At 59.6% G+C, this 131,269-nt stretch overlaps 9 protein-coding genes across 19 annotated transcripts; 4 read left to right on the forward strand and 5 right to left on the reverse strand.

Moving 5' to 3' along the window:
- The first annotated feature begins 3,358 nt into the window (after positions 1-3,358).
- Positions 3,359-14,915, forward strand: UBE2I (ubiquitin conjugating enzyme E2 I). Of its 2 annotated transcripts, XM_035021873.1 has the most exons (7): positions 3,359-3,663; positions 4,817-4,893; positions 5,079-5,162; positions 6,247-6,319; positions 10,322-10,431; positions 10,570-10,649; positions 12,917-14,915. In XM_035021873.1, exons 2-7 carry the CDS (start codon positions 4,828-4,830, stop codon positions 12,978-12,980), a joined length of 477 nt encoding a protein of 158 aa, XP_034877764.1. In that variant the 5' UTR covers positions 3,359-3,663; positions 4,817-4,827; the 3' UTR covers positions 12,981-14,915. The 2 variants fall into 2 exon arrangements, with proteins under 2 accessions (XP_034877764.1, XP_034877763.1); XM_035021872.1 differs by lacking the exon at positions 3,359-3,663 and having other exon boundaries at positions 4,727-4,893.
- An 8,966-nt stretch (positions 14,916-23,881) lies between these two features.
- BAIAP3 (BAI1 associated protein 3) lies at positions 23,882-33,704 on the forward strand. 4 transcript variants are annotated; one of them, XM_035021878.1, is made up of 34 exons: positions 23,882-23,904; positions 24,287-24,427; positions 24,729-24,816; positions 24,968-25,048; positions 25,410-25,517; positions 25,938-25,997; positions 26,137-26,203; positions 26,322-26,517; positions 26,808-26,852; positions 26,990-27,067; positions 27,154-27,256; positions 27,546-27,653; positions 27,749-27,844; positions 27,952-28,055; positions 28,575-28,695; positions 29,147-29,271; positions 29,351-29,441; positions 29,561-29,617; positions 29,716-29,813; positions 29,895-29,946; positions 30,040-30,170; positions 30,406-30,529; positions 30,609-30,752; positions 30,844-30,936; positions 31,031-31,222; positions 31,298-31,366; positions 31,441-31,520; positions 31,589-31,697; positions 32,025-32,096; positions 32,178-32,258; positions 32,342-32,462; positions 32,542-32,665; positions 32,747-32,952; positions 33,031-33,704. In XM_035021878.1, the coding sequence occupies exons 2-34, from the start codon at positions 24,297-24,299 to the stop codon at positions 33,132-33,134; spliced, it is 3,459 nt and encodes a 1,152-aa protein (XP_034877769.1). In that variant the 5' UTR covers positions 23,882-23,904; positions 24,287-24,296; the 3' UTR covers positions 33,135-33,704. The 4 variants fall into 4 exon arrangements, with proteins under 4 accessions (XP_034877769.1, XP_034877765.1, XP_034877766.1 ...); XM_035021874.1 differs by lacking the exon at positions 23,882-23,904 and having other exon boundaries at positions 24,297-24,427; positions 25,479-25,517; XM_035021875.1 differs by lacking the exon at positions 23,882-23,904 and having other exon boundaries at positions 24,297-24,427; positions 25,494-25,517.
- Positions 33,705-34,164: 460 nt separating this feature from the next.
- Positions 34,165-36,562, reverse strand: TSR3 (TSR3 ribosome maturation factor). Of its 2 annotated transcripts, none has more exons than XM_035021880.1 (6): positions 36,388-36,562; positions 36,095-36,293; positions 35,573-35,766; positions 35,027-35,203; positions 34,791-34,854; positions 34,165-34,544 (listed from the first exon to the last, which is right to left on the reverse strand). In XM_035021880.1, exons 1-6 carry the CDS (start codon positions 36,497-36,499, stop codon positions 34,361-34,363), a joined length of 930 nt encoding a protein of 309 aa, XP_034877771.1. In that variant the 5' UTR covers positions 36,500-36,562; the 3' UTR covers positions 34,165-34,360. The 2 variants fall into 2 exon arrangements, with proteins under 2 accessions (XP_034877771.1, XP_034877770.1); XM_035021879.1 differs by having other exon boundaries at positions 36,074-36,293.
- Positions 36,563-36,602: 40 nt separating this feature from the next.
- GNPTG (N-acetylglucosamine-1-phosphate transferase subunit gamma) lies at positions 36,603-51,037 on the forward strand. Its single transcript, XM_035021887.1, has 11 exons — positions 36,603-36,682; positions 36,759-36,816; positions 36,898-36,965; positions 49,528-49,582; positions 49,649-49,732; positions 49,817-49,910; positions 49,988-50,102; positions 50,180-50,262; positions 50,354-50,482; positions 50,554-50,635; positions 50,732-51,037. Exons 1-11 carry the CDS (start codon positions 36,628-36,630, stop codon positions 50,827-50,829), a joined length of 921 nt encoding a protein of 306 aa, XP_034877778.1. The 5' UTR covers positions 36,603-36,627; the 3' UTR covers positions 50,830-51,037.
- On the reverse strand, positions 50,924-85,591 carry UNKL (unk like zinc finger). 5 transcript variants are annotated; one of them, XM_035021883.1, is made up of 15 exons: positions 85,504-85,591; positions 84,291-84,500; positions 76,856-77,032; positions 76,380-76,513; positions 74,208-74,343; positions 73,359-73,476; positions 71,251-71,335; positions 70,767-70,858; positions 66,754-66,816; positions 63,937-64,114; positions 55,401-55,493; positions 54,951-55,178; positions 54,149-54,351; positions 53,825-54,061; positions 50,924-53,147 (listed from the first exon to the last, which is right to left on the reverse strand). In XM_035021883.1, exons 1-15 carry the CDS (start codon positions 85,578-85,580, stop codon positions 52,992-52,994), a joined length of 2,187 nt encoding a protein of 728 aa, XP_034877774.1. In that variant the 5' UTR covers positions 85,581-85,591; the 3' UTR covers positions 50,924-52,991. The 5 variants fall into 5 exon arrangements, with proteins under 5 accessions (XP_034877774.1, XP_034877773.1, XP_034877772.1 ...); XM_035021882.1 differs by having other exon boundaries at positions 53,825-54,351; positions 76,401-76,513; XM_035021881.1 differs by having other exon boundaries at positions 53,825-54,351.
- A 2,116-nt stretch (positions 85,592-87,707) lies between these two features.
- CUNH16orf91 (chromosome unknown C16orf91 homolog) lies at positions 87,708-89,081 on the reverse strand. The gene is made up of 2 exons (XM_035021888.1): positions 88,974-89,081; positions 87,708-88,897 (listed from the first exon to the last, which is right to left on the reverse strand). Exons 1-2 carry the CDS (start codon positions 89,003-89,005, stop codon positions 88,531-88,533), a joined length of 399 nt encoding a protein of 132 aa, XP_034877779.1. The 5' UTR covers positions 89,006-89,081; the 3' UTR covers positions 87,708-88,530.
- Positions 89,082-96,438: 7,357 nt separating this feature from the next.
- Positions 96,439-98,055, forward strand: PERCC1 (proline and glutamate rich with coiled coil 1). Its single transcript, XM_035021892.1, has one exon. It carries the CDS (start codon positions 97,303-97,305, stop codon positions 98,053-98,055), a length of 753 nt encoding a protein of 250 aa, XP_034877783.1. The 5' UTR covers positions 96,439-97,302.
- Positions 98,052-105,236, reverse strand: CCDC154 (coiled-coil domain containing 154; the record flags this gene model as incomplete). The annotated part of the gene is made up of 16 exons (XM_035021893.1): positions 98,052-98,897; positions 98,996-99,183; positions 99,432-99,518; positions 99,824-99,941; positions 100,210-100,286; positions 100,365-100,484; positions 101,098-101,235; positions 101,318-101,432; positions 101,683-101,807; positions 101,900-102,028; positions 102,105-102,206; positions 103,661-103,784; positions 104,139-104,234; positions 104,517-104,563; positions 104,686-104,875; positions 104,965-105,236. Coding segments are annotated over 16 exons (2,055 nt in total), but the record flags the coding sequence as incomplete, so codon positions are not given.
- Positions 105,237-106,118: 882 nt separating this feature from the next.
- CLCN7 (chloride voltage-gated channel 7) lies at positions 106,119-130,169 on the reverse strand. Of its 2 annotated transcripts, none has more exons than XM_035021889.1 (25): positions 129,966-130,169; positions 123,027-123,098; positions 119,442-119,513; positions 119,250-119,315; positions 118,661-118,793; positions 118,306-118,415; positions 117,670-117,750; positions 116,763-116,825; positions 116,588-116,671; positions 115,911-116,004; positions 115,613-115,677; positions 114,994-115,110; positions 114,276-114,330; positions 113,745-113,805; positions 113,113-113,251; positions 112,178-112,271; positions 110,954-111,123; positions 109,847-109,898; positions 109,479-109,606; positions 109,228-109,313; positions 108,878-109,007; positions 108,289-108,348; positions 108,046-108,222; positions 107,815-107,895; positions 106,119-107,623 (listed from the first exon to the last, which is right to left on the reverse strand). In XM_035021889.1, the coding sequence occupies exons 1-25, from the start codon at positions 130,116-130,118 to the stop codon at positions 107,537-107,539; spliced, it is 2,430 nt and encodes an 809-aa protein (XP_034877780.1). In that variant the 5' UTR covers positions 130,119-130,169; the 3' UTR covers positions 106,119-107,536. The 2 variants fall into 2 exon arrangements, with proteins under 2 accessions (XP_034877780.1, XP_034877782.1); XM_035021891.1 differs by lacking the exon at positions 129,966-130,169 and adding an exon at positions 125,192-125,968.
- Between the last annotated feature and the right edge of the window lie 1,100 nt (positions 130,170-131,269).

The raw sequence follows: 131,269 nt of genomic DNA on the forward strand, positions 1-131,269 counted from the left end.
GGGCGCGGGGGCCTCCGCCGCCGTCGGGCCCGGGTCGGGCGGGCGCCTCCTCACCCCCCGACCCCAGGCCCGCCCCGCGCACCCCCGCTTCGGGCAGGGCCACCGGGAGCCGGTGCGCCTCCGAGCCGCGGCCGTGCGGCTCCCCCCGCCGGACCTCCCGGGGCCCGCCGGCCTCGGGCCCGCCCCCGCCCCCGCCCGGCCTGGCTGGGGTCGCGGCCGGCCGGCCCCTCGAGCCCCCGCCGCGCACCCGTTCGGGAGCGGGGAGAACGGCCCCCTGGCGCGTGCTCGGCGGCGTCCCCGAGGTGCTGCTGGCAGCGGCCGCTGTTGACAGGGACGCGAGCCTGGGCCGCCCCGCCGCCGGGGCTCTCCTCCGCCCCAGGGAAATTCGTTTCCGGGGTCACGGTCTGCACACAGACCTGTGGCGCTCGCCAGCCGGGGAGAGCATGCACGGCAGAAAGAGTTGAAAGTGACGATTACAACAGAGCTGGCTCGTCTGGCGGGGGTCTAGAAACCAAAACAGTCTGAGTTTTCTCGTGCCTCTGAAGAGCGCCGCTTGCACTTGGTGGGACCCCGAACGCGAGTTTCCTAGGAGGTTGCTTTGTACCGATTGAACGGAGGTCGGAGCTGGTAGTTACGTGAGTAGGAGGAAGGAAAGGGCACGATTAGCCGGGCTCACGATCCCGGCCTGCCGTTGTCCCGAAATCACGGCGGTACCTGGTTCGTTTGCTGTAGTTTGAAAATATGCTTAGTCCCTGGGTTTGCACAGTTGGCCTTTCGTTTGTTTGCTTTTGAAGTCTGTAGCCCTAAATGTTTCTTGCTATTAAGGAAATACTGCTTTTGGGTAGAAAAGTGACTCCACGGGAAAGGGAGATGGATCCTTTCTCCTGCGTTGCTTAGGGCCTTTTTTAGGGGGTGGTTAGGGGTGAATTGTGCCTGCTGTTGAACCTTTGTCTGCTGAGTCCTGAGGTTAAGAACCTTGCTTCAGAAACAGCCTGGGGTCCTGGGAGTTGTGTGGGCAGCGCACAGGGAAAGTGCATCCTGGGGCAGGTGCCTCTGTCAGGTGTAGAAATGCCTTCGCCCCCGGAGGGGGGGTGTTGCCTTTTGGTGGGAAAGGGTGGTCCCCGGCTTCCCATCCATAATCTGTTTTCTCCTGGGCAAGCCTGTGGGGTCACAGCACTATCACCCATTTTACAGATGAGAAACTTGAGGAAGGGGGAGAGAAGCACCTTGCCCGCACCCGGGCAGGCAGGAAGTGGCTCTGAGGTTCGTGTCCTCCGGTAGCAGAGCACGCACCTTCAAGTACAGCCCAGTGTGGGAGCCCTGGAGAGAGGTGGTGGTGGTGCCTGGAGAGCCCGGCTCCTGTCCTGGCAGGCTGGCTCTCGTGCTTCCAAGATGTGTTGTCTGCATCTCATCACTGCTGCTCTGTAGCATCTAGTAACACTTACCTGCTACCTGAGTGCCTCTCTGTTAGCTTGGGGAAGGGAGATTGGCTTTTAAGTGGGATTCTAAATGAGAGTGGTTCCCTGTTGTAGTTAAAATGTAACAAATTGGCTGCTTTGTCCTGGACAGCAGGAGGCCAGTGGGAGTGGAAGCATGTCTTAGAGACGGGGTCTCTGCTTGAGACTGGGCGGATGTGCACCAGTGGGTCTTTGCCCTGATGGCAGAAACCCACTTTGGTGCCCAGTCTGGCCCATCAGCACCCCTGACGAGGGGGCTGCAGGAACTCTAACGGGACCACCCCTCGTTACCTCCCACGATCTGGGACAACTCACACAGCTAAGCACTGGGACAGGGCCTTTGTAGGCGGCACTTTCCGGTCTTCGGGGCAGAAGAGGTGGCCTGTGGCAGGGTTGTGACACGTGGTCAGCAAGCAGACAGCACTCAGGATCGCCCTGCCTGCCTTTCGGGAGCCCTGGCCCAGCCTGCTCCCAGCCCCCGCAGAGCACCTTGAGTGCTGGTATCCATGGCTCCTCACCGTGTGGAGCTCTGTCTGGCCTGGGGCTTCAGGAACCTGTTTTGATGCCTGGCTGAGCTCGGACTCACTGGGGACCTTGCAGCCCCCTCGTCACTTCAAGAACTGCTCACCAGGCTGCTTGCATTTGGTCACTGAACCTCTATGCTGATTACTTCAGCAGAAGCGTCCTGCCAACTTGCGCTGTCTGCTTGGGGGGGGGGGCAGGGAGCACTAGGAGGCAGGAGTGCTTCAGAAGCTGGAGTGTGCTGTGCCCTCAAGTCTCCTGAAAGGAAGGTCATCTCCACTGACCCTGGGGTTGGTGTTGGGTCAGGGGTTTGAGAAACGTGTGGAGATGACAGATTTTCAGGCATCAGGGTCACTGCCTGCTTCTGACCAGAGAACATGTGCCCCAGGCTCTCCACCCGCCTCCTGCAAGCCCAGGTCCTCATCCTCTGGATCACACTCACCCTTGTTGTGCTCCCTGGGCCCCACCTCTGCCCAAACAAATATTCCAGACGGGTGTGCTGTCCTGTGAGGGAGATTCTGGGCAGGTGTGTGCCTCGGCGGTCCCAAACACCCCATGGCATCGTGTTGCTGGCAGTCAGGACTGTGCAGGGATGGAGACGAAGGGGGCAGACCAGAAGGCTGGGATCGTGTGGTGGTGAATTGGAATTCTGCTTTGGTCCCAGCATGGTGTAGTCTAGTTTGGAAATAATTTTGAGGTCAAGCAAAGTTGGAGCCTATTACAGAGTGTGTTCTGGGGTCAGATCTGTCACTTCTTCCTGATGGCCATGCTTCCTGAGTGGAGGGCTTTGACTTTTGACTTTTTCTTAGGATAACCTCAGTACACGTGTTTTTTAAAATGGGACCCCACCTGGCTGGTCCAGCGCTTTGTCCTAACAGCCAGCTTCCTGAGACCTGGGCTCTTGCATGACACCAGGGGCTGCAGTGGCTCTCTGGGATTCCCTGATCCCTCCTCCCACTTGGCTAACTTGTTGGGAAAATAATTGTCCAAGAGCCTCCCAAACCCTGAGCACTGGGTCCCACCCAGAGTTCCTCACTTACGGCCATGGGGGCCCTGGGGGCCTTGGGGGACGTGCATTTATGACACGCCCCCAAGGCCACACTTGGAGAGTCCAGGCCCAGTCTCTGCTGAGCTGTTGGCCTCACCCCTGCTGCACGACCATGTGGGCTCTGGGCAGGGTCTGTGTTGCTCGGAGACGGTTTGTGCGGGGGGGTGGTGCTGGGGCAAAGAGTGTGGTTTGGATTGGATTGCTGAGGGGCAGTTGAGGGTCAGCCTGAGTCGGGTTGGGGGGCGTTGCATAGGAGTAGTTAACAGGAGGGGGCGGGGGGTGGGCATGAGCTGGGTTTGAGTTGAGGCTCCACACTTAGCCAGCATGATACCCTCTGGGTCTTTCTTCTGGTTGTTCCCAGGTGTGTGTTGAAGCCTGGCTGGGGACGGGGTTAGGTGAGCCTGAGCCAGGAAATATGGCTGGGAGGTGGTTCTTCTGAACCCGGCTGAGAACCCTTGTGGTTGTGGAGAACCCCGTGTTGTACTCAGGAATGTGGGGTGTTGGACCTCTTCCCCCACAAGAGCAGCGAGGAGACTTGTTGCCAGCTCTCCATGGAAGCCTGAAGGGTTGGGGCAGGCTGCTGGTCATCCCCTTCCAGGAGACACGCGCCTTGTCTTGTTAAAGCCTTGTTTTATGGTAAATGCTGGATTCTGGGTATCTTCAACGTTTCCGTGGATTTTGAAGACCAACAAACAGACTTAGGGTCAAATTCTGAGGGCAGCTGGGGGCACTGGCCTGTTGAGCTCCGCTGGGTAAGCAGCAACCTGGAGGGTCTGCTCCACTTGCAGGCAGCGTAAGGCTGTGCACAGTGGGCTCCAGGCCGCTGCTGTGAACGGCTGAAGGCTCCAGGCCTTGGGGGCTGTGGTCTGGAGGTGCTGGGAGGATCAGCAGGGCTTTGAGCAACCCTCTCCCCCAGCACGCTCACAGGACAGGTGGACACAGCGGGCGGGCTGCTGTCTCTCCAGGCTTGCTGGTGCTGCCTGCTGCAGCCCCACCTTCTGCTGACTCTCCCAGAGTAAATGGGAGACAGGCCTTGATCCATTTATTGTGATGAAGTGCCGGGGGATCGGGGTTGGGGAGGGGGCTGTGGGGGGCGAACGTAGAGGGGACAGACGACAGCGCTCGGGGCCCTAGTGAGAGGTAGGTCTCTTGGGTGCTGCGGGCTAGGCGTGGTCCAGGGACTTGTCCACGATGACCTGCTGTCCACCCTGGAGCACCTTTCTACTCATTTGCTTTCAAGAATAAGGGTTATTCTCCTGGCCAGACCTGAATCTAAATTCTAAGCTGGGGCCTGATGGTGCCCCGCCCCCCTCTCTGCACGGGCAAAGGGGAGCAGCCTGTCAAGGCCATGACCCGCTCCCTCCCCGTCCTCAGGACAGCCCCACCTTGTCCTTGCCTTTCCTAGAGGCTGACAGTGGGATTGGTATCCCTGTCACTCTAGCCCACCGCCATGGGACCGAAGAGGGCAGGACGGGGGTGCAGGCATCTGCCGGGAGTGCTTGGCAAGCCCTGCCTGCGCAGCACCTGACAGCTCTATGGCCCCAGGCCGGTGCCTTCACCTCCCTGCATCTTGGAATCACTGTGTCTTAGAGGCCACAGGCTGTGCCATGGGGCCCTGGGGGCAGGGGGAGGCTAGGGTCACCGCTGTGGGGTGCTGGTGCCCGCACGGCCTCCAGGCTGGGCGGCTCGCTGAGAGCAGGTCTGTGTGGAGTGAGGTGTGAGAGCGAAGGGGCAGGAGGAGCCTGAGTTTTGCCTCTGCTAACCGCGCGCTCTGCCTGGTCTCTTTCAGGGACTTTGAACATGTCGGGGATTGCCCTCAGCAGACTCGCCCAGGAGAGGAAAGCCTGGAGAAAGGACCACCCGTTTGTAAGGAAAGCTTTATTTCTGCACGCAGCAGAGTGGATCCGTTTCCCCCGGTGGAAACCATGAAGTCCCCGTCCAGCCTGGGCCTGTCACATTTTCTGGGCAGAGGGTCCATGGGCGTCACAGGATGGTTCTACGAGCGGGTGAGACAAGATGTGCCGCGCTGATGTGCTTGTGTTTTCTCTCAGGGCTTTGTGGCTGTCCCGACAAAGAATCCTGACGGCACGATGAACCTCATGAACTGGGAGTGTGCCATTCCAGGGAAGAAAGGGGTAAGGCTCCGCTGGCCTGCCCATCCCCTGTGTCGGCCCCATGGGCCCTGGTCCCATCCCCCTGGGAGGGGGCTGTGAGATGGGGGGGAACAAGGGTAGGGTGACATGTGACTCCCCCCCACCCCCACCCCGGGGCAGTTTTAATTCAGAAAGGGGAGCTGGGCTGCAGAAGGGGATGGATACAGCACCCCCACCAAGCCTGGGGGCCAGACCCAGCCACATCTCTGGGGCAGGAGGAGCCTTGAGGGCCTTTGTGTTTGTCCTTCAGGACGTGCGGTGGCCGAAGCAGCCCCAACCTTGTGACGCTGGTCCTGGCAGTCTTTGAGCCCCGGGGCGGCTGCTGACCCTCAGATGCTGACACCCCACATTGGGCCACCTGGGAAAGCCGTGTGTGGCCTGAGCTTGCCGGGGCCGGTTAAGACCAGCATGTTCGAAGCATTTGGGAGTGAGGGTCTTCCTGGGTGATCCCAAAGGAAAGAAGAGGTCCCCGAGGTGTCCCCATTGTTCCCGAGGCCTCGTCACCTCTGTTTTCTTCCCCTGTGGTTCATGGTGACTGTCACGGGAGCTCAGCCTTGGTGCTCCCCAATAGTCTCCTCCTTCTGTTAAGCCGGTGGGATTAGGACATGGCTTTGTCTGCAAGGTGATGTGGTTTGGGTTCATCTGTTGAGCGCCCAGCCTGTGCCTCTGCCTTTGCTAAGACCATTCTCCGTCCCTCGTCCAAGGCTGAGGCAGTCGTGGCCATGTCCCTCCCAGAGGAGGCTGGGGAGAGCTGTTGGATCATGGAGCTGGAGGGAGGGGCCTCGCTGCAGCTGCTTAGATGAAGATTCTGACCCCCGTCCTGGGGCCTTAGGGGGGCAGCCCGCCAGGCCCCTGCCTGTCTTCCCAGAAGTCCAGCTCCAGCCCTTCTCCTCTCTGGGGAGGGCTCTTTCCAGGCCCCCTTGGGGCCCATGGAGGCACCGACAGCCCTGTCATGGGGGCACCTGGTCTTTGGGCCAGTTTAGGAGTCCACCTCCTGTTGGGACGGTGCTTGGGGACACGCCCCAGAAGCTACAGCCCTCCTAACTGCAGCTTCGCTTCCCAACAGACTCCCTGGGAAGGAGGCTTGTTTAAGCTACGGATGCTTTTCAAAGACGATTATCCATCCTCACCCCCAAAATGTAAGTAGAGCAAAGTCCTCCAGAGTCTGTCTGCTTCAGCATATTCCAGCGGAGATCTGCAGTGCCGTGTTCCCTGGGGGGCAACTCCAGGGGCTCCCATCCCTGAGCCTAGCTGTAGGTCTGAGCCCATTTGAGCCCCCGGGCTGGAAGGTGCACATGATGGGCTCAGTCGCAGATCCTGGCTGTAATCCCTGGGAGGCCCCGGGGCCCTTAGTGCCTCTCAGGGACAAGGTGCCATACCTGCGGCCCCAGCAGGGATGGGCACGCAAAGGACCATGGTCCAGAGCCTCCCCGCTCCGACAGCTTTGTTTCCCTCACCTGGTGTCGCTCCACCTGCTGGTTACAGCTTCATGTGTAGCTTGTGGCCGTGTGTGCAGCCCGGAGAGACAGCGCGCCGAAGCCTCCAGAGGAGAGGCGGTGTGTAACACGGTGCTGGTTAGAGCACCAGAGTGCAGTGTCGGAAAACTCGGGTGGAAAGAGGCACCGAGTCCCTCCTGTTCTGAAGCTGGAGAGCCACCGACCCTGTCCGCGGTTGGTTGGTTGAGTGAGTGACCACGTGCCTCCGTGTGCGCACAGGCGTCCGGCACAGCCCGTGGCAAGGCCAGGCCGTGTGTAAATGTTTACGCTGCAGTTACTAATTCAGAAGCTAGGAGTACATTTTCCATTATAAGGGCATCTACCAGAAGATTTTTAAAAATTAATGATTAGCGGGGTAGCCGCTGGGATGGAGACTTTATTTGGGGTGGTTCTCTGGTGTTCGAGTAGTTTTTGCCACGTGCAGGAGTTACTTTAATCGCTTTAATTAAAAAATGAGGCAAGTTGTAGTTGCTCTTTTCACTTCTCTTCAACATGATACTGGAATTCTAAGCAAATGCAACAAGGAAGAAAAAATTCCCACAGAAGAGAGGAAAGGGAGGCGGGCTGCAGATGTTCTTCATGACGTCCGTTTATGAAGGTTGTGGGATAAAAGATTAACATGCAAAAACCTATTTTCCTAAAATTGCTGCAAATGAAAGTGTTTAAACCAGACTGTTTACAGTAGCATCAGATACTGTGGAATAAATCCAACGAAAGAGGTTCAAGACTTCTAGACTAGAGACTCCAGAGCACGGCTGAGAGAAGCCAAGGGCAGCCTCTGAGACAGGCGACCTGGGTCCCCTGGGTGGGCCGGAAGACCCAGTGTTGTAAAGATGTCCGTTCTCTCCAAGCCCATCTGTGGCGTCCGTGTGATACGTCAGAATCCAAGCACATTTTTGTGGAAGTGGCCATGGGGACCCTGACATGCAGGAGTGCAGAGGGCCGAGAACGGCCATGGACCTTGGAGTGCCGGGTATGGTTGTGAGGACCTGCACAGAGGCTCATCAGTCGAGGGCACCCGGCCCCATTAACAGGATGGGCAAGATGTGAGCTAGACGGACCGGCCGCAGGGACCCAGTAATTGAGACGCAGGCCTGTGGGAGCAGAGTCCAGACAGGCCGTGTGTAGCATGGTTCAGTTCTTGACAAAAGGAACAAGAGATGTGGGGGGAGGGTGGTCCAGTGAACAGACTCAGTCCACAGGGTATCCCAGCAGAAGAAAGGAATCCCTCTTCCACCCCAGTCTTCCAGATGGATCTCAATGCTCAACACAAAGGTGGAGCTGTAGAGCTCTTAGAGGAAGATTGGGGGGGGTGGCATTTTCATCACTTGGGGTGGTTTAGCCAGTGAAGCACAGACAGGGCGCCCCCCTGCCCCCGGAGGCAGATGGGCAGTAGATGGGGTTGCATGACCCTCAGGACCAGGTCTTCACCAGAAGGCACAGGTGGGAGTGAGGAGGAGAGAAGGTTCTGTGTGTTCATCAGCACTTATCCTGAATACGTGAAGGGCGTCTACGAATTGGTAAGGAAAAGGCAGACAACCATCGGATCAGCAGGCCCTTCCCAAGAGAGGCTCTCTTCCCGGCCAGCCAGCAGAGGAGAAGGTGCCCGACTTCCATCACCGGACACACAGCCAGGGTGGGAGAGGGCAGAGCCTCAGAAGCCCCCAGGCCTCTCTGAACATAGTGTGAATTTTGACTGTTTGCCTGGGGAAGCCATCTGCCATGTGTACAGAAGCTGAACTTGGGCCTGCCCAGGCCCCAGCTGCTCTACTCAAGTGAATATTCAGCGGAAATGCACGCATGCTCACCAGAAGCCAGAGGCAGCCCAAGTGTCCGTGAACAAACCCGTGGGTGAGCAACGGGGATGGTCCACAGCCACCAGAGAGGGCAGGACCCACAGGTGCTCACAACACGGTGAAGCCCCCCGACATGATGAGTGGTCAGAACCAGATTCCTCGTGGAAGTCAGCAGCAGGCCCTGTGACGGTCAGGGAGGGGACTTCTCTGGACAGAGGAAACCAGCGGTGACCAGAGTCGGGGTCAAGGCTTCAGGGAAGCTGCTGCCCCCCACTGGTGCACTGTCCTAGATGAGAAACAAGATCAGCCCCTCGGATTAAATGAAAATTAAGGATTTGTGCTCATGAGGAAGTACGATCAGAAGAGCAAAAAGGCATACATGGAGTGGGAGAAGTTTCCCTCAAGACGTTCACCCGATGGGGCTTGTAGCCAGAATGTACCCGGCGCTCTGGCAAGTCAGGAGATAGCCCAGTTGAAAAACGGACAAGAGGGACACCTAGGTGGCTCAGTCCATAATCCCGGGGTCCTGGGATCGAGCCCCACATCAGGCTCCCTGCTCAGCGGGGAGTCTGCTTCTCCCTCTCCCTCTGCTGCTCCCTCTGCTTGTGCTCTCTCTCTCTCAAATAAATAAATAAAATATTTTAAAAAAAAATGAACAAGAGACGTGGCAGGAATTTCAAGAAGCAGACCGTGTGTCACAGTGAATGAAGGTGCTGGCCCCTGGAATCACCAGGGCAGCTCAGGTCTGCAGCAGGACAGCTGAGCTCCGTGACCGACCCTGCTGGGCACGCGGAAACTGGAAATAGGCAATGCCTCCGCCTCAGGACTGACACACGTGCACCAAAAGGACCTCTGGGGAACGTTCATGGCTTTTTCAGTGGAGGCCGGGTGGACGGGTGCATGGCGCGGTCGCTCGGGGAGCAGCACCATGTGCCGCGGGGCGTGTGTCTGAGAAGCCCTCACCCGGGTGCTGCTTGGGTGCTGGGGGGAAGGGGGGAAGAGCGGCTCGGGGTTTTTCTAGCTGTGTGTGTTTTGGAATTCGTCAAGCTGCTCTTAGATTCCTTGTACTTTTTATGATTCAATGATGTCTTACAATAAAGAGAAAGGGGGAAAGTGCCCGGAAACTCCCTCAAACATTAGCTGTGGGGAACAGCCCCAGGGTGGGCTCGAGGTAATTTTCTTGCTCTTTTATGTTTTACAGTTTCCTACACGTGTTCGTTTTTTTTTTTTTTTAAAGATTTCATTTATTTATTTGAGAGAGAGAATGAGATAGCATGAGAGGGGGGAGGGTCAGAGAGAGAGGCAGACTCCCTGCTGAGCAGGGAGCCCGACGCGGGACTCGATCCCGGGACTCCAGGATCATGACCTGAGCCGAAGGCAGTCGCTTAACCAACTGAGCCACCCAGGTGCCCACGTGTTTGTTTTTTAAAAAGAAAATTAACTTTTGTGTTTTAAAAGAACGTGGAGGGGGACAGTGTGGGGTCCTACAGGCCTTTTTGAAGCAAAATGATCTGTCTGAAAATAGCCACTTGTTAGAAGGGCCTCAGAGTTCCTGCCCTCAGCTGCGCCCCCAGGACTGTCCTCACGGGCTGCGTCCCCTCCCCACCTTCCCGAGTCTGGGCTGGCTTGGGGGTGACCGGGGGCGGGGACCTGGGCAAGCACATGGCTTCACCCCTGAGTCTGGGAACAGCGTGTGCTCCCCACCCTGCCCCTCACTGCCACCTCGAGGCCATGGTTCTTAGCGGCATGCCTGCTGGCCAGCAAAACACCCAGGACAGGGGAGGACCCGGTGCGGGGAGGGGACAGCAGGCTGCCACAGAATTGCGTTTTCTTCCTCCCTGTGCTCCAGGTAAATTTGAGCCACCACTGTTTCACCCGAACGTGTACCCTTCGGGAACAGTGTGCCTGTCCATCCTCGAGGAGGACAAGGACTGGAGGCCAGCTATCACGATTAAGCAGGTATGGGGTGTGGGGAGCTGGCCTCAGCCTTCCTGTGGGGCCAGAGGACGGTGGTCTGCCTCCAAAGCTGGGGCCGAAGTCCTAGGAAAGCTTGCCTTCCTAACCACTGAGCTCCGTGTTCTTTTGTCTCTTACACAGATCTTGTTAGGAATACAGGAACTTCTAAATGAACCAAATATCCAGGACCCAGCTCAAGCAGAGGCCTACACGATTTACTGGTTAGTACTGGTCTGGCCCCACTCGCTGTGGCCGCACGTTGGCTTGCATGCGCTTGGCTGGAAATCCTGTCCAGGCTGCCGCCCCTGGCGGTCTGCTTGGATGGCCCTGAGCCTCGAGCCGTGAGCGGGGGACCGAGTGAGGTGGTCAGGGAAGCATCTGAGGCCAGCAAGCAAGCAGGCAGGCCCTGTGGGCAGCAGCAGCTCCGTGTGTGAAGAGCCTGTGGTGGGCGAGAACGGCTGACCCGGGCTAGTGTGACCACAGCGCTGTGGTAGGGGGGCGGTCAGGAGGTGGAGGTCAGGGGACAGGGCTCCCATTGGCTCCTTTGCCTGATAAGCTGTGGCCAGGCAAACCAGGTGCCTCGGTGAACCCCAGTCCAGCTCAGAGGGCAAGGCCCCCAGGTGTGGGTGCCGAAGGAGGCATGTCCCGTAGCATGGCTCCGCGGGGGCCCCACACCCCCCACCGTGGCCCTCCTGCAGACCCTTCCAGGCCTGGGTGTGGGCTATAGGGGAGCAGCACGCCTGGCTTGTTCCTGGTCACCCAGCTGCCATGATGTGCCCACCAGATGCCGGGCGTTCACTCCTCGTCCCAGCCCTTCCTGCGTAGCACTGTGGTGCCCGCCTGGGCTGAGGGAGGGAGGCCTGGGGTGGCTCATGGGGAGCAACAGGTTTAAACCCATGGGCCTGGCCTGGTCAGCAGCAGGGAGAGCCCTTGCCCCTGAGCAGAGGCCTCACAGTTGTGGGTCCTGGGTCCCCTGGCTGTGCCAGCCGGCCTCCTGGGCTGGTCTGGGTGGAGGTCCTTATGCCAGGTTGGGGGCTCTGACCCCCCACTGCTCTACATTCGGAAACCTGGGACCGGCGGGGCTAGCGTACAAGGGAGAGGCCGGGCAGGGACGTGTTCCTTCCAGGGGATGTTTCTGGAATCAGCCGTGCTGAGGGTCAAAGCCGAGGTCGGGACTGTCCTGTGGCCGCTCTGGGCAGTGGCAGATGACATGTCCGGGGACCAGCTGAGAGAAGTGCCAGGTTGCAGGAGATGCATTTCTCCCCCCCAAAATGGCTTCAGGGCCCTAGGCCCAGGCCAGTGTTGGCCAGGGGCAGCAGGACGCTCCAGCCAGGGCGGGCCCGCGTCCGCAGTGGGGCTCAGCGGGAGGCCACGTGTCCCGTTGGCGGCTGTGCACCAGCGACTTCGGAGATCTGTCCCCCTGCCCTTCTCCCCGACCTGGGTGCTGTGTGATGTCACCGTGACCTCCGTCCACAGTGGCGCCGTGGCCCAAGCCTCGTGGTATACAAGGCCTCTCAGGACACACCACGTTCTCGTGACCAGGTGGCCTGCAAAGCTGAGCTCCCCGTGGCCTTCAGAGGGCTTGCTGGCCCTGGCGTGCGCCTCGTCACGGGTGACGTGTGCAGGGGCTGGCGGTGGCCACCCCGTGAGCAGCGCTTCCTGTGCCTGCGCTGCCAGCACCGGGGCAGCGGGACCGGGGGCTCGCTGTGGTGCGGCGGGGTATGCGGCCACTTCCCCGGGGCTGCTGGCGTCTTCCCCGCCCCCGGGCGCCTCGCCGCCAGTCCTGTCACGCCCTCGCTCCCCTCTGAGAGCAACTGGAGCACGTCAACGTGGCGTTGGGGCTGCCGCAGGCCGCAGCGCCTCCCCTGCCGGACGGCACGGTTGACGCGGCTGCCGCTGCCCTGCGGCCTCGGGGCCGGGCCTCAGACGGGTGTCCTGTGGCTGCGACTCAGCTCTCGGTGGCCCGGGCACGTGGCTGCCTCAGTGGTGCACACGCTGGAGCCTCTTGCCAGCTGAGGGACGTCCTCTCGGGGGCCCTTTGTCCCTCCACCTCGGGAGCCCCTGCACACGCCGGGGCCTGGGCCACAGGTGACCCGGAGCAGCACCCTGAGAGGTGTGTATGGAAAGAGCGCAGCTTGGCGGGACCCCTAGCTTCCTTACGGGGAGCAGTCCACACCCCCAGGCGGGTGTCCCCACGTGCACACACTGGTCCTGGGCTCCACGGAGGCCCTGTTGACCCCCTGGGGCTCCCCGGGGAAACCAGCACGAGTCCGGTCCGTCTGTAGCAGAGACTAGAGCCCAGCAGCCTGGATTTTCTTTCTAGAACGATGGTAGCTGCTTCCAGCTTAGGGACCCGTAAGTGTCCGGCTGCCCCCCGGGCCTTCCTGATCAGAGGCCGCCCTCTGAGCCCGCTTTGCATCCGGTGTCGCCCTGGGCCCTCGAGGGGGCTGCACCTGCTGACCTGTCTCTCTCTTGACCTCCTCCTCAGCCAAAACAGAGTGGAGTACGAGAAGAGGGTTCGAGCACAGGCCAAGAAGTTCGCACCTTCATAAGTGGCGACCGTGCGGCAGCGTAAGAAGGAAGGGATTGGTTTGGCAAGAACTTGTTTACAACATTTTTGCAAATCTAACGTTGCTCTGTACAGTTACTAGTCACCTGGGAGGGTGGGCGGGCGCCATTTTCCATTTCCGCCACTGGCACGCAGTCCTCGACTCGCTGAGCTGCCCGGTTTTTCATACAGGGTCTCTTCCTTCAGTCTTTTGTATTTTTGATTGTTATGTAAAACTTGCTTTTATTTTAATATTGATGTCAGTATTTCAACTGCTGTAAAATTATAAACTTTTATACTTCGATGAGCCCCGAGGAGCTAGTTTCCTTTGCTCGCGGATGCAGGCATGCTTCCCACCGTGTAGCAGTACACATAGCCTCCCGCCGGCCCCCCTCCCGCCTCGCTCCCCGCAGAACCCGGGTTGTGTTGCTTATGAGCCTCAGATCCAAAGGCAGCCGGCGTCTCGTTTCCGCATCACTTCCTTTGTGTTTATATGGCGTTTTGTCTGTGTTGCTGTTTAGAGTAAATAAACTGTTTATATAAAGGTTTTTGTTGCATTATCGTCATTAAGAGCGTGAGGAGGGCCTCGCGGTGCCCGGCCCCCCACGCGGCTGCAGGCCCGAGAAGCATGGCTCGCTGCTGTGCTCGGCCGCGCCTGGACCCGTGTGCGCTCGGCCTGGGCTTCTGTAAATAGTGCTGTGTGCAAGGACGGCGTGTGTCCAGGGCCTGGCCCCCCGTCCCAGGTCTTCGGGCTGCGCACAGAGCAGATGTGGTCAGGTTGGAACAGGCGTCAGGAGCCATCTAAAGCTGGCGCGGGCCGGACCCAGCCCCAGGGAAGACTGCGTGCTGGCAGCTCCCCCTCGTCCTGGCACCTGCTGGAGCCCGCCTCGGGGGGCCTGCGGTCTCCGGCTGCCCGCCCAGCCCCGCCGGCTGCCCCAGGAGCTTCCTGTGCCTGCTGCGCTGCGCCGGCCCCCACCCCGGGTGCGGGCCGCCTGGCGTCAGGACAGACGCCCTGGAGTCCGGTCTGAGGCCACCGTGCACAGGCGCTTCTTTTTTCCTGAAAGACTCTCAGCCCAGTCCACCTGCGGGGCTGTTCCCTGAAACCTGAGCCCACTGCACAGCTTCCCGAAGTCGGCTGCCTGCTCAGTTGGGAAATGGGTCTGGGTCCCGGCTCAGCCGCGAGGTGCCCTAGACAGAGACAGGGAGGAGCGGCAGGGGCCGGGCCCGGTGAGCACAGTGCCCTGCACCAGCTGACCTCGCCTTGCCACCCTGGGGACCCTCGCTTTCCCAAGCGGGTCACCTGTGGCTCCAGCACACTGACCGAGCCAGGGCGGGAGGGCTAGTCGCCAGGACCCTCGGTCAGGAAGGGCATGTCGACGCGGCCCAGCAGCAGGACGGCAGCGGAAGGTGGAGGTGGCCTCCTACGGCCCCTCAGCCACAGTACGTGCGTGGCTCCGGGTCCCAGTGCCTTGCTCACTCGCTTAGCTGGACATTTAGCGGAGCTAAACGCTTGATGTTGGTGATTTATTTCTAATGCAGAGGGCCTTCCGGAGGCTCAGCTGGGTTGTGTGTTTGTAGCCTCTCCCAGAATGTCTTATTTTGTAATGACTGAGCTACACTTAGTAATAGCTGCACATGTATATGGTTAATATATATGGAAATTCAATATATTTTCTAGTTGGAGCATTCTAAAGTAATCGATGTTTCTAGCAAATTGTCATGATTTCAACTAATGAAATGTCTTTTTGTGCCACAGTCCTTGGCTTAACAAAGATGTGACTCTTGTGACAGGAGAAGTATGGAATGTGTCCATCCTGTTTCTGATGTGAGGGAAGAGCGTGTGTTCCCAGCATGAGGCGCCTAATAATTAGTAAGGAATTGTGGGCAATACATTAACCACTGTATCTAAGAATCCTCTGATTAAAAACATTTCCACAAACTGCTGCCTGCAGGCTGTGTCCTTTTCCTGCCCCGCCCCCCCCGCCCCCCCCCCCCCCACGGCCACCCCTGCTACCTCTTCCCCCTGGTCTCTGGCTCCAGACCCTCAGGGTTCCGCGGGGGGCAGGGGCTGGTGACAGGGTGGGACACCCCCTGTGATCCCCTCTGAGCCCAGGCACACATCCTGTGCTGGCCTTGGCCCTGTGGCCAAGTCCCCCTGCATTTCCCAGCCTCCTGGAGCAGGGCGTCCCTCCTGGGACCCCGAGCTGTCCTTCATGCCTGGGGTGGGCCTCTTCAGGGGGCGCCCAGCTGCATGTGAGTCCTCAGACCCCAACAGTGTGTCCAGGACTGGCTGGGGCTCGGGCCTGGCCTTGGGGCTCCTCGGAGAACCTGCCCACGGACGGACGGGCTATGGGTCCCCGAGAGTCCCCCTGGCCTCCCTGGACAGTCCTGCCCAGGCCAGAGCCGCACCCTCACACCTGTCCACCGTGCAAAGCCGCCTCCTTCCCTGACTGGGCCGCCCAAAACCCTCTGCACGTATCAGGCTCTGCAGATGGGCAGCCTCCATTTTGAGGTTGCCATGACAACACGTTGCCAGGTTGGAGGGCCGGCGCTGAACACTGACTTGGGCCAGCTCGAACCGGTCTGAGCCTGCTTCAGCAGGGAGGGGCCTGAGAAATGGCTGGTCCAGGATCCATCCCCAGCAGACCCGGTGCTGAGACTGGGGGGTATCCTGTTGCCGGGGCCCACGAGGCTCATCTGGAGTCCTCCAGACGCTGGGACCCCATCTGCGGAGGCCCTGGCCCTGCCCGAGGGGGCTGGCTTAGGACCACGGGGCGGGATGGGGCTGGAGCACCAGTCCTATCCACCCTGCTGTCCCCAGACCCTAGGAGTTCTGCACCTGTCAGGAAGTTGCAGGCCCAGGGCCTGGGTTCTCCCTCCCTGACCTCTTTCCTTCCAGGGCACCTACCCACCCCGTTCTTGAAGAGAGGGGCCCTTGGTGCCCATGCTGCCCCTCCCACTCTCGGAGCTGCAGAACCTGGCCCCGCCCCCCGCTGTGCAGAGAATGATGCTGGGTACTCAGCTCCCCCAGCTCAGCCTCCTGATGGGTACGACCTTTGTCCCCTCCAGGGCCCCTTACAGAGGGCTGAGTGTAGGAGGGGCCTTGCTGGGAGGTGGCCCCGCGCACTTGCCTCTGGGCCAGATGCCGATGGGCAGGCTCAGTGGACAGTGGACAGCACTCGGCGGCCAGGTGGCCGGCCCTCACGGAGACCTGCGGAGCCCTGTGTGGTTCCGCTGCTTCGCTCCCACCCCTCCCCGAGCCCCACAGAAACCTCAGCCACACAGTTGCTCCCGAGCCTGAGGCCCAAGACCACCCTGGCCCGGCGCAGCCTTCATCTGTGCACGTGTTGGCTTCCCATGTCGTGGCCCCAGAAGCAAGCATTTCAGGTGAGGGGCCAGACCCCCTCCCACCTGGGACCCCCTCTTCTGGCAGACCCACCCAGATGGCACAGGCAATGGGACAGATTCCTGCAGTCCCGAGTGTCCTGGCCCAAGTCCCTGGGCCATGCCCCCGCCATTCTCCATGGCTGCCCCCCTCTTCACACCTCTGACTGGTGCCCAGGTGCAGCCCGCCGGCTAGGAGTTCTGCCTGCAATTCCAGGGGCTGCCACCAGAGGGCATAAGGGAATGAGGTCAAGCGTCTTTTTTTTTTCTTTTCTTTCTTCTTTCTTTCCTTCTTTCTTTCTTTCTTCTTTCTTTCTTCTTTCTTTCTTCCTTTCTTTCTTTTCTGTCTTTCTTGTCTGTCTTGTCTTTCTTTCTTTCCTTTTCTTTTCTTTCCCTCCCTCCCTTCTTTTCTCTTTCTTAGTAATCTCTACATCAACCTGGGGCTCGAACCTACACCCCCGAGATCAAGAATTGCACACTCCACTGGCGAGCCAGCCAGGTACCCCAAGCGTCTTTAAACCATGAGGGGTGGTGTGGCTTTACAGAGATGCGCTCTCACCTCCCTGCTCTCCAGCGGCCATCCAGAGCATCACCCCAGCAGAGCCTGGGGGTTTTCTCCTGGCCCTGAGGAGGGAAAGCCGCGTGCCCCTGCCTGCCCAAAGCCCAGAGGGTGTGAACCCCACCTCCCCACCAGCCCTGCCGAGCCTGAACCCTCTGGGTGAGGTGTTTTGTGCCCCAACTCCTGCTGTGACATATTCTTGCTCCACGTTGCCCCCTCCCCCACCCTCTCCCCTTGCTGTGGGGTCATCCCCCCCACCTACGGAGGTGGAAACTGAGCCCCCCGAGGGCCAGCCATGGCCACGGTCCCCACCCCATGTGGACCCAGAGGGCGTGCAACTGACACTACCCAGTACTGGCTCCTCACTGAGACACCCCCCTCGCTGAGGGGTGCATGCTGCTGCTATGTCCATTCACAAACAAAAGGGAAACTGAGGTCCAGGGCAGCAGAGGGGTGTGACAGGGCAGGGGTCTGACCTAGGTGGGGAGGAGGATGGGACTGAGCAAGAATGGGCCCATCTCTCCCTCCCCAGGAAGTGTCTGTGCATGGAGGGTCTGGGGATCTTTTCCTGGGGAAACTGAGGCCCAGGGCTGGGCTCAGCACCCACCCAGTTGCTGTGTGGCCCTGGAAGAGCCCTTCCCCTCGCCATAGTTTTCTTATCTGTCAAAGAGGGTGGTGAGGTCTCCCAACAGGCCTCCACCCCAACGGCCACAGGGCTGGGGCTGGGGCCTCTGTGCTGCTGGCCCCCAGCCCATGCTCCCCAAAGGACACTGAATGTAGGGGCCAGCAGGGGCCCCTCCTAACTTCCTGTTTATAGCAGCTGCAGGATCTCATCTCTTCACCCCAAACCATTATGATCACCATGGCAACCAGGCCTGTGTTTGTTCCAACAGGTTGGCAGGACCCGACGAAGGACTGCAGGGCTGAGGGGGCTTTGGGGGGGGGGGCGTCGGCTCTGAGATCCTGGCTCAGGACCTGCCAGTCCCCAGGGGAGAACATCAGCTGCCCCTCCCCGATTCCTGTCCCGTGCAGAAGGCAGCCCCCACTCATCTCCATCCCAAGCAGTTGATGCGTGTTCCTGAGCACCTCTGTCCCCATGTGCCTAGCTGTGCTGGGCCTGGATGGAAGCAGTGCCTGCAAGCAGAGAGCTTCCAGAAGGAGAATCCACCCTGGTGGGTCCATGTCTCCTCCAGGGCGGCATGGAAATGTGTGGGTCTGCACCGAGGAGCTGAGACAGGTGGTGTCCCCATCAGAGCAGTGTCCGCCCCATCTGGGGGTGATGGGAGAAGTGCCAGGTCCCCCTGGGCTGGGGAGCCATGGCCCTGCTTTCCCCACACTCCCTCCCCCAACTCCGAGGAATGGGCGGGATGGGCCTGCAAGGCGGGATGTTCACAGCCTAGGGGCCAAGCTGCGGCCCAGTGAGCTGCTGTTCTGGTACCTGGGCCTCCACCTTTGGCCCGCAGCTCAGCCGACCCCTGGCCTCCCCCCAGCAAACCGTTCTTGCCTCTGTGTTCTGGGCCTTCCTTCCTTCCTCCCTCCCTCCCTTCCTTCCTTCCTCCCTCCTTCCTTCCTCCTTCCTTCCTCCTTCCTTCTTCTTCCTTCTTTTTCTTTTCTTTTCTTTTCTTTTCTTTTCTTTTCTTTTCTTTTCTTTCTTTCTTTCTTTCTTTCTTTCTTTCTTTCTTTCTTTCTTTCTTTCTTTCTTTCTTTCTTCTTTCATTCTTTTTTTTAAAGATTTTATTTATTTATTTGACAAAGAGACACAGCGAGAGAGGGAACACAAGCAGGGGGAGTGGGAAAGGGAGAAGCAGGCTTCCTGCCAAGCAGGGAGCCCGACGCGGGGCTCGATCCCAGGACCCTGGGATCATGACCTGAGCCAAAGGCAGACGCTTAACGACTGAGCCCCTCAGGCGCCGGGTGGGCCTATTTCCCACACTGCCTGGGGCCCCACCATTAGAGATGAGGTCCTTGGGGTTAAAAACATTCCCAAATCGGTGGATCCCCTAAGTACAAGGTCCTCTGATGATCCAGCAGGATCGGCCAAAGGCAAGGTAGGGATTGGGAGACCCAGTGCACCTCAGACCTCCAGAACTTCTGAGCAGCCCCTGGGTGTCTTCCGGCCCCCCAGCACCCCCGGGAGCTTGTCAGAAATGCAGCTGTTCCGCCCCAGCCCAGACTCTGGGAATCAGCAGCGGCAGTCTGTTTCCACAAGCTCTCCAGGCAGGCACGGTGCGGTGCTCGCGCAAGCTTCAGAGGGCCGTCCAGGGTGGGCGACGAAGAGCGCAGGCCTGGAGGTTCCAGCTGGCTGTGAGGCCGGGGCGTCGGGGGCCGCCCCTGCGCCGTGCGGACGCTGACCCAACAGGTGACGGGGTGTTGCGGCGCGTCCTGGGATGATGCCTGCAGCACCCCTCGCCCCGGCGGCAGACTGGCGGCGGAGTTGATGCCGAGGTCAGAGCTTGGGCTGGGCGGCCCTTCCAGAAAAGTCTGCGCTGCGGCCGGGGCCGGTCTTCCTCGGTTTCGGCGACTTTGGCTTCCAGAGGGTCCCCGGGGGAGGGGGTCCTGACACAGCAGAACCTGCTCCCCGCTCTGCACCCACCCGTGGCTCCCTGGCCCGACTCCCCCGGCGGCGGGCGTGCGCGGTGCCGGGGTCGCGGGGAGGGGGTCGCAGGAGGGGCGGGCCGGGAGCGGCGGGGGCGGGCCCGGGGCGGGGCTATCGGCCAGGCCCCGCCTCCCGCAGTGCTCAGTTGTCCGCGCGGCGGCGAGCGCGCTGTGCCTGGCGTCCCTGGGAGCCGGTGCGGAGCGCGGCGTCTCCCGAGCCCCCGGCCCACGGTGAGTGCGCGGACTCCGGACGGGCTTCGGGCGCCGTCCCCTCCGGCCGCCGCCGCCGCCGCCGCCGAGCGCCCGGTCCTGCTCCTGCGTTTGCGGACCCCGAGGGTGCGCGGGGAGGCCCCCGAGGAGAAGGGCGGCGGGAGGTGGGGAAGGCGCGCCCCCGGCTCCGGGGAAACTGAGGCCGGCGCGTGCTCGGAGCGACGGGTCTCGGGCGCTTCTCTCGGCCCGCGTCCCCGGGAGCGCCGGAGCTGGCGGGGATGGGGGGTGCAGCAGGACGCCCCTCCGACCCCGGTGCCCCCACCCACCTGCGGCCTCCGAGGACCTCAGAGACGCTCCGCGGGGGCTCCCGGGCAACACGCAGATGTCCCCGGCGCCCCGTCCCTCCCTCCCTGCCGCCAGTCGTCAGAGGACCCACGAAATCGTCTCCACGAAATCCCTCCAGGGGCCGGAACGGTATAAAACAATGCGCACTCACCAGGCTTCTAAGCCGCCCGAGGACCCCCCGCTCATCGGGGAGGGAAAGACCTCGACGGAACTGGGGGGGGGGTCCGAGGCTTCTGAGGGGAGCATCGAGAGGGAGGAGCGGGGAGGGGAGGGAGCGGCGAGAAGGGATGTTGGTGAGCGAAGTGGGCGGAACACCGCGGTGGAGACAGGTGAGTACAGGCCCGGGGGAGGGAGCCTCGGAGGAAGATCGGACGGAGGGGTTTCATTTTTCGTGCGTTCATTCTAGAAGTATCTGGGTAGCCCTTTACAGTTGATCCCACGCGTCACAGGGCTTTAGGTCCGGCTCTAGAGCAGCTTACAATGCACGTTCCCAGGCCCTTCCCGGGCTCTCAGGGAGCCGCATTTGTAATGGGCCCTGGGGCTACTGCTCTGCTGCGTACTGGGAGCACTGGCTGGGGAGCCGCCGGACATGACAGCCGGAAATCCAATAGGAAAAGTGAAGGGAGGGGGGTGGGAGGGGGACTGGGAAGACAAGACCACGACGGTGACAAGGAGACCAGCATGTGGGACCAGAGATCCTGTCACTCCCCCTACACACCCAGGGTAGCCGCAGGGGACCCCTGCCCCCAAGTCTCAAGGGACCAACTCTGGGTAAGAAGAGACCTAGTGTTCTGAGATGTTTATCATAAAGGTGTTCATTCACTCTGCGGGTGACCAGCTGGCCACAGGGGACACTGGCGAGGGAGACAGATCTGGCTCTCTGGCACAGCTCAGCTGCCCCCAGACCCACCTGCTTTGGTGCCACCTAAGCCCCCAGGCGGGCTAGCAGGAGACAGTGTGGCTTAGAGCGCTCAGTTTGAGTCCTGGCTCCAGACAGGTCACCCCAGCCCCGGGGTGTGAAGTGGGACAGTGATACCCACTTTGCAGGATTGCCTCTTCCCATTTAACCTGGGCCTTGGGGACAGCCAGGGGACAAGGTAGGCCTGTTAATGTTGGCTTGGTCCCAGTGCCAGTGTGGCATTCAACGCCTCGGCCAGCCTCACCTCGCCCCTTGGACAAACAGGAGCTGGGATCCTGGCCCTGGTGGCCAGGCGTGAGCAAGGATGCGGGCACATCTTGTTCTCTGCTGCTGCCCAGGCCCAGTGGGGACAGACACAGAGAGAGCTCAGGGAGGAGTTCTGTTGGGGGCCTGGTAGACAGATGGAGGGCCCCTGTGGCCCGCAAACGCTTCCTGGGGGTCAGCTGCGCACCCACTGCGGTGCGGCTCTGGGCGAGGTGCTGGCTGGCTCCCGGGACCCCCAGGCCATGGGGAGCAGCAATATCAGTATCCAAGCAGTGGGGGGTTTCCAAGGAAATCGGAGGAGTGTCTGGGCACGCAAGGAGGAGCCATCTTTCCCAGATACCTGTGCCCAGATGTCGCTTTTGCCCCAGTCCAGTCAAGGGGCTGAGGGAGGGAGTGCCGCAGAGGGGGAGGCCAGCATACCTGGACCCCAGAACTCAGGACGTGCCAGGAGCTTAGAGCTTGGACACCAGAGTCAGAGGTGGGCTCCATCCCTGGCCACTTGCTGGCTCTGTGGCCTTGAGTAAGCTCCTAAGCCCGGGGCCTCAGTTTCTCCAGGTAGATGAGAGGAGCAGAGCAGTACCCCCTTTCCGGGGCTGAGATTATGGGGCAAGGTGGCTCCCCCTCTGTCTTGAGTGTTTTATTCTCACAGAGGCACCCTGTCCCTGCAGCCACTTGGCTCCTGCGTCATGTTTGTCTCTGGGACTGTGAGCCCCTGTAGCCCCTGTCACTCGGCAGACGCAATTGGCGGTTGCCCTGGCAACAGCCAAAGCAGTGGCTGCTCCCCTGGCTTTGGGGGGCTGCGGGGGTAGCAGCCTCTTCCCCACAGCTAGAGAGGGGAAGGGGGGTCCTGGTGCCCGGCCACCTCGGGACCTCACTGCTGACGACAGGGGCGACAGCTTGTAGGACTGCATGCTCACGCTGCCGCGCCCCCCCTCCTCATATCCCCCCATCTTTGCAGGGGGTTCCCAGGGGCAGGCAGTGGTCAATGTGAGGAAGGCGGGACCTCATTTCAGGGCGTGAGCCAGCTGCCCTTTCTGTCCCCAGCTCTCAAGCTGGTCAGATGAGACCCTCTGAGCCCAGCACTCCCTGGGGCTCCATCAGGGAGCAGGCTAGGGTGCTGTCTGCAGGGGTAGCCTGAGCCGGTCGGGGGGTACAGAGCAAGGATGGCAGCCCTGGAGCCATGGAGAGACAGACCCAGCGGGGGGGCAGGGATTGGTTTGTTCGACAGAATCTATTTAGGACTCGGGAGGTGCCCGGCATGCCCTGGCTCTAGCTCTCCCAACGGGGCATAAGATGCTGAGAAGGAGGTAGCAGATGTTCACTAGAGACTCACAGGGATGCGGGCATGATCCCTGGGACGCTGGCCTGGACACACAGGGCAGGGGTGGGGCTCTCTGGGCTCTCCCACCACTAAGCGCCCATGGAATCTGGGTCAAGAATAGTTGTACCCAGCTGAGTTCCCCGTTCCTATTTTGTCAGTGAAATCATAGTGTTCCTCTGCACGGGTCCTAGAGGTCCCCCTCAATGAGTGGACAAGTGAGCTCTGCGAAGAAAGGGGACCAGGGCAGTGAGTCCAAAGGCCCTGCGGTGCACTGAGGGGAGTGTGATGCGTGCTCTACACAAGAGGCTGGCAAGCCTGGGGCAGGGAGCCCACGGGGTGGGCACCGAGTGGAGGATTCAGCCTGGCCAGGGGGTCGGCACTTTGGCGGTTTTCAACAGGGGCGCAGGAGACTACCCTGGGGTTTTGGGGGAGGCACAGGTTGTTGCCTGGCCCAGGCGAGAGGTGGGGGCCTGCGGCAGCTTCGTGGTCCCCCCACCCTCCCCCCCAGGTCTGCAGGGGACCCTGGATCCCCTGGAGAATGCGAACCGGTGTGACGGTGGCTGGCAGGGACCAGCAAGGTGTCCCCCACGACTCGGAGATGCTCATTTCTGAGGGCCCCAGCTCAGCCCCTTGCAGGGCTGCAGGCTTGCTGTCCAAGCCTGTCCCCCACACCCCACCCCAGGCTCTGTCTGCACAGAGCAGAGTGACCAGGCCTGAGCTGGCTTCAGGAGGTGCACCAACAAGGGGCGCCTTGGCCCAGGCTCTAGTCTGTGCCACAGGGCCCATCCCTGTCCCAGCCGTGACATCTGGGCTGCTGCAACCCAGACAACATGGGGCTGGTTCCCAGATGGGAGAGGGACAGGGAGTGGTGGCCCCACCCCCCAAACTTCTGAGGAGGGGCAGGACGTGCTCCATAGTTTCATTTCTACTGATTACAGGTAGCAGGCTCTTGTCTGCAGGGTGGCCCAGGGAGTGAGGATGGGGCATTGCCCTGGCCCTGCTTGGTGGGCCAGGACCCCCAGTGCCCCCTCCTGTGCATGCTGACCCCTCGGAGTCAGCCCCACTGGCCCTTTCTGGCCCAAGCTCCTCTGCAGGACAAGGATGCTGGGGTTCCCGAGGAAGGTTTGGCCTCCTGCAGGAGCTTTGTCGGCCCTGGCCCCAGACTGGACCTTCCAGTCTGGCTGACCTGGGCACCCCTCCCCCACAACTCTGTCCCCTTAGCAGAGCCCCCGGGAGACACAGGCCCTTGCTGCTGAGCTGTCCTCGGACCCCAGGGACACAGCCAGGGGATGTAGCCCTGGATGGGTGGCAGGTGGGGTGTGGCAGAACAGGCCCCCCTATGTGGTGGACTCCAGCAGTTCCCAGCAACGGAGCGCGGACTGTGCCAGGCACCACCATCACCTCTCATGACCCCATCCCATCCCCAGATCCACCCAGCAGGGATGCCCCATTTTGCAGATGGGCCATGAAGACTTAGAGAGACCAAGGGACTGGCCCCCTGGGTGCCCAGTGCAGTCCAGCAGCGGGGCTGAGCTCCAGGGAGGCTCAGGTGCCCCCTCCTGCCCCACCGGGAACCTGCGCCGGCCGCCAGAAATGCAGCTACTGTCGGTTTCTGGCTCATTCAATCATTGCTGGATGTGCACCTGATGTGATTACTGGGGCTAGCACAGCAGAGCTGCCAGCTGGTGGACATCCAGAGGCTCTCTCCCACAGATCACCCACCATGACGACCTTGCTGGAGATCAAGAGCAGTGTGCTCAGGCAAGTGCAGGTGCGCCCGTCCTTCCGCCGGAGGACCGAGGGAGAGCCTGGGAGCACCAGCACTGACCCACAGGAGCCCACCGCGGGGGCTTGGTGGGTGCCCCACGCCTGATCCCGTACAGTCACGTGCACCTGGCTGCCCTCCTCTTGCTGGACCCCACTCTCCCGCTTCCCCCGACCTCCGGGGGAAGCCTGGGGGAGTGATACCAAGGCCAGAGGGTGGGGGGGGGCCACACTGTGGACATCAGACTGGGCCCTCGGCCGTGTGGAGACCCAGGCAGTCCCCTCAAGTTGTAGGGCCTGGTGGCTGGCCTTGGGCAGGGGACAGGTGCGTGCTGTGAGCCCTGAGCTTCAGGGAGCGTTCGCTGACCCTCAGCCTGGCCTTTCTCTGCAGGAAACCTGGGGATGGTGTGGAGTTCTTCGCGCAGATGCGCCTTATTCTGAAGAAGGGGGAAGGCAGACAGAGCCTGCCGTGCCCCGAGGTGAGGACAGCTCGGAGCTGCTGCCCAGTGTCGGGGCACCATGCTGGGCCTTCCCCCAGCCCCCTCTACACCAAGCCCCCACCCTTCAGCTCAACTCCCTCCCTCCCTGGAGTGTCCCCACAGGAGGCCCTCACCCTAGTGCCCCTCACAGGTCCTCTTGTGCAGTGGTTCACCAGCCCCTGCTGAGCCTGTGGACCCCAACCGTGGCCTGAGAGCCCTAACCCAGGAGGAGGTAAGGGGGATGGGGTTCTGGCCCAGGGAGAGTCTGGGAGCACTTCCTGTATGCCAGGCCCAGGTTCTAGGGACAGGCGGACAGCAAAGGTGGCAGGGGTGAGGGCCAGGACTTCCCATGGAAGCCAGTAAGGAGCAGAAGTTGGGGGTCAGACCAATGGAGGGCCCAGCTGGTGCAAAGGTACCAATGCTGGGACCAGACTCTGCCAGTGGGTGGAGCTCCTGGGGGCTGGGATGCGGGGTGGGAGGGGAGGGGAACCAAGGTGCCTGGACCCCCAGTGGCCAGGGCTCAGGGCCTGGGGCTGAGGCAGACAGGGGTGGGGTGGCTGGGACTCAGGGTGCACCCCGCTCCCCGCCCGCAGGTGGAGATGCTCTATGAGGAAGCCCTGTACACAGTCCTTTACCGTGCAGGGACCATGGGCCCTGACCAGGTGGATGACCAGGAGATCCTACTGGGCTACCTGCAGCAGGTGAGTCCCACTGGCTCCGTGCCCCCTGCTGGCCCGGCCCCACCCTGCTCTGGGGAAAATGGAGACCACTGTCTCTCCCAACCCTGTTGTCTGCCTGGTGACGTCACCATCACCCAAATAATACAGGCTTGCCTCACATACAGAACACACCCCCCCACACACACGTGTGTGCACAGGCAGACATACATACAGGCTGATAGGCATGCCCGGAAGGACGGAGCGATGGAAAAACACACAGACACACAGAGAAGGGTAGAGAGAGTAAACTAACAGAGGAACAAACACACAGGATGGATGGATAGACAAATACATCTTTCCTCCTCCCCTGGGTGTGTTTCCTCTGCTCTGTGAGGCCCCCGGGACACTGGCCAGCCCTGCTTTGGGGGTCCCTGGGCCCTCACACCTGCCCACCCTCTACAGGTGTTTGGTACCAGCCCCGAGGAGCACGCCGAGGCCATTGAGCGTGTGAAGAAGGCCAAGGTGAGGCTGCCACTTGGTCTGGGCAGACGCTGACCAGCCACAGTGCTAGGGCTCGGGGGTGGAGAGGACACAGACCAGGGCCCTGTCCTGGCCACACGGAGCCTCCTTCAGGAGGCCCCTCGGCACCTTTGGCCCACAGGCCCCCACGTATGCCCTGAAAGTCTCTGTCATGCGTGCCAAGAACCTGCTGGCCAAAGACCCCAATGGTGAGTGGGGACCAGCCAGGAGTTTGGCTGCGCCCAGGCCTGGTGGCCGTGGAGGGACCGTGGAGGGATGGGGTTGGGGGGCCTGGGACTGGGGACTGAGGCACCCGCGGTGTCTCAGGCTTCAGTGACCCATACTGCATGCTGGGCATCCTGCCGGCCTCGGGCGCCCCGCGGGAGCCAGGCCCGCACAAGGAGCAGCGTTTCAGCTTCCGCAAAGGCAGCAAGCGTGGAGGCCCACTGCCGGCCAAGTGCATCCAGGTCACCGAGGTCAAGAGCAGCACCCTGAACCCTGTCTGGAAGGAGAACTTCCTCTTGTAAGGCCCCTCTTCCAGCCGGGTGGCAGGGTGGTGGGGGAGAGGGGCTGCCTGCTACGCCAGGACGCGTGCCATCTCAGAACGGAGCAGGGCTGGTCATAGGACCGCCTTCCAGAGGACATCATCACCTCAGAGTGAGGTGCCACACAGTCAGGATTCAAATCCAGACAGCCTGTCTTACAAGCTGGGGCTCATGGACCCCTTCCGGCAGCTCTTGAAATGGTCCCTCCCCTAGCCCTGGGCAGAGGATCATCCTGCACCCTCTGGCCATCTCTCTGTTTTCCTTATAGTGAGATTGAGGATGTCAGCACGGACCAGCTGCACCTAGACATCTGGTATAGGCCCCTGGGCCCTGCAGGGCAGGGGGTGTGGGTGCACCTGGTCTGGGGGGGCGGTGTGGCGGTGAGAGGGGACATTCAGGGCCCAGCCAGGCCCCAGCCAGACGAGGTTTGCCCTCTTGCCCCACTCCTAGGGACCATGATGATGATGTGTCTCTGGTGGAAGCGTGTAGGAAGCTGAATGAAGTCATCGGCCTGAAGGGCATGAGCAGGTATGACAGGTGGGATCTTGGTGCCCCCCAGACATGGGCCAGCAGGTGGAGGGACCCCAGGTGGGAGCCCACCCTGCTTTGCCCAGGTATTTCAAACAGATTGTCAAGTCGGCCCGTGCGAATGGGACAGCAGGGCCCACGGAGGACCACACAGATGACTTCCTGGGGTGCCTCAACATACCCATCCGGGTGAGTGGGGGCCAGGGCCTCGTTCCCAGAGCACGTTTGTGGTGTCTCACCCTCCAGGGACACTGCTGGTGGCTATGTCCTGTGATTCCCCCAAGCCACTCCCAACCTTCTTGGGCTGGGTGGGGGCACTGTGCTGCAGGGGAGGGGGAGGGAACAGCCTCCTGGGGCCTCTGGTGTCCAGGCACCCCGGAGTGCTCACCCTGTGCCGATGGCCTGTGTTCAGTGGGAAACAGAGGTCTGTGGGAGGGAGCAGGAGGAGATATTGCCAGTCTGAACCCCCTTCCCTTAGGAGGTGCCCGTGGCCGGTGAAGACCGCTGGTTCAAGCTGGAACCGCGTTCCAGTGCCTCCCGCGTGCAGGGAGACTGCCAGCTGGTCCTCAAGCTAATCACCACACAGGTGGGGGGCTGTGGGGTCCTTGCCCTCCATGCCGGCCCTACACCCCTGCCCGCGGGCTGGGGCAGGGCTGGTGATGGGCGGGCCTTGCATTCCAGAGGGACACGGGCATGAGCCAGCGCGGGCGGTCGGGCTTCCTGTCCTACATGCTGCTGCTCAGCCGTCTGCTGCAGTTCGAGCACCGATCGCAGGAGGTAGTCGCGCCCTCGGGGCCAGGGAGGGACAGCAGGGGAGGCTGGGCACCGGGGGCAGGAGGGGCTGGCGTCTCCTCCCTTCACTCACGCCTGCCCACCCCCTCCAGCCCAACTCTAGCGGCTGGCGCGGAGAGCTCAGCGGGCCCGCGGCTACCGTGCTCTGCCTGCACGGCGCGCAGAGCAACCTGTCTGCGCTGCAGCTGGCGGTGCTGTGAGTGGGCGGGGCCGCTGGAGGGGCGGGTCGCGGGAAGGCGAGGGGCGGGTGGGAGGGGCTGCGCGTCCCGGGGTGGGGCCCCTAGGGGCGGGGCGAACGAGGGGCGGGGTTATGGGAGGGAACGGGCGGCTAAGAGGGGCGGGCCCCGGGAAGGGGCAGGGCTGTGGAGATGGGACGGAAAGTGGGCGTGGTCATGGAAGAGGCGGGGTGCGCTGGGGTGAGGAGGGGCTTGGGAAGGGGCGCTGTGAGTGGCAGCAGCTGAGAGGGGCGGAGCTGGAGAGGTGGTGCTGCGAGGGGAGTGTCATGGGGTAGTGAGGGGGCGTGGCCTGTGGTGGGCGTGGCCACAGGTGGGCGGGACAGGCGCGGGAAGGAGTGCTTTGAGTGGGAAGGGATGGAACGGGGCGGTGCCGTAAGGGGATTGTGGGACGGGAAGGGGCAAGGAGGAGGGGCACAAGGGGTCTCCTGGGGGGTCGCAGCTCTGACTCCGCCCTGACCATGGCGGGGCTGGCCCCCCAGGCACTGGCAGGTCAGCAGCCGCCACCATCAGACCTGCACTCTGGACTATGGCTACCTGCTGGGGCTGCTGGAGGATATGCAGGCCCACTGGGAGGAGGCATCCTCCCTGCCCCAAGAGCAGGTGAGCGTGCCCTTGTCAGCTCAAAGTGCTGTTGCTGGAGGGTGTGCCATGGGCTGCTGGCGCGCTGGGCAGACAGGGCGGAGGCCCACCCTCATGGGGCGCACGGCCTGCAGGGTGTGCTGGGCTTGAAAACAAACCTCATGATCCAGGGCAGAGCAAGACTGGGCAGTGCTGAGATAGGGGATGGGTTGGACCCAGGAGAGGGAGGTCGTGCCCTTCCCTTGGCTGGGGACAGAGGGAGTGGGCGCTGGCTGCTGGGCAGGGGGGACTGATGGTGCAAAGGCCCTGAGGCTGCGGGAGAAAGTAGCAGGGCCAGGCCGGTGGGTAGCTGCCGGAGGCCCTTGCAGACTGGCTAAGGCAGGGCACCCACTGGCTGGGGATGCTGCTGCCCCTGCCCCCACCCCGTGGGGCGGGCAGTGAGGGCCAGCTCTGACGGGCCCTGTGCCCCCAGGAGGAGAGCCTGGCTGACAGCTTCTGTGCCTTCTTGGAGTTTGGGCTGCAGCTGCTACGGCAGCTCCGAGACTACTTCCCAGCCACCAGCAGCACGGCCGTCCACCGCCTGGAGCTGCTGCTGAAGTGGGTGCAGCCGCCGGTGCTTGGGGTGGGCTAGGGCTGGGGCGGGGCAGCCCACAGTCAACGGGCGGCCCCTGTCCAGGTGTCTCAGCAAGATGCAGCTCTTCCAGCCGTCCTTCGAGATCTGCCCCTTCGAGACAGAGCTGAACATGGACATCGCAGCGGCTCTGAAGGTGTGTCTGGCCCCAGCTGCCCGCCCCACCCCGGCCCCAGGCTCGGCCTGCTCAGCCACTCTCTGCTGCCCTTTTAGCCTCCCCCATTCACCACACTGTCTCGGTGACTTGTCTTGCAGAGAGGCAACCGTGAGTGGTACGACAGGCTCCTGAACACCAGGAGTCCTCGAGAGCAGGTGCCGCTGGGGGAGGGCCTGGCCGCAGGGGAGGGGAGGGGAGGGGTCGGCCAGGAGGTGCGGGCCAGAAGGTCATCGTGAACCGGGCTTCCTCGCAGCCGGGGCCGCTGCGCCTTGCCGGGCTGGTGGAGCTGGCTGACACCGTCTACGAGGACCTGCAGTCCTGCTATGGCATCTACGCTAGCCTCTTCCACAGGTGGGGCCTCTGCCCCCAGCCCCTCGTGACGCCTCCAGGCCAGGCGTGGGGCAAGCAGGTGTGTGGAATTTGTTCTTACAGCATCGTCGAGATCGACTTCTTCACCCTCACTTTCCGGCAGCTGGAGCGTCTGGTGAGGAGGGGGAGTGGGGAGAAGCCCCCCGCCGGCTGGGAAGGTGCCTCGGTTTCCTTGTTGCTGGCGGTCTGACTCCGCCATCCTGAGCAGGTGGCCGAGGAGGCATGGGTGCTGACGGAGGAGCTGAGCCCCAAGATGACCCTTGAGGTGGCCTCGGGGCTCTTCGAGCTCTACCTGACCCTGGCCGACATCCAGAGCTTCTGGAGCAGCATCCCCGGACGGTGGGTGCCCTGCCCTAGCCTGTCCCCTTTCCTCCACGCCCCCATCTGTCTCCGTCCACTACGGGTCTCCCAGGCCTGTACCCACTCCTCCCTGTCCCCCTGCCCAACTGTCCTCCAGCCTCCTCTAGGAGGCCTCTAGGACAGGATCCCAAGGGCCCTTTGAAGGAGGGAAGCTGGGATGTGCAGGCTGAAGGTGTTTGAGTCAGGGCAGGCTCTGATGGGCCTCCTATTGCAGTGAGAGCCGCTCCCTTGCTCTGGCCGGCATCCATGCCCCCTTCCTGCCCGCCGTGAAGCTCTGGCTGCAGGTGCTGCGGGACCAGGCCAGGTGGAGACTTCAGGGAGCTGTGGATGTGGACACAGTGAGTAAGCACCCAGGCCTGAAGCTGCTGGGCTCAGCCAGGGCCTCCCTGCAACCCAGGCCTCCTCCCGCCCTCTTAGCTGGAGCCCATGGATGCCTCCTGCAAGCACAGCAGCTCCGCGGCCACTGCTAGTCTCTGCTTCAGTCTCATCCAGGAGCTGTGGGCCCGCCTGGCGTGGCCAGACCCTGCCCAGGCCCAGGCGCTGGGCACCCAGCTCAGCCAGGTGTGTGGCTGTGGGTTGCAGAGTGTGGTCTGGGAGGGGAGCAGGACCAGGGCCACAGTCCACAGCTCTGAGCCCTTGTGTCCCACCCTAGGACCTGTGCGAGGCCACCCTCTTCTACACTGAGCTGTTGCGAAAGAAGGTGGACGCTCAGCCCGGGGCTACAGGCGAGGCAGTGAGCGAGCCAGTGAGCAGGCTTGTGGGCAGGCGGGGGGGCGGAGGGCCAGTGGGGCCAGCACGGGGCTGCCCACGCACCACCCACGTCTGGCACGCCTCCCCAGCTCTGTGTGGTCCTCAACAACGTGGAGCTCCTCCGCAAGGCTGCTGGGCAGGCGCTGCGGGGTCTGGCATGGCCGGAGGCCACCTCAGCGCTGGAGGGGGCACTCCCGCGGCCTCTGCTCAGCTGTGCGCAGGCCCTGGACGAAGACCTGCAGCAGGAGGTCCACACCGTGACGGCGCACCTGACCTCCAAGGTGGGCAGGCGGGCAGGCTGGGGAGCCGGCTGCTCCATGCACTGCCGCTTGGTGCTGAGTGCTGCTGTCCCGCAGATGGTGGCCGACATCAGGAAGTACGTACAGCACATCAGCCTGTCGCCAGACTCCATTCAGAATGACGAAGTGAGTGCGCGGCCGGCTGAGGGTGTATGGGGTGGGGCCCAGGGGCTGTCTGGCGCTGAGGGTGCTGCCCGCAGGCCGTGGCCCCGCTCATGAAGTACCTGGACGAGAAGCTGGCCCTGCTGAATGCATCGCTGGTGAAGGAGAACCTGAGCAGGTAGGGCTCGGGGTGGGTGAGCAGCGTGGGGCCTGCAGTGCGGCCACCGACGCGGAGTGTCCCTGCAGGGTGCTGGAGGCCCTCTGGGAGCTGCTCCTGCAGGCCATCCTGCAGGCCCTCAGTGCAAACCTCGATGTCTCCGCGGATTTCTACGGCCGCTTCCACTTCACGCTGGAGGTAGGGCCGCGTGGAGGAGCCGTCCCTGCCGGGGCGCCTGGGCCTTTACCGGCGGTCCCCGGGCCCCGAGGCTGCTGAGCACCCCTTTGCCCCTCTGCTGGGCGGCCTGGCCTTCCCAGCCCAAATGGCTCCTGCCTGCCAGCCCACCCGTGTCAGCAGCACCTGGCTGCCCCAGGCATTGGCATTCCCCTCCCTCCCCCCCGGCTGGCCGGGGGGAGGTGGGGGGGCTGGCTTCTGAGCGGCGGGGCTGGGTGTGAGAAGTGGCTCTGGTTCCACCCGTCTCAGCCTACTGGCCTCGGCTGGTTCTGCCTTCTTGCCTTGCCCCAGGCCCTGGTCAACTTTTTCCACGCGGAGGGTCAGGGTCTGCCCCTGGAGAGCCTGAGGGATGGAAGCTACAAGGTGAGGCCTGGCCTGGGGGCCTCTGGCAGGAGGGAGGGGAGCGTGCACAGGGCCCGCACTCAGCACCCCTGCGCCCCGCAGAGACTGGAGGAGGAGCTGCGTCTGCACCAGTGCTCCACCCGCGAGTGCATCGAGCAGTACTACCTGGACAAGCTCAAGCAGGTAGCGGGGCCCAGGGGGCGCGCTTGGCCTCCCCCCGCCGCGGGGCCCCCGAGCCCTGGTCACCAGCCTGAGCCCTTGCACAGAGGTGCCTGGAGCAGAACCGGTTCGGGCGCCTGAGCGTCCGCTGCCACTATGAGGCCGCTCAGCAGAGGTTGGCCGTGGAGGTGCTGCATGCTGCGGACCTGCCCCCACTGGACGCCAACGGTGAGGGGCCGCCGGTGGGCGGGCCGTGGGGGGCGGGCGGGCGGTGGTACTCATGGCGCCTTCTGGCTGTGCCCCTCAGGCCTGAGCGACCCCTTCGTGATCGTGGAGCTGGGCCCGCCACACCTCTTCCCGCTGGTCCGCAGCCAGAGGACGCAGGTCAAGAGCCGGACGCTGCACCCCGTGTACGACGAGCTCTTCTACTTGTGAGTGTCCTGCCCCCACCCCCCCAGCCCGCCCGCGCCCGAGCGGGGCACCGGCTCCAGGTGACCGCCCCTCGCTTGCAGCTCCGTGTCGGCAGAGGCGTGCCGCCGCCGCAGCGCCTGCGTGCTCTTCACGGTCATGGACCACGACTGGCTGTCCACCAATGATTTCGCAGGGGAGGCGGCCCTCGGCCTGGGCAGCATCGGTGGCATAGCGCGGCCCCAGGTGGGAGGGAGCGCGAGGGCCAGGCAGCCCGTGACCCTGCACCTGCGCCGGCCCAGAGCCCAGGGTGAGTGAGGGTGCAGGGGTGGAGGGTCTGCTGGCGGTCGGGTCTCACGCTGGCCCCTGCCCTCCTGCCTGCCTGCAGTGAAGTCAGCGCTGAGGATGCTGGAAGGCCGCACCAACAAGGAGGCGCAGGAGTTTGTCAAGAGACTCAAGGAGCTGGAGAAGTGCATGGAGGCGGACCCCTGAGCCCCTCCTGCCCCAGGCCGTCCCCAAGTCCCTACACCATCCTCACCCTGCCCTGCGGTCAGCTTTGTGCAGCCAGGGCTCGCTCCCCCCACCCTGCCGTGTGGTGTGCATGCTGCGGCTGGCCCTTCAGCCCCTCCTCCCTGCCCTGGCCCCGTGCGCTGTGTACTGTGAACCCCTTGCATCCAGCACCCCCCCCAACCTGGGTCTGGGGGACTACCTCGGTGGGGCCTGGCCAGCAGCTGTCCCCCTGGATGTGGAGCAGAGCAGGCCCGGCCGCCAGGTGAGCTTCCCCATCTGCTCCCTCGGCTTCCACAGCCCCCAGCAGGCAGGCACCGGTCTGAGAGCAGGGTTCTCAGTGGGGTGGCTCTGCTTCCGGGGAGACATTAGGCTGTGTCTGGAGGCATTTTTGGTGGTCACAACTACAGGCTGAGGGAGATCTTACTGGCACTAGTGGTGAGACCAGGGATGCTCTCCCCAGCAAAGATGGGCCACTCCCAGATGTTACAAGTGTCACGACAAAGAGCCCATCTTAGAGGAAGCTCTGTCTTCTCCTTCTGGGGCAGGGAGTGTGGCAGAGCCTTGCTGGCCAAGAGGCAGGAAGGCTCAGGTTTGAGTCCAGACCACACAAGCTGGCAGGAAACAGCTCCCTGGGGCCCTGGCGGAGGGGAAGGTGGGCACCCGGAACCCTTCACCCAGAGAGCATATGGACAGGTTTGCTAAGAACTGCATAGGTCTCACTCCCCACCTGGCTCTGAGGCCTGGGAGAGGGTCCCCGGGTGTCACTGTGAAGCTGGGGACATCACGCAGAGTTGATAGGTCAGTGTACGGAGCTCCGTGCAGGCCACGCAGCCGTCCAGTGTATTCTCTGTGTCCACACACACCTGCCCGTGCCAGACCTGCCTCACGCCCTGACATCACCACAGTCCAGACGCTTCCCAGGCAAGCTCTGCCTCACTGGAGACTGAGAGTCATCCCCACACCATCCCCCCCATCCCCAGGTCAAGTGCAAAGAAAGAGGCTCACACTGGGGTCTCCTTGGCCTGCAGCTTCATTGGGAGGGCTGGAAGGCCCCAGAGCACGGCTGTGTCAGAAGCATGGGGACAGAGTCCAGTGCTGCTCAGTGCTGCGGGGGCTGAGGCTGCCAGGCCCGTCTGTGTCCCCACAAGTCCTGCTATGTCTCCAGTTCCTTACTGCTCCGCCATGAAAAGTAAACGTGTCTGCCACCTTTAGTCTCTCTGCCGTTTCTTAATTCCTTTCCAAACCTCTGCGGGGGCCCTGGCCTCTGCCCCCCGTTCCAGAGGACCCTCCTCCTCAGGGCAGCTACTACTGCTGTCTCCTCCATCCTCGGCACCAGGCCCTCGCTCCTCAGACTCGTCCTCACTGTCGCTGTCGCCACTGTCTGCAAGCAGCCTGGAAGGGAGAGGAGTGTTCACTATGGGCTCACTCACTCACAGAAGCCCCCAGCTGAGGGCAGATTCTCCTATTCCCCAGGTTCTTAAAACCAACACCTCTCCAGTGGGACCTCCACATTCCCTCTTACACAGTCACAAAACCCTCGTGCTGCTGAGGGATCCACCCCTCCTCCCCACCCCCGCTATCCATAGGAGGGGCTGAGGCCAGAGGCAGAGGAGAGCCCTGGGAAGCCCAAGGACCTACCGGGTGCCAGCCACTGGCCTGTTGGGGTTTGCAAACTCCCGCCCAGAATCCACGTCAAAAGGATCTGAACAGAGGAAGCAAGCAAGAAAGGGACCTATAGATGAGCTCAGAGCACAACCAAGCCCCCCAAATGCTGGCGTAGGAAGGCCCCCCCCACCCGGCTTCTCAACAGGAGGTGGCATGCCTGGAGGGTCCTGGCTCCCAACCAGGGAGCTTGTGTCCATGCCAGGCCTCACCGATTTCCTCCTCCTCGGGGCACTCCTTGGCGTGGGCCAGGAACTCCTCCTGGGCCCGCAGCACCTCCTCCGCACTGCTGCAGGCCGCGTACGTGTCCAGGAGCTGGCGATTCAGGTCTAGGAAGCCCTTGCCCCACTTGAACTTCCGCAGCAAAATGACAGCAAGGTCCGAAAAGCCTGACGGCGAGGACACCGGAAACCCAAGGATGTTGACAATACCTCTCCCATCCCAAGTGTGTTCTGAGCACCCTCAACGCTGTCCCCACACCTGAAACTCCCCATCAGACACCATCCTATGGTCCAGACAGCCTGCTTGCCCTCCTCTGCCATCCACGAAGGCCCTCTCCCCATGTCTCATGGGGCCGCCTGAGCCTCCACGGGGACCATACATTCCCTGAGGACAAGTTGAGGGGTGACAGAGGTGGGGCTGAAATCCTAGCCTGTCCACCGCGACCGCCCCACACACCCTCACATGGCTCTGGGAGGTGCCAGCAGAAAACCCATCGCTACCAGTGTAGCCAGACTTGGCAGCAGGCCGGCGCTCACCCAGGATGCAGAAGGTGGCGGCAAAAGCCTCCACACAGGACAGCTTGCAGGGCCGGCCGTAGTTGACGGGATTGGCAGCGACCAGGTGGGGCAGTAGCCGCAAGTGGCTCCCGCGCATCTTCCCAAACGGGGTCTCATCCAGTCGGGCCCAGGAACAGTCGATGACAGCGACCCCACTCTGTGCGACCAGCTGTCTGTTAGGAGCAGAGCAGGGCTAGGTTCTGGAGACCACGTCCCTGGAGACTGACCTCACAGGGATACAAGAACATCATTTCTCGGCCCCCAAGCACCCCCAACAGTGTGTGCTCCTGCAGCAGACTCCTTTATTCACTCGTTTACTGAGACCGACTATATCCTGCGCTAGGCAACGGGGGAAAACTAGACCAGTACACCTAGGTGAGCCCGGCAAGAAGGATGCGCCAGGGTCCCGGGCTCAGGGAGAGCACAGAGCCCAGGCAGGGACCCCGCCCGCTCCCCCCACCCGCGCCTCCCCGCTCCTACCTGTCCGCGGGGGACACGTACTGGGAGCCCATGGGGCTGAGCACAACGCCGCCGAACCTGTGGCCCAGACGCAGGCAGCGCACCATGCCTAGGCGGGCCAGCTTGCGGCCAGTGCAACGCCGGGGGTCGCAGTGGCCCAGTTCCCACATGGCCAGCGTGCAGGGTAGCCGCGCCGGGCCCGAGGTGCCCTCGTCCTCGGCCGCCTCTGGCTCCACGGACGCTGCACCGGAGACGGAAGGATACCGAGCCTCAGGCGCAGCTCGGGGGCCACTGCCGGCCCCCAACTCCCGGGCCCGCGATCGCGCCCCACTCACCGCGCAACGCGGCGCCCACCTCCTCGGCGAAGGCCTCCAGGGAGCGGCCCGCGGGGTGGCGAGCGCGGCCTCCTTCAGCCCCCATCCCCCGCGCCGCCCTCCTCCGGCCCATGGCGGGCAGCTGGGTCCCGAACACCGCCCGCCTCACCGCTCTGCTGCGGCCGGGCCGCGCGTGTCTGCGCAGGCGCCGAGCGCCACTTCCGGCCCGGCGCCGCCCACGTGACCGCGCGCGGGGGAGCGATGGCGGCGAGGCTGGCGGGCTTCCTGCTGCTGCTGCTGGGGCTCGCGGCGCCGGGTTAGTGTCCCCGCGCTCCGGGGCCCCTCGCGTGCGCCGCCTCCCGCCCGCCTCCTGACCGCCCCGTTCCCCGCAGGGCCCGCGCCCGCCGCTGCCGCCAAGATGAAGGTGGTGGAGGAGCCCAACGCGTTCGGGTGAGCGGCCGCGCCGGGCGCGGCGGGGCGCGGAGGGACAGCCCGGAGTCCGGCTCCCCCTGACCCTGCCGCTTCTCGCAGGCTCAACAACCCGTTCCTGCCCCAGACTAGTCGCCTCCAACCCAAGAGGGATCCTTCACCCGTGTCTGGTGAGTGCGGGACCCTGGCCGCGGACGTGGGGGCGGCCAGGGAGGGAAGCAGGGAGCCGGCGCGGATTTCCGGCTCGGGTGGCCGGGGCAGCCTGGGATGAGGGCCCTGAAAGGGCCCGGAGTCTCGTGCATTCGTTTGTCAGCCTCTCAGAGTTTGAGTGCACCAACGTTATTCCAGAACGTTCTAGTACGAGTTAAATAGTTACCTCCGAATTTAGTCTTCTTTAATTCCTTTTGTGAAGGTGATCTCAGTTAATAGTTGGCCACAGACGTCTTTTGTGCTTTTACGTGCGTAAGTGTACAAGGAAAAATGTGCATTAATGTGGTTTGGTGCTTTCTGCCGCTATTTTTTAAAACGTATTTTTTGCTTTTTTTTTGAACAGCACGAACTACGCAGGTTTGCGCATTTGCTGTTGCTCGCGGTGTGTCTTCGTGGTGGTGAACACTGGCCTTCACTCTTCTCTCTTGATACTTAGTCTTTCATAGGATGGGCCTGTGTCCTTTTATCGTCAGATGTTACGTTTAAATTTGTTGGTCGTTAGAAGCAATGCTGTGGAGAACATCCTTCGTGCGGATTGTCTCTTTCTAGGCTGTGTGCGTGGTTTCCTAAGGCAGGATCCCAGAAGTGGAATCACTGGGTCGTCAAATGAGAAACACGGGAAGCAAAAAACCCCGTAATGTTTTTTATTGAGCACTGCTGTGTGTTAGGGTCTGTGATGGGAATGCAGAAATGAGCAAAACGCAGAGAGCTTGTTCTCTCTTCGTGACAGTCTAATGGGGGAGTGTGCATGTGTGCGCCAACAAAGAAGTAGGTGAAGTGTAGAATGCTTGATGAGAAATACTCTATAGGTCTGGAAAGCAGAGACGAAAGTGTGTGTGAAGAGGTGAGTGTTGTTTTGGGAATTGCCATTTTATTTATTTTTTTTAAAGATTTTATTTATTTATTTGACAAAGAGACAGCGAGAGAGGGAACACAAGCAGGGGGAGTGGGAGAGGGAGAAGCAGGCTTCCCGCTGAGCAGGGAGCCTGATGTGGGGCTCGATCCCAGGACCCTGGGATCATGACTGGAGCTGAAGGCAGACACTTAACGACTGAGCCACCCAGGTGCCCTTTTTATTTTTAATTATTATTATTAAGCAAACTGTACACCCAGTGTGGGGCTTAAACTCAAGACCCCAAGATCAAGAGTCATATGCTCTAGGGACAGAGCCACTTAAATAGGGGAGTCAGGAAAAAGCTGAGAAATGACATTTTGGCCAGAAGCTGAAGGAGGAAAGGACATGAGAGAGGGATGGGGATATCTGGGAAGAGGAGTCCAGCAAAGGGAGGAGGGCAGGTAAAGGCCTCCAGCAAGGACGCCCAAGCCAGAGGGATTGGGGGTAGGTAGGATGAACTCAGAGAGGGAACAGATGTGAGATTTCACTCTAAACTATCCCTGCTTTTTATTACAAAAAGGATTGAAAAGAAAAATGGAGAAATGGGACAGTGGACACGTGTGCTCTGCACCTCTGTGAACAGTTCACATTTGCCTGGTCCTCTCTTTCATCATTTTGAAAAATGTGAATTTCCATTTTGCTGAACCATTTGAAACTAGATTACAGGGCGCCTGGGTGGCTCAGTTGGTTGGGCAACTGCCTTCGGCTCGGGTCATGATCCTGGAGTCCCTGGATCGAGTCCCGCATCGGGCTCCCTGCTCGGCGGGCAGTCTGCTTCTCCCTCTGACCCTCCCCCCTCTCATGTGCTCTCTCTCATTCTCTCTCTCTCTCAAATAAATAAATCTTTAAAAAAAAAGAAACTAGATTACAGACATTATGACACTTTATCCGTCAATAGTTCCAGTATGGATCCCCCACCTCCCCAAAATTAGTAGTGTGTAAACAGCCCACATCCCCCAGTCGTCCCAGTGCCCTCTACAGCTGTCCCAACCCCCCGCCCCAGGATTAGTCAAGGGTCACACATGTATTTGGTTACTCAGGTGTCTGTAATCTTAAATCTGGAACAGGTCCCTTTACACTGTACCCCCTTTAAAAAAGGCTTTCATGACCTTGACTTTGGAGGAGTCCGGGCCAGTTGTCTTACAGAATGACCTCCTGGATTGCTCTGGTTTAGGTCATTTGCCTGGTTCTTTCTTTGGTGTGTGCTCCGTGAGTAGGGAGATAGGCTGGGAAGCTGTCAGGTGGTCAGGGTCAGCGGTCTGGACACAGATCTTTCCTAGCAAGGCAGTGGACCATGTGTGGCCTCATGTGGGAGGGCAGTGCTTTGTGGCCAGGGTCCCTCCGCTGTCCACACGGGCTTCTGCCTCTGCTCTTGGCATGTGGGCTGCGAGCTGTCCCTGGGCTCTGAGTGACCGCTGTGCTCAGGAGTCTTGCGTTCTACCCCGAGGGAGGAGGAGAGTGCGTGCCTACTTTCTGCCTCTCTCATGCAGCTGCATCTCCTAGCAGATGGCCTCTGACAAAGAATACCCTTCCTCTCCCCTCTTTTTTCTTTTTGAAGATCATCATCGGCTCATTTGAAACTTTTTATTGAGCTATAGTTGACACATTCAGTTTGATGAAATGTGGCAGTTGATCACATCCATGTCCTTGTTGCCCAAAACAAGGTGTAGAACAATTTCATCAACTAGAAAATGACTGTGTTCCTTTCCACATCCTCCTCCTCATCACTTTCTGGTGTCTGTCACTGTAGATGAGTCTTCTCTGTGCTTGGCCTCCAGCTACATGGAGTCCCAGAGCATATGTTCCCGTGTCTGGTTTCTTTCCAGCCTCGTGTTTCTGGGACTCATCCGTGGTGTTGTGTGTATCACTGTTCTTATTGGTGAGTACATGTAAAAACTGAAATTGAGTATGGCCCGTAATTGATTCTGTCATGCCTAGGTCAGTGTCCTAGTTGAGGTGATGAGCCAGAGCTAGGTAAGCATTGGGAGAGGCTGCGTGATGGTACGTGGACCGTGGAGTAGGAATTTTGCAACTTCTTGTAAGTCTCATTATTTCAAAAAGCATATACACACATATATATGTGTTTATATTGGGAGATCCATGTGACTTTAAGTTTCCAACTGAAATGTAGTATTACAGGGCTGGGGGGTTGTTTTCTTTTTCTAACACTGAAAAGCTGGGTTCCTTAATCACATAAGTATATTTACTGGCTAACTCCCATAATTACAGAAAATAGCTTTGGGATTATAATAACAATACTACTAGTAACATGAAATGAGTGGGTGAGGCTTGAGTTTTTATGCAGTTCATTTTAGGATGTGTCCAACCAGAGACAGACGTCAGAGCTGTGTGGTGTGAGGCTGAGCACGTCTGTGTCTACTAATCACTTCGACAAGCACTTTCTGCCTGTGCTCAGTGGTAGGGCCTGCCATGCATCTTTTTCACCTTCGATTTTCACTAACTTTAAAACCTTTTTTTTAAGTTTTGTTTTTTAAGAATCATCTATTTTATTTTTTTAAAGATTTTATTTATTTGACAGAGAGAGACACAGCGAGAGGGAACACAAGCAGGGGGAGGGGGAGAGGGAGAAGCAGGCTTCCCGCGGAGCAGGGAGCCCGATGCGGGGCTCGATCCCAGGACCCTGGGATCATGACCTGAGCCGAAGGCAGACGCCAAACGACTGCGCCACCCAGGTGCCCCCAAGAATCATCTATTTTAGAGAAAGTGCTCAAGAGCGGGGTGGGCGGGGAGAGCGGCAGAGGGAGAGAATCCCAAGCAAACTCCTCACTGAGCCCAGAGCCCCACCTGGAGCTCGATCTCATGGCCCTGAGATCATGACCTGAGCTGAAATCAAGAATCGGACGCTCACCCGACAGAGCCTCCAGGTGCCCCGATTTTTACTTGAGTTTAAACAGTTTTGTGATAGGGCCGATTTGGAGCATGTGGGAAAGTGGGAGGGAAGGACGATGAGGCCCCAAGTCCCGGCACTCAGCCTCAGCCCTCACCCCGCAGTTCTGTTCTCACCATTCAGCTCATTTGTATATATTTTGGCGTCTTCGTCCTAAGGGCATAGCCACATTATCTTCTTCACGCTTTAAAAAAAGAAAACAAAAACACTAATTCCTTCGATAAAAATCCTGTCAGTGCCTTAGGTTTCTAATGGTCTCACATCGTTAAGAGCTGGTTTGTCCAAGTCAGCGTTTCTGCTCCGTGTGCTGTGGCCTCATGGACTTTGGATCTATAGCTCCCCTCCCTGTTTGCTCACAATTTCTTTATTGAAGAAACTGGGTCATTTGTTTACCACATTCTGAATTTTGTTCATTGCGTTCCTGTGGTGCTTAACATTTCTTCTTCATGTTTGCTGGAATAAAGACTTGTTTCTTTTTTTTTCCTTTCCAATCTGGTGCCTTTCGTTTGTTTTTCTTGTGTCTTGCACCGGCCAGGCCTCCTGTGCTGCTGAAGAGCCGCTCTCCCTTCCCTGCTCCTTGCTCAGCATCCCTCTGTCGGCTCCGGCGTCCCCCCTTGGTCGGGAGAGGAGGTTCCCTCTTCTGCCTGCTTGCTGAGTTTTCACCATGCGAATGAATAGGATTGTGTCAAATGCTTTTCTGTACCTATTGAGACGCTCAGAGAGTTCGCTTTTTCGGGCTGTTTATACAGTGGTTAGCGGGAATTTCTGAATGTTGAGCCAATCTTGTATCCTTGGAATGAACCCCACTCGGTCAAGATGAGTACACGTTTTATATATTGGATTTAAATTGCTAATTATTTCTGACCTTTTTATTTCTAGAATTTCAGTTCTTTTTTCTATTTTCTACATAACTGCTGAGACTTATTATTTATTCCTGTTTTGTTTTACTCCCTTGAACATGTTGTAATAACTGCTTTAAAATTCTCTTCTGCTTCCAGCATTTGTGCCGTGTGGGGCTTGAGCCACAGTGGTTTTCCTTTTCTCTCCAGTGTGGGTCGCACTGCCTGCGTGCTCACATGTCTCATATTTTTGGAGTAAGTTCTTGACGCGGGCTTGGCTGTGCTCCTTTGAAGAGCATGATCTATTCAGACAGATCTGAGCCCACACTTGGGCCCTGCTGGGTCTCTGGCTTTGCAGGCCTCCCCCCATGTGTGTGTGCAGGGCTGGGCCAGGGAGCCCCGCAGAGCTCGTAGGCAGTGTTGGGCTGCCATGTGGTGCATTTTTTTTTTTTTTTTTTTTTGACAGAGAGGGAACACAAGCAGGGGGAGCGGGAGAGGGAGAAGCAGGCTTCCCGCCGAGCAGGGAGCCCGATGCGGAGCTCGATCCCAGGACCCCGGAATCATGACCTGAGCCGAAGGCAGACGCCTAACGACTGAGCCACCCAGGCGCCCCCTTTTTGTTTTTTTTAAGATTAAAAAATATATGTAAAGATTTATTTATTTTAGTGAGAGTGAGCAAGCCAGGGGGCAGGGGCAGAGCAGAGGCAGAGAGAGAGAGACTTAAACAGACTCCATGCTCATCACAGAGCCTGACATGGGGCTGAGTCTCACAACCCTGAGCTCATGACCCGAACTGAAACCAGGAGTTGGACACTTAACCAACTGAGCCACCCAGGTGCTCCTAAGATTAAAAATATTTAAACTCTTCTTCATAAATATTTTTAACAAACATCTTTTTTTCCAACTGAAAAACAGAATGGGTAGCATAAACATGGTTTAATAGATTATATTCATGGCTTGGAAAAAATTACCTGACTGCTCCCTGCTCAGCGGGGAGTCTGTTTCTCCATCTCCCTCTGCCCCACCCCACATGCGCATTTTCTCTCAAACAAAATTTTTTTTAAAAATTACCCAACAAAAATGTAAAGGCTTTCAAAACAGGTATAAAGGGTGAATGTTAAATTATTCTAAGATTTTTAAACGGGCCCCATTTGCTCAAAATGTACCAAAGCTCAAACTATTTTTCTACAAAGTGTGCCCAGGAAGTATAGGGCATACATAAGTTAGGCAGAAATAGCCTCTCCAGCCACCTCACTGGACTGTTCCTTCAGAAAGCAAACCTAATCTTTGCAGGCCTCCTGATTAATAAGGTTTTTAATGTAGTTGTTTCCAAAGATGTGAAAAGAAGGTGCTAGAATACTGCTGTCAAAGCCGGCGGTGCTTTGGGCACTGCACGTGCAGCGGGGAGCTGGTGCTGGGGGCGTGGGGCCTCTGTGGGGCTGCCGGCCCTGGGCTGGGTCCATTCTAGTGACTAGAAACTCTTGAGACACTGATTTTTCAGGACTATCCCTTTTTAGAAAATGTTTATTCCCAAACCAACTAACGTGATTGAACAAATGTACAATCTCTAAAAATGCTGAGTGGGCAAACAACAAAACTCTCTACTGGGCAGAAGAAAGGGTGTGAGCAGTCTTCTTCAGTATGGCCCTCAGCCAGGGGAAGGCCTGCTCCCGTCCGCACTGCTCTACTTCGGTCTGAAGCTTTAAAGCATGTATTCTCAACAGAGCAAGGCTTTTCTGAGAGATGGCTTTCATCTGGAGTGATTTGTTACAGACTGAAGGGTTCTGACCCATGAAGACGTGTACGTTTATAAAAATAGTCCCACTGGACGCTTGATGTGTTTGGATTATGCAGCTCAAATAGTTTCCTACGAAATATTCTAGAGCTATTTTCATGTAATTAAGACACAACTCTCCAGTTTTACCACTCCTCCCCACCTAAATGTGTGTGTCCTTTACTGTGACTCAAGCTGGCTTCCAAAACAGGTGTCCAAAGGTTGCATTAGGAAAGGTAAGCGAAGGGCTCGCTATTTACCAGGTGACTTTAACTCTCATCCAGAGCCGTGCGGTGAGAGACACAGAGAAAGCGGTCTCAGGAAAAGCCCATTCTGTTAATTAAGCTTCGCTTTTTAAAAGCCACTAGTAGGGCGCCTGGGTGGCTCAGTTGGTTAAGCGACTGCCTTCGGCTCAGGTCATGATCCTGGAGTCCCTGGATCGAGTCCCACATCGGGCTCCCTGCTCGGCAGGGAGTCTGCTTCTCCCTCTCCCACTCCCCCTGCTTGTGTTCCCTCTCTCGCTGTGTCTTTCTCTGTCAAATAAATAAATAAAATCTTAAAAAAAAAAAAAAGTTCTGTGAAAAAATTTCCCATCATTATGACAAAAGTAATCTTTTTTAGCAATTAAGTCATAATTTTAAAAGGGAATGTAGGGGCACCTGGGTGGCTCAGTTGGTTAAGCATCTGCTTCGGCTCAGGTCATGATCTCGGGGTCCTGGGATCGAGCCCCACGTCGGGCTCCCTGCTCAGCGGGAAGCCTGCTTCTCCCTCTCCTACTCCCCCTGCTTGTGTTCCCTCTCTCGCTGTCTCTCTCTCTGTGTCAAATAAATTTAAAAGGGAATGTAAGTTAATCATGGATTTAGAAGAGCTGAAAGCAACACAGGTCAGCAGAAGAGAGTGCTCGGACCTTCGGACCCTGGGCACCGGCGAGCTCAGGACTGATCCCAGCGGGCGGCAGGTCACACGGGATTCCATGGGACTCAGAACCCAGAGTTCATGTGCAGATTTCCCATGTTTTCCAGAACGTGAGCTTTGATCTTGGTTTTGTGTCTTTAAGACTGAGAATGGAAGACTGAGAATGATCAGTTGTTTGCCCAGGGCTCTGATGTCCTAGCAAAGCAGGGAGAACCACCCCGATGTGGGGCAGGGAGAGCCCCAAGGGGGTGGAGGAGGCTGTCTCGGTCTTTTCTTGCAGGAAACCATGAGAAAATACTGGAGACATTAAATGTTTTCTAAGCAAGACCACACACACAACAGTAAGCCAGCTGCCTTCTCCCAGATACAACCAAACGGCTCATCTAACTTGTAGTTTCCGAAAGTAAAAATATTAATTTTATTTACTTTTTTAAATAACTGCTACACACCCAGCATGGGGCTCGAACTCAGGACCCCGAGATCAAGAGTTGCAAGCTCCTCCCACTGAGGTGGCCAGGAGCCCCCCAACTTGACTTGTAAACCAGTGCTGTTTTTTTTTCAAAAGCCATGTGTGTGCTCGACTGGTTCTCAGACACCACCTGCAGTTTTGGAGTTTGAAAATGAGGGTTTTCTTTTCTGTAGTTGTCTAATTGCAAACATTTCCATGACTTCCCTTGTCAGTTTTGTGCTCAGTAATGGCAGCAAAAAACAGTGAACCAAGGAAGTGTATCCACCCCCATGAGGAGGGCACTGTAGGGTTGCACCCGTGTCCGGGGGCCTGGCAGCGTGGCACCTGCTGAATTGTGTCAAGTACATGTATTTTCTTCGAGTTTAAAGAATTGAAGGGCTGATCTGAAAACACTGACTGTAAATGCTTTTCAGCAGTTACTCTTCGTCTGTTCTGAGCTTTGGGGCCGCTGTCCTTCCTGGGGGTGGCCCTGAGAAGGAAACCCCTGGGGGCTCATCCTCGGGGCCCACTGCCTTCTTGTGTTGCCCCGACTTCGCAGCTGCTGGGTCATCCCCCATCATGCCTGTCGCTCTGGTCCATGACACTGGGGTGGGCTCCGAAGCGCCCTGCAGGAGGGTCGGCCTGTTGTCAGCCACGGTTCACATTGTCCTTTGCTTCTCTCTACACAGATGAGGATGTCAGAACTCTCAAGGGCTGTTACCACTAACTCATGAAAGTTTGTGCTCTTAAATCCGTAAGAGGGATTTTTCCTGCAAGGTCATGTTCCTCACTCTATACAGTTTGGTTCACTTGCTTTGCCTTTGCGGTCATAGCCAAGAAGTCATTGCCAAAGCCCATGTCCTGAGGATTTTCTCCTGTTTTTCTACTAAGCTTTTTAGGCTTAGCCTCAAATTCATTTTGAGTTATTTTTGTATATGGTGTAAAGTAAGGTTCCGGTTCCTTCCTCTACGTCTGGTTATTGTTTCCCGGCACCATTTATTGAGAAAATGGCCCTTTCCCCCACTGAATGGTCTTGATATCAGATCATAAGAACGGATGTTCAGGACCGTCTGTGGGCTCTGGGCTCCGTCACCCCACCTGTGTGCACGCCAGCACCACACTGTTTCAGTCTGTGGCTTTGAAGCATGTTTTGAAATCAGGGATTGAGTTTTTCAACTGTCCTTTTTTTTTTTTCTTAAGATTTTATTTATTTGAGAAAGACACCGAGAGAGGGAACACAAGCAGGGGGAGTGGGAGAGGGAGAAGCAGGCTTCCCGCTGAGCAGGGAGCTGGATGCGGGGCTCGATCCCAGGACTCTGGGATCATGACCTGAGCCGAAGGCAGCCGCTTAACGACTGAGCCACCCAGGCGCCCCTCAACTAACTTTGTTCTTTTAAAGATAGTTTTGGCTGTTTGGGGTTGAGATTCCATTTTAATTTTAGGATGGGTTTTCCTATTTCTGCAAACAGATGTTACTGGGATTTTGATACAGACTGAATTAGGTCATTTAAGGTAGTATTCACATTTTAAGATTAAGTTTTCCTATCTGTGAACACAGGGCTTCTATTCATTTATTTATATCTTTTAGTCAGCTGCATTCTGTAGTTTGTACAAGTATTTTGCCTTTTTGGCGTATTCCCACTGTTTTTCTTTTCAATACTCTTGTGTATGGAATTGTTGAATTTCCTTTCTGGATTGTTAGTGTAGGGAAACACACCTGGTGTTTGTCAGTGTCGTGTCCTGCAACATTGGGAACAGACTTTTGTGGACTCTGCTTTCTCCACACGCGATCCTGGCAACAGAGTTGTGTTTCTTCCTTTCCAATTTGGATGCCTTTCTCTCTCTTGTGCCTAATTGCTCTAGCTAGAACTTGCAGTGCGGTGCTGGAACAGGGAGCGCAGTGCGGAGCGCGTCCTCATCTCCTTCTGGATCTGAGGAGGAGTACGTCGGGTCTCGCGCCGCCCTGCACTGCCCTCAGGGCGCGCTGTGGGGTCGGCCTCGGTGGCCTCCATTGTGCCGCTGCTTTCCTGCTTTTCTTCCTTTGTGGAGTGTTTGTCATGAAGGGGGGTTGAATTCTGTCAGGTGCTGCTTTCTGCAACGGCCAGGTGGCCGTGGGGTTCCCTTCTTCCTTCTGTTAACGGATTGTATTGTTGGATGTTGAACCGTCCTCGTATTTCAGGAATGAACCCCACTTGGTGATGGTGTGGGATCCCTTTAATGTGCTGTTGAAGTGCATCTGCTGGTGTTTTCTTTTTAAAGATTTTATTTATTTATTCATGAGAGACAGAGAGAGAGAGGCAGAGGGAGAAGCAGGCCTCCCGCGGAGCAGGGAGCCCGATGCGGGACTCGATCCCAGAACCCTGGGATCATGACCTGAGCCGAAGGCAGACGCTTAACCATCTGAGCCACCCAGGCGCCCCTGCTGGTGTTTTCGTTGAGGATTTTCTGTGTTCGTGTTCATGATGGATCTTCGTGACTCTGGTCCCAGGGTGGTGCTGGCCACGGAGGCTCTGGGAACATGTGACGACGACTGATCAGTTGGGTTTCTAGGAATGCGTCCATTTCACGAAGGTTGTCAATTTGTTGGAGTATGTTTCTCATCATATTCTCCTGTCTTGTTCCTGCAGAGTTGGCAGTGTCCCCCCTTTCATACCTGATTTTAGGAATTTCAGTGTGTGGGGTTCTCTGTCCATCTAGCTAAAGACTCATCGATTTTGTTGATCTTTGTAAAGGACCGGTGTTGGGTTTACTGATTTTTCTTTTGCCTCTGCTCCAACCTTTTATGATTTTTCCCTTGAGCTAGCCCTGGGTTCAGTGTGCTCTTTGTCTACTTCTGGAAGGTGTAAAGACTCAGGGTCTGGTTTGTCGCCCGTGTCCGAGCCCCTCAGCATTGCTGGCACCGTGCCTGTGAGCTCTGGAACCCTGGTCACTGGTCTGTCCCAGAGTGTTTTCTCATTTCCCTTGTGATTTCCTGTTTGACGCAGTGGTTAAGATGCTAACTCCGACATTTGTGCATCCCCCACACATGCTCCTGCTGTGATCGGGAAGGAAAGCACGTGGGTATAACCCATCTCAGGTTAGTAAGAACTCGGATGGAGCATCCTTGGTCTCCTAACGACTTCCAGCTTAGGGTCTGGTCTGTTTGCGGTGGGGTCCAGGCTGGTGCATATCCTCGGAATGTACTTGAAAGGACAGACCCTGTGGAACCAAAGTGGCTCAGCTTTGTGACTTCTCTGTCCCTCCTCTCCTGCCTTACCCCGTTGACGTTTTCTTCCAGGTGACACGCTTGATTTCCGTCTCATTTCTGCTTGTGTATATCCCACGTCTATTTTCTCTGTGGAAACCACAGGGGTTAGTAACATTGGAAATGACTAAATTCTATTATGAATTTTTTCAACTGTCATATCCCATACAAACGCTCCCGTCAGCTCTGCCCCTCCCCCAGCCCGGTCACCAATCCCACTGGCAACCCCCTTGGACTGGGTGCCATCAGCAAAGGCTTGTGATGCTGTGTCGTGCATCTGTCTTCTGGAGTCTATAGATTGACCCTCCCGGCCATGCAGGTTGGCCGTGGATTCACTTTTACTGGAGAAGCATACAAACTTGCTCCGTCTGGACGGGCACCCCACAGCCATCAGGAACCCCTCAGCTCCGCCTCCGTGGGGAGGGTTGTTTTGGATGCAGAACAATTGAGCTGCCCTCTGGCCCGCACGCCATCTTCGCGGGGCCCCGCCGATGAGCTCGGGGACGTTGCCTACGTGTGACGGACTTTGGATTTCTCACGATCTTCTCATGTGTCTCTGTGAGGGTCGGAGCCTCGCCTGCTTGCAGTTCAGTGAGCGTCCTGGATTTGTAAATTCACGTCTTCTGTCCAGTTGGGACGTTTCTGCCGGGGCTCCCATGTGGTGCCCACAGCTCCGTGGCCATTTACTGGTTCTTCCATCTGCTCAGATGCTGTTGACCCTTCCTGCAACTTCTTTACTTGGCTTGTATTTTTCAGCTCCAGTATTTCTCTTCTGGTTTCTTCCTGTAATATGTTTTTGTCTGTATTCCTTTAGTTCTTGGATCGTATTTAAGACTGTTTGGAAATCTTTCCTAAGTCCGGCCTCTGGGCTGCTCCTGGGATGGTTTTGTCACCTTTCCCTTGGTTAAGGCCATGTTTTCCTGCTGCCTTGTGAGAATTTGTGGAAAACAGGGCTCTGTGCTGGGGCTCCTCGTCAGCCGTGTATGTGGCTGCTCTCGAAGGCCTGCCTTTCCCATCTCCCCCCACTGCTCTGTCGTCGGTGTCCCCCCATAAGCTCCTGCCCCAAACTCCTGCACGGCTCTGTGCCCCCTGCAGCTTTCGTGAGCCATGCCCACCTTTCCTGCTTGAGATCCAAGTTAGGCAAAGCGGAGACCAGTCCTTGGTCAGCCCCAGCCTGTTGGGAAGTTGCAGACAAGCTGGCCTGCTTGCTGCTCATGACCACATTGGGGGTGGTGGCAAGTACAGACACCCCAGGACTGGTCCCACCAGCTTGAAGGTGGCTTGGTACTTATTTGGTTGTGGTCACCCTCTGTGCTCCAGAACTTCTGTAAGGTTGGTTCAGCCGGTTTCTGGTTCTTCTGTTTTCCTTACATCAGGCAGGCTCCCGTGCTCCCATCTCAAGTTTAAACCGACCTGCCTTTCCCTGGAAGGTCTAGTCCTGTGGGCTGTCCGCACACCTGCACTCCACGCTCGACTTGGCCTCTTGTGCTCTTTTCCAGGGCCTGCGCACCTCTTCAGGCTTTCTGGCAAGTGCTTCAGCCTGGTGGAGTCCACGTGAGTGAGGGAAGGTGTTGGCGGGGGGTGGGGGCCAGGACCCCCCCGACGCATCTGTGCCCCCAGGTACAAGTACGAGTTCTGCCCGTTTCGCAACGTGACGCAGCATGAGCAGACCTTCCGCTGGAACGCCTATAGTGGGATCCTGGGGTGAGCCAGGGGTGTGCAGGTGGGCGGTCCCGGGCCCCTGGGCTGGTGCCCCCCCATCCCGCCTCACGTGCTGTTCTCCCTCAGCATCTGGAACGAGTGGGAAATCTCCAACAACACCTTCAGGGGCATGTGGATGAGGGACGGCGACTCCTGCCACTCCCGGAGCCGGCAGAGCAAGGTGGGACCGTGGGGGAAGGGCCCGAGGATGCGGGGACCCAGCTTCCCCCAACCTGCCCACCAAGGCTTTCCCCACAGGTGGAGCTTACCTGTGGGAAAAGCAGCCGTCTGGCGCACGTGTCTGAGCCGAGCACCTGTGTCTATGCGCTGACGTTCGAGACGCCTCTTGTCTGCCACCCACACTCCTTGTTGGGTAGGACCCTGGGGCCAGCCCGGGGTGCAGGTGGGGGGCAGGGGAGCTCGGCTAAGTGGGCGTCTGTTGGATTGTAGTGTACCCGGCCCTGCCCCCTGCCCTGCAGCAGCGGTGGGACCAGCTGGAGCAGGACCTGGCTGATGAGCTCATCACCGCCCAGGTGAGGTAGGCGGTGAGGTACAGGGCGGGCATCTCCTTGCCCGGGCGTGGCGCAGCCACGAGCTGGCTCTTCCCTCTTCCTCCGTTGCCAGGGCTATGACAAGTGGCTCAGGGCGCTTTTTGAGGATGCCGGCTACCTAAAGACCCCAGAACAAAGTGAATCGGTGCTGGAAGGAGGTGCCAAAGACCCGGCCTTCCAGACCATAGAGAGCTGCCGTGAGGTAGGGACAGGGAAGGGTGCCTGGCCCCAAGCGGGGCCGCACGCCCTGCCCTCGGAACTCTTGTGTTGCAGGCACATAAAGAGCTGGCGAAGGAGCTCAGGAGACTGAAGAGCATGCTGACCCAGCACGGCATCCCCTACACTAGGCCTGCGGGTGAGTCGTGCCCCGTGCGGGGCCCCAGCCCACCTGGGGACCTGCTGCCTGCAGGCCAGGCCCTGTGCTGACCCCGGTGGCTCACTGTTCTGGCAGAGACTTCTAGCTCCGAGCACGTGGGCCCCAAGACACCCCCAGACGGGACAGCGGAGCCACTCCGAGGCGACCCAGGACTGCGTGGGAACGCCTTGTGACCCGAGATTGGCAGGAAGGGGAGGCAGGTGGGGGCCACTTCTTCTGCCTCAGGGCCCCGTGGGCTCTCAGGCTCAGCTCAAAGAGGTGACAAAATAAAGATGCAAAGTTTTAATTCCTGTACTGATAAAAATAATTGCATGAATTCTGTAAACCATTGCATAAATGCTGTAGTGTAAAAAAATTTAAACAAGTGTTAACTTGAAACAATTCACTACAAGTAAATGATTATGCATTATAAATACTACCTTCTGGGTTAAGAAAGTTCCATTCCAGTAACATTCTCATCTAAATACTCAGAACAAACCTAGATCGAGGCTTCCATAAATTAATCCACATGAAGCATCCACACTGAGCCGAGGTCTCCTGCGACCCCAGTTAGACAAACAGCGGAGGCTGGACCGAGACCACGAGAGCCAAGAGGCAGAACGACAGCCAAACCGAGGACAGCGAGGCCCCGGGATGCCTGCGGGGCAGGGAAGGCTCCCTCGGAGGGCCTAGGCCACCAAGACACAGGTGGGGAGGACCCAACGAGCAGTCCCCTGGGGGCCCTAAGAGTTCCACTTGCGAGATTCTTGGGGGTCCTCGCAGCACACCTGGCCTCAGCGCATGTACCGGGGGGGGGGGGGGGGGGGGGGGGTCGTCCCCACGGCGCCACAGCTCCAGTCTCACTAAAAACCGACCAGAGTAGCTTATAGACCTCAAGCTTAACTGTTCTTAATTGTTTATAATTTGAAAATGTCTAGGCTACTTATTGGTAATAAACATTGTCCTGTTTCCCAAAGAAGACCATAGGCCTGAAATGGGAAACAAGTGCATAAATATTAATAAAAATAATTTTAAACGGTGGTAACAGTAGCACAAAATATGTCATTTCTAAGAGCTAATCATCACTATCATTAAAAACAAAGTAGATTCACTAAAACCAACTCAATAGTCACCTTTAGTAGTGGACTAGCTGCAGAACGTCATGGATCCACCTTTAAACAGAGCTATCGGTGTGTCTTACGTTAAAAAAGGTTTTCAACCTCTTACTATAGTAAATATTTGGTTACTGATAAAAATTTTTACTGAGCCACTTTGCACTTTACAAAATGCTATTAAACGTCTTTGGCAAAGCCACGGGTGGGCCGAGACTTCCAGGCCAGAGGGCCAGCTACGGCTGCCGCACGGAGAACAAAGTCTGGGTCAACTACAGACATCCTTTGCTTCTCCCCAGATTTCTAGGGAAAATGACCCAATGCAGACCAGAGAAGATTCAAGTCCTCACCAAAACCACACCTGTTCTCAGGAGCATTTCTGCCACGGCCAGGCGCGCTCTGCAAGCCCGGGGTCACCGGGGTGGCTCTGGTAATCGCCAGGCTACCCTGCAGCCTGGAAGCCTCACCCCTGCAAGCTGGCGTCCATCCGGCTGCAGGGAGCAGCCGTGGGCAAGCCTCTGGCCTCAGGCCGCCCAAGGGGGAGCCAGGACACCCTCCCAGCAGGCTCGCGAGGCTACAGAGGCTCAGGCACGGCTTTGTGAAGTTAATGTGAGAGCCTCCGCCATTGGGGCCCTGGGCCGCACTTCCCCTCAGAGGAACACACAAACCCAAGGGAAGGGCGCCCTCCGCCCCTTGTGCGAGGCTCAGGCACTTAGAAAAGCGGCCGCAGGTCACGGAGCACGATCGGGCTCAGCGCCACTGCATGGTCCTGGAATATAAAACTCCAATTAATGTGCGTGTGTACGCAATTAGGAGTCCCTTTCACAAAATTAAAAACTTCTGTCTTTCGGTATCACTGCTATAAATACTATTTGCACAATTTGAAAACTATAAAAAATCCTAGGCATTTCTCACTACTAGATAAACGCTCATTTCATAAGTACTAATTTCAGGATAAGAAATCTAAGACCTTTACCATACCATGAATTAACAATAAACTGATAGGAAATGGTGTAAGTTCACAGTTCACATACAAAGCTTCGCATTATCGCATATTAAAAAAACACGAACCTAAAAAGCAGCTTATACCAACTCAATGTCTAACGCCCCCGGTTTACAAAGTGCTTGGCAGGGTCACAGTGCGTCATTCCCGAGCCCGTGGGGCCGGCCGGGTGGGCTCTGGGGGTGCGCCCGTGAGGTTTGAGAGAAGCAGGCCAGAGCCCGGGGTGGGGGCGCCGGAGCAGTCACCATGGGAGGGGCTGGCCCTCGCAGTAGGGGCAAGGGGGCGCGCCCGCGGCGCACGGCTCACAGAGCACACGGTGCTGGCAAGGCTGGAGGACGGCGCCGCGGGCCCGCTCCCGGCACACAGCGCACTGCTTCGCTCGCAGCTGGAAGATCACCTGCAGGGCGAGACACGGGTGGTGGTGGGGTCGGGCAGCCTCCAGCAGAACCGAGGCCCCGGGAAAGCCACGGATGGGGCCGTCATGGGTCATCGGGGAATGTGGCCCCGGCTGCAGAGTCAGGGCCGAGGGACGCCCCCAGAATGAAGGTGGGGGGCGGGAGAGCCCTCATGAGACGCCAGGAGCCGAGCTGCCACACCGGCGTGGGAAGGGGCGGCCAAGCAGGTGCCACCTCAAAGGGCTAGGCCCTCATAGAGGCCCCCAACCGACACACTGTGGCCAGCAGGCTTGAGGGTCTGGGCTGGTGGGGACCCTGACTCGGGACTCGGGCCTCCAGCCACAAGAGCAGCCAAAGCCTGGGGGACTATGCCTCAGCGGCCACTGGAGGAGAAGAGCGTGTGAGGGCCGTGGAACCTTCCAGATGCTCCAAGGTCTCACAACAGGCCCTGGTGTGGAAGGGATTTACAGCCGAGGGCAGCAAAGGTGAAGGGTGGAGGCAGGCAGACATCTACCCAGGGACCCCGGGGGGCGACCTCTGTGAGGTGCCGCTCCGGCTCCGACCCCGCGGGGCGGGAGGGGCGCACACCCTGTCTTCGGAGGGCAGAGCTGGCAGTGGGGACGGATGGGGTCTGGTGAGGAAGACCGGGGGGCCGTCCAGAGCCGGAACCAGGACTCACCCCATCCACGGCTTCCAAGTCCAGGCGCAGCTGACTTTGCAGGGAGTGCAGCTTGGGGAGAGGGACGGCGCCCAGGTCAGCACAGCGCTGCAGCCCCCGGCCCTCCAGCTCTTCCCGGAGCCGCCGGAACTGGGCCTCCACCTCCTCCTTCTTCTGCAGCGCCAGGTCCCGCGCACTGTCTGCGGCCAGGGCCCGCTCCTTCGCCTCCTTCGCCTCCCGTCGCCACGCGTCACAGGCCTGAAACCCGGGGCAGTGGCGGGCTGCAGCAGCAGCACGGGGTGCCCCCCTCGCAGGCGCGCCTGCCCCGCCCCCACCCGTGCTCACCTGCTGCACCTGCTGCCAGGACTCCTCCCACTGCCTGATCTTCCTCTTGGCCTCGTCCAGCTGCCGCCTGACGCGGGCCAGCTCCGCACTGTTCGGACTCGCACTTGAGGAAGGGGCAGGGCCGGTGTTCAGGATGGGGGACGGGCTGGGAGAAAAGCTGCCGGAAACAAAGTCCCAGATGCTCCCAGGGACGCCGTTCAAGCCTGAGCGCAGAGGGGACAGGAGAGGTCACAGGCCGTGGCGCTGATACCCCACCTCTGGGCCCCGCTGACAGTGACCCCTGCCCCTGGCACCCTTTCCAGCTGCTCAGGCGTCTGGAAGCAGAAGAGGACATGAAGTCAGGGCTGTCCCTGCGCCATCCCTGGCCCCCGAGCCCCGCCTTGCCTCGGTCTGCAGGCCCTGCAGCTGCGGGGGTCGCCTACGGTAGGGGTGTGCACGAGAGAGTAATGTGATACTTAAAATACTCTTTGAAAATACGACGAGTTACACGAGGTAACGTCTCCCAACAAAAAATACAAGGACTTGTGCTGTTACTGTTGCGCCGGTCGGTGTGCTTGGCACCGGGTCTCTAGTGACATCACAGGTCCCAGGGCCTGAGGCCCACCACCACGCACAGGTGACAGCTGGGGCCATCCCGTGTTCGCGCCCTAAGGCACCCTCAGCGGACTGGACAGGAGACCCCTCAGGCGGTGGCCACCCCTGAGATAGGGCAGTGCAACGTGGGAGGGCAGCACACCCCACCACCCCCCTCCCCCTCCAGACATCATGCAGGGTGGGCATGTCCCCACCAGCACCCGCTCACCTAAGGAGCTGTAGGACGCGGCTGAGGAGCCCAGCGCTCCAGGCTCCGATCTGAGGGCCGGCGGCTGCTGGGGGGGCGTCATGGCTGAGGAGACGAGTGGCCCCGACAGGGACTGGGAGAGCGAGCTGAGCGGGGAGGTGGACAGCGATGAGGACGAGTGCAGGGATGGGGAGCGGGGCAGGCAGCCCGGGATGCTGACGGGTGCTGAGCCCCCCAGTGACCTCGGACCTGCAGAGAGCGGGGGCGGCCAAGTTAGCGGGCGGGGCGGGGGCAGCATGACCACCATGCAGGGACACGGTGGCCGCGCCCGGGTCTCTCTGCGGAGACCATGTTGCTGAGACGGAGGTACCCCGAGGGGCCAGGGGCTGAGAACCTGCCCAACCGAGAACCGTCGCAGGGCTCTGAGGAGAAAGGCTGGCCCTGGGAAGAGCCCGCGGTGCGCCCTCCTACCTGTCGGGCCCAGGTCGCCACTGTCATGCTCTTCCAGCTCTCTGTTTAGAGCTGTGAGGCCGACATCACAGAGATGAAGCTCCAGAGCAGAACCTGGTGAACCAGACGTCATCTCAGCACGGGGCTACACTGCAGCCTGCCCCCACTGGGGAGACCCGCCTTCTCCTCCCCCAGACCATGGCGCTAGCACGGTCTCTGGGGCCCTGGTACGCTCTAGGCCCATCTGCTAAAGGATCAGAGGCATCGAACAACGTGGGGCCCCCCACTTCCCAAAACTTTCCCTCTCCTGCAAGTAGGGCCTCCCTCCCTTCACCCCCACCCCGACAGCAGACCCTGGGGACCCAGCTCAGGCCCACCAGCCCCCAAATCTTCTCAATTCAGCAGCTGCACAGCGGTCGACTCTGGAAGGGGCGGCCAGAGGACCCGGCCCTCCGTGTGACTCCCAGGACACCGGCTGGGGCCTGAGCTGCTGCTGTCTCCTGGCCCAGGGTCTGCAGAAGACCCTGCGGCGCTGATGGCGCAGCACAAGGAGGTCAGCTGCACGCCACCCTGCCCCCACCATGCACCCTCCCACGAGCAGGTGGGCCTTTCCCATGTGGCTGAGCCTTGCTCCCCGCCGCTGCTGCCCGATCAGATGCGTCAGGTACCATCTCTGGAGGCCACAGAACATCCCCCGTCCCCAGGCCCCCAGGACAGACCGCCGTTCCAAAGCCCAGGGGATGCACCGTGGAGGCCCTAGTTGGGCCTGCTCGTTCTGGATCCGTGAGCCCGGCTTCCGGAGCCTTCTGCCTCTGCCCTACCCCAGCGGACTAGCGTCAAAGTCCCCTGAACTGTGTCTGACAAATGACAGCAAGTCAGAACCACTGGTCATTTCTGACCACGTCCCGCCCTCAGCTGGGCCCAGACTCCTGGCCGTGTCGGACACGCTGCTGTGCCAGGGATGTGCTGAGAAGCAGCAGGAGGACCGCAACCACTGCAAACGACTGCATTCGAATCCAGAAGTGAAGGCCGAACCTGCCGGAGGCTGCAGAGAAGCTACTACCTCCTCAAATGAAAAGCATTTACCGTAATTACTGGGAAAACACGGGGTGGAGAGTCGGGGGGAGACAGACTTCCAAACTACCGGCTGCGGGACACGTGCAGAGCAGACTTGAGGTCCGGCCCCAGTGGGGACCGCAGCGTCCTGGAGGCGGCCCAGTGCTGCCTAAGTCCCCAGAGCGCAGGCACACATCCGCCGTCCTCGGGCCACCAGCTCTGGCGTCCGTGGCAGGTGAGAGGAGACGTGCTGGCTGGGGCTGGGAGCCCAGGGGGCTGCACCGCCTGGCGAGACCTGTGCACTCCCGTCAGTGCCACTGCGCCCTCTCGCAGACGCAGCCAGGAGCACAGAGCGGGGGCACTATGCAGGCACAGCCCCCCACCCCCACCCCGCTTTGGATCCCAGCCCCCAGGAGAATTCTACCAAGGTCAGCCTGCTGCCCCACCCTTCACCCTGGCCTCAGGCCTGCCCGCTCTAAAGGAAACACCCTTCCAACAAAGGTTTTAGGGGGTCCCGCAGGTCCCATCCAGGAAGGAGGTGAGCCTGCCAGGTGGCAGCCGGGCCAGCAGCCCCCCCGCCCCACCCCGTGAAGAGCAGAGAAGGCAAGGAGAGCTGAGCATGGACGCGGGGCCTCGGTCCTCTGTGGGGCACAGGGAAAAGGCCCCAAACCAAGACAGCCAGGGAGCCCGCCGCAGCACCACAACCCCCAGCAGCCCCTGCAACCGAGAGTCGCGGTACAACGGACAGATGAATCCCTCAGGGAGACACCGCCCGCCTGGGGCCTGTGCAGCCCCTGCCTCCTGTGGGCTCCCTCAAACCAGGCTTCTCTGGACCCTCCACCTGCTTGCCAGCGAGCTCCTTCCTAACACCCAGCAGCACAGAGGCATTTGCATCCTGGGGCCGCCAAAACCAAGCACAACAGGAGGCGGCTTCCAACAGCGCCCCACAAATCCATTCTCGCTGTTGGGACCTAGAAGTCAGTCCAGACCAAGGCCCGTAGGGCCGGCTCCCCCCAGTGGCTCCAGGGGAGGCTCTGGCCTGCTGGTGTTGCTGGCAACCCCTGGCCATCTTGGGCTGGTAGACACATCACCTCAGCCTTTGCCTCGGCTGTCACACGGCCATCCCTCTGCATGTTGGCCAAACTACCTTCTTCTTATAAAAACACACATCACACTGGGTTAGGACCCATCCGAATGACCTCATTTTACCTTGTTTGCGTCTGCAAAGACTGTTTCCAGATAAAATCACGTTCTCAGACAAGAAATCAGAACTGAGGGCGCCTGGGTGGCTCAGTCGTTAAGCGTCTGCCTTCGGCTCAGGTCATGATCCCAGGGTCCTGGGATCGAGTCCCACATCGGGCTCCCTGCTCGGCAAGAAGCCTGTTTCTCCCTCTCCCATTCCCCCTGCTTGTGTTCCTGCTCTCGCTCTCTCTCTGTCAAATAAATAAATAAAATCTTAAAAAAAAAAAAATCAGAACTGAGACCTACCTTTTGAGGACACATAATTCAACCGGCAATAATGGGAGCCATGAACAGACACCTACCCAACTACCCTCTCGGGGCTCTGGTGCTTGAACAGGCATCTCCCGAGTAGACCAAAGGCCTGGAACTCCTGGGACACCCCCCAGACAGAACTGTGAACTGCCCGAAGGGTGCACCTGCTCCTGGGGCAGACACTGCAGACCCTGACGCCTCTCATCCAAGCCCACCCCTCGCTGACCAACCCCCACCCCTTCTTGACATCCTGTCTCCACCTCACTCCAAACTACTGCCAAGCCTTGTCCTCCAGCTTTGTCAGCCTTGTACCCATGCCTCTGTACCCCTTGAAAAGGCAGCATCCCCCTCAACCTTGCCCTCCTACCCTGAGGAGCCTGGGGGGCCTGGTAGCCCCTCCAGTGCCTGCTCCATGCCCAGACACACCCAGCTTTGGCAGCCCTAACCCTCAGATGCCAACGTCCCCCAGTGCACTTTGCCGCCTCCCACCAGGAAGAGGCCCCACTGCGGCATCAGCAGCTTCTCAAACTCTGGGGACATAAGAGCCTCCCTCGCTGGTGCACCAGGGCCCACGCACTCAGTAGGAGCCCATCAGGAGACCTCAGGCCCTCTATCCTCCCTGAACTTGCACCAGTGAGAGCCCCAAGCTCCAGCTATCTCAGCAGACTGCCCCTCATGCCCCACCAGCACTGTCCCTCAAGTGGCCTATGATGCCAATCCCGGCACGTCAAGAGTCCTTCCTCCCAGAAAGACCGTGCCCCTGGGCGTGCTGGTGGACACTCGGGCCAGACCCAGCCCCCACTGCGGCTCTTCCTGTCACACAACACTGCTGTAGGCTGCAGCCTGGCAGGTCTTCCATCAGCGCCCCTTGTCCTGTGAGAGCTTCTGCTCAGCCTCACAAACCCTTGTTTTGCACGTCGGCCCAGACTTTGAGGGTACCTGGACCCCGTGCAGACTCACCTGCTGAAAGCAAGCACTGCCCCCCAACATCTGCCCTGCCCCCACCTCTCCACGCTCTGTGCTGTGGCCACAAGGATGGAGGCCCAAACCCACCCTTCCTGTGCTGGCCTAGGGTCTCAAGCCTCTGTCCTGCACATGCAGGTGAGCCAGGCCTGACGATGCGGACTTAACCTTCAGCACCAGGTCAGGCATGGTATGCTTTAAACCGACAGTCCTAGAAACACTTTCTGAATAACAAAAGCACAAATAAACTGACAGATGGGGGAAAAGAAACTGAAGCAGGAACCTTTCCTCACCTGGAAAAGATTTATCTTTTCACAGTCTCCCACCCCCACCCCATGACTCAGCAGAGATGCCCCCCTCCCCCAGCCTCAGGCACAGAGGGGACACAGAGGGGCCGGCCCGCCCATGACAGCGCAGCCAGCGCGCAGGGGCACACTGGCTGCTTGTCTCAGGGGAAGAGCCTTGCCTCCTCCACCTCACTGCTCTCTGAGTCAAACCCAGGTGCTCCGGGATATTCTCTCAAAGAAAGAACGGACTTTTAAGAAGACTTGAACACTCAAAATCTAGAGCCAAATTACGAAAGCTGTGCCATCTGACCCAGAACCCTTGTCTTGTCCAACTACCAAGAACCGCCCAGATGTTCATGAGAAATTAGTGGAGAGCAGCTGAGTAACTGCCCTGGCAATCCCCAGATCCTGACGTGACACAGCACATTCAAGAGGCGACGCGGTCCTTCGGGGTCAAAGGACACACAGGGACAATGCGCACAGTGCACAGAATTAAAGACCAGCACAGGGCAGCCCTGATACCCAGGATGCTCCCCCGCCAGGGCCGGATGCCCCCCCAGCAGACGGTCCTCCCCTAATACAGGATGGAGAAGCAGCCAGCAGACCCACTCACCCACCGGCCTGAATTTCCAACAGTGCAGGCGACGATCCCCAGCAGGACAAGGCAGGAACCCCGTCCTCGCCGGGGAGCAAAAGATGTACCTCTCCCCCTGGAGAAGCCCCGCGGATCGCGCCCACGCAGGGAACCAGCGCGCGCCTCTGCAGAGCAGGTTCCCAAAAAGGGTATGTTTGCATTCACATCCCTGCACAGCCTCCAAGGAACCTGGTACTGACCCCTGGCTGTCACACCTGGCCCGGCACACAGGCAACTACAACGGGTATGAGCAGCACCTAGAGATGAGAAGAAGTGCACCTGGGGAGGAGGAAGGTCGGGGGGGAGAGGAGACACTCTTTACCTGGTGGGGGGGGGGCGTTGGTGCAGGGGGGTGGTGCACCCGGGGAGGCGGCACACCGGGGAGGTGGAAGGAGCAGGGAGGTGAGAGATGCACCTCACCTGGGGGCATGGCGCACCTGGGGAGGAAGCGCAACCGGGGAGGGGGATTTGCGCTCCTGGCAGGGAGGCGCGTCGAGAGGGGGTTGGCTCTCACCTCGCCCGGGGTGCACAGCCAGTTCCGCATAACGACGACCCACACCCAAACGGCGAGGGGCTGACGATGCTGACTCACCGTCCACCGCGCCGCCGCCGCCGCCGCCGCCGCCGATTCAAACGCAGCCCGCGCCCCGCCCGCCCCGCGTCGGCCCCGCCCCCGATGACGTAAATTAGACCCACCCGCCCACCCGTGCCAGCCCCGCCCCCGAGTGACGCAACCTTTCGATCGGCCCCGCGCCAGCCCCGCCCCGAGTGACGTAACCCTGAGACCGACACCACCCACGCCGTGCCGGCCCCGTCCCCGAACGTCTAGACCCTCCGACTCGCCCCGCGCCAGCCCCGCCCCCGCTGACGCAACCCTTCGACCCGACCCGGCCCGGCCCCGCCCCCGCCGCACCTGTCCCGGGGCCGCGGGCAGGTGCGCGTGGGGGAGCCCAGGCAGCCCGAGTCCTCCGAGCCCCCAATCCCTCGCCGCCCTGTGTGTGGGCCCCGGGCGGGGCGCGCACCTCCTGACACAGGCACCTGCCCCTCCGGCCTCGAGGCAGCGTGCCCAAAGCCCAGGTGCACGCGGGGGCTTCGCTCAGCAGGGCCGCTTTGGTTCAGGGAAAGGATCTTCGCTCGGGGCGGAGCAGCTCAGGTGTAAACGCGCCCACCAGGGAGCACGCTGTGGCCCGGGGCCAGGCCGGGGTCAGAATGAACACGCCCTGGCCCTGCCCCTGCCCTCGAGGTCACTGCGAGCCCGCAGCCCCACAGCCAGGCCCTCCGGCCCCTCCATAGTCCGTCTGGTGTCGGGATAAAGGCTCTCCCGCCCTTTACTCCCAGCCACTCCCGGCAATGAGCTCCGCAGACGACTATTTCAGATGGTCACTATTTTAATCTGAAACCTGCTCACATGAAGTGTAAGGCAAAGGAAACGAAATCTATCAAATGACCCTGAAATTATTCCACTAAATCCATTAACTACACAATTAGTCTATTTATTTTAGAGTTTACTCCTCTGTAAGCAGTGCACTGGTAAGGACAGAACCCGAGCCACACTATCCTATGTGAGGAGAAATCAGCCGGTCTACATCGGCCAGCCTCAGGAGGTAGGGCAGGCTCTTTCCCGCCCCCCTAAGCAGCAGAAACGTGGCTGGCTAGGGCCCTCCTAGGGCCAGAGGGCGGCCCTGGGCAGTCCTAACTGGGCCCGTATTACTGGGGTATGACAACACGTGATCTCGGGAGAGAACAGGAGGGTCCCACCGATGGCAGCAGCTCATGATTTTAACAGCAACAAAAATGTACTATCTGTAAACAAGCAAGGTTGATCCTGAGAAGACATTAACCTCTTCACTCTGGGTAACTGGTTCACAGAACATTTAGGTAAAGGAAAGAAGGATCTGTAAAATGCTCAGTGACACACGCAAACAGGCTGAGGACCCCCTACTGGAAGGATGACAGCTGGGGACACTGAAAATATACAGATCTGATCTGGAGCTGCCACACCTGCCTCGAGGCCGCTTTCAAAGCACAGGTGCACCCAGCTCTATCCCTTCCTCGGGGAACAAAGCTGAGTATGGCCTCAGCCGATTAGGGCAGGGAGTGTCTTGCCTAATGACTTTTCTAGGATGCTCCAATTTTACTATTACTATCTTTAAACTGGGGAAAATAAGCTTAATTTTTAAAAACTCTGCATAAAACCCAAAACAATAAAATCAAACATGCCGTTCATACCAATGGCTTTCCGGCTCCTGTCCAGGTGGAAACACACCTGCCCCGTGTGCTTTAACCACACGAGTAGGGCAGCCAAGCGCTGGACTCTAACATTCTCTAGGGCAGCTGCTGAGAGACACACCATATGGACTGCGCTTCCTGAATAACCAACCACTCAGCCCCCGAGTGTGGAGGGGACCTGCTCAGTGGCCAGACGGCTCGGGGCTGCCTTCCTGCGGCGCCTTTTGGCCGGATGTGTGAACACTGGCACGGCTGGCCTCCGGGTGCGAGTCAGGGCTGAGTTCTCGAGCCCACTGGCCACATCGAGTCCACATACAACCAGAGACGTCTGTGGTTCAAGAGGGACACCTCGCTCAACCCCAATGCCAAGTCCAGCTCCAATGCTCATGTGTGTGTTGGTGCTTCAAAGAACACACACAAAGAATCTACCCATGAAGGAGGTAAGACTTGAACAAACGCCCCTGGTCTAAGGCAGAGCCGGGAGAGCGGCAGGCCGTCTTCACGCCCACGTGGACAGGATTTCCACAAAAGCCCAGAGCACGGAAGCAGGGGTCACAAGTTTGTGCCCGGCAAGGAAAGAAAGGGCTCAAAAGAAACCAGTAGGGGGAGGGGGTGGCTGCATCAAGGGTGCCCTCTCTCCCCCCAGCGTCCCTTCCGGGGGGGGGGGGGCGCGGGGGCGGGGCCAGCTCGATTCTAGAGGTTCTTCGGCAGAGGAAACAGCTCCACAGCAGAGACCGAGCGGGAACACCAAGGCTGTGCGGGAAGACACACCCGGCCACAGAAGGTCCCCGGGCTTCTAGAAGAGTGACCTTTGAAGAACCTCTTCAGAATGAGCACAGGGGCTCTGGGAAGGCCAGGCTGCGGTGGGAACACGGAGAATGTCCCAGGAGTCGGCCGTGACACTGGGGCAGGATTGCACACGCCTGCCAGGCGTCCCTCACGTCAGCAGGAGAGACCACAGTGGCTCTCGGCCCCTTTGAAGTCCAGGACTTGCCATCTACAGGGCCGCTGGAAAGACACCCTCTCCTCCCTGACCTGGGCCAGCGCCATCTGCACCTGCGTCTCAGCTACGGGCCCCGAGGCTGGCAGTGTGACCGGGGTGCACGAGTTGTAGGGGGTGGAAAACGTGCACACACTCCTTGGCTGTCAGCCACGGACGTTTCTCTCTGGGTAGGAACAAACCATCTCGGGGCTGGCCACCCGGCGCCCTGACACAGGTACACAGGGGCCTTCCCGGTCCCCCCCACCAGTCGCCAGGAGAGAAGGCAGAAAAGAAGGGGTGTGCTCCAGGGCCCCGGGCGCAAGGACGGACTGCGCTGGAGCTGACTGGGCCGGGCCTCTCACTGGAGCGGCTTCCCTGTCCTGCCCATGGCCACACCGTCCCGGACCACCCTGGGACCGACGACACTGAAAGAGCCACAAACAGAGCCCTTGCCAAGTCTCCCTCTACCAGGACAGAGATTCAGGCTCAGGTCAGCCCAGCAACGCAAGCCCTCCGCAGCTGCGGCCACACGTGGGACCACCCAGACATGGGCCGGGGGCCTGCACAGCCCAGCAAGGTCACCCCCTCCAGCTCCATGCCCCTCCCCTCACCCGGTGCTTTCAGCACAACCCCCCCTCCGGCCAGGCTGCAATCACGTGGGTCATCAGTCCCCAAACCCTCGAGGACTCCCAGCAGTTAAGGGCCCCTCAGTGAGGCACGGCCTCTGGCTGCCCTCATCCCCACGCCCCTCCACTCTCATCTTAGGGCCAGGTGGCTGCTGCCGGGGGTGGGGGTGGGGTTCCCAGATCACAGGTGGCTTTCCTACAAGGAGCATTGTGCCCCGTGTCCTGAAATAGATACAACTTAGGTGCGAGGAGAAGTTGGGAGACGAGGGGGAAGTTTTAGACCTACCTGGGGGGGGCTCGGCAGCACCGCCAGGGGGCTCGAGCGGGTGGGCGCGGGCCGGGAGGGTGGGCAGGGCGGTCGGGGAGGAGCTGCCGGAGCCGGCGCTGGATGCCAGGCTGGACGCCACGCTGGAACCCACGCTGTGGGCGAGTGGGTGAGCCACTGCAGACACTGACAGGTGGTTCTGCACAAAGACACACAGACAAGGTGAGCAGATGCGCGCGGAGAACAGCAACATGACAGCTCGGTGACGGAGGCCACGGCTGAGTGGGGGGGACACGGATGGGACAGTTGGCTAACTTCTTTCCGCTAAGCAAAATATAAAGAAGTTGGACTCTTCCAAACATTCCAGAGGAGCTTTAAATGCCTAGTTGGGGGGCGCCTGGGTGGCTGAGTCGGTTAAGCGGCTGCCTTCAGCTCAGGTCATGATCCCAGGGTCCTGGGATCGAGCCCCGCGTCGGGCTCCCTGCAGGGAGCCCGCTTCTCCCTCTCACTCTGCCTGCCTCTCTGCTTACTTGTGCTCTCTCTTTCTCTGTCAAATAAATAAAATCTTAATAAATAAATAAATAAATAAATGCCTAGTTGGTTACGATAACCAGGACAGACAGAGTCACTAGCTGCTGCTCACCCAGGGACAGGCACAAATGCATCTAGAAAGGGTCCTATTTAGTGAGCTTTTCTGCAGAAATGGTTTTCAAGAGCAGACACATGGCGGTAAACAAAAAATCCACCAAAAGGCATCAGCAGAGAATCAATACGGCTTCTGAGAACAGAAAAATGATCTCGTTACCTGAGAAAGGTAAAAAGCATGGGGCAACGCCCATGATCTTTATTTGGTAACTAACAGATCAGAACCAGCACGCTCCTGGAGGGCGGCCAGCAGTGTGGACGGCACACTAATGACCCACAGGACGGGCTGCAAGCCAGGGCTCGGGGCTCCGCGCGCAGTGCCTGAGGCACGCCCCAGTCACCGTGCAGTCGGGGACCAGAAGCCACACTGGAGGAAAATGTGTGGCGTCTGGTTTTTACTTCAAAACGAGACAGAAGTTAGCTTTGTGCAGGGGCTACAAGACCATCCGAGTAGGGGAGGGCTTTACTAGTTTGTTGGCTTAAGTGAAATTTTCTACAGTAACAATGGTAATAAAAGAATACATGTTTCATGAGAGGAGAGACACCTCACACAGGATAGTTTCTCCAAGTCAGTGTTTCCTCCTGGACTGCTGGCCGTGCTCAAGAGGGGCCCCCGGTGCAGACATCAGCCACGAGCATCAGGGACGCTGCGACAGACCGCCACTGTTCTACGTGAACCCGAACCGCACGAGTCTGGAGAGCGAGGTCCCCCGGCGCTCCCTGGGCTCAGGCTCAGGCTCAGAGGTGGGCCCCCCGCCTCCACACCGCAGGCCGCCTGCTCCATCCCCCAACGCCGTCCCTCCTCCAGGCTGCATGCGTCCCCCAGCTGTGGCAGGAAGGTGGTGCAAGCACCCCACAGTCTGCCCCACACACTGAGCCAGGCTGAGAGCCCCTGGCCTGAGGCACCTGCTGTGGCTTCATCCACCCAAAAAGCTGTAGTGCAGGGAGACGTGTCCCTCTAAGACATCAGGTGACACTTTATCCTGAAACCTGAGGACACCCTCGCTGGCATCTCCCTGAGGCTACAGGGAGGGAGGGCCTGGAGCCGGCGGGTAGAGAGGTGCCCAGAAGCAAGGAAGGGGTCTCCAGAGGGCCACCAGGCTGGCCTCCAGCCATGTGGCCTTTCAAACTGGGGTCCCAGGGAAATGCTGGGAGCCACTCTGCTGACCTGGGGATCCCCAGGCTGGCTTTGGGACGGGACAGAGGACATCTCTGGGCGCAGGCAGGCAGGGGACTGAAGATGAGCCTGGCAGATCACTCCTGGCTGCTGGTGTACATGAGGACGCACTGGGCGGTGGCGGGCCAGCACGATGTCCCCGGGGTGGCCCCCACACCAACAAAGCCGCCCCTGGGGTGTCTGGGCCTGACAGGTGCATGAGTCCCCCGTGCACCTGCTATGTTGTTGCCAACATGTCAAGCTTCAGGTTCTTAATGAACATCTTACCATTTTAATCTCTTTGAAACATCACAAAATTTTTACTTTCAACTCCCTTTCTGATTTCAAAGCTCCTTAGAGGAGACAAGAACCTACACAACTTGTTCCGGACACTCTGGAGAGTCCTCTGGGGGTGGCCTCAGGTGGGCGCCGGGGAAAGCAGGGCAGAGGGGGACCGGGTGCGTTGCCCGTGTAGAAATTAGGAATAAAGACCATAGCAGAGACCCGCGGACAGGAGGCAACGTGCTCGCCCAGAGGGGGCACGTTGGCTGTCACAAGGCGCCCCCAGGCCTTTGAGGCACGGGTGGTGACCGGTGCTCTGAGTGCAGAGAGCAGCACTGGCCAGTGCTGGTGGGGGACCGTGTCCTCATGAAAAGGGGAAATTGCAGACAGACCCAGATGCAGGGGAGAGCACCAGGCGAGACAGAGGGGCCAGTCGGACGACTTCCGGACCGCGAGGGCGTCCGGGGCTGTGGCTGAAGCAGCCCCATGGGCGGGCTCTGTTCGGGCAGCCCCAGGACACATGGAGACGGGCCATGAAGGGCACCCCTTGCTCCCCGCGGGGTTTTGGTTTTGTTGTCTCCAAAGTGTAACACCAGTATTTTTTTAACATTGAAACAAAAGACCGTGGAACAGGCCAGTTTAAGAAGAAGGTGAGTGGAAACATAATGATGCCCCGAACAGACAACGGCCGGATGGCTCTGGGTCGGAGGGAAGGCGTGTGAGCCCCAGCAGCCTGGGCTGCCCCCCTGCTGTACCTGCTTGCCATCCTGCTCGCTGGGCCGGTGGCTGCCCTCAGCAGGGGACCCTCTCCGCTTTGCCTGCAACAGAAGAAGAAAGCAGCGGTAGACTCCAAACACACAGACGCCTACGCTTTGCGAGCGAGTGAGAAGATGCGGAGTCCGGAAGTGTCGGAAAACAGCAAAGGTGTTCAAGTCACTACCCTCCGTCAGGTCTGACTCCGTCTCTCACACCTGCTCACTGACCTCTGACCTCTGGGCCACGTGAGGGAGGGTCCGAGCTCTGCACTGTGCCCACCACCTCCAAGCCTGAAGCAAAGGGTTATTCTGTTGAAAAGTGCTGAACGCAGGGCGGGGGAAGGAGGGTAAGCTTCCTTTGTGAAGGCACACCCTCCCCTCCCCCATACCTGGGAGCACTCCCTCGCCAGCACTGTGTCCGCGGGGGACAGACCTCACTAAGTAACCCTGACCTGACCTTATTTTCCCTCATTCGTTTACCATCCCAGTTTACCACCCTGGAAACAGAAACCCCTTTTCTTTCATCTTGCCACTTCTGCACGATTTACTGCTCTTTGTTAAAAGGGTATTAAGCTGCCAGGTCCAACTGCTTCTCTATGAAGCCTCACAAACGGGTAAGTAATAACCCTTTCCTCCTGTTTATCTTTTGTCAGTTTAATCTGCAAGGGCCCCAGTACTGAACCTAAGAGGGTAGTGGGAAATGTTTTTTTCTCCCCTACACATATACAAATCCTGATTCTGATGAGCCACCTGCCAGGAACACTGTGCTCAATGAAGGCTTTGCTCAGAGCTCAGGACCAGTACTCCCCCGGTCAACATAAACACAAAAACTGCAGACCAAGATATCCTTCAGATCTAAGGAGTATCCTGATTTTTATGACTCATTTTACAGTATGTGAACTCGTAGTGGTGGCTCAAGTCATCCTGGCCTTTCTTCCTTTCTTTTTTGGTTTCTGGATTTGCAAAAGAATCCAGAGTGATCACCAGGGGCAGAGGAGGGGAAGGTGTCCAGGCAAGCACTGACTGGGCCCCTTCCTTCTACAGGACACTTGGCCACGGGCTCAACCCGGAGGTCATCCTGGTATTTCTGGGTCCCTTGCATCTCTCTCATCCAGAAGTGACCTCCCACCCGCAGAGTGGGGTGAGGGCTTCCGAAGTCACTGACCAAAGACCTGAGTATCATATGCTTCCAGGCTAAACGATACTGTGCGGAAAGCAAGGTTATCCTGAAACCATTCTGCTTGCTTTCGGAATACAGGGCTCCCTGTGGGGGACCTCGCCCCTTCGTCCAGGCTCCTCACCGCTGCGGGGGCCTGGACACTCCACACTGCACTCTGACCCCCGGTGTCAGCTGTCCCGATGCCAGTCCAGTTCCAACACCCTCTGCCTGGGGTCGGCCCCATGACCTGTGCTTGTGACCTACCACTCTGGATCAGGACACCCACAACTCTCCTCGGGCCCAGCCGCCTTCTAGAACAGCTCACAGGGCTTCGGAAAGCACTTACTTACATTACCGATTTATTACGTAACAGACGATGAGGCAAAGAACACAGACAGCCAGAGACAAATCAGGTGAGGTCCAGGAGAGTCCTGAGCTCAGGCAGGTGCCACCTTCCCAGTACAGACAACCTGTACTTTGGGGATTTTCATGGAGGTTCATCCCATTAACTCCATCTCTGGCCCCTTCCTGCCCCCTGGAACATGTGGGGTGGCGCAGGGAGTTCCAAGCTTCTAACTGTGGCTTGGCCTTCCCAGTGCCCGGCGCCCGGCCCCCGTCCAGGAGCTATGAGAAACCCACCCAGAGTCACCTCCTCAAAACAAAAGATGTTTTTATCACCCAGGAAATTATAAGGGTTCTAAGAGCTGTGTCAGAAACAACATACATGTTTTCTAGAATTTCATAGCCTGATCCTGTTGAGGAACATCAGCACACGGTGTGTTCTGGGCAGACAGAGCCGGCCCGTGGCCCACACTCAGGCCCCAAAGCAGGGAGCGTGCCGTGGAGATGCTCTTTCCCTCCCCTGCTCGAAAACAAGGGAGTCCAACCCCAGACAGAGTCCTCAAACCCAGGACCACGTCTACACACAATGAGACCCCAGGTGCTTCTCCCCAGGTGTGCCCGATGCACGGATACGGTCAGTGTGGCAGGAGTGAGTCTGAGGATGCACCAGAGGCTCGTGGTTTTGTGCTGAACCTCCACTTACTCTGTTCACGGTGCAAAGGAAGTAGCGGGGGACGAGTGCTGTGCACAAGTCAAGATCTGGGGTTTGACGTCGATCCTTACAAACGACGAGACTTGGAGTGAGGGGGAGACTGAACTCTCCCTGCACAGCTCCCCTGCGGTGTGATCTCCTGGTCCAGACCTGGTGCCCTGGGGTGGCCGGTGACACTGCCGCCCCCTGCCTGGCCCTCCCAGAGGGGCCGCTGCAGCAGGAGAGCTCAGGGGGGCAGCTGCCGGGCTGGCCGTGCCCCTGAGCCGCCACCAACACGGTCCACGCAGGGCCCCAGAGGTCAGAGCTGGCCCACAAGAGAGCGTTGGCCTTTTATTCTAATGGAGATGAACTCACAGGAGCGTAAGCTTTCCGAAGTGAAGGGCTCTGTGGCACTCAGCACAGTCACGAGGTTGTGTGACCATCAGCTCCACACAGTTCACACAGCCATCCCCCCAGGAGCTCGACCACAGCCCCGGCCCCCACTCTGCACCCTAGCAGGCCAACTTCTTAAATTGCAAAATAATTAAACAAAACAACCAACATAAAAGACGCCCTCACCAGACCCCGCGTGCAGGCGTGGGCACACTGTTCCGGCACCGTCCCCCAAGGGGCCCAGGGCTTCCATCCTGCGTTGCCTTCCCGGATACAACCCCCCGAACCGACTCCATTCAGCCCAGGCCCTCAGGGAGGCCAAGCCAGTGGCCTTCTGACCACCACCTAAGCCCACGACTGCCACGGCCCCTGGGAGCCACCAAGAGGAGAGAGGGAGGGCTTCCTGCCATGCCCAGCACTGGCTAGGCTACGGGCCAGCTGGTGGTCCGGAACACTCCCCTGCTTGGTCCGCCAGGGGACACTTGGCTGGGAGTGAAGGAGGGGGTCAGTGGCACAGGGACTGGGCCCTGCCAGGGCTGCACAGTGAGGGAAACCTGTGTGCTGTGGGCACGGGGACGCGAGCAGGGATCACGCTGGACACCCCGGTGCTTCGGAGCCAGGACTGCGGGGACACAGCAGGCACATGACCATTCTGGGCTCCGGGCTCAGACACGCATGCACAGGCCACTGTGCGCCGACCCACGTGGAGCGCAACCACGGCCAGGCCACCTCCGGCACAGGACACAGGGAGGCGCAGAACGGACCGCGACCAGGCGTCTCACCGGCCAGGCTCCTCGCAAGTAAATTCCACCCAGTTTTTCTCACCTTTCCTGTGTTCCTCTTTTTTTTAAAAAAGCACCAAGTGGAAAGGTGGGTGGGGAAATGCCCTGTGCTTCCCATTTCCTCATATGTGGGCACTTTCCCGGCCACCCTAACACTGAGCCACCTCCGTCCTGCCGCAGGGGTGGCTCTCGCCCTCTTGCAAGCATCCAGCGGGAGCAGACGGAAGGAGCCCACTGCACAGCCAGCGGGATGGGCGGGCGCCAGGTCGGAGCCTCCTCCCACACAGACACGAGGGCCCTGTTGAGAGCGCCCCAAATCTCTCCGTGCCCAAAGCAAACCTGCAGCGCCGGGGGCCGCCCTCCTGGCCGCAATCGAGGGACCAGCCCTGCCAGGACACCGCCCCTCCTGCCACGGCTGTCTACCCAGGAGGAGCCCCACCCGGACTCGGGGCCCCTTCTTGATGCTCAGCCCGACACCGCTGTCCTGCGTGGCCGAATCGTGCATGTCTGGAGAGGCTGGGTCAGCCCGCCCAGGCCAGAAGCCCGCCAGGCTCTCACGGACTTCTAGAAGGAGCCGCCGACCCCACAGGCAGACCACTTCCGTTCGTGTCCCTAGGCGCTCATGCCTCAGGTGCTGTCCACTTACGTGTGCAGGCTGGCCGCTGCTGGCCGCGGAGCTGCTGGTGGGGGCGGGAGCCAGGTCTCGGCAGCCCCAGCCATTGGCCATCCCGAGGCTCTCTGTCAAGAAAGGGAGGCAGAGGGCTTTGAACGACCGCGGGCTGGAAACAGCTGTGTGCAGGGTGACCCGGTCCCGGGAGCCCCCACGCAAGGGACGGAGGGAGGCCTGGCGACAACAGTCTTCCCAAGTGACGGGAGTGGGGAGAGGGCGGCAGCAGTGCCGCGACAAAGACAGGAAATTTCAACAAGACTAGCCAACCTCCCCGTTAAAATGAAAAGCAGAAGGGGAAGCTGGAGTTTGCGACTGTCGTCACTGAGCCAGAAGCCTGGGCCCCGCAGCGCAGGGCAGCCTCTGACCAGGGCGGGGGGCCAGCCCGACGTGCCCAGAAGGCATGCCAGGGGCTACCAGCCCCCCTCCTGCTGCAGACGAGAGGCAGGCATTGGGCACTCACTGTCCACGTGTGCGAAGGCGCAGAAGGGACCCCGCGGGCAGTAACCGGTTTGGCGCATATCGTTGCACTTGGTGGATTTGTAGATCTAAGAAACAAAGTAAAACAATAAAATCGATACAGTTTAAAAATGAAACACGGGCACCTGGGTGGCTCGTCAGTGAAGCGTCCGGCTCTGGGTTTCGGCTCAGGTCATGACCTGAGGGTCGGGCTCCCGGCTCGGCAGCTGGGGACGGGTTTCCGCAGGAAGCCAGGAGCTGCTGCGTCACAGCGCAGAGGGCCCTGCTCCAAATCTCAGCGGGGTTTCCTGAGAAGGGGGTGGGCACGTGGCCTATGCCTCACACGCCGTGGTCCACGATCCCCTGCCTTCCACAGAGCAGGTCGGACTGTCCTTGAAATCACACGGAGTCAACTGACCACTTGGCGTTTCCTGAAGAGGCACCCAATTCAGGGCTCGGTATACAGGAGGCACTCAAGCAATGCCCCTGACATGAGTACATGCATGAGCTCCATGGCCAGCCCTGACCCCACTACAAACTTGGGTCAAAAATACTCTCATGGTGCCAGTGACACTTGGTTCTGGCCACCAGCTCACCAGGACCCTCGAGGGACAGACCCCAGGCCCCTCTGCACCCCTGCCAGACCCCAATCGACACCCTCAGGAAGGCTTCCCCGGCCTCCCGCCTCCCTTCCCCCACAAATGCCACTCCCCTGGGCTCTTCGCCCTCCTTCCCTGGGGCTTCAAGGACCCTGGGCCAGGAGCAGCCCTCCACCAGAAAAGGACGAGTCCCGCTCCTAATGGGCCAGCACAGGCCACAGGGCAACCCTCCGCCCAGGCCTATCACCTGGCCTGGGCACTGACAGGTCCCCATTTCCTGCTCTCCAACTTGACTGCTCCACCCCTGCCCCCTGCTCTCCCCACAAGGCCCCCCTCCTGCAAGCAAGCTTGGTTCACAGGATCGGCACACCCCACCCTCCCTGCCTGTCCTCCTGGCAGGAAGCCTGGCCCTGGTCCTCCACCCCCCACCTGCCCTGGTCCCCACACTGTCCCGCCCCCTGAAGGGGGCTGATTTGCTGGCATTCTGCTTGTTTGTTTTTTAAAAAATTACTTACTTGACAGAGAGAGAGCACAAGCAGGGGACTGGGGCAGAGGGAAAAGCAGACTCCCCACTGAGCAGGGAGCCCGATGTGGGGCTTGATTCCAGGACCCTGGAATCATAACCTGAGCCAAAGGCAGACGCTTAACTGACTGAGCCACCCAGGCACCCGGTTTTGTTTGTTTTTTAAAGATTTATTTATTTATTTATTTGAGAGACAGAGAGCAAGCACGCAAGCAGGGGAAGAGGTAGAGAGGATCTCAAGCAGACTCCCCGCTAAGTGCAGACCCCCAATTACAGGGTTTGATCTCACAACCCTGAGATCATAAGCTCAGCTGAAATCAAGAGCTGGACACTCAGCTGACCAAGTCACCCAGGTGTCCCCGCTGGTTTGTTTTTAACACAAATCCAAGTGTGCACTGCTTAGCTCAGCTTCAGCTGACCACACCCCGCACGTTCCAAAGAAAGGACTGGCCTTCACCGGCTCCTGGAGGGGTGACCTCTGAGCCCCTGGAACGTCCTGCCTGGGAAGTGTCTCCGTTTACCTGGTTGTGGGCCACACCAGATGGTAACAACGTGATTTATGGTGGCGGCTCTGGGCCATGCAGTGTCAGCTCAGCCTCTGGAAGGCTGGAAACCGAGATCAGCCACATCCACATGACCCCTGATAAAAACCCTAGACACTAAGGGCCAGGGGGTCTTCCCCGGTTGGTGACACATCACTGCCGGAAGAAGTGGGCGCTGTCCACATGACCCACTGGAGGACAGAGCTGGGCGTCGGTGCCTGTCTCCCAGGGACCCTGCCCCACTCAGGACCCCGCCCTCAGCGGATTTCGGCCTGCATCCCATCAGTAACAACTCTAACTGTGGACACCACAGCACTGCTGAGCTCTGTGGGCCCTTCTAGCAAGTCACAGAACCTGAGGGTGGTCCCCGGGGACCCCAGACACAGGAGTGCCGCGCTCGCACAGGCTGGGAGCAGGGCTGTGGCTCCCGTGGCAGACGGGCTCCTACCTCGGGGTGGAACTGCTGCTCCGCGCGAGAATGGCAGTACTGACAGCTGTCCCCGCTGTCACACCTCGCGGGCTCGCCCCACTCGTCACCGTGCTTCACGCTGGGACACGGGGTGGACCTGGGGGGACGGGGCGGGGTCACTAGGGACTTAAGAGCAGGCGTCCTTCCTGCACACCTGGGGCTGCCCATCCGTCCAGCTGTCACGGGGCTCCCCTCGCATGCAGGATGGTGCGTGCGGCCCCGGACGCATGCCTCTTTCCTTACCAGAACACACAAAAGCAGGCTGAGTGCCACCTAAACCCAGACAGGGACTCAGGAGGCCTGTTTTTATTTTCTACAAAACATAAAGTGAGGCTGAGTCAGAGCCCCATGCTGACGTGCGGAGCATGTCGGGGAAGGAGCCGGGGAGACGGGAGGCCGGGCCCAGCCTCGCGCGCTGCACGCTCCCTCGAATCTGAGATGTTTGATCCCACAGTTTGAAAACCCAACCCAAATCTCATTCTTCTGGGACTTACTGGCAACGTTATTCTCATTTCTTTGGATTTACGGAAAAAATTGACAGCAGAAAGAAGTAAGATTTTACTATTATTTAGCACATTTGCTATCCCTTCAATACACGGTCAATTCGCTTTATCTTCTCCAGCTTACCTCCGGTGAATAACACCTGGAGGCTACGAATGTGCAGCTCCCTGCCCCTCAGCCCCGAAACGACGCGGAGAGAGGACCCTGGCTGTCACGGACCAGCTCGCCATGAGCGCGGGCACTCTTGGGCACACGAGGCAGCACAGAATCCATGCAAGAAGGTGGCAGGGCTCAGGCTGGGACGGGCCCCGTGCCCTAGGGGCTCACCTGTACTGGAACCTCCTGGGGTTTCGCCGTCGGTCCCGGCTGTTGTGGTAGTGCGGACACGCGTAGCCCTGGCGACACAGGCGCGGGGGCTTCGGGCACTGCTCCGTCTTGTAGCTGCCCAGCACGAAGTTAGTGTCTGAAAAACAGGGGTCCACGTGGGAACGTGTACACGCGCTCACACGGCCAGGAGGAGAAGCATCCCCAGTATCCGTAGATGGATGAACACAGTGTGTCTGCCCCATGGCCACGCACACCCACTACAAACCAGATGAACTCGAGAACCTGCTGATCAGGGACAGACCAGACACAGGAGTCTAGCAACCGTGTGATTCCACCACAGCAAAGGTGCGTGCGGCAGATCCGCAGACAGGAAGGACAAGGGTGCGGCGGGGGAGAGGGTGGGGCTGACCGTGGGGGCCAGAGAGAGTCTCAAACTAGCTCCCAACAGGACTGCACGACCCCAAACATACTGAAAACCCCTGAAACGGACACGTTAATCCTGATGTAAATGATGGACGTTGGATGATAAGGGCATGTAGTCCTTGTCAGCTCGCAGGTGGGGACATATGTCCCACAGCGGCGGGGAAGGAGAGCACGTGGAGTCACAGGGTATGTGGGAACCCTCCATACTTTCCCATCAGTGGAACCTAAAACTGCCCCCAAAATAGGTCTATTTTTTAAATGATTAATTTCATGCTCTTTGAATTTCATCTCAAAGCAAAAACAAGCCAAAAAACCACTGGGGTCATTTAAAAGCAGGAACTAATAAAAAGATATTCCTAAAAATTATACCATTCTTGGGCTGGTTAATAACGGACAGCACTGAGCTCCATGCTGAGGGACAGAGAGCAGCAGTGGGAGGGACAGCCCAGCCCAAGAGCCCGGAACCACGCCACCTGGCCCTTAAGAAACGTCTCCAAGTCCAGCCACACCAAATTCAATTTCAAATACGTCATCAAAAGACAAGAAAGGTAAACCACACAGGAGGGTGTGGAGAGAACAAAAGGGGTTTGAGGAACAAAAAGGCTGACTTTAAGAAAATTATAGAATATTGATTCCCAAGTATTGACCGCTTGCCCGGTAGACACAAGGTCCTGCCGAGTGCCACGAAACAGGCAGAAATGAGCTGTTCACAGCAACCAGGAGACACAGGCTCCTCGATGCCTTCAAAGCTACAAAGTAAACGTGAAGGCCAGGCGTCCAGAAAGTCGCCTGCGAGCATTCCGTCCCAGCTCCTGGGGCGGTGAGGACGTGGTCTGCACACACCCAGGCATGCAAACACACACCAGAAGCAACACATCCCATGCTCATAGCGGAAGGCAACCAAAACACAGCCTATGACCCCAAAGTCCTTCAGGAGGCAACGGACACAGGAACGGTGGTCCATCCCAACAGTGGGCTAGAAGTGGGGAGAAGACATGCGCTAGCGAGCCAGGATGATGTGGCTCCAGAGGAAAGAAGCCCGTCTGAAAATCTACATCCTGGATGATTCCAACTACATGACATTCTGGAAAAGACAAAGCCATGGAACAGAACGATGGCGTAAAGGGCCAGGGGTCACCAGGGGCTGGGGCAGTGGTGCCAGCCTGTAGGATCCTGTAGGGCAGACACAGGACTGACTTGTCCAAGCCCATCCCCCACCCCCAGGCCACCAGGAGCCCTGAGGGAAAACTGTGCTCAGTACTTAGTGATAAAGTATCCATCTTGGTTCCTTGACTGTAACAAATGTATCAGGACAGTGCAGGTGTTTCTAACACGGAAGGCGGGGGCAACGTGGGAACTTGGTACTACCTGCAACTTTTCCGTAAATCTAGAGAGGCCCCAAAATAAAATCTACTAATGAAAAAGCCAAACCCCACCTCAGCCCAGCTCTGGGACAGGAAGCCCAGGAAGGAGATGTGCCCGCGACACAATCCCCTCCCTGGTGGCAGCCGGAGGCTGACCTCACCAAGGAGATGCCGCAGTAAAGGTCAGAGCAGCCTTGGGGACCAGACGTGTGGGTTCAGATCCCACTTGGCGGCCGCTACCTGAGGGACTGGGGGTAATGTACGCAACTGGAGACTCAGTTTCCCCATCTGGTCTCTGAATGAAGGGGGTGAGGTCCACTGTGTGGTCATTTTGCAGACAGAGACGAATGCCCCCTGCCCCCCTCCGTGGCGGCCTCGGGGTTACCTTGCCACCGGGGGTCCTCACCCAGGATCTTCTCAATCATGGCCTGGCTGGCCAAGACCCCGGGCTGCAGGTCAGGGATGCCATCCGCACCGCAGAGCTGGCCGTTCTGCAACGCTTCCTGGGCCTGGAGCTCCCTACGATCAAACCACACGGTGGTCACTGCTCTGCCGCATATCTGCCTCAGCCCTTCGGGAAGGGGAGACAATCGTTTGCTTCTGTCACTCTGTGCAGCTACCTAGAAGGTTCCGGACGGGCAGCCCTCGGGCACAACCCTAAATCCAACACCGTCAGAGCCGAGTTGTGTGTTTAGCGAGCATCTGGACGCCTCCCTCGAGCTCAGCCCCGCGAGCTCCCACGGCCACATGCATCAGGAAGGAAACTGTCTCATCAGGAATGAAGTCAAGGCCTGGAGAGAGTGCTGCTGTGGCCGGCAGCGCCCACAGCCCCGGGAGGGGAGCGTGGACACCCCCACGCACCTGATGTCACACACGGGTGGCCGCAGGTCCAGCGGGCCGTGAGCAAAGGCGCAGTGCAGCCCGTTCTTCACGCAGTGGCCCCGGGCATCCGTCTCGTGGATGCACGTGCCCGTCTTGTAGTAACGCAGGTGGTACTTGCGCTCAGTGTCCCCGGTCGTCCGGTGCAGGTACGGACACCTGGGAAGCAGAGGGGCCAACATAGGCCATCTGAGGCCTTGGGGCTGGGGGCACCCTCAGCATCGACCTGCCCCACCCCACAAACACCTGCTCTCACCATGGGACTGCCACCCCTGGCAGAACACCTATCCCCAGGGCACTCAGACCCCCACAAATCCCTCAATACATGTGGTAGAAAATACAATACCAGATTTCCCTGAAAATCACCCTGCATCATGTTGTGAATATGGACAAATGAGGCTCCCCCCTTTGATACAGCTGTGTCCTCACTGTTCCTGACAAGCGTTACCAGATGAGGGGTTGGTGGTCACTCCCATCCCACCCAGAGACTTCTGGGGACCCCTCGAGGGAAGGAGGGGCCTGGGCCTGGCTAGAGGGGGATGGCGGTGGGACAAGAGAGAAGCAGATGCAGGGGGATGGGCAGGATCATGTGCAGGTGCCAAGCCACTCACTCCTGGGGGAGTCCACACGACTCCCCAGGCAGCGAAGGGCAGCAAAGGGCTCATGCTGCAGGGGGGTGGCCAGCACACGTGGAGACGGTCCCCGAGCCCACCTCGAGGTCGATCAGTCCCTCTAGACAAGAGTCACAGAGAAGAGCAAGGAAAAGGAGTCTGAGCCAGCCGTGTCCCTGAGCCACCCAAGGAGTGAGGTGGGAGCCTGTCACTGCCTGTCCCCTCCAGCAATGGCCGGGGAGCACCACGTGAGGCTCGGGTAAGGCCCAGTCCCACCTCACTGCCCTATGAGGTTCCCCACATGGAGCACGGACGAGACCCAGAGAGAACAACTCGGGGGCCTCTCACTCTCAACTGCTATCTCCCACGATAAGGACATGCAGGCTCAGCCTTGGCAGAGAGCACCCCAGACCTTTTGGGGCACCTGGGGTGTGCACAGCACAAGGAGACAGACAGGACGCCATGCCCACGAGGCTGGGTCCTTTGGAACCAACCAAGCAACCACCGAAGGAGAAGCCAACGGGCGGGCCGGGCAGTTCTGCTCCCGAGGTGCACCCAGAAACGCCGGAAGCACAGGATCCACGACAGCCTCGGCCTCAAACAACCCTGATGCCCATCAACTAATGAGCGGGGAAGCAAAGGGGGGGGCCCATCCAGACAACAGGACGTTACTCAGCCTTAGAAAGGAAGGACATTCTGACGCGTTTTACAAGACGTACACCTCGAGGACATTCTGCTCAGTGACAGAAGCCGGACACGAAAGGATGAAGGCTCCAGGCAGTCCTAAGAAGTCAAAGAGCAACGGGGGATCGCGTGGGCACGAGCAGCTCGGGGACCCCCGAGGACTGAGTGCACAATGGGCACATCTCCCATGTGCAAAGCTGGAAAGAATCTGGAAGCAGACAGTGGGGATGGGTGCACAATACGGTGAAAGTCGTCACTGCCACTACCCTGCACTAAGAAACACAGTTAAAATGGCACATTTCACGTCATACGTGTGTAACCCTAATCATCGACAAAGCCCACTGGGACCAGAGAAGAGGGAGAGGAGAGAGATTTGATCTATTCCTACAGAAAAGTGCGCTCGTGCAGTGTTTTCACACCTCGACACCGCCACATCCCAGCACTGGTCTGTGACTCAGTTTTGGGCAGCCAGGTGGTGGAGGCTGTCACGGAGAGCTCAGCCACGCTGGACAGCCTGGGGGAGAACACGGGGCCCCGCCCCTGCTTTTCACGTGACCGAACACCATTCACAAAGGGCACCAACCGTGCTCCCTGGAGGTGCCCGCCTGACCTCCCATCCCGATGTCTCAATGTCACGTCTCAGCCTTCACTCGCTTCCTAGCGGCCCCTCAGGAGAGTACTAAGCACCCTCTGGTTTCCTCTCTGGTGCTGTTGCCAAGGCAACCAGAGCCCAGCCCAGTCCCCCTGCCCAGCCCTGAGCACTGAGCATGGAGCACCGAGCACGACCACTGAGCACTGAGCATGACCACCAAGCACCGACCATGGAGCACCAGCCACGGAGCACTGACCGAGTACCGAACACAACCACTGAGCATGGAGCACTTAGCACCAAGCACGACCATCGAGCACCGACCACGGAGCACCAACCACAAGGAACGAGTACCAAGCACAACCACTGAGCACGGAGCACGGAGCACCAAGCACCGAGCAGGCACTATTATTTTACTCTGGCCATGACCTCAAGACATGGACGGGCTCTTAATGAAGGAAAACGGCTCCACCTTTGGAAGGTCTGAGAGGGGAGGGGAGGCCTCACACAGAACACAGCGGGAAAGCCAGAACTCTCCCTGGGGCAGGAAAGAGCCAGGGTTCAGCCCAACACCGCATGCAGATTCTTCCTCGCAGGAGCCCGCCGCACCCACGATGTACCCAGGTGTGACTAGGTTCTGCCAAGCACCAAATTCAGGTGAGCCCCTTGCTTCTCAAGCCATCTGCCACGATTAGTGACCAAACAATGCAATTCAACCAGGGTTCCATCACGGGCATGATGCAGCATCACGCTAGAACCTGGGAGCCAGGAAGGGGGGAGCAGGAGGAACAGACCAGGGGCTCAAGACTGCCCCTACCTCTCCAAGAGAGCCTGAAATTAACCCCTCCCTCTGGCAGCCCTCACCAAGATGGATCTGCAAAGGGGACAGAGGTGGTCCACCAAGCCCATCCCCACTGTGCACCAGCACCAGCCAGGAGCACACTAGGGTGTGCGTCAGAAGCCCCGGAAGGGCTGGCCAGTCCCAGAGGTGATGCTGCCGTCCAGGTGGGAGCCTCAGATCCCACCTGCAGGACAACCCTAGGTGACGTCGATGCTGCTGGGCTTTAGGGGACGCTCAAGTGCAACCTGACTTCTTGCCCACACCCAGGGGGCTCAGACATGCGGGGGGAGACCCGAACATAGCACACAAATAACTGAGGCGCAAAATGAACAAGCCGAGTAACTGGATGCAGCCACGGAACACGGGTGACAACAAACATGAACAAAAGGAGGACCCGTGGGCCGCAGACAAGTGGGGGCAGGGAGGTGGGGGGTGGGCAGGTGGGGCTTCCGGGGAGAAGCTCGAGTGTCATCGCACGTGCACCCCTCCTCTTGGACACTAGGGAAGGGGGGCTGCCAACTAACCCCTGTTGACCACGTCCATCCCCTCAACTCTGCACCTCCAGTCTCTGGACTTCGGAGCCAGGACAGTGACCCCTCATTAGTCCCTAACAGGGACCATCAGTACCAGCAACAGGTGTCACTCCTCCCTCTGCGCCCACAAAGCTGACACCCCATCTGGAAGACAGAAGGCTCCGCCCGCCTGCGTGGGACCTCCCTGTGCCAGGGGCCTCCTCCTGGTCGCCTCCTCCATCCCTGCACCTTCGCTCTTCGGGGCTCTCCCAGGCCAACCCAGTCACCTGATGTAATCCGGTCAAGCTGGCTAATGTGTCCCCTAAAAGCCTGTGTCTTCCAGACTGTAAGTAGCCCCCTGACTACAGGCTGTTTGGCTCTAATGTTCAGGACCTGCCTTTGGCTTTCACCCCACCCCAAATGCCCAAGCAGAGTTCTCTGGTGAGACCAGCTTGGAGCAAGCTTACAGCTACCCTGCAGAGAAATTCACCCAAAGCTGAGGGCCCAGACACTCGGGTCTTCGTGCAGAAAGACCAGAGAGGACAGGTGTGGTGCAGCAGACGCTGAGTACAGCCACTCTGGGTCAGCAAGCTCCCAGCGGCACACCAGGACGGTAAGGGGAAAGCCCATGGAATCACACACCAACAGCCCACCTGGCCCAGGGCCTGCGTCCCCACAGACTCCAAGGGCAGTGAGGAGGGGGCTGTGGGGGAAAGAGCCTGGCCTGCCACGGGAGCCCTGAAGATATAAGGCCACAGGAACAGGTCGGGCCTATCTCTTTTTCAGCGAGAAAATCTGTAACGGGGTAGGGAGGACCACTCGCCAGGGCAGGAGGCGGATCAACAGAGGAGACTGGTTACTTTGTACTTGACATAGTTGGGGGCTGCTTGATTGTTTCCCCAATGAAAATGTTCTCCAGGAGAAGCCCCGCAGACCCCTGGAAGCCCGCCTCTGCGAAGGCACCTGATCATCCCCAGGAGCGAGCCCGTGCTCTCAGGCAGCGGGAGGGGCCAACCACACGCGGGTTCCAGGTGCGAACACTCACACCAGCCCTGCGGGTCGGCGGGGGTGGAGCAGGGCCCGCGGGGGGCCTGGGGCTGTCCACACCCAAAGCCTCTCTCAGACCAGCTTTCGGGATGGGGCCGGACCACGAAAACCCTCCGGACAGGAGTTGCTTTCCTTGAAGCCCAGCCTAAGAAGTACCTGAAATGGATCCTCACAAGTGGGAACACCGACCTGGTGGAGCTGGGCCAGACCCTAGGTTAGCAACCGGCGTCCTGCACCGCCCGCCCTCTCCGTGGACTTCCAAATGCGCACCCCGCGGAGCCGACCCCGGCGTCCCTGCCGCGCAGCGGGGAGGCTCCTGCCCACGGGGCCGAGCGGGAGCACGTGACCCGCACGGCCAATCGCGGCCGGCTCCGGGGAAGGGGCGTGTCCGCCAGAGCGGACCGCCCCCAGAGAGCAAGGACCGCGGGCCGCCAGCGCAGACTGACCTCCCCCGCCAAAGGGGGGTCCGCCCGCCGAGAAAAGGGGGTCATAGCAGGGGTGCCCCTGGGGAGGGGGAGATGACAGCGGGGGGTCTACCCAGAGGTGACGCAGGGAGCACCACGGGGAGCGAGGGGGGCCCGGAGGGAAGGGGTGATGGTGAGAGGGAAAGGGTGACCACCCGCCAAGGAAAAAGGGTGGGGGAGGGGGGCCACAGGAGGAGGAGTGACAACAAGGGGAGAAGGTGACCGCCAGCCTAGGAAGGGCCGTGACAGCAGGGGTGCCATCCCTCCGGGGTTCCCCCGTCCTGTCCTGCCCCACAGCTCAGCCACAAGGCGCCCCCAGCCAGCGCCAAGAACAATGCTGGATGCTTCTGTCACCCGACAAGGCCTGAAGAGTTTTTGCTCTCTCATAGTGTTCATGCTTTTAAATAACAGGTTGGTAGTACATATGCCCCAACCAGAACTCTCAAGAACCCAAGAACTGAAATAAAAGGGAGGTTCTGTCCTTGCTCTGAAAGGGACTATCTACTTAAAATTCCATGACGATGCAGCATAAACCAGACTATGTAGTCCCATGGGACAAACTCTGGGCCATTCCACTTGGGGATGAGAAAACCCCTCTCCCATGGAGTGGAGGAGGACTAAGGAGAGATCCCCAGGGGAGACATCTGCCCCACCAAACACTTCCTAAAGGACTCAACACAAGGGACAAATCTTTACTCAGACATGTGACTTTCTCACTGTATGCAGGCTCACAGGATGCACCCACAACAGGAAAGGGCCAACAGGCAGCTCACTCCCACTCATCCTGGTTCTCAATGATGACCTCTATGTCATTTAGATTACACATTAATATTTCTGTAATCAATAATTGCGTGCTATTTACTACTGAGCCCAGCTGAAATGACCACGTGCAGGTAGGTGTCCAGTGCCGATGCTTCATCCTGCAAGAACTGGTTGCCACCCTAACGCCCAGCAAAGGGGCTGAGTCAATACCAGGACATGCAGACTCCAGAACCCCAAACAACTGTGCAAACAGACTTTGTCCACATGCATTAAGAGCATTAGTCGGGGCGCGTGGGTGGCTCAGTCGTTAAGTGTCTGCCTTCGGCTCAGGTCATGATCCCAGGGTCCTGGGATCGAGCCCTACATCGGGCTCCCTGCTCCGCGGGAGGCCTGCTTCTCCCTCTCCCACTCCCCCTGCTTGTGTTCCTGCTCTTGCTATATCTCCGTCAAATAAATAAATAAAATCTAAAAAAAAAAAGCATTAGTGAATACTGTCAAGTTGGTCCTTTGTACTGACTGGGCTCTAGGACGGAGTCAAACATGCCAGGTTACTGGATCCCTACACCAGGGTCAAGCAGCAGTGCTCCCACCACCCCGGGTAACTCAGGACCCAAGGCCCAGGAGGGTGACTGACGTGGCCAAAGAAAATAGGGGACCTGATGCCAGGCCTCAGCTAGTAAACACATCCCTTCTGAAGACCCACTTACAGAAAACATCAGCTCAAAAAGCAATTAAATAGGGACACCTGGGTGGCTCAGTCGTTAGGCGTCTGCCTTTGGCTCAGGTCATGGTCCCAGGGTCCTGGGATCGAGCCCCTCATAGGGCTTCCTGCTCGGTGTGGAGCCTGCTTCTCCCTCTCCCTCTGCCCCTCCCCCAATCTTAAAAAAAAAAAAACTTTGCAGGAGCATAACTCCATCTTAAAAGAGGAGGAGCTGGGCACATTTCTTCAGCAGGCTTCAAGCTGCCTTAACAACAATCCTATTTAACTATCTGGTGTTCAACTACACTTTCAGTAAGTGTGTAAGTGTATGAAGTTTATGATAATGCATGGATGAAAAGTTTACTCCCTGGCCTGAGCATCTTTAGAAAATGAAGGACAGCAGACATCACTCCACTCTCTGTGCAGGAGAGTGAATGTGGTCTTCCAAAGGGAGCATTCCTGGAGACCCAGCTCCTTTCAAAGGATCAGGGAATGGAGCCTGAAGGACCTCCCTCAAATCAGTGCTGGATCTGAACAGAAGGGGAGCAAGCAGTGGTTTTCGGAGGGCCTGGAGCTCAGGAAGGCTACCCTATTTCCAGGCAGAGATGGATCAGCCCTCCTCCTGCCTCAAAGGGTCCAGGAGAAAAGTGCAAAACCTCCAGCTACGAATTTCTGCCCACTCTGTGAACACACACTCTGCGCTTGCCTGTTTCCCAGTCTACATATTGCTAAATAAATACATCTGTTCATAACACCATGAAGAAACTTAAGAAAAAAGCCAACCAAAACAAAACCTTAGTTTCTTAAACTTTAAAAGTGCTATGGAAAAGGCAGTCTACAAATAAGATAACTTTCCTATCAATTTTTTAAAAAGAAGTCATATAAGTAAGCCACAAGAAAGGAAACGTTCCAGATATAATTTACACAGTGTGAGCAAGCATTCTAGCACACACTCTGACCCACAGCTACAGAGTGGTCCTACACCTAACAGGTGCACCTTATGAGGGTTGGTTCTAATGCAGAGAAGGCGGGGAACTGGGTCCAACGTGGGCAGGCCAGTGGGTTTGCACCATGCACGGGGCGTCCCTGAGACACATAGCCCTCAAGGCAGAGAAAAGCCTGCCCCCCACCGGCGGCCGCGGGAAGGCTTCCGAGGGAAGACGGGACCCGCTCTGCAGGCGGCCGCCCGGCCCCGACACACACTCACTCGTCGCCGTCGGGGCACACGCCGCTGGCCTCGTCGTACTTGGAGCAGTACACGTCCGGACTGTAGTTGAAGGTGCCGTCCCGCCTGCGGAGCGGTCTGCGCCGACGCTGATTTAGGAAATGCCAATGGAAACAGGTAAATGGCCTGTGCTGGGCGCACTTGTGCTGCACAAACAGGGCGCACTGCTCTGTCCTAAACTCCTTTAGATACCTAAAAAGACAAACAGCGTTGCGGGTCGCTTCCGCCGCCACCGCCGCCGGCGGGCGGCCTCGGGGACTCGTGGGCGGGGACCGGACCCCGCAAGCCAGGGTGCCCCAAACTCAGGAGCAGCCCCCACTCTGAAGGGCAGATGACCCCAAACGGCCGCCCCCCATCCCCAGAGCACAGTCCCCGACCCCAAGCGCAGGCAACCATCTCCGACCCGAGGTGCGACCCCCCCCGCACTCCGAGTCCAGACGGCCGCCCCACCCCACCCCCAGCCGGGGCACGATTCCGGACCTCGTCCGCAGCACCCCCCATCCCGGCCACTGACGTGACCTCCAAGTTCACGCGCAACGCAGCGACCCGAGGCGCGTACCGACCCAGGGCAGAGGCAGCCCGAGTCCAGATGGCCGCCCTCCCTCCGAGCCCAGGCGCGGCGGTCCATCCCCTACCCGAGGTTCGACGCCCGACCCCGAGCGCGACCACCCACTCCAAGTGCAGACGGCCGCCATCCCCAGCCCGGATGCGATTCCCTGGGCCCGGTCCGCAGCATCCCACATCTCGACCACTGACGCGACCCCCAACTTCAGGAGCGACACAGCGACCCCAGGCACGCCCCTACCCCCAAGCTCTGGCGCCATCCCTGATCCCAGGCGGAGGCACCCCGGGTGCAGATGGCCGCCCGCCCCCCGATCCCAGGCACATTCTCCGCAAACCCCCGACCCCCCACCGGAGGCGCGTGGACCCCCGCCTCCTGCCGTGCTCCTCAACCCCCGCCCCCAGGTGCCGCACTAGACCCTGGGTGCCGCCTTTCCACCTCAGGCGGCGGCAGCCCGCGTCGGACGGCGGTCAACCCGCCCGGAGCCCGGGCGCGGGGCGGGGGGCAGCGCGGGGCCCCAGGCCGCACCGGCGGCGGCACCCAGGCCCAGGGGCGCGGGGCGCGAGCCGGGGGGCGCACGGGGCCGCCCCCCGCCCCGCTCCCGTCCCCGCCGCGACCGGCCCGGCCACTGACCTGTAGTGGGTCGGCTTCTCCGTCTGCGGGGGGGACCCGCTCAGCGCCGCCGCCGCCGCTTTCGAAACCGACGGCATTTTCAGTCAAAACAATGCAGCGCGCATGCGCCAGGCGGGCCCGCCCCCGCCCCCCCGGATCTCCCCCCCCGCCGCGCCCCCCGCCCACCCGCCCCCGGGCCCCGCCCCCGCCCCGCCCCGCCCCCGCCCCCGCCGGCGCCCGGCGGACCCCAGACCCGCCTGACGACCGAGCCCAGCGTCCGGCTTGGCAGGGACACGCCCCGAGCGCGCCGCCCCCGCCAACGCGGGCTCCCCTCATCCACGTTCATCCCAGCCGGCACTCAGGCGAACCCCGGCCCACCCCTCAGCGACCTGCGCGACCCGGAGCAGGTCCCCCGCGTGGAGACAGCGGGCTGGCTGCTCACACTAGCACTCCACTCATTCATCGACTCTAACCCCCGGGCTGGGTGCGGAGCTGCAAGGAATGGACGCAGTTGCTTAGGGGTGGGTGTGGGAGATGTGGGGGGCCGTGCGCCACTGCTTATGGCTACCCAGCTTTCTTTTAAGGAGAACAGGTCCCCAAATTAGATTGTGGTCATAGCTGCCCCAAGTGAATATATGAAACATTTTTTTTCATTATATACTTTAAGTGGGTGAATTGAATAGCATGTGAATTATGTATCAAGAACGCTGATTTTAAAAAAGAATCCAAAAAGCTCACAGTCAAGGGGGAGTCACACGCCCCTCCCGTCACCAGCAGGGTGCGTGGGGACGCACAGGGGGTAGGCACTCCAGGAAGCAAGCAGCAGCAGCAGGGTCCTGCCCAGGTGACCCCGGAAGGAGGAGGGTGTGCACTTCAGGAGGGAGAACCTAAGCCCAGAGCACACTGTTTTGTAAATATGTGGCATGAGACATTTTTTAAAATGTTCAACCTGGCTGGTAATTAAAAATTTTCTTAAGAAGCAAATTTAAAATAAGGCAGAGCCCACAGAGTGGGCAAATATTTTCTGAACAGAAACCCGCAACGCTGGTGACCTGCAGCAAGACAAGCCCTTGAAGAAGTGTGGCTGGGCAAGGACAGAAACAGTTAAATAATAAAAGGCTTTACGTAACAGTTTACCTGTCCACCTGCTCTGCCCCCGTGCCTTTGAAAAGCCCAGGTCAGGGAGGGCCTACTCACACTGTCACCAGCTGGCCTTGGTCTTCCGTTTGCTTATGACAAGGCCCACCCGTGTCTGGGGTGTGAAGTCCGGAACCAGAACACCCCTCGCTGGCGGCTGCCCTGGAGATACTCAGGATTTGTTCCCATGTGGTACACGATGTATCATCAAAAACAGTACTACCCACCCTTGTGTTTTGAAAAGCTGTGTATTTATATACACACAAAACAATCTGGAAAGGTAAACAACAAAGTTTTCACAGTGGTTAGCTCTAGGTGGTGGGATTTTTAGTGTTTCTGATTCTCTTCCTTTTGCTTATTACAGTATCTAACTTTTCCAGATAAATCACATTGCTTTTGTCACAGGAGAATTAATTTTAATTAAAACAAAAATTCTTGGGGCGCCTGGGTAGCTCAGCTGGTTAAGCGTCTGCCTTTGACTCAGGTTGTAATCCCAAGGTCCTGGGATTGAGCCCAGCATCGGGCTCCCTGCTCCACAGGGAGCCTGCTTCTCCCTCTGCCTCTCCCACTCTCTCTCTTTCTCTGCCTCTCATGAATAAATAAATAAAATCTTAAAACAAAACAAACAAACAAAAATTCTTTTCATTAGGTCTGACGTTTTTTTCCCCTGCAGGAACTAGTGAGAGAAAAGTAAGGGTTCCGGTTTAAATGACTTGCTCAAACAAAATAGTTCACAATTAAACAGATAACCACCATGCCAGGTTAGGGAAAGGACGGCTTATTTCTTTGTTCCCGCTGGGATAACAATGCAGCCTGAGATACAATTAGGTCAGTCTTTCCAAACCTTGACCTGTGTTTAAATAATGAACATACTTGTATCGGTTCCACTTCTGTAACAAGCCTAATTTACCCAGGTGGGCCGGACACTGAGAGTACTCCGGCATAGAGACCCTTTCGGAAGCCGTATGCTGGCAGGTAACCAGCAGCCTTCCAACACCTGAATGAAAGAAACCTCCAGGTAACTTTGGCACCACAGACATGCCAAGATAAAACCTTCCACTAGAAGCATAAGTAAATAAAAACCCTCGTTTTGTGCATCTTATATTTAATTCAGAATTAAGCAGTTTCTTACTAAGTAGTACTTGAAAAGCATATCATTTATATACCCAAAAATATTGCCTGCAATTTGTCAAAAAAAACAAAAGAAAACTTATCAGTCTTATTCTGCTCAGAAAATTGTCACCTTGCTAAAAATAAAAATTTGTAGAGCTGAGAAAGTTCATTATTTCTGGTATCCTTTGTAAATTCCACAATTTACATTTAGATTTCTTTCCTCAGTTCCTATTCTGGAAAAACAGAAAAACAAAGGAACTGGAAAGGACTAAAAGTCTCCCCCCCCCCCTTTTCTTTAATGAAATGCAAAAAAGGGGAAGGGATTGGCTTAATTCCATGTTACTAAATTAAAATGTATTGCCAGTTTGTAAAACTAGTATCAATTTCTACGCACTACAGTACATTGCAAATCAAAGTTTAACTTTTCTGCCAGTTATTCTGTCTCAGAAAGCAAATGACCTGCAAACAAGTGTCACCAGAATTGCTTTGGAAACATGATCACGTTGTAGAAAGACACATCAGAAATTCAACAGCACACAATGCCACCGAAAACCTTTTCTGGGGATCTGAAAATGAAATGTCTTTTGGACGTATTCGTTGGGCATCAAGTGTTCGGAAAAGAGGCGGTTCCGACGTGACGACGTTCTGCTCTGCCTTCAACGCGGGTCAGCGTGGCCAAGTGCGCCGAGTCCTTCACTCCGGGGACGCGCATAACCACGGCAGAAACGGCCAAACGCGATGGCAAAAGCGTCAGGGCGGCTGCCTGTTCCCTCGCCGTTAGCCTCCGCGAGCAGCCCGCTAAGTTCTCGCCTGGTGGGAAGCCGGAGCTCCAGCCTCCTGCAAACCATCGCCCGGCTCCGCCTCCTCTTCTCCCAACACCCGTTTCAACCACCGGTCCGCGCCGGTCTCCTGCCTAAAGAAGCACCAGACGACCAGAACCGTGAGGGAGAGGCTGAAGGGCAACACCCTCCACCAGTGCCGTTGCTGCTCCTTTCCCAGGGAATGTTGCACCGTCCAGCGGGACGGGTGGGCTCTGCTGGAGGAGAAGTGAATGGGACGGTGAGGGTCGTCCTCTTCCTCGGCCGCGGGCGGGGCCTGAGCCCGGCCACCGAGAGGCGGCTGGTTTCGGGAAGCCCAGCGCACGAACCTAAGCGCCCGGACGGCCCTGGAAGAGAGACAGCTGTGAGCGCGCCCGCCAGTGGCTCCCGCCCTCGGCCCCTCCGAGAAGCCGCACAGCTCACCCGGCGGCCTGCACACACAAGACGCCGCACATCGCGACTAGGACTCCACATTCGGCGCCGGGGCGCGGCCTGTTTGCGTCACTTCCGATGCGCGAAACCGGAAGCCGGACGCCGCTCGAGGCCTCCGTTCACGACTACAGAACGTGGGACCACTCGCGCGACGGAAATGACGCGCACTCTCAGGCGGTCTCTTCCGTCGCAACCAGCCACCCTCGGCAGACCGCCAGGGCATGCCGGGAAGTGTAGTTCGCTCCCAGCCCGAAGAGGAAGGAGCAGTGAGGAACCTGGGTGCAGGGTCTGGCTGGAGCGAGATCGTTGCCCTGGCCCTCACGCACCTCGCACCCTTCCCGCGGTGCAGGCGCAACCCCGGGACCCGTGCGGCTGTGTGACCGCAGGCCTTCGCCCACGTCCTGGCGGTCTGCGTTGCTCCGTGCAGCGCACCCAGAGCGGCGTCTAGCCCCAGACCGCTTTGCGGGGTGGTGTTTCGGCGCAGTGCTCGGCCTCTGGGCTGCGGTCCGTCAGCCGGTGCCGCAGGGCACGCGCACGGCGCTCCCTGCGCGGCCGGCCTGCTCGCCCGGGGCCCGCGGAACACGTGCTTGCGTGCGCGGGGCCCAGCGCACTGCCTCCTGGGGCACCTTCCCGCCCGCCTTCCCGAGTCAGGTCGGGGGTTGTCTGTCAGGCTGTTCCGGGGTTCTGTGCTCCGCCCGGTAGGGAAGCTCCTGGAGCTTTTGTCCACAGGACAGACTGGCCTTGGTGTGGCTGATCTTTCCTGTCAGAGGACCACGCAGGGCGTCCAGGCATCATCACAGACGTTGTGGGGATGTGTGTGTGTGTGTGTGTGTGTGTAGGGGGGTAACTGGTGACAAAATCAGATCACGAGGCCACCTTGTGAACTGTGATGTGCTGCCTCCCTAATTCAGCATCTTTGCCTTTGGAGCGCCCCTCTCCTGCACCTGCTTCCTGGAGAAACACCAGACCGGTTCTGTGACTCGCCCCCACCCCCGCCCCGCCAGGGACTCTCCAGACAGTAGGGCGAGGGTGGCAGGCTGGAGATGTTCCCAGCGCAACAACATCTGGGAGTCCCCCGACCTTGGGAAGCCAGTCCCTGATGCCCTGGGCTCAGCTCCCAGCCCAGGACTGTGTTCAGAGCTACTGTGTCAACAGAGGCACCTGTGTGTCCGGGTCCTCCTCGCTGCGCCCCACCCCACCTGTTCCACCCTGTCGATGCAAATGTACCAGCGAGAACGCTCGAATATAAAAAGAAAGAGTTTTATTCAAACCCGAGTTAGGAGAGCTGCCCGGGAAACACATTCACTGGGAAGAAAGAGTTCTGGAGAATGAACTGTTTTTACAGAGTTATATACTTTTTTACGTCTTGTAAAAGCTCAGATTATAGATGAGTGTATAAGCAAGAATTATGAATTTTAACTTCGAGGAATGCAGGAAGCAGGAGTGTGGATGATATCTCAAAAGACAAGAGGGTTTTCCCTTAGGCAACTCATTCACAAAGCAGATGTAACAATGCGTGTGTGGCGTGTGTGGCGAGCCTTAAGTCAGGCTTTGGGTTTAAACAAAGTTTATGTGAAGTCATCCGATACAGAAATCTAAAATGGCTTTCCTTGTATATCAGACCTTTAGAGAGTTTTCCTCTCATCTACCTCAGAACCCCATCCAAAATCACTGCCAAACCAACTCACCTACAGGCAACCCCAGGAGCCCCTGCTGCGGACTGGAGGAGGGGACTCAAATTGTGGGAGAATGAGGCAGAATCATCCTGGTGTGCAGCCTGGAGGGCTTCCTGGAGGAGATGGAAATCAAAGACCTCTGAGTTTAGGGGTGGACCTGCTCAGTGGGGAGTCTGCTCAAGGATTCTCTCCCTCCCTCTCTTTCTGCCCCTCCCCTGCTCATTCTCTCTCTCTCGGGCACATGCTCTCTCTAATAAATACATAAATCTTAAAAAAAAAAAGCAAATCCATGTGTCCAAATGCCCCCCCCCCCCCGTGCCCAAATCCTGCTGCCACTTGGTCTCCATTGTAGGTGAAAGCACTATGCAAAAAACAAAAAAACATAGGTCCTGTAGAGTCTTTTTATTTTTTTAAAGATTTTATTTACCTGAGAGAGAGTGAAAGAGAGCAGGCATGAGTGGGGGATGGGGTGGGGGGGGCAGAGGGAGCTGGAGATCATGAGCTGAGCTGAAGGCAGATGCTTCACCGACTGAGCCAGCCAGGCGCCCCGGTCGCATAGAGTCTGAAGAGGGCAAGACCCCCTGGCCTCTGGGAGCTGGCCTGGTGCTCATAGCTGGGTCTCCTGTTGGACATAAGCAACTTCCCAGGACAAGTGTGTATCAGGCCACTGCGTGACTGCTCGTGACGAAACAAGACCCTTCTGTAATCACATCTGAACACACAAAATACAGACAAAGCCCAGAATAGACCCAACACCTCCCCCTGTCCTGGCTGATGGAAAGGACACCGTCCTTTGCCAAGCATGGCCAGAGCCCCCACCTCGTCTGCCCTCCTTCTGGATAAGATGCATTAGGTTGCCTTATGGGGTTGAACTCTGTCCCCCCAAATTTACATTCACCTGGAACCTCAGCACATGAATTTATTTGGAAATAGGGTCTTTGCAGATGTGGGTCGAAGGAGGTCACCCGGGATTGGCGGGGGGGGGCCTAAATCCAAGGACTGGTGTCCTCCTAAGAGAAGGAGAAAAGACACAGACACATGGGGGAGGCCATGCAGAGAGGCCCCAAGCCAAGAAGCATCGAGGATTGCCAGCAACACCAGAAGAGAGAGAGAGAGAGAGTCCCGGAACTGACCCTCCCCTGGACCCTTGGGAGGGTGGCTGTGCCCAACACCTTCACTTCAGACTGGCCTCCAGACTGAGAGAAGAACTTGCTGTTGTATTAAATCACCCAGTGTGTGTCATGGTGGCCCCAGGACGCGGGTCCAGGATGCCTGGTCGCAGAGCCCCCTGGGTACCAACAGCAAGCAGCCCAGAGCCAAGCCCCTCGCATGACACAGACCCGAACCCACAGCCCTTTCCAATGCCCTCCTCCTGAGGCAGCCACGCCCCCCCTCCCGGACCCCAGCACTCCCCTGGCAGGGCGCTGGGTGACAGGTGGGGGGGGGGGGGGGCTGGGCTGCCAGGCGCTGCAGGCTCTGGTCTGGTCCAAGCCCCCCTCCCCCGCCCCCTCAGGGCATAAACCAACACCTCGGCCTTCATTATCTCAAAGCACACAGAGAAACCTCTCTGGGGTCTAATGTCTCGCTAATGGGCGGGGAGGACCCAGCCCTTGTGCGCCCAATGGCAGGGCTGGTTCACCTGAGAGCTGACATATTGGGGCTATTGATTTTCCCCAGGAAGATCAATATGGGGTGCATGGGGACAGGCAGGTCCACGCCTTCTGAAGAGCAGAGCCTCTTCCCCAGGGACGGAGGCCTGACCACAGGGGCAGGGACTGGCGGGGGCAGCGAGGGCCGAGAGCTCTGTAAGGCCAGGCATGGCCCACACTGGAGCTGACTGGGGAAAGGTGCTGGGACATGTGCGGGGGCCCAAGCCTGGCAGCCTGAGTGCATCAGTCCCAGCCCCACTCCAGGGGTCCCAGTGGGCAGCGGGGGGGTCTTGGGACACCCATGTCACTTGGCCTGGCCCTGGTCACCCAACACCTGGCTGGACTGTGTGCACAGTGATTCTGGGAAACTGTGTCTCCACCAACCCAGCCTTGCCAGTAACAAAAGCCAGAGTTCAGCCTCCACTCGCTGGACTCCTGTGTTCCTCTTGAACATGGCTCAGACTCAGGAGTGGCATGGATGGGGGTAATTCATGCACACCCCTACTAAGACCTCACACCTGGTTCTTAAATCCCTCTCATGCCTGTCCCCCACCTTTACGCCCTCAGGCTGTGCTTTGTGCGGCCCTATCACTGACTGCTGGGACTAGTGCAGTAGCACCCTCCCTGGTCTCCAGGCTCAGGCTTCCTCTGTCCAGATGCCCACCCCACTCTGCACTGCCCAGGTTCCTCTTCCTAAACCTTTATCTGCTCTGGTGTCTCCTCGAATCTAAAATTCTCTGTCCTAGGCTGGGGTTTCCTCCTTGGTCTCTGGTCAGGCAGAAAAAAGCATTGGGATTATGCCAGCAGAAACAGACAGGGAAGGTCTGGCTATTTGTGGACAGTCTTCCCATGGCTGGCATTAGTGAACATCTCGCTGGGCCACTTGCAGGACCCAAACCCCCGCCAAAGCCCCAGCTCCACTGACCAGGGGCCTGAGGCAGAGGCCAGGATAGAGAAGTAGGCCTGTGGGGGGTTGGGGAACAAGCGCCCTTGGGAAGGAGTGGGCCCTGGGTGGGGGTGGTGACCGTGGTAGGTCCTCTCTGTGAGAGCCCCACCCTCACCCTGAGATTTGTTCCAGCCACAGAGGGCAGAGCTGAGTGCCAGGCTGCCTTGGAGAAAGGGCCAAACTCCATGGCCCAGCCAGGAGGCCCTGCACGCCATCACCTCACCCCACCTTCCAGCCGATGCTTCCAGCTGGGAGTGTCCTGTGGCTGCCGAGCCCAGAGGGAGGGGCTCAGCGCTGATGCATTATCCTGCTGTCCTGGACGTCATAAGTCCAAAGCAGCCCCAAATCAAGGTGCCTGCAGGGCGGCACTCTGGAGGCTCCGGGGAGAATCACTTCCTTGCGTTTTCCAGACGCGGGGACCCTCCATTCCACCTTCGAAGCCAGCAGGGACCCTGCCCCTATGCTCATATCTCCCCCTCTGACCCTAACTGCCTTTCCTCTGGTCAGGACCCCTGTGATGACACTGGGCCCCCAGGACAATCCAGGATCACACCTGTGGGGCCCTTTGCCATGTGACATAACATGTCCACAGTCCCAGGGGATTAGGGTGTGGACGTCTGCAGGGCCACCAACCATAGGGTGTCAGCTCCTTGTGGCATAGGTCTTTGCAGGCCGTCCCCTCTGCTGGACACCTGCACTTCACACAGATGGACCGGGTGAGCTCCTGGTCCCATCGGCGCTGAGCAAATGACCTCCTCCATGAAGCCCCTCTTCTGGTCACACAAGAGGGGACGTTCTCGCGGGCAGGGCCATGTCTAACCTTCCTCAGAGCCCCCACACTGCCCAGCCCAGGCAGGGCACCGATGAGGGCTGCAGACCGAGCCCAAATGCCCTCCTGGAGCCTTCACCCAGACTGCGCTCCCCTTGAGTCCTCGGGGCCCACCTTGGCAGCTGAGCAAGGAGACACCTGCACCAGCCGACACCCTTCCCAGGTCCTGGGCCCAGCCCTTCCCGGGGAGCAGCAGGGGGCGCTGTGGCCACAGTCCGGGCACCTGCTGGGCCCCTCCCTGGGGACCCGGCCTGTCCCAGAGGGCTGATGCTGACTGTGCTGGGTCAGAGCGGACGGCAGCGGCTGGGGGGAGGGCCGCCCCACGGCTGGAGCCTGGACAACAGTGTCATCGAAACCGGAGTCTCAGGGCAGAACTGTGGCCGTGCCTGAAGTCAGTTTCTGGGGACCGAGTTCCAAATGTAGACTGGACTCACGAGACAGATTACTTGTGTCCCAGCCTCGCCCCGGGACGTGGGGATGGGGCTGTGATGATCAGGAAACCATGAACCATAGGCTGTAGGGAGGCCTGGCATGCTGCACCACCCTGCGCTCTCCTTGCACGGGCCCTGGCCCAGGCAGACCACCTGCTTGGGAGACGTTGGCAGCTCCAAAGACCCACCCACGGCAAGTCACCAGCCTGGCCCAAGGTGGGTCCCATGCTTCATTTCCCTGTCACTCCCCCAAAGCTGGGCGTCCTGACCATGACTCCTGCATCGGGCCCTCCGAATGCCCAAGAAATGCCCAGCAGCTATCCCCCCATGGTCCCCGCTTGCAGGAAAGGCCTGGGTCTGTGCCCACACCCCAGTGTAATGGGGCATCACTAGGTAGGACAGGTGCTGGCTCCTGCCTGAAGGGAGCAGAGCCTGGAACCAAGACCAACGGTCCAGGGAGGACTGGGAGGGTATCCCTGGAAGGATGAGCCCTCACTGGTGGGAGGGAGATCAGGGACCGGGGGCCTGCCAAGCTGGGAGGGGGCTACCAACCTATCCTCAGAACCTGGCTGGCCCAAAAGCAGGGGTGGCTTTGAGCCACAGCGGACAGGATTCTGGAGTCCTCCCAGCTAGGAGCGAGGCACCTAGCAGAGGCCACGTACGGTGAATGACTGTCCCCCAAAACTCACATCCACCTGAACCCTGGAATGGAGCCTCACGCAGAAATAGGGTTTTTGCAGCTGTAATGAACACGAGGTCAGACTGGAGCCTGGTGGGCCCTAAATCCAATGACCGGTGTCCTTGTAAGAGAGAAACTTGGACCCAGGCTCCCGTGGGACAGAGGCCATGCACAGATGGAGACAGAGGTTACGGTGATAGGGCTGCAGCCAAGGAGCGTCCCCACAGTGGACGCCAGGAGGGAAGCATGGGTTCCCACCTGGATGACACCCGTTTGCTGCTCCTAGCCCCCCAGTTTGGGTGACTGGCCACCGTGGCCCCAGGACACTCAGGCAGCAGCCCCCGGGGTCCTGCGGGTGGTGTCGGCTGTAACCCTGCGGGAAGGCTCATGAGGATGCGCCTAGGTGGGCTCTGCGGTGGGGGGTGCAGTGGCACGGGACCAGCTTGGGCCCTGGGGGTGAGGCCCTGTGTCGGGGGCAGCAGGGGCTGAGTTGGGTTTGTTGTAAACACACCTGCAGCTCTGGGGTGGCGGGAGCTGGCTGGAGGGGCTGGGAGTCCTGCAGCCACGCCTGGCAGGGTTGAGACTGGTCACAGCGCCCAGGAGGGCCCGGCGGTTGGAGGCGGCCCCCTGCATGAGAGGCCACCACCCGAGCCCTGGCCGGTGGTCCCCACAGCCTCCTGTCCCTGGCCTGCCCAGCTCCTACCGCCGGCCTGGAACACCGTTTACCCAGAGAACCGCAGAAGCAGGATGTCCTCTAGAGAAGGCTACTCCAGAAGTCAAAATAGCATGAAATTTAATTTTCCGCCTATTTGACAAGGCTTGGTCCGGGTCCCAATCAGTGGCAGAGATAAGGGTCCTCGGCCCCGGGTGTGAGCCAGCTGGGCCTGCGGCAAACACTCCACGGTCCCCGGGCAGGTTGAGGCTCCCCCCGCAAGGCCCTGGTTGCTGGGCGCTAAAGCAAACGGGCTCTATTTGCCCAGTCTGCGATGACAATGCAGTCACCAAATATTTGCCAGCCCGCTGGCCGCAGAGCCCAGCTATAAATGCTTGAGCCCAGGTGGAGGTGGGCCTGCCCCACAGGAGCTGCAGGCCTCAGCAGGTAGGAGCCGGGCTGGATGGCGCGCGGGGACCCGGCCTCCTCCCCCTTCCCCGGAAGGCGGTGGGCCCTCTGGCCAGGTGGGCCATGAGGACCACCCACCCAGCGGGAGGGCAAGGGGTGGGGCTGGGGAAGGGGGCGCCCACGTCTTCCCCACAGCCCACTGTTGGGGCCACGGGACCCCCGGCAGGGACGAGGGGCCCCAGCGCGGTGAACGAGAGCCAGGGGACAACGTAGATGGCAGACGGCAGGCAGGAGGGCGGCCCCGCCCAAGTGAGCCTCCCTGGGGTAGGGGTTCTGACAAGCTGGGAGCCCCCTCTCCCTCTCTCCACACCACCCTCCCTTTCTTCCCTTCCTGCTGGGAGGCAAAAGGGCCCTCCCCGCTGCAAGCTGCGCTCCCCCGCACTCATCCCCAGGGGCCAGAGCACTCCAATGCTCAGAGTCAGCCCCATTTGGCCTCAGGCCACCCGGTCTCTGTCACCTCCCCAAATCCCACCCTGCCCACCCTGCCCTGAGCCCCAGACCCACACACCTTCCCTGCTTCCTGCTGACCTGCCGACCCCTCCAAACCCCGGGGGGCCAGAGAGCAGATGAAAGCCTGGGGCCTGCACTGCATCCGTGTCGTCAGACAGCGCGGGGGAACCAGCGCCCGGCTCTGGGCCTGCCCCTAAGCCCGTGAGACCCCCGAAGCCACAGGGGCTCTGGGACCTGGACCTAGCGTGCTGGTTGAGACAGCCAGGCCCAGCTCCCAGGGGCCCCTGCCTGCCAGCACCTGGGCAGATGCTCCTCAGCAGGTGGGCCTGTTGATCAAGAACCGTCTCTGCGCCCCCACCCCCAGCACCCACGGCCCTAGTCTCTCTCCACACCTCCCTGGCTCCCGAACGCGGCACCTGCTCCGAGCACAAGTGTGGTTGGGCAGGCCTGGGGCCCTGAGGGCTGACCTGTCCTGACCCGTCCACTCTCCACCTCCCTCCCCAGCCGCACCTGCTGCCCCAGAAACACTGGCCCGAGGAGATGGCCGCGGGCGTGATCCGGCCTCTCTGTGACTTCCTGCCGCCCCTGCCCACCCGCCGGCCCTTCCTGCCCTCAGACCCGGAGCCCCAGGAGACCTCTGAGGACGAGGACGACGAGGAAGACGAGGAGGAGCCGGAGGGGCCAGGCGGCCGCAGCCCAGCCCCCGAGGCCTCGGGTTGGGCCCCAGAAGCAGGCCCCCCGGGTCCCAGCAGCCCCGAGACACCCCTGCAGCTGCTGCGGTTCTCCGAGCTCATCAGTGGTGACATCCAGCGGTACTTTGGCCGCAAGGACAGGGGGCAGGACCCCGACGCCTGCGACATCTACGCGGACGACAGTGCAGCCCAGGACGTCCCATGCGCTGACCTGGCACGCCTGGCCCCGGGTGGGCCCCCAGATGGCGACCAGGCTGCGGAGCCCGGGGTCCTCTCTCCCAGGGGTCCCGAGGGGCAGGCCCGTGGGCTGGGGCCCCTGGCCGAGCTCTTCGACTACGGGCTGCGGCAGTACCCAGGGCCTGGGGCCCCAGCTGGCAGGCGGCTCAGGCTGGAGCGAAAGTACGGCCACATCGTCCCCATGACCCAGAGGAAGCTGCCTCTCTCCTTCTGGGAGGAGCCGGCCCCCGGCCCCCTGGGCCTGCTCCGCCCTGGCACGCCTGACTTCAGCGACCTGCTGGCCAGCTGGTCAGCGGAGACTGGCCCCGAGCTGCCCGGGGGAGGGGCCCAGGCCCTGGACGGGGTACAGCTGGCCGAGGCCTAGCCAGTGGGCCAGGGTCCGTGGGGGTGAGCGGGTTGGCAGCTTTGCCTTTCCTTAAGGAGGGAGGCCTGTCACTGTTCTCTCTGTCGGAGCCCCAGGGGCCGTCAACCAGCCAGCTCAGGGAGGGACTTCCCAGGCCCAGGAGGACAGGCCAGGCTCCTCCTGCGGCCCAGAGCTGCCACCACCGCCAGAGGCCACCTGGGCAGGGAATGGGCAGGAGCTGCCGTCCCAGGCACGCTGCCCCCAGGAGGGGAGGCCCTGGGCTCAGGCGGTCTGCACACTGTGCCCCACTCTGGGCGAGGCCCACTGGCCATCCAGACCAGTCCTGAGATCCCAGGTCGGCAGCCACCCGGCTGGCTGGTGCTAGGGCTGCCCGTCCCCCAGGCCCCATGGTAGGTGGCAAGACCAGCTACTGTGGGATGAGCAGGGTTTTCTTGGAGGCAGGAAGAAGGGGTGCTGCCTGAGTGTGTGAGCAAACACGCTGTTTGCTCCCTAGATTAGGGCAGGAAGAGCTACTTCCTTTGCTGGCCAGGGCGCAGGTGTGAAGGGCACGGGACCCCACGCCAGGCCAGCTGGCCCTCTGGGGGCCTGCAAGGAGTGGGTGGGGCTCCAGGATGCTGCAGTTGAGGGCAGGACGGCCCAGGAAGGTGCCAGGCCTGGGGCAGCTGGGCTCCTAGGAAGGAGCTCGGGACGCTGACAGGTACAGGAACCGGCACATTTATTTCTGGGAAAGGGGCAAGGATGGGACCTGTCGGGCAGCCTCTTGGCGAAAGGACTTCTCCAGGAATGCGTGTGGCCTCCGCTGGGCCCCCAGGTTCATGAGAGCCGCCTTCCACTGCAGCCACCTGCCCAAGACACGGCTCATGCCCAGTGGCCTCGGGGCCTCCCCCAGGACCGCCCCAGACCTGGAGGGGTCTCCAGAAGGCGGCTCCCCATGGCGCACCTCACGGCCTGATACATGCCCCAGCGGTTCACGGGGACCACCTCTCCGGGCCCCGCGTCCTTGATGAAGAACTGCTGCTTCCCCAGGGACATGAGGACCCTCCTGCTGCCCAGCCGCAGAGCCCACGGGCCCTCCTCACTCCGTAGGCGCATGATGCTCTCACGCAGGCTGGCGGTCTCCTCCATACGCTGCGGACAAGGGCGCCGGGAGGAGGGGCCGCTGCAGGAATGCAGGAATCCAGCCAGAGGGGGACGGGACAGCCCCCGGGATTTATCTCTCTCTGGACAAACCTGGGTCTTATCTACCAGGAAACCCTGCTCGGGCCAGACACTCAGACGGACGGCCGTAGGGAAGCCCACGGAGCTAGGGGCCCTGCAGGGAGGGGTGAGGGGCCGGGAGCCTCCGGGGCGGGGTCAGCGCAGGGGCTGCCTCTCACCAGCTTGGTTTCTGTATTAAACTTGAGGTTCTGGATGGTCTTGTTGTCCTGCATGCTGTTTTCCAATTTCATTATTTGGTTCTGGAACTGAAGGCCGCCCATTTGTCAGCCCGGACGCGGCCCGAGGGCGGCCCCCACCCCAGGCCCCCAAGGTAGGATCTGGCCTCTGACACCAGGTCCTGGCCCCTCGCTGGGTGACCTGGTGGACCTGGCCAGCGCTCAGGCTGGCTCCTTTCACCGTGATGACACCCCCAGCATGTGGGGGGCTCCAGACAGGTGCCCCCCACTTCACACTGGCTCTGTGAGCCACTTGACCTCCGGGTGTCTGGGATCCGGGGCCTCCCCGGGGGCCCCTCTGCTGAGCGTGATGGGCACGGGGGCCCCAGGGGTACCGTGGCCAGCTTGCCCTGGATCTCAGCGATCTTCCGCCCGGGGTTGCCCTCCCTGAGCAGCTGCATGGACGACAGCAGAGCGGCGAGTTCCTGCCGCACAGCCCCGACCTCGAACTCTCTGTTGGAATAGGAGGCTGTGGGGGGGGGCAGGGGCAGGGACAGGGCAGGTGCGGAAGGAGGGCAGGGTGTGCAGGGGGTGGGTGCTCAGCTTTGCCACCCCTCCAGTGGGACCTGGCAGGTCCCCAGCAGGTGACAGACGGCGAAGCTCAAGGACCTGTGTGGGCTGCACCTGGGGGGAGCCGAGCCCAGAGCCGGGGAGGAGCCGGGGTTGCGGGAGGGGAAGCCTCGTGGATGCACCTCCAGCTGCTGCAGTCCTGGGGCCTCACCTGGCTCTGCCCTCAGCTGAGATCTTGAGGTCTGAGTCGCTCTTGTGCAGGATGCACTTGTCAGAGACGGCCTCTATCTGCAACAGACGCAGGGTGGACGGGCAGCCCAGGTGGCCCAGTAGGGCTGGGGTGCCATACCCCTGGCCCTCACCCACCTGCCGGGCCAGGCTGTCCACTCGCTCCCGCACCCCCCTCAGGCGCGCCTCGGCCTCCTTCTGACACTGGGCCAGGCCCTCCAGCGATTCCTGCTCCGAGCCTTCCCACTTTCTCTGTGCCTGGAACACAGACGCCAGTGAGGGCCGGAGCTGGGGGATGGAGGGGGATGGACAGAGGGACGGGGCCCCCTAGAGCCAGAGTTGGAGCCAAGAGAGTCAACCCTGCAGCTGAGAGCTCCCTGCAGTCTGCACGGGGGGGACAGATGGCTCTCCGGGGACCTGGGTACTCCAGGCTGAACAGAACCACATCCATAGGAAGGCCTGGCTCAGTCCCCTGCCCACCAGGAGTCGACAGGGACGGGGACGGACAGCCGCCCACAGCTGCAGGAGAGGGTGACCACCCTACGAATCCACAGAGGCCGGCGGCCAGTCAGTGGTCGCCAGGGGCTGCGGGGTGGGGAGGGACAGCTAGCCGCATGGGGCTTTGTCTGTGGCGACGGAGAAGATGTCCCAGTGACATGACCGCAGCTCAGCCCCGAGGACGCGAGGAGCTGCTGAGCCCCAGGCTTCGCGAGTGTGGACCGCACAGCGTAGGAACTGTGTGTCAGTGACACCATGCAAAAAAGAGGAATGAGCCCCTGTGCAAGGGCTTGCTGGCCCTGCTGCGGAAGCCACCGCGTGCTGGGGGCCATGGCAGGCCTCGGGGCCGCGGCTCCCCCAGGACCGCGCTCACCTCACTCAGCCGCAGACTCAGCGTCTGCTCCTGCAGATCCAGTCTCCAGCTCAGGGCCACGAAGTGGTCACTCAGGTCCTTCACCTGCTTCCCCAGCTCGGCCAGCGACACCTCCAGGGCCTGGCTCTTCTCTCGGAGCTGTGGGAGGGGGGCTTTAACATGGCTGCCTGGGGAGGCGGGGGTCCCCTGGGGACGCTGACCACCCCTCTGCTGCCCTCACCAGCTCTAGCGTGCTGTGGGCCTCCTGCTGGGCCAGCTGGCCAGCCTCCAGGCTCTCCTGCAGGAAGGCGGCCAGCTCCCCGGCCCGGCTCTCCTCCAGGTGCCCCTTGCTGTCCCTGGGGGTTGGTGCCAACACAGGCTGTCCCTCGGCCCAGGCTGCCCCCTCTCAGGGCTGGCCCTGGAGGAGCCTGGCTGCTGGCTCCAGAACCACGTGGAAGACCCCGGGGAGCAGGGGATAGAGAATGGTCACAGGGCCCCCTGGACGGGGCTGCGTCCACTGGAGGGTGCAGAGTTCTCCGCGGGGGGACCAGGAGCCCCCGTCCGAGGGCACTGGGCGCCGGGGAGAAAGGCGGATTGGACACCCACCAGGCCTTCTGCTCGGCCAGGAGGATCCGGTTCAGCGACACCTGGTTCTGCCGCACGAACTTGGTCAGCTGGATCACGGCCTGGTCCAGGCCCCGGCACTGCTCCAGGAGGCGGCATTCTTCCTGCTGCGGGAGAGGTGGCCCTGAGCCCCTGCCCCGGCCGCCCGCCCGTCCAGATGCCCCCGCCGCCCCCCCACCCCCGGCCCTGGGCTGCCCACCTCGTGCTGCCCCTGCAGGGCCTGCACGCGCTCCTCGGCCCGCTCCTGCAGCCTCTGCCACCGGCTCTCCAGCTCACCCCGCAGGCTGCTCTCCGCCTTCAGCCGGGTGCTCTCAGACGCCTTCATTCTCTGTGGGGAGACCGGCCCGCCTGCCGTGAGCGGGGGCGCGGGGGCATGGCCCAGCCGCAGGCCCATGGACCCCCACCTTCTCCAGGGCCAGGAAGCTCTTCTGCAGGAAGCCACACAGTTTGGCCTCCCTCTTGAGGAAGCGGAGGTTCATCTCCTCACAGAGCTTGGTCACCTGGGCCTGTGGGAGTCAGTGTGGTTGCCGTGCAATCCGACCATCCTCCTCGCCTCGTCCATCCCCTGCCCCCCACCTGCTGGCCCCCGGGCGAGCTCGGGCTAGTCTGTTTTCTTGCCCAACCATGTCCGTCACTGAGGACTCTGGGCCCTGTGTCCCCTGCTGTCCCCGAGCCTCGCAGAGCGGGGCCCACCACACCCTCCTTAGAAAGGAAGGCAGGGCCCACATGTCCCCCCGGAGGGCCAGGCACGAGGGCTGTGAAGGGCCTACAGGCCGAGCTCGTGTGGATCCAGACCACACTTGGTGCCCACGGTGACCACAGACGCCACCCAGGGTAGGGGGCACAGCCGCCGCCGAATCGCATCCTGAGCTGGGAGCCTCCGTCAGGGAAGCTGAGGGAATATGAGTGCACACACACTTCGCCCTCGCCCTCCAGGCCCAGGATGGGGCACCTTCCCCTCCCCCTCCTCCCCACCGGCTCCCTTCCTGGGCATCAAGGGTCTGAGTGTGCCCGAGACAAGACGTCAAGGCCCAGGGCCCCAGCTCCCTTGGCCACAGGATAGGTGCATCCTGAGCCCCTGCCAGCACCCACATCACGTGCAGGGTGGTCAGCAGTTCGTTTCTGTAAGGAGCCCCAGGACGCAGGGTCCTCAGCTCCATGGTTCCAGTGCAAACCCAGTAATGGGCTGGAGTAAATGAGCGGGTGTGGCCATGTGCCCATCAGACTTGACGAAAACAGGTGGTGGTCACAGTGTGCCGACCCCGGCCTAGAGGGCAGGTGGGGGGGAGGCGGTGCCCTGCGCATGCCTGGCGCAGCAGGAATCCCTGGGCCCGGTGCCTTCCGGAGCTCCTGGCCGCAGTGGTGGGCAGTATCTCGATTGGGCCAAGACACGAACTTCCCAAAGGGCAGCAGCAAGGGGAAGGCCACCGAAGCTGGGCAGCCGAGCTATGTGGGCAGCAGCTGGGGAGCACTGGGCCAGCGCCCCCACCTGCTGCACGGGTGACGCGGTCCCTGGGCTCTGTTTGCAGAGCTGAAGAGGCTGGGTCTCGGGCAGGAGGGGAACCTGCACCAGCCAGGGGTGGGGCTACCCCAGGAATGGCTGAGCAAGGGGCTTTAGGCCTACGATGCTCTATTTCCGGATCTGGGTGCTGATCCCACGACGGCAAGAAGGACCCGTGGCGGAGATGCTGCCAGGGAGGGACCTTCTGTGATGAAACATGAGCTCCATCTTGGCGCTACCCAAACTGTCAGCCACGGGCCACACGTGGCCGCGGGGCCCCTGAAGCGTGGCTCATGCGACCGAGGGACCGAAAACGTTAGCTTTCTACAGACAGAGCCACATGCGGCTGGTGGCCACGGACCAGACCGCGCAGGACCTCGGGGTCACCCCCCGGGCCCGACCATGTTGCCAGGAAGGATGGCTCACCTGGCTGCCTGGGCCCAGCCTCCCTCCCGGTACCTGCATCTTGGCCACCTCACGGTCCACCCTCTGGCTCACGTCCTCCTGGCTCTTCTGCAGGGCACTGCAGGCCGCTTCCCGGAACTGTCCCTCCTGCTCCAGCTTCCCGGCCAGCTCAGCCAGCCTAGGGCACCAGCCGCCGGTCACAGCAATCCAGCTGGCCGGCCTAGCTGGGGAGCCACCGGGAGGTTGGTGGGGCCCTGAGACATGGAGAATGCTTCCCGGGCCCAGGCCTGCTGCTGGGGGGCCCAGGCTGACCTCCAGGCCGGTGAGGCAGGGGGTGGATAACCCCACCTGGGCAAACACAGACAAGGGCAAGACACTGACTTGTGTCCCCAGATGGGGAGCCGGGAGCGACCTGGGCCAGGGCTACTGGGTGGGGGAGGGGGCAGGGACTCCGGCTCAAGCCTCTTTTCTCAGTGACCACACGTGGTGGGTCCAGAGCCAGCCCCCCAGGAGGGAGGTGGGCGGTGTCCACCTGAGGTCGGCCTCCTGCTCAGTGTCCTTCCGCTCAGAGTCCTGGAGCGCCTGCTTCCTCCGGATCTGGGTCAGGGCCTCCCGGACCTCCACCAGCCTGACACATAAGACCTGCTTCTGCCTGGGGCCTGCCCGGCTGGCCCTCCTGCCTGCCTTTAGGGGTCAAGGTCCTGGCCCAGGGGCCCTATCAGCAGGCCTCCTGCCATGTTCATACAAACCCAGGCCTTTTGAGTTGGGCTGTGGAGGTTTGCTGCTTACCTAAGCAAGACAAGGAGCAGGGTGCAGGCTGATGCCCTGGGGTCCCGCCCCAGCTGCTGCTTTCCCACAGGCCCTGACCCTGCCACTAAGGCCTGCACCACTGGTGGGGTGGGGGGGGTACCTCTTGTCCAGGGCCTGCATCTGGTTCTGGCTCTGGGGGCTGGGGAACTGCAAGGAGGAAGGGGAGGCTGAGCCTCGTAGCCCGGCTGGCACAGACAGGGGCCCGAGCTGAGCACAGGGTCCCGGGAGCGGGGGAGCCTCGCCTCTGGGGAGGGATGGTGGCGGCTCACCTCAAGGGCCTCCTTCTCTGGGGCCCGAGCCGCCTGCCGCAGGTCCTGCTGCAGCCTCTTTAGCTCTGCGTCTTGCAGCTGCATGCAGGTGCGCAGCTGGAGCATCTCCCGAAGCAGGCTCAGCATGGTTCGCTCACAGCAGTCCTTGTGCCCCCGCAGAGACACCACCTCGGCCTGCAGGTCGGCCACCCTGGCCAGGGTGAGGAGCAGGCTGAGTTGGGCCATGCGTGCCGGGGGTGGGTGGCATGGCTCTCCCACCCCAGCTCTGCCCAGGCTCACCACTGCTCCAGCTGCGTCCAGTGCTTGGGGGAGTCCCGCTCCGGGATGGAGGTGGTGGACGCCAGGTGGCTGGACTCATACCTCTCGGAGATCTCCTCCAGACTCAAGAGCTCGGGACTGGCCAGTCCTTCCTCGAGTGGGAGCCCCAGGTCCCCCAGGGTGATGGTGCTCGTCTGGGTCGGGGGTGAAGCCCCCGACGAGGGGTTGCTAGCAGCCAGCTCTGCAAGAAGGTGGCTTCTGGGCTGATGAAGGGTGCTGGCTCCAGGTGGGGCTCAGCAGGACGGGCTAAGGTGAGCTGGGTGGATGCGCTTAGCCAATTGCTGCAGTGATTTGGGTCCCTGTTACCCTGAGTCACACGGCCTGACCCCAGGAGGGCTCAGCACTTGCTGCCCCACAACAGGCAGCTCATGCTCAGAGAGGCCCAGGCTCCTGCCTGAGGACATACAGCACCAGGAAGCAGAAACAGGACTGTGCCCTGCCTGCCCAGCTCCAGAGGCAGCCCTGGGGCAGTAAGGCCTCTTGAGAGGTCAGGAAGCAGAGCTGCCCCGGGTGGCCCACACCACACCCCCCGCGCAGGCCCTTCCCTGTACTGTCCTTTTGGCTCAGCCCCTATTGGCACCAGGCTCACCTGGTATGGCTTCAGCCACTGCCCAGAGGCCCTGGGCCTCACACCCAGGGCTGCCCAGAGCTGGACACCCGGGTGGCTGGAGGGAGGCAGGGAAGGTGGGGCTGGAAGGCTCTGGGGCCTTGGGGAGCACGTGGGGTGTGAAGAGGGAGCGCCTGCCCTCACATCTCTCCTTCCAAGACAACAGCAGGGCAGGCACGCGGCTGGGGCTCTCCTGGAACCATCTTTCTCTCACCAGAACCTGGTGACTTCGTGGCCCAACTGCCAGTGGAACCTGGGTCCTCGACTCTGCCAGCCCCGCAAGGCCCCCCAACTGCCCATTTCTGGAAAGATCTGAGGGGGCGCTGTTGAGCTGGCCGGTGTGGGTGGTGGCGGCTGGCCTGCACGGGAGGGTCAGGAGAGCTGGGCCAACTGGTGGGATGGCACGCAGCCAGGGCGCCCCTGGGAGCTGGGACAGGGTGCAGGCTGCAGGCATGGGCTGTGTGGTGCCTCCAGGCTCCTCGCGGCCACGGTAAGAAAGCAAAGAGGCGCGAGTTTCCAGTGTTTTATTTAACCCAATGTGGGGGCCGAGCGGCTGGTTCAAGGTGTCATCACATGAACCGCGACATTCCCGCTTTCCCACTCCAGATCTTCGAAGTCCGGCCCGATGCTCCCCGGTTTGTGTCAGGCCAGCGTGGACCTGTGCTCCCTGCGCCCCATCACCCAGACCTGCCCGAGGGCTGACCAGAGCTTCCCCAGGACAAGGCGACAGCTCTAAAGTCAACCCCAGTCTGGGGGCCTTTCCACACCCCTCGCGGCCCAGAGTGGCGTCCAGACCGAGGGCCCCCAGGCGTCCGGGGCCAGCGCCGGCATATCCCACAGATGTCCGTGGGCCACCACTGCCTCCTCACAAGGGTTCTGGGCCTCTTGCCTCCATCTCCTCCCGGTGGGGGGGTGGTCAAGGCGGCCCCGTCCCGATGACCCCGCTCAGTGGCCCCGCAAACCCCCGACTGCTGGACCATGGCCTATGCTGGGCAGGAACCAGGGAGCCGGTGCTGGCCATCAGGGTACGATTCCTTTATTTCTCCCTTCTAGAGCCCCCCCAAGCTCATCCCCCTGCGTCACCCACAGGGCTCCCGCCAGGAAGGGACTGGCTTTTCAAGGCCCTGCTCCCTGGAAAGGGGCCCAAACCCAGCTGAGCTCCCCCCCACACCGCCAGGCTGCCACAATGGCGGCTGTGTAGCCTGCTCTCCGAAGCAGGCCGGGGAAATCACCTCCAGGAAAGGTCCCCTGGGGCCCTGGGGCCCTGGGGCCACAGGACACCAGCCAGGGAGCGGCACAGTATCCTTGCTCCAGGCTCACCGGCCCATCCCAGAGGCCACCTGCCCCAGAACGGGGACCAGAGCTGCCTCAGAAGGTGGCCCTGGGCCAGGGGTCCTCGGAGGCCAGCGGGAGCCCCTCTGCTTAGGAATGCCAGTCTCTCGGTGCACACCGGCCACAGCCATCGTCTGGACGTCGGGGGGACGGAGGTGTTCAGGCCCGCAGATGGTTCTCAGCTCCCTCCCTGGCCAAGACCCCAGAGGGCCACGTGGTAAGTCTGGGAAAACAGCTGGCTTTCCGCTAAAGCCCGCTGCCATGTCTGCTCCCCAGGGCCCTTGCCTCGAGGTCCAGGCCCATCACCTCAAGGCCGCAGACAGAGTCGAAGGGACAAGGCTATAGGCCTCTGCAGCAGCTGCATGTCCCCCAGGCCCCAGCTGGTGAAGCACAGACGGTGTGGTCCTCCTGGGCCGGTCCGCAGGGAAGCAGACAGCACAGAAGCAGCAAGGGGCCCCGCCCTGGGGGCCGGCTTGCTCGCTGTCTCACACGCGCACAAACACACAGACACACACACGTCCCAAGGACTGGGGAATGCTGTATCCACTGCTGCCCTAGGGAGCGAGGTGGGGGCCCCAGGGAGGGGCCAGGGCCTCACGTCTGGGCCAGGGAGAGCTCCTCCAGGCCCCCCTTCCCGAGCCGGTACCTGGCCAGGTCCTTCCTGGTCACCAGTCCAACCACCTGCGGGAGCAAAGCCGGGTCAAGGGGGGCAGCCTCCTGCTGCTGTGGAAACTGGGCGCCGCGCCCTGGGGGAGCCCCGGAACTGGGCACCTGGCCAGTCTGGTCCCAAGCCCTGAGCCCCCCCACAGGGGCTGAGAGCAAGTCCCTGTGCCCGCCGTGAGCAGGGCAGGCAGGAGACCCCGGCCACTCACCTGGTTGCAGTTGTCTACCACCACCAGATGCCGGAGGCCCAGGGCCCGGAAGAGTTTGAACACCCGCGGGAGGGACGCATCCTGCAAAGGGGACAGGGCCTCCGCTGAGCTGCTGGCCAGGCCCACCCCTGGAAGGATGAACAGAGGCAGGACGACCGAGCCCGGGACCGCACACCCCTGTCATGACGCGTCTGAGCCGTCCCATCCCCAGCAGCAGCCCGCGGCAGGCACCTGGGGCACCGTGTAGGGAGAGGGGTTCATGAACTCCGACAGGTCCATGGTGCACTCGCGCTCGTCCTGCGACACGTGGATGGACTGGATGGGTGGGAAGCGTGGGTAGGCGTCCCGGAAGTCCTTCAGCCTCAGCCGCCGTCGCACCAGGCCCATGCTGGAGCGCTCCACGAACACCTGGGGGTGGAGTGCGTCAGAGCCCGCGCCCGCGTTTCCCACCCCCCACAGGCGCCCAGCCGCTACCTTGTGCTTCAGGAGGACAATCAGCTGGGAGCGCAGGATCAAGCCCTGAAGCCGGGCCGGCTGGGGGAAGAGACCGTCGTCTGTGAGGAGCCCAAGACCTAGAACCCTCCCGCCACGGGGGGGGGGGGCGCCCCGCCGCGACCTCTGATGTCTGCTGCGGGGACACCCCGCCAGGCTCCCCCTCGACATGTGGCCGCCAGCTCTGGGCACTGGCAGGCAGTCCACGCGCTCATCACTGCCCAGAGTCCAGGAGCGGCAGCGGGATGCGACCATGGAGTGCGGACGAGGCAGCAAGAGGCCGTGGTGAGATGTGCACTGCCACCCGCGCCACATCCATCCAGACAGCTCCCGGCACGCGTCACGGCCCTGACTCCCGGGCTGGTGGCGCGGCCCGGGGTAGGAGCCTGAGCTGAGCCTGAGTGGTCGGCAACCCCCTAGGCCGCCGCCTCCCGGCCGTGTGACCCAGTTCCTTTGCAGGTGGTGGAGGTGAGCTCGACGTGTCCGCACAGGGTGTCCACCCCACACACCACGCCCGAGGCCATGTGCACGTGTGGGACGGCCACCCCCCTGTGCCCGTGGCCCTGGGTACCTGGGTATCACCAGCAAACTCCACTACGGGGAACCCATTGTGATTGGATGCCGTGTTGCTGAGTATGTCTACGATGACGCCCACCTTCTCCCTCCTCCGTAGGCAGGTGACCGGCGTGCTCATCACCTCCCTGGGGAAGAGCATCTGCTGTGGCCTCACCATAACCGACCACGTGACAGACGCCCTCTCTTCACAGCAAAGTTGAAGCTTGAACAGGCAGGAAGCTGCCAGATGCAGGAAAACCAGGAACAAGGAGCCAGGCGGCCAGCTGCCCGGACACCCAGATACCAGTGCGCCCTCCCAAACCTCCCGGGACTGTCCACTGTTCCGTGGCCCCCCACCGGCCATACCTGGCAGTGAGCGAGTGAGAGGTGACGGGGGCCTCCCAGTGCAGGAAGGGCACGCTCTGCAGCTGAATGTGCATGTCATACAGGCCCTGAGGAGGAGCAGCAGGGGATGTTGAGAGGTGGAGGGCCCCTCCCGCCGCCTCTGCTGCAGACCTCCCAGCCCCCAGTCTCAGGCTCCCGGCCAGGGGCGTGGTGGGGGGATACACAGAGCAGGGGGCAAGGAAGGCAGGCAGGCCTCTTCCCATAAGCCACACCTCAATGAAGATGTCCCCCACGATCTTGGCGGTCATGAGGACCAGCATGATGGGGAAGCCGTACGTCACGTTGCTGGTGGCCTCCATCATGATGACTGTCAGGCTGAGGGTCATCCTCACGATCCCACCTGCCCGGGGGGGTTGGGGGTAGGCTCCAGCCCCTGCAGGCCACTTTGCGCCACCACCCTCATCGCCCACTGTTCGTGCCGGCACCCCACCCATTCGTCCTGGTGGTCTAGCCCTGCAGGCTGCAGAGTGGAGATAGCGACCCTGCACGCCACCATGGAATGGACTCGCTGCCTTCCCTTCCCCAAGGGGAAGGCACCTCCTCATTACCTTGGGACACCCACACGGCAGCCAGGACTCACCCAGCTGGGCAGCTGCTCCCATGAGGGCATATTTGCCAGGGTCTGCCCAGATCTGCAGGGATGACAGAGGCGGTGTCAGAGGGGAGGCAGCCCCCTACTCAAGCCCACCGAGATATGTGACCCCCTGGAGGCCCCCAGGCCCAGCAATGCCAGCCCTAGGAGAAGCCCTACACCCCACACGCATGTGCAACCTGGTCTACGGCAGCATCTACAACAACGAAGTCCGGAAACACCCTGGGTGTACCCTGCTCGGGAGGCCCCAAAGGATCTGTGCCATCCACACACGCGACAACTCGGCAGCTACGGCAGGAGCACGCATTCCCAGTGCCGAGGAGGGAAGGGGGACAGGTGCATGCAGGGAAGGACGGCGGCACCCCCCATGTGTGCAGAGAGAGCCCATCACAGACAAGCACGGGCGAGACCACACAGAGGCCACGCCTGAGCGACTCCACTGGGAAATGCCTGCAGCAGGCAGATCCACAGAGACAGAGGGCGGGCAAGTGGCTGCGGGGGCTGGGGGTATGGCAGTGACCGCAGTGGGCAGATTTCTTGGGGAGAGGAGTACACCATGTATGACACTAGATGCGTGACCCAGATGACTATCGCACACGAATAACTCCCGAGCTGCACGCTTCCACGGTGGGATGCCTGACAGTGCGTGAATCACCTCTCAAGTAAAAAAGAAAAATCCAGAACCACACCTGGAAGGAAACGTGACGCAAGCATAGCCAAAACCTGGAAAAGGGAGCAGGCAGGGGTGGGGGGTGGGGGTGGGGTGGGAGATCCTCCCTGGTCCACTCACGGTTTTAGAAATCTTATTTCAAAGACTCAAATAAGAAAGGAAAATACAAAAAAAGAAAGCCTAGCCCCTGGAGACCAGGCACACACGTGCCTCAATCACGCACTCTAGTAACACCGAGCATCTCTCCTGATGTGCGTCTCTGTCTGTCATGTCTGCGGACGGCCATGCTGATCGAGTGCTCACATCAAACATCAGCAGCCAGAAAACTCGAGGCCACGCAAACGACCAGGGGCTCAGATGCACCTGTCCCCCTGCACTGGGAGCCCTGGGTCCCAGGCTTGGTGCACAGAGAAGCCAACACTCACTGCGGCCCCTGTAAGGTAGGACAGGGAAATGCCGAAGAGCCGGCCCCAGGCGGCCCCGATGAGCAGGGACGGGATGAAGACACCGGCAGACACCGTCAGCCCGTAGGTCCAGCAGGCCAGGAAGAAGTAGACCAGAGTGAAGAGGCCGAGCGTCATGGGATTGTAGGAGCCTAGGGGAGAGGGGGCTGGCCAGGGTCTGCCATGTGGATTCACCTGGAACACAGCCACCCTGCCCAGCTGCCCAGAACTAGCCCCATCCTCGGTGGCCACAGTGCGGATCTCAGAGGCCTAGTCCTCAAGGCAGGAGGATGGCCGCCTGGCAGGTGGGACCCGGTGTGGCCAGCAGGACACTGACCTGAGGCCAAGGGAAGGATGTGCAGACCCCTGGATGTCAGGGGAGGGAGGCCATCAGCCATCAATCTATAGGAGACACTTCCAGATGCCAGAAGAAACCCATCAAAGCCTGGGACCAACCAGTCCAGGAGGCTGCTGCCTGCCCGAGGGCCCCGCTCGGCGCTCTGTCCCAAGGGCTCAGCCTTCCTGATAAATTGTGGGGACCGTTGCACATGCAGAGAGGCATAAAGACTAGAAAGTTCTCAGTGACCTTGTTCGTGACAAGGAGCAATTAGAGGTGCCCTAAAGGACCCCCAAACGGAAAAGGTGATGTCACAGAATGACAACACGTTGGTGTCTACAGGTGCACACAGCAGGCGCTCTCGGGGGCCCATGTGCTGTGGGTAAAGGCGAGGCTGCTACCCAGATGAGTGCCGTGGAAGGCGTGTGCTAAAAGCAGTGGTCTGCACTCACAACTGGTTCTTTTTTAATTAAAAATGCACACAGCTGGGGGCACCTGGCTGGCTCAGTTGGAGAAGCGTGACTCTTGACCTCGGGGTCGTGAGTCTGGGCCCCACAGTGGGGGTGGACGTGCGTGGCCAGTGTATGTGGAGGCTGGAGGGTGCCCTGTGCAAGCAGTTCCCAGGAGGAAAACACCGGGCGGACAGGAATGTCGTCACCGATGGAGGCAGCCCCAGCAGCCGCCCTCCAGGAGGGGAAGGGCCTGGCCCACCCCTGGGTCCCAACCGCAGCAAGGGTGGTGACCTCCGCCCTCGGGGCCCAGCTGGCCGGAAAGGAACACCGAGGCCCAGGGTCAGTCTCAGAGTAGCCTGGAGGGGTCAAGGCTGGCGTGGGGACGTGTGGCTGACGGCACGGAGCTCAGGCACGCACCTGGGGGGTCGTGGAAGAGGCTGACCACGCTCTTCTCCGGGGTGTTGAAGAAGGCGGCGGCCATGGAGTTGTACTCGCCATCTGCACAGAAGAGCTGCAAGGTTGGAAGAGAGAATGGGCCGGTGGGGCAGATGGTCCCGGCGTGCACGGCGCCAGGGGCAACCACTAACGGCTGGGTCGGGTCATGGCCTCAGGGGGAGGCAGGATGCAAAGAGCCAGGCCCGGGGACGGCGAGGGCTTCAGAGGCAGGTCCTGCATACAGGGGCTGGTCCACAGGACACTGGCCGGTGAGTCTGTCACAGAGGCACGCAGGGACTCCAGGGCTCAGCAGTCGGCACCTGGGCCCTGGCGCCGGCGGGCTCAGCCCTCCCAGGCTGAGCAGAGCACGGTTCCATGACACCTAGGGTCCCCTTCCCCCCCAACCCACCCCCAGCCACCAGGCATCTGCTCTGCCTCCATGGCTTCGACGGATGTTTCACATACACAGCGTTAACACGACACAGGGGCCTGTGTGTCTGGCTTCTGTCCACGGTGTTTTTGAGGTTCGTCCACGTGGCAGCATGTCGGGGTTTCAGCTATTTCCACGGCCAAATAAACCCACTTATGGACAAACCCCATTTTGCTGACCGGTTTGCCAGCTGGCAGACACTTGGGTTGATCCCCGTGCGCCGTGGCCACGCTGCAGTGAGCATGTCGGTGCGGGTTTCAGGGCTTCTCGAGTCCACACCCATGAGCCCCCACTACTCAAGTCCCCATGTGGCCCCGGGCGGGGTGCTGCTCTGGGAGGAGGACTGGGGAGACCCGCCCAGCATAACGTCCTCTCTCCCGATGCCCGGCAGGCCCGTGAAGCCCACTTGAGCCCGGAGTTCAGCTGTTGGCCACCCTCCGGCCCCGTCCTGCCTGGTGGACCCGCCCACCAGGCCTGAGTCTCCTACCTGGAGGGGGTAGGACACGGAGCTCCCCTGCAGGGGCTGACAATCTCGGGATGAGTAAATGAGCACGAAAGCGACCGTGGCCGTGACCGCAGCCACCAGCATGGCCTCGATCACCTGGAGGCAGGGCCGGTGAATGTACCTAGAGCAAACAGCAGGATGGACCGGGCCTCAGGACGGCTGGACTCCCCAGCAGCTGCCATGGCACCGGAGTCTGTGCCTGAGAGCTCATTGCAGGACACGACTGGGGGTGACACAGCACATGCAATCACCAGGTCATCTCCAGGGCACTCGCCGATGGCATTTTAAGTCCGGGCAAAAGAACAAGAAGGAAGCGCTTCCTCAAGCCCAGGGCCCCCCAAAGGTTTCAGAAACCCGAAAGCTCCCAGAACTGCTCTCCTCACAGGAACAGAGCCTCTGCAGTTCCGACTGTCCCCTGGCTCAGGACCTCCCAGGCCTCCAGCCACGCCCAGCCTCACGTGTCCCCCCAGCCAATGCTGGTCTGTCTCCACCCCCCATACGAACCACCACCGAGAGGCCTGTGGGTACATGGCCTTCCATGCAACTCCACGGGCACAGACCCTCAACACACCCATTTTCAAAGGTCCTGGGTCCACAAAACGGAGGCTTCTCACCTGATTCGAAACATCGTCAGCCAGTAATTCAAGGCATTGAACACGGCCCCAAGAATACCACCTACGGCCAGGAGGGGCAGCATGTAAGGGACACGAGAAAAAGGACAGGAGAACAGGCTCTGTGTCTCTGTGTGCTCTTCGTCAGCACAGCCTGGCAGGCGGACAGGTGGATTTCTCAAAGGCTTTGCCTTCCTTCCAAGGAAAAAGGTTTCTCCAAATAGAAAGCACTGTTCAGAACTCATTCTATTTCTTAGAGGAGTGCCCCACTGAGGGGCTTCTCCAGCAGAGGTAAAGCTCGGTCTTCCACCTGTGGGCTCCCTCCCGGAGGTGCGTGAACGGGGCAGGGCGTGGGAGGACAGCTCATGGGCTGTGGGGGCCACAGCCCCCTCCGGCTACTTCAAAGCTGGGCCAGGCCTGGGATCTGCCAGGCCCTGACCCCGCCACACACTCTGACCCCACTGGAAGTCGCCTGCCACCACCTGGGGAGGGGGTTGAGAGACAGGAAGCATTCCTTCACAGGATGGCCCTTACCCACCACGCCCATGGCAATGAAGATAGGAATCTCGTGGATCGTGTACACCATCGTCTGCAGAGAAGAGAACGAGCATCCTGTGAGAAGAGCATCGCCAGCCCTCTCTGCTCTGATGCGAGCACGGACAGGGCCTCCCTCTCCGCTCTGATGCGAGCACGGACAGGGCCTCCAGCACTTGCATGCACAATCGTGGGCGTCTGAGGGGAGAAGCACGGGTGTTCACAGCAGACCACACTCCCTCTAGGGCTTTCGCCTGCTCCCGGCCCAGGTCTTTGTCCACCTGAAGGTGAGGGACGGCCCGAGCTTTTGCCAAATGGGAATCAGGGGGGCACAAGTGAGGAGGAGCCCCAGGAACACATCTCATGACCCTGAGTGACCCAAGGGCTCTGCTGTGTCCATGTGCGCAGCACCCCCGGGAGCAGGGTCCCAGTGCACGGCACCCACGTGCCCCGGGTGGTCTTAGCACCCCATCCGACAGTCCACAGACTGCCCAGCCCAAACGCCCCGAGAGCACCCAGAGGGTGTCAGATGTCCTAACCTGCACAAGTAGGTCAGCTGTGAGCTTCCCTAAGTCAACTCCCGGCCCCTAGAGCTCAATCCTGCAGCTAAGAGCAACCATTTCCCAAGAGTCCACATCCTTGGGATGAACCTTAAATACGTGGCCATGGCTCCAGCCGGAGAAAAAAGCAGAAGGAATAAGAAAGCACAGCATATTACCTCTGTGTCAAATCTTCCAAAATTGATAAGCCCTGGGCTGGAGAGGTCCCATATGTTTCCATGGTAAATGCTCAGGACAAAATTCAGGGTGAAAGTGGAAATCATGGAAGCAAAGAACTGTGGGCAGAGAGGAACACAAGTGCCATCAGAACTAAGCCCGCCCAGCTGAAGCCCCGGGGCTTGGATCCCGGGGGGCCAGGAGGGGGTTGTGGGGGGGGCGGGGGTTTGAAGGGGGACCCTCCCCTCCCATCACTCAGGAGGTGCCTGGCCCCTCATGACTTGGTGAGCACTTTGCAGCCTTGTCTGGATAAGTGTCGGGGCCAAGCCAGTGATGGAGCCGAGGGACGAGGTGAGCGGCGCGGTCTGGGGGTCCCGATGAGGAAGACAATAGGGTACAAACAAGGCCCACGGCCGACGGGGGAGGCACATGTGGCGGGAGGACAGTGAGCAGCTCAGGTCGAGTGACGGACAGAGCCAGCCATAGCAGCCCCGCGGGGTTGAGAGCCCAGGGGAAAGCACCACAGTGCGGGCCAAGAGCCAGGTTCCCGCCTGGGCAATGGAGGCCAAAGGACGGCATGGCCTGACCTCCACAAGGAAGCGGCCCTCTGTAGGCACTTACTATTCTCCATGTCAGGAACTGGTTCCAGAAGGAGGCACCCTCCTCCAAGCTGAACAGGACCCCACCTGGAATGGAAGCAGCCCAGCCCGGATGTGCTCCCCAGTACACACAGGGGAGCCTGCGCCCCATGCAGCCTCACACCCCACAACCCTGGGGCACCAAGACTGGCAGAGGCAGACCCCGGGCCTGTCGGGGGCACGTGCCTGCACCCTCACCCCGTACTCAGAGTCAGCAAACACCAAGACCCTCCTCCACACAGGAGGGACCGAGGCCTCCCCCATGCAGCCGTCCTCCTCACCCACGGGGGCTCCGAATGCGGCAGACACGCCGGCCGCAGCTCCCGCCGACACAAAGTCCCGCTTCTCCGTGTCCCTGCGGAAGTACTCAAAGATCTGCAATGGGGACACGTGGGAAGATGCTTCAGCCAGCTTCCCCAAGGGCGCTCCCTTCAGAGGGTGGCAAGGCTGGTGAGCGCCATGGAGACAGGGCCCGAGGGAGAGGGACAGGGGACAGGATGGGTCTCTGGACGGTCCACTGACGTGGATTCACGAAGACCACAGAACAGACACAGCAGCACACAGCGCCCCCACAGACCAAGAGCCAAGAAAGGAGGCTCGAGACGATGATGAACCTTCAGACCGCGCCAGAGACCCATCACACGCCTCAAAACCCCGCGGGAGATGGGAAGAAGGCCAAATAAACAAGCCACTGAAAACATGACCTTGATGTAAAAACACAAGACTGTCCTGTAAAAACCGCAAATGTCTCTGAACTCCCATGTAAAGTCAGTGCAACACCCATCAGAATGCTGGCTTTTGAGGGAAACGTGACAAACTGAAAACAAAGCAGCTTCAATCTGCATGTGAGCCACTCCTGACCTCCTCTGAGGCTCTACGCGCCTTTGGGCGAGGCCATGGTCCCAGCAGAGCCTCCCAGGGATGCTGGGGTTGTCCACGTCAGGAGAAGAGCACTCACCTTGAAATCGCGCTTCAGCGACGTTGACCTCCCCTGGGAAATCCCAGCAGCGATCACAGAGCCCGAGTGAATCATCGGCCCCTCCTAGAAGCACAGGACAGCCGCTCTCAGATACGCATGGCTCTGAGAGAACAAACTGGCCTTGGGTCACAGGCAGTGAGCAGGGCTCCGTTACCTTTCCCACCGCCAGTCCGCCCACCACGGACAGGATCACACCAGACACTTTGATCACGAGGGTCTAGAACACAAAGGAAGGTACGTCAAGTCTCTGATTAAAGGCCACACACAGTCCGAGAACGTGTAGCAAAACTGTCCGTGAAGTGATCCAGACTATGCTCCCAGCTCCAAACCCATGAGACAAGGAAGGCGCGCAGGAGGGCCAGCACACAATGGGCATCCTCGGTGCTGGGCTTCAGGCCAATTCTTTCCTGCCTTTGCAAACCTTCCAATTTTCTATCCCGAGAAGTTGTGTGTCCCAGAGAGCCGAAAGCCGCAAGTCCTGCTCCTCTGGACACATACCAGGTGTATCTGTTAACCCTGTGCCCACCAGGGTGGACCCTGCTGTGTGTAGCAGGCACTGGCCCTCCCCGAGGCCGCCCTGCTCCCTCAGGCTGCCACCACCGGTCCTGCACCCCCAGTGCACAGCTGCAGACCCCAGAGCATCCCGCCCCAGACGGGCCAACCCGACACCTGGAAATGACCCCTGAGGAACCACGCTCCCGACACCCCAATCTCCTCAGAAACGGGGCATTACCGAAAATGTTAAGTGTAATGAATATCAAGGAAAACTATAAAAACAGGAAAAACCTCACGGTAAGTGTACCTACCACTCTAACAGAGCCTTTCTCTTCCTGAGATAGTAACCACCGTGCAGAACTTAATGCGTTCCACACAGCAGACGCCCCATTAAAGCACGTGTGCACAATTTAAAACACGTAAGAGAAAATTTTACCCCCTTCCAAAGTTTACGTGAAATGCACACGCACGCTCGTGGGCAGCACAGTGAGTGAGTGAGTCCAAGTCCCAGAGGTGCTGGGAGGCAAACCGGTAGCGCCCAGCCCAGCGCCCGCTCCGGGCCTCACCTTGAGCCGGACCACATGGGGGATCTTCACCCCGTTGAGAAAGCACTTGATCTGGGGAATCCCACTGCCAGCGGCGACCGGCTGGAAGGAGAGAGAGGCCGTGCTATGGCCGCACTGGCCCAGGCGGACACGGCCACACAGTGTCCGAGCAGGGGACAGCTGCCCATGGAGGGGTTCCCGCTTCTCCCCATTCCAGAGGCAGTGATGATGGGGGGTAGTGGGGAACAGGCCATGGGAGGGGTCAGGAATAGGGCAGAGGAGGCCCAGTGTCCCCAAGGGGGAGTGGGGGGCACCACACTGCACTGCAGATAGAAGCTTCCAGATGCTACAGCCATGACAAAGGAGAAGCCAAGAGGCAGGCCACAGGAAGGGAGGCTTCTGGGAGAAGTCCCGGAAAGAAGGGGTGCTCCCTTCCACCTGGACCAGCCCTGCTGCTGAGGCCCCGCACGGCCTGGGCACACCCCCCAGTCCTCGCTGCGCAGGGCAGGAGGAGCGCCGCGGGACCCAGGCGCCTTCTGCTTTGCATATCTAACACCTGCACCAGAGGCCCCGCTGGTGTAGCCATGCAAACCTCGCCAGCAGGAGTCAGGGTTCCCACCCACAGGAACCCCTGCTGTGACCTCCTGGTGGCCGTACCTCCACAAAGGCGACGATCGCAGAGCCCACGAGCACGAACGCAGAGTTCAGTGTGGCCCACAGCAAGAGGGAGAAGGAGAGCCCGCCTCTCTCCGTGAACTTGTCGATATCTGGCACTCATCAAGGACGAGTGGCAGCTTCACCCCTGGCCTGCCTGCCGCACTCCTGCAGCCCAGCCTCCTGAGCCCAGAGCGCCATCCCGGGCACGAGATGCCACCACGCAGCCACGCCTCCCCCATGTGGTTGGCAAACACGCCCGGCTCGGAGGCCTCACCGCTGGCCCCTCCTGGGACCGGGGTGTTCTGCGGCGGAGCCAGTGCCCCCTTCTGTGCTGGGGACTATGGACAAAGGATACTGTCCTTGACGACCTTGTACTTCAGGCCAGCCACGTTCTCCACCACGATGTCAATGAAGCAGGCCACGAGGCCCGTGAGGATCCCAATCATGGCACAGATGACCCAGCGCTTCATCTCCACCGTCCGGAAGGCCTATGGGGAGGGCAACCATCAGAAGCAGGTGCAGTGGGGGTGGTCTCCGCTCACAGGCCACTCTGGAGATGGTGCGACCAGCCCCTGGGGTTCTGCAGGCCACCACCAGCAACAGCATGCCACATGTGGGACCCCGCATCCTGGGGAGGCAGCCTCTGGTCAACATCTCAGAGGCGGTGGGCCTTCCCAACCAGCTCACAATTGGTAACTGACAGCCCAGGCACCCGACTCTGCATGTCCTTCTCCATCACACGCACCTGACACACCCACTCCCACCCCGTGTCCTGTATTGGTGTCTCTGGCTCCAAGACACAAACCAGTAGAATGAATGGTGGCTCCAGAATCAGAGGCTCGAGGACCACGGAGGGAGTGGGAGATGGCTGTGCCCAGCCCGGGGAGCAGCACCAGGCGGCTGAGAGCAGGGCGTGTTGCGAGAACATTGCAGCCCAGACTCACCATGTGGTTGATGCGCCTCTCCTCCTCCAGGAACAGCTGGTTCTCACTGTTGTCGTAGTCCAAGCTCTGCAAGATGGCACACACAACGCAGGGCTGACCCTGATGCTCCGGGTTCACAGCAGGTGGAGGTGGGCAGGGGGACAAGGGGCCCAGGGGCTGCGTGGGATGGGGGCGCAGAGGGAGAAGGCCCACCTCGTACTTGAGGGACAGGAGCTTCTCATTGTGCGGGATCTCCTTGGGGAAAGGGTGAGGGGGGTCCATCTCCTGCAGAAGGAAGAGGCAGAGCCACACTTGACAACCCGCACATGTGGGAACAAAGCACGAATGAGAAGGGAAGGGGGCAGATGTCCGTCTGGCCCACGAAACCTTCCAGGAGTCTGGAAGTGCAGGCCCACGCCCTTCAAGAACGCAGACACACGTTCCAGACAAGGTGCCAGCAGATTGGGTCCCTCGGTTTGTCCCAGCAACACATCCAAAAATCGAGGGACATCATGTTTGTGGAACCGTGAGAAATATGTTACTAATGCACGTCCCAGGTGCTGGCACCAGACTCCGAAATCCTGCAGCCTCTCTGGAGGGTGTTTTCTGTGTGCTCGGACACAGGTGGGGGCTGCTAGCCAGAGAGATCAAGGCTGACTAGAGGGTAGAACTCTCAGCTCCACACCCTGACCTGTGACCTCTGCAGAGGGGTCGGGGCTGGAGACTGAGCCCAACACCCTTGACCAATGATCTCATCAACCACGCCTGTATAACCCCTCCAAAATGAAGGGGTTCTGGAGCCTCTGGGCACATGGAGGTGCCAGGAGAGGGAGGGTGGCGCTCCCGGGCAGGAGGCAGGGCCTGGAAGCTCCGAGCTCCTTCCCCACCCTCACACCCCCCCATCCACCCCGTGGGTCTCTTCCATCTGCTGTTCCCGAGTCATAGCCTTGATGATGAACCAGTAACTGAAGTAAGGTGTTTCCCTGAGTTCTGTGAGCCGATCTAGCAAATTATGGCACTCAAGAAGGGGGTCGTGAGAACCCTGACTTACAGCTGATGACACCCTGGACATGGTGGCGAATTCATGGGATGGGGACTTCAGCCTGCGGGGGGGAGGTCTGCATTCATGCCAGGCAGACAGTGTCAGAATTGAGTTAAATTGTAGGACACTCGGTGTCTGCACAGAACTGGAAAATTGCTTGCTGAGGAAAACCCACACATTTGGCATCTCCAGTGTTGTGAGTAAAAACAGCTCAATACCATTTCAACAGAATAAAGGACAAAATCCTCATGATCACCTCAACAGATTCAGAAAAAGGATCTAATAAAAATTCAACACTCCTTCATGACAAAAATATGTCACAAAGAACAAAAAGGAACCTCCTCAACCTGATCAGGGCATCTAGGAAAACCCCACAGCGAGCATCCCACTCGATGGTGAGAGACTGAAGCTTCTCCCCTAAGATCAGGAACACAAGGGGCACCTGCTCTGGCCCCGCCCACTCCACACGGTCCTGGAGGTCCTACCAGGGCAGGTGGGCAAGAAGATATAAAAGGCATCCAGAATGAAAAGGAAAAAATAAAACTCACTATTTGCAAATAACATGACCTCATATACACAAAATCCCCAAAAATACACTAAAAAATTATTAGAATAAAGCATTCAATAAGATTGAAGGATATGAGATTGGTATGCAAAAATCAAAGGCTTCCCTACACACCTGCAAGGAACAGCCAGAAATGAAATTAAGAAAACTACGCACAACAGCATCAAAAATAAAATAAAATTTATTCCTCAAATACATTCAACAGAAAAAATGTAAGACGTGTGCGCTGAAAACCACAGAACACTGTTGAGAGGAACAGGAGATGTGAGTAAATGGAAAGACACTGTGTTCACGGGTCAGAAGACGAAGCATGAAGCCCCAGCTGGCGTCCTTGAAGAAATGGACACGCTGGTCCTAAAACCACACGGAAATGCAAGGGATCTTGAGCAGTCAAAATGACCTTGAAAAAGGAGAACAGGGGTGCCTGGGTGGCTCAGTCGTTAAGCGTCTGCTTTCGGCTTAGGTCATGATCCCAGGGTCCTGGGATCAAGTCCTGCGTTGGGCTCCCTGCTTGGCCGGGAGTCTGCTTCTCCCCCTCTGCTGCTCCCCCTGCTCGTGCTCATGCACTCTCTCAAAATAAATAAATAAAATCTTAAAAAAAAAAAAAAAAAAAAGGAAAAAGGAGAACAAAGCCGGAGGACTCTCACTTCCTGGTTTCAAAATTCACCACAGAAGCTCTAGTCCTCCAGACGGCGTGGCCCCGGCACAAGCACAGACATGGGGATCAGTGGAAGACAAGCAGAGCCCTGGAAGAAACCCCCACGTTTACGGCTAACTGATTCTCTGACATGGTGCCAAGACGACTCATTAGGTAAAGAGCGTTTTTTCTGAGAAATGGTCCTGGGAAACTGGACACCCATACACAAATGAAGCTGTACCCTTGTCTTCCACCAAACACAAAATTAGTGAAAAATGTATGGAAGGTCTAAAATCACAGAATTCTCAGAAAAAATACAAGAGAAAATCTTTATGACCTTGGACTAGGCAGTGGCTTCTTAGATACGACACCAAAAGCACAGCAACAACACAAAGAACAGTCAACAGGACTTCATCAAAATGAAAGTTTTTGTGGGGCACCTGGGTGGCTCCCTTGGTCGAGCGTCTTAACTCTTGACTTCGGTTCAGGTTGTGATCTCAGGGTCATGGGACTGAGCCCCAAGTCAGGCTCTGTGCTGGGCGTGGAACCTGCTTAAGATTCCCTCTCTCCCTCTCCCTTGCCCGTACCCCACCTACCCACTCTCTAAAAAAAATAAATAAAAAGTTTTGTGCTTCCAAGGAAACTGTGAGAAAGTGAGACCACCCAAAGAATGGAAAAAACTTTTTGCAGATTTCGTACCTGATGAACAATGTACATCTAATGTACTAAGAACTCTTATAACCTGATGATAAAAACACAAAAAACCCAATTAAAGTGGCACAGGATCTGAACTGACATTTCTGCAAAGAAGACATACGCATGGCCACCAGCACAGGAAAGATCAACTGGCCATCACCGGGCATGAGAGGGACACAGGTCAAAACCACAAAACCCTGAGGAGGAAATCACATGCAAGGCTGGGGAGTAGGGCAGGCTCAGGAAACATTCCCCAGTAGCTGCCAGACAGCCTGGCACGGGGGCGGGAGAGAGGATATCACACTGTCCAAAGGTCCCTGACCCCAGAGATCCCTGTCCCCAGAGCTCACCTCCAGCCCACTCAGTGCCCCTCTCCCACACATGGTGCCTGCTGCCCTGGCCTTGCTTCCTGCATTTCCACAGGACAGGCTCTGTGCTCCCTGCTGGGATGCACTCATCCCATCTCTGCTCACCTGGCTCAGCCTCAGGGGACATGGACCCTCAGAACCAACTTCTCTGGTCACCCAGGCTCTGGCGGCCCCACGGTCTACTCCTCATTTTGTACCCCCCACCGCCCCGCTCTGCACGGAATTGCTCACATCTGTCCCCCACCTCTGTACAGACTGCCCACACCTCACCTGCCCCCCCACATGGACCGGCCCACACCTGTCCTCCCGCTGACCGCCCACACCTGCCCTCCTGCTCTGCACGGCCCTGTTTGCTGTCCGTCCACCACCTTCTTTTTGGGCGTTTACTGCCTGCACTCTGCTTGGCACCTCCACAAGAGCAGGCTTCGTCCTTCCTGGGGGCGGGTAGGCGCTGAGAACTGAAAGGTTGGGGAATGAGTCTACTACTCACCGGGTCGAGCAGCTCATCGTCCAGCTCCACGTTGCTCATCTGTCCAATCCGGAAAAATGCTGAACGTGGCGACTAGAAGCATAAGAGAAATCGTGGGGTGCTCGGTCATAGGTCGTGCGGTCAGTGCTGGACCCCAGAGAAGTCCAGACTCTGCATGAGTCCAGGCCTTCTTTACCCCAGAGGCCCCGCTCCCCCCCCTTGGCCTAAGGCACGGCTGAGACTACAGACACCCGCCAGCCCTGGGGACCAAGGGCTGCAGGGCGCCCATGCCAGCATCCTTCAGGCTCCCCCACCCCACCCACTTCCCGTGTCCCCTCATCATGAGACTGAGGGGCTCCGACAGGCAGGTAGCTGTGCCCGGCCTCCAGGCAGGCCCTCCAGATACGTGGCCACACTGCCGCCAGCCACCGGGGACAGACAAGCAGACACCGCACGGCCATGGCAGAGGCCTAGGAGGCAGAACGCAGGCACCTGCCACGTTTGCATTTCAGAGAAACACGTTTCAGGGTCAGTAGGTCCCAGATGCTGCGTGGAAACATGACCCCTGGTTTCTCTTAAGTGCAGATGGGGCTGGGCGCCCTGCCGTTTATCCAGCGGCCCTGCACTCGATGGAAAACCTGCCGCAGCAACGAGAACAAATCCTATAATCGTCCCCCTGATCCACGGCTTCGGGCGCGTGTGGTCAGCAGGAAGCAGATGACCGTCCTCCTGCCGTGTGGTCAGAAGGTCAGCAGTCACCTCGTGCTGCATCACAAGGGGCCGCTCTCCTCACTTGAAACCATCACATGGGCATTTGCCACCTCACACCCCCACAGGAGCACGGGTGAGGGTATATTGCTACAATTGTTCTACTTTGTTACCAGCTTTCGCCCTAACCTCTCACTGTGCTTAACTTACTAACACTGCCAGAGCCAGGTGCCTGTAGTGAACACAGTCCCCGCAACGCCCCTGTTACCCTGGCTACCGCGGCACACGCTCGCCCCACAACAGGGGGAGCTTCCGAGCAGCATGCTCACGTGAGGATCAGTGTGCTCCTGTGCACAGCTGGGCACTCCACTCCATGTGCGTGCACTCAGCGCCAGTAACACGGGGGGTGCAGAGAGAAATACGGATTCCTCTTTAAAAACACTGACAATGCCCCCAAACTGCTGAATCCAATGAGAAAGGCAGGGTGGGGCTCCCGAGCTCCAAGCCTCCGGCAGGAAGGCTAGCCCTGCTGGCCACTGTGCCAGCCCAGCAAGGGATCCCAGTTCTCAAGCCAACGGTAGCCAGGAGGGGCCCGGACCTGGCTGTAGCCTCTGCTCACACAGGACACGTGTAAGCAGGGGGGGTTCTGGGCCACCAGCCTGGCCACAGCAACACCAAATGCATGTCCTTGGGGACGTGTCTGTACACGCAGACCAGCCAGACAGGTTTGCATGTCCATGCAGAGATGGACAAACCCAGCGGAGCAAGGCCAGGCAGTGCTCAAAGTCCAAGCGTGAGAGGCACAGGAGAACGTAACCCTCCCTCCGACCCGGCAGGTGGAGCCACAGAGAAAGGCAGCCTGGCCACTTTCATCTCACCCACCACTGATCAGAGAAGAAGCTCGGTTACACCGGGCAGTCATCCCTCCACAACAAGTGGGCCCACAGTCGGGGCCCATCACACATCTCCTCTCACATCTGCAGTTTCCAAGAGCCAGGCTGCAGCCTCAGGAGAGGTGTGACAAGAATGGGTCTGGTCAGGGGCGCCTGGGTGGCTCTGTCGGTGAAGGGTCTGCCTTTGGCTCAGGTCATGATCCCTGGGACCTGGGATCAAGCCTCATGTCGGGCTCCCTGCTCAGTGGGGAGCCTGCTTCTCCCTCTGACCCTCCTCTGACCTGCTCTTTTTTTGAAAAAAAAAAAAAGAACGGTCTAGTTGGCACAGACGCACTCGCTCAGGTAACACAGGTCCTCAGCGCCCAACCAGAGGATGCGAGCGAGGCGGGGCAGCCTGCACCCCAAGACAGCACGCCTGGACCGGGAGGTGGAGGCCCCTCCCTTCCCCCACTTCTCTTTTCTGGGCTTTAAGTGCATCTTCCAGGAAATATCTTTCGTGATGAAACAAGCCATTTACTTGGAGCTCAGTGATTTACTTGCTACTGTGTCTGTTTCTTTCTCTTGAACATAGGTTAGATTACATACCGGGTCCTCAAACTGCTGACACGCACAAGAGCCTGGACGTAATCTCTGGGGTGTGATGCTGAGTGAAAGCAGACAATCCCAAAAGTGTGTAAAAGATTACACACTGAGCAGCCGCACGGACCTGACACTCAAAACGTTGGGCCAGGGCAATGAGAACAGATCGGGGCGCGGGAGGGGTGACCACAGAGGCAGGACGAGAGAGCTCCGTGCTGAGGCTTGCACTCTGCATGCTGACTGCGGTGGTGCAGACGCGGGACTTAAGGGCGGAGAAGCGCCCACGTGCCCACGTCAACGTCCCGGTGTCACCTCGGTGCTGTCATTCTGTGGGCCAGAGGCCGTGGAGGAACCTGGGGCAAGGCGTACGGGCCCTCTCTGTACAGTCTTGTCAACTTCCTGTAAATCCATACTTATCTGTAAACATTTTAAAAATGTACATGCAAATGGGACGGCCACATCACACTGAGAAACTTCCGTGCATCACAGGAGACAAGAGAGCGAGAAGGCAGCCTACACTATGGGAGAACATATTACACATCGCATACCCGAAAGGAGTTTACATCCACAACATGTCAAGAACTCCTACAAGTCAACAACAAAAACAACCCGGTTAAAAAAAGTGGGCAAAGGACTGAAGACACGTCTCCAATGGTGACACACGCACGGCCAATAAGCACACGAAAACACGCTCAACACCACCAGCCAAACCACAGAGCAGCGCGTGCGGGGAGGATGTGGGAAGCTGGTGCCCTGCACACTGGGGTGGGGGAGCACGACGGTGCAGCGGCTGTGGAAAGCAGGGTGGCGCTTCCTTGGAAAATGAAACACAGGATGACCATGTGACCCAGCAATCTGACCCCTGGTGTGTCCTGAAAAGAGCTGGAAACGGGAACCCAGAGACCCTTGCACACCATGCCCATGGCAGCAAGATTCACATCAGCCAAGGGGTGGAAGCAGCCCTGGTGTCCCCTGACAGATGAATGGATAAACATACCATGGCCCATATGGGCAACAAAAAGTTTCCTGGCCTTAAAAAGGAAGGAAATTCTGCAATCCGCTACAACACGGACGAGCCTCAGGGACGTTATGCTAAGAGAAAGCAGCCCGTCACAAAAAAACCAACACCGTATGATTCCACTCACAGCACAGTAGATTTCTAGAACAGTCAGGTTTATGGAGACAGAGAGTAGAAGGGTGGGCAGGAGGGGCTGGGCTGAGTGTTTCATGGGGACAGTTTCAGTTGTGCAAGACGGACCAGTTCCCTGGGTAGGTGGCGGGGCCGGTTACACAACACGTGAATGCTTCTAACCCCACTGAGCTGTACGCTTCAAACTGGTCAAGGTGGTAAGTTTTGTTATGTGTTTTCACTCAAAGTAGAACCAACTTTAAAAACAATCTAAAGGCCATTTGCTGTCCTGCTGGCTGTTGTGTGTTCTAGCGGCCACCAGGCTCCACGCTCAGCACGGAGGACAGAGGGCTCCAGCAGCCAGAGGCTTCCAGGCCAAGCACGCAGATGCCCATAAACAAAGTAAGTGCAAGTGTGAGGAAGCCTGTGAGGTCAGGTGGACAAGGAGGCCTGCAGGCTGAACCCCAATGAGGAGAAGGACTAAGCTGTACAGCGGGGGGCTCTCGGGACCCTCTGTCTAGGCCTGGGCCCAGCCTTGTCCCTCAGCTCTCAAGTCTACGCCCCTACTGCAGGCGGTGGTCTGTCCCACCCCCACTGACCCTGCACAGGTGGTACTGAAGGCAGGAGGGACACAGATCTGGGGAACCCTCAGGGAGGGCACTGCAGCAGCCAGCCTGAACCCTACAAAGTGAGGCTGTGGGTAGGCAGACAGAGAGGGAGGAGAGCAGGTCAAGGATACTAAGGCAGAGGAACTTCCAGGAAGAGCTGAGCCCAGTGCTAAGAGCCACCTAGGAGAAAGACGGGGTGCTCACTTATTGTAGAGAACTCAAGGGGCCAGTGAGGACAACAGATGACCCACCCCTGAGCACCCCTTCCGTGCCCCTGACACTCTCAGGCTGTGGTCTGTGGCTCCAGCCGTCAAGGCAGGACACAGAGGTAACCCAGTTCCCAGAGAAACAAGATCTGTAGAACTGACTCTAAACACTAACCTGAGAGTCCTACACCCGCCTGCCTCCTCCACCCTCCCCCGGCCCCAAGGTGTCTCAGGTGGAGCTTCCTAAAGCCGAGGTCCCTGGAAATGTCCTGCATTTACAAACACTGCAAATACCCCACCCCTCCACCTCTGGAGCATCTGTTTCCGCCTCAAAGTTCCCTGTATAAGTTCTCGAAATGCTCCGCTTCCCACTGCCCACACACATGACCATGACTTGCTGGCTGACCTCACCCCCTCCTTGTCCCAGCGGGAGAATGGCAGTGACTCGCTGGTAACTCACCATCACCTCACACTCCAGCACGACCGGCCCAGGGGCCTGACAAAGGGAACAGCGACCAACAGGTGGCTCTCAACAGCCTGCTCCCGGGAGGATGGAGGCTGAGCTCAGGCCAGTCACCAGTGTATCCTGCCGGGGGCTGTGCCTACTCCCCCCTGGCACTTAGCAGCCTGGCAGGGTAGCCACGTGGTACACGCTGCCCAGAGCAGCTACTTCAGGAGCTCGGCAGGCTCTGCTCGCACCAACACCACCACCATCCAACTCTGGACACGATGCAACAAACCCCAAAGGGCCAGGAGGTGGCCATGAGCTCCCACGTCTGATTCACTAGAACGTTCCTGTAGGGTGGTTGTTGGTCCGGGCTGTCATTTTAGTTCAAATAGCCCCGGACTGACAGCAGCTTACAGGCCACCATCTGCTGCAGAGCCTAGCGCTGAACTCAGCCTGTGGGCCCAAAGCAGATCTTCCCCACAAGAAAGCCGGCATCAAGGAATCCCGTCAGCGGCCAGCGGAGTCACCCCATGAATGATAACCCAATGACAGTTGCTTTCGTGCTGCTCTTTCCAACACTAATCCACTGAGAGTGCCTACTGTCCACCAGCTGGGACAGGCACTGCTCAGCACAGCACACACATTCACCTTTCTGCAGGGAGGACCCTGAAGCAGAAGAGGCCATGGGGCTTGCCTCCTGGGGTGCAGAGCGGTCTCCCCCTTGCCACCGGTCCGCACAAGGCGGGCTACGATCTTTGAAGACTGAAATCTCCAGCTTCCTGCAGAACTCTCCCTGAAGTAAAGCCAAATTCAAAGGCAGCAGCTGTCCCTTACAGGTCTGACCCGCCTCTCTCCCCACTCCGATCTACTTTCCAAACTCACAGAGGATCTCAAACACACTCTCCATCCTTTCCCACCTATTGCCCCCCTGAGGGTCTTGCACTCCTCAAGACTGGACCCAAATGGGACCTCTCCTGCCCTTGGGGCCCCTCACACAGTCTTCACAGAGCACCAGGCGTGTTTCTCCACGAGCCTACATCCAGTAGGAAGGAAGCTGCTTCTGCTCCCGTGTTCCAGGCAAATTGCATGCAGCTGGGCACACAGTAGGTACTTAATAATTCTTTTTTAATTGCTTAAGAGAAACTAGTAAGGTGTTGCTAAACACAAATAAACAATAAAGTTGCAAACATTTTTTTAAGACTGATTTTTTTTAAGAGTTCAAAAGGCTCTTCTTAAAAAAACCCAACACCCGTGTCTACTTGCAAGAGAAGTGGGAAATGCACATTCAGTCCTGAGATAAACCCAAATTCCACTTTACCGTTTCCAGTCTCTTTACCTGACGACCCTTAAAGCCAGTTTTACAATTCCATTTGGTAGACCCCAGGTTACTTTCTTTTAAAGGGAAAAAATAATGTTCCAAGAAGAAAATAACAAAGCACCCTTAAGGCTCCCCTCCAAATTAGCCATTTCAGATCACATCTCATGTAGACACAGAGAGCATTTCGGGACAAAATTTCACTCAAAAAGCAGACTTGCACTTTCACTCTGATGTGTTTCCAAGGGACTGGGGGAACCTGAAGATAAGCCCTACAGAAACAGCCTGACGTTTGTGTCCTTCCTAATTTTTAAGGACCATTCTAACGTTTAAAGGACAGATACTGAACAACAGAAGAACAAATACCAAAAGTAGAATAAGACCAAACAACGCATAAAAACAGCTCATTAAATCAAAATGAACACAACACACATACGTGCATGCAAAGACGCCATCCGCATCGCTAACGCGAACACACGGCAACCACTCTGACTTGTTGCTTACAGCGTCTGTCTGCACGCTCTCATTTCATTTAGTTGGTAAGGAAAACTGGGTGCAAATACCTGTCATTTCTAAGATCGCCCTGTACCCATCCCTGCAGAGAAGAGTGGCCCACAGAGCCCCACACTGCAAGAGAAAACTCGGCAGGCGGAAGCTCGAGCGCGCTCAGAAAACAGTGTCATGGTGAGCTCGGCCTGCTCCTCGAACCCCACCAGTCACCCGGCCCAGAGCTTCCTCCCAAGACTCCAGAACCCCAGGGCCTAGGTTCCGATGCCAGCAAATGCCATCTGCCAAGGAAGACCCGGGGCACGTTCCCGCACCCGTCCGTGGCTCAATTCCCTCCTCTTCACCGGGGGGCGGGGGGAGCGATGGAAGCACCAATGCGCCGGTCAGCACCCGCCGAGGCACAGGGCCAGCCACCGGCGAGTGAGCGACCCTCCGCCTGCCAGAGCCACTGACTCCCGAGTCCGAGCGGCGGGGAAGGCCCGACCCACGCCCGCCACGTCGACGCCGGCTCCCGGCGGCGGGGAGACTGAGGCGCGGGCCGGGGCTCTCCCGGCGGACGGGCCTCACCTGACGGGCGGCCGCCGGCCCGGCCCCGTTCAACAGCGGCGTGCTCTCGCCGGCCGGCGCCCCGGGCCGCGCCGTCCTCCGCAGCAGAGGCGCCGCCTCGTCGTCGTCCAGGTCGCGGCCGGACCACGACACCTTCTTAGACACGTTGGCCATGGCCCGCTGCGGACGGACCGGCCCGAGAAGCGCGGCGGCCCGGTGTTTGTTCTCGTGACCCGCGCCGCGGCCACGTGACCCACGAGGACGGGCCACGTGACGCGCGGCGGCGGCCGCGCAGAGCCGTGCGCGCGGGGTCCCTTCTGGGAGTTGTAGTCCCGCGCCCGGCGCCCTCTGGGCGGAGGGGGCTCCGCGGCCACTCGCGTGACCAGCGGGGACCCGGTCCCCGAGAACGGATCGAGGCAGGAACGGAGAAGGGAGCCGGGTTCCGCGCGGACGGAACAAGAGGAAGGGGGAGGAGGGCGGGCAGGCAGCCCCTCCTGGAGCAGGTGGAGACCGACCAGTCGACGCGGGAGGAAGGGCGGGTGGACACCTGGCCGCCTGGCCGCTGCGGGAGGAATGATTGGTCGCAGGCACGTGCTCCGCCGTCTGGACAGGTCTGCTGCCCGCGGGCCCGTGCGCGGTCTCGGTATCTCCGAGGGTTACCGATAACGAGGAAAGGGAAGGAATCTTGGAAGTCAGGTGGAAGCCCCCGGAGCCCAGGACAGGCTGAGCACCGCCTGGGCCTCCCCGGGGCTTGTGCTGAGGAGGACATGCCGAGGAGGACACACGAGGCTCATGGGGCATTGCTGCAGAAGCTGCTTTGCCAAGTGTCCTCACCAGCGGGGGAATCACACACGCACCCAAACTGAGGGACATTGGCTAAACTGCGAGGCGCTCTGTTCGGCCACGAAGGGCCGGGACTGCCCTCTGGGACGGGATTGAAGGGACAGGACAGCCGAAGGCTCCTGGCGGCTCTGGCCTCGCTGGGACAACTGGCAAAGCTTGGGCATGCACTGGGCTGGGTGGTGGGATTGCTGGGTTCCCCGCCCAGGGCTGAGCATTGTCCTGGGGTGACCGCAGGAAAGGTCCTTGTTCTCAGGAGACAAACGGTGCATGCAGGTGGATGGGCTGCGATGTGTGTAGTTGCCTTATCATGGGGGCAGGGAGCCAGCGACAGAGGGGAGCAGATGTGGCCCAAGGCCAACGTGGTCAGTCTAGGCCCAACGTGTATGACCTACAATGTGTTCGTCTTGCAACTTCTGTTTTTTGGCTGGGAAACTTTTCAAAAGGAAAAGATTTACAAAGTGTTTTAGAGGCTCTGAGGCTGA

This window comes from Mirounga leonina, unplaced genomic scaffold (assembly GCF_011800145.1).
Source record: "Mirounga leonina isolate KUSES-001 unplaced genomic scaffold, KU_Mleo_1.0 Mir_175, whole genome shotgun sequence".
NCBI classification, from domain to species: Eukaryota; Metazoa; Chordata; class Mammalia; order Carnivora; family Phocidae; genus Mirounga; species Mirounga leonina.

What these genes read in the sequence shown, in the direction of transcription:
- UBE2I (XM_035021873.1), top strand. Translation starts at nt 4,828, where the DNA reads ATGTCGGGGATTGCCCTCAGCAGACTCGCCCAGGAGAGGAAAGCCTGG. An exon ending in CCATTCCAGGGAAGAAAGGG is followed by an intron (nt 5,163 to 6,246) that starts GTAAGGCTCCGC and finishes GCTTCCCAACAG; the next exon opens with ACTCCCTGGGAAGGAGGCTT. An exon ending in CAGCTATCACGATTAAGCAG is followed by an intron (nt 10,432 to 10,569) that starts GTATGGGGTGTG and finishes TCTCTTACACAG; the next exon opens with ATCTTGTTAGGAATACAGGA.
- BAIAP3 (XM_035021878.1), top strand. Translation starts at nt 24,297, where the DNA reads ATGACGACCTTGCTGGAGATCAAGAGCAGTGTGCTCAGGCAAGTGCAG. An exon ending in GCTTCCACTTCACGCTGGAG is followed by an intron (nt 31,698 to 32,024) that starts GTAGGGCCGCGT and finishes GCCTTGCCCCAG; the next exon opens with GCCCTGGTCAACTTTTTCCA. An exon ending in GCCCCCACTGGACGCCAACG is followed by an intron (nt 32,463 to 32,541) that starts GTGAGGGGCCGC and finishes TGTGCCCCTCAG; the next exon opens with GCCTGAGCGACCCCTTCGTG.
- TSR3 (XM_035021879.1), bottom strand. Translation starts at nt 36,499, where the DNA reads ATGGGCCGGAGGAGGGCGGCGCGGGGGATGGGGGCTGAAGGAGGCCGC. An exon ending in GGTGGGCGCCGCGTTGCGCG is followed by an intron (nt 36,294 to 36,387) that starts GTGAGTGGGGCG and finishes TCTCCGGTGCAG; the next exon opens with CGTCCGTGGAGCCAGAGGCG. An exon ending in CCCCGAGGAGGAGGAAATCG is followed by an intron (nt 34,855 to 35,026) that starts GTGAGGCCTGGC and finishes TCCTCTGTTCAG; the next exon opens with ATCCTTTTGACGTGGATTCT.
- GNPTG (XM_035021887.1), top strand. Translation starts at nt 36,628, where the DNA reads ATGGCGGCGAGGCTGGCGGGCTTCCTGCTGCTGCTGCTGGGGCTCGCG. An exon ending in GGATCCTTCACCCGTGTCTG is followed by an intron (nt 36,966 to 49,527) that starts GTGAGTGCGGGA and finishes GCTCTTTTCCAG; the next exon opens with GGCCTGCGCACCTCTTCAGG. An exon ending in CCACCCACACTCCTTGTTGG is followed by an intron (nt 50,103 to 50,179) that starts GTAGGACCCTGG and finishes GTTGGATTGTAG; the next exon opens with TGTACCCGGCCCTGCCCCCT.
- UNKL (XM_035021881.1), bottom strand. Translation starts at nt 85,580, where the DNA reads ATGCCGTCGGTTTCGAAAGCGGCGGCGGCGGCGCTGAGCGGGTCCCCC. An exon ending in TGAGGACCCCCGGTGGCAAG is followed by an intron (nt 74,344 to 76,379) that starts GTAACCCCGAGG and finishes CCTGTTTTTCAG; the next exon opens with ACACTAACTTCGTGCTGGGC. An exon ending in ACTTGGAAGCCGTGGATGGG is followed by an intron (nt 53,148 to 53,824) that starts GTGAGTCCTGGT and finishes CTCGCCCTGCAG; the next exon opens with GTGATCTTCCAGCTGCGAGC.
- CUNH16orf91 (XM_035021888.1), bottom strand. Translation starts at nt 89,005, where the DNA reads ATGTGCGGCGTCTTGTGTGTGCAGGCCGCCGG. An exon ending in TTGTGTGTGCAGGCCGCCGG is followed by an intron (nt 88,898 to 88,973) that starts GTGAGCTGTGCG and finishes TCTCTCTTCCAG; the next exon opens with GGCCGTCCGGGCGCTTAGGT.
- PERCC1 (XM_035021892.1), top strand. Translation starts at nt 97,303, where the DNA reads ATGGCCGCGGGCGTGATCCGGCCTCTCTGTGACTTCCTGCCGCCCCTG.
- CLCN7 (XM_035021889.1), bottom strand. Translation starts at nt 130,118, where the DNA reads ATGGCCAACGTGTCTAAGAAGGTGTCGTGGTCCGGCCGCGACCTGGAC. An exon ending in CGATCGTCGCCTTTGTGGAG is followed by an intron (nt 117,751 to 118,305) that starts GTACGGCCACCA and finishes CTCTCCTTCCAG; the next exon opens with CCGGTCGCCGCTGGCAGTGG. An exon ending in AGTTTGCTGGTGATACCCAG is followed by an intron (nt 108,349 to 108,877) that starts GTACCCAGGGCC and finishes CTCTTCCCCCAG; the next exon opens with CCGGCCCGGCTTCAGGGCTT.